General features: G+C 32.3%; 3 protein-coding genes across 4 annotated transcripts; all 3 read right to left on the bottom strand.

Moving 5' to 3' along the window:
* Window positions 1-64628: 64628 nt before the first annotated feature.
* LOC139523842 (NF-kappa-B inhibitor alpha-like) lies at window positions 64629-68422 on the bottom strand. The gene has a single exon (XM_071318172.1). The coding sequence runs from the start codon at window positions 66030-66032 to the stop codon at window positions 64854-64856; it is 1179 nt and encodes a 392-aa protein (XP_071174273.1). The 5' UTR covers window positions 66033-68422; the 3' UTR covers window positions 64629-64853.
* Window positions 68423-71838: 3416 nt separating this feature from the next.
* On the bottom strand, window positions 71839-107560 carry LOC139523841 (uncharacterized). Of its 2 annotated transcripts, XM_071318170.1 has the most exons (17): window positions 107348-107560; window positions 101978-102175; window positions 101007-101307; window positions 100125-100338; window positions 99133-99279; window positions 98429-98526; window positions 96818-97457; window positions 95111-95306; window positions 94164-94250; window positions 92928-93154; window positions 92343-92539; window positions 91656-91783; window positions 86217-86279; window positions 75089-75245; window positions 74272-74368; window positions 73519-73680; window positions 71839-72321 (listed from the first exon to the last, which is right to left on the bottom strand). In XM_071318170.1, exons 2-17 carry the CDS (start codon window positions 102142-102144, stop codon window positions 72050-72052), a joined length of 3153 nt encoding a protein of 1050 aa, XP_071174271.1. In that variant the 5' UTR covers window positions 102145-102175; window positions 107348-107560; the 3' UTR covers window positions 71839-72049. The 2 variants fall into 2 exon arrangements, with proteins under 2 accessions (XP_071174271.1, XP_071174272.1); XM_071318171.1 differs by lacking the exon at window positions 86217-86279.
* A 2241-nt stretch (window positions 107561-109801) lies between these two features.
* LOC139523840 (nudC domain-containing protein 1-like) lies at window positions 109802-127855 on the bottom strand. Its single transcript, XM_071318169.1, has 9 exons — window positions 127666-127855; window positions 125969-126120; window positions 124565-124753; window positions 123012-123201; window positions 118864-119058; window positions 118085-118295; window positions 114894-115035; window positions 110634-110762; window positions 109802-110288 (listed from the first exon to the last, which is right to left on the bottom strand). Exons 1-9 carry the CDS (start codon window positions 127775-127777, stop codon window positions 109827-109829), a joined length of 1782 nt encoding a protein of 593 aa, XP_071174270.1. The 5' UTR covers window positions 127778-127855; the 3' UTR covers window positions 109802-109826.
* Between the last annotated feature and the right edge of the window lie 16324 nt (window positions 127856-144179).

The following is a 144179-nucleotide window of genomic DNA, read 5'->3' as shown; positions in this document are numbered from 1 at the left end:
TCATTTGTGTCTTATAGCTTTACTTCTTATACAGTTTTTTGCTTTTAAGAATTGCCGGTTTTTTAAAGAACAATCAATATCTATAAACTACCGAACAACCCTACGTCTTTCACCAGATCTAATTTTCTATGAGGATTCTAATGCGTTAAGACGTACATATTCGATCGTACTTTGTACATTCAACCATGATAATTTGTTTTTAAAATAAGATACTTTTTACTAATAATCCGCCCAGTTTATATCATATTATCATGTAAAATAAATCACTCTCCAACCTACTTAATAAAGTCTTAAATATAGAGTTTTCGTATTTATCGTAGGTGTGGAATGAAACCACGTTCGCTTTTCAAAGTGCAAGTTTTCGTTTTTTTTTTAGTTTAGAATAAACTCATCACAAAAGCCAGGCTTGGAAACTCAAAAGCTAGATACGCGTTTCGTCTGCATAAGTCTCGTCAGTAATGCTAGAATTGTGAAAGGCCCAAAAAAAGTACGAAGCTAGAGATCATTTAGGATCCAAAATTCAAAGAGATGTTGCACCCAAGGTTATCTATAATTCCTTAAGTAGAAAATAATGTACGAACATCCGGGAGTATTAAACGTTCGAAAATTACTGTGTAAAAATATGTAGTATTGATAGTAAATCTTTTTGAAATCATAATGGAAAACGTTATTATAAAATAAAAATTTTAATTTTATCATCGGTAAACACGATTGATCCCATAAGTTGAATAGATGTTTTGTTCACTCTTCAATTTTCTGTGAAGTATTTTATAGACTATTGTTTTTCTTTCCGTTTAAATCTGCTTGAAAACGCTGTTGTCTTTTTTCTTCTACTTTTGATTTTTTTATTGTTCTCTTAATTTCCCTTGTCTCTTTTCAAATTGGATCTAGAAAAATCAAAAGCGTCAAAGTCATCTAAACCACAATCTGAACAATAACCCTATGTTGCAGCCATGCGACATAATTCTGTCCTCAAAACATTCTACGGCGGTTTGGTAAAAATGAATGAGCATATAGCTTTAATCTCGTGCATTTTCTCATGACAATCAATCATACCGTGCATTTTGAATGTCACGTAATCGACATTTTACACCACAAACCTTTCGTATATCTAGTAAGCATGAAAGAAAACCCTTAAGCACCCCTTTGCCACATCCGTCAGTCAGTTTAGATACATGTACATATATTAATTGCTGTAATGTTGCAGAAAGGCCGGACGTCCTTCTGCTTGTAGGTAGTTTCCCTTAAGATGTATTTTCCTCATTTGGTTTACTATTATTTTCCCGTCAAATAGTTAAACAATTTTCTCTTGTTAAACACTGTCATAATATCTACGGTTAGGCTTAGACCATTAAATTTGATTTCAACTTTAATTATGAGTAATAAGTTTTGCAAAACTATAGTACAATGTACTATGCGCATTTCAATTACATTACTTTGATATAAATCAATGAAAATATATACAAACATGGACCTACTAAAGGGTGGAACACACTCTATGTTTGATAATATTATCTGAAATATAGTTGCGTGTTTTTCGCGTTCTGATCTTCACTTTTTTTTTCTTTTTTTTGTATGTTTATGAATTGTGTTTTCTGTCATCTGTTTTACCGTGTTAAAAGCGATCTGTCCTTTTCATGTTTTGATATTTATTGTATATTCTTTAATAAGTCTTGTACTCAAATCGAGATTCAAAAGAATTGGTTGATATTTGAATTATCCAGCAGATCTTCGCCCCATATTTTGTGCTTTTTCTTAATTCAGAATTTCGTCAGTAGATCGTTTTTTTGTCACATGGATTGATTTCGATGGTTTTTTTGTGTTTTTTTGTGTTGTTTTTTTTGCATTCGAGACATTTCTGGTAGATCTCTATTGAAACCTTTTGTTTTAATTGGGAAGTGTTTTAGCTTAAATTGATAATTTGCTTTGATAACCATCTATTTATGAAGACCATTAGTTGACCCCTAGATATTTGTTTATGTTGTTGAGTTTCTTTTTCATTATCATATGACCCATATCGTATTTTGTTCGCATTTGTTCGCTGCTTTGAATGCTTTGAATGCTGAACATGTATTTATTTAACTATTTTTACGAAATGTCCATGCAAAATATAGCATCTGTGTGCAGTTATACTCCTAGTCGAGTATTTATAACTTTGCTGACTATTTACGTTATGTGTGTCCATTAGTCTTAATATTGTTTAAACCTTTGCCCTACCGTTAGGCCTATTTATCTCTAAGCTTATACGTTTTGATTGTGCATGTTCACACTACACGGACTGAGATCACCCTCAGTTGTTCTTCTTTGTTATGTTGTATTTTGTTGTATGTTCATGATTCGTAAGTTTTCGTTTATTGCCATTTCATTGTCTTCAAATAATGAGTGGAAATATCTTTGTTATCTGCCGTCTCTTTTTGGAACATTCAGCTGCAACCGATTTTCTAAGTTTTTGTTTTGACCTTGAATTAAATCTTTCAATGAATCTATGAAATTTGACCATCAGTAATCAAAATAAATGTTCCCTGTTATTGATCATAAAGGTCTTATATTCATTCATAAACATACTAGATTTTACATTTTAAATTAGCTTTTTTGTGAAAGTTTAAGGTTGTACAAAACAACTCTGCTTACGCATTTTTGTTAATTTTATTAGGTACACGTAAGGTTCAATTTCATTGAGGACAATGAACTATACAATTTAAAAAATATTTTAAATATCATGTTTGTTTCCCGTTTATTTTTCATTGCAGTATGATGCAACTCTACATAAACATAACAATATACTGACCTTTATTCTTTCATTTTTATACAGGTATGACGCATTTCGTGGTAGTAATACCTTTTACCTGTGATTGGTTGAACTACACAAAATAGCTTAAATACAACAAATTTCCTCTAAAAGATATACAAGAATAGCTTTTAAATGAGATAAAAAGTATTTTGTGGTTTTAAGCATGTTGACTTTTATTACAACTTTATATGTGATAATATTTTACACTTTTATATACTGAATATAAAATGTACTAGTTGATAACCGATTTTGAACAAACAGTTTAGCAATTCTTATAATAAATAAAGGTATAAAGAGTATACCGCTGTTTAATAGTCAATCTTTTTAACTAAAACAAATCCGAATCACAAATCAAAACGTCAACTATAAGAGGAAAAACAACAAAACAACAGAAACACTGAACTGCTACAAAACAAACGCTAACATATATAGAAACGGTTTATGTGATAACAACTGCCATATTTCTAACCTGGCACAGGACAGTTTACGAAAAATTGGTGGGTTAAACCTGGTTTTGAATCCAGCTAAACTTTTCACTTGTATGACATTCACATAAACTACTATATTGACAACGATGTGTGAACAAAACAAAAAGACATAATAGTTAAAAATTGCACAAACACAATTAATATAGATATAAGAAGATATATATGTATGGTTCTCAAATAGCTCGGTCTTTCAGTTACCGTATGAAGGTTTTAGTTCAGAAACATGTTGTGTAAAATAAATCCGGTATCATATGTGTTTTTAGTGATAACCCAAGAGATGCTTACCGGGTCGAATTACGTGATCTGGTTTTGTTATAAGTTTATGTTTTCATTTCCATATATTGGGGCATTAACAAGTACGTTTTCTTGTGATATGTGGGTTTTTTTTTTGTCGATGAACTGCCTCATACTTTGTATTACTTTATCGTTACAAAAATCGAAACAGATTACACTGTATTGTTTGCCTGGAATATAAACATAAAATATAAATAGAGAATTTCATATGGCTTTTTCAATTATCACATCCGTATCAACCCGATACACCAATATACTCCCAAGATCTCTGCTCGAGGGATGATATTGGTAGAGGGTTGATACATTGTGTGATACTGAAACAGCCATATCATATTCACTTATTATATAAAAGAGGGACAAAAGATACCAGAGGGACAGTCTATCTCATAAATCGAAAATAAGCTGATAACGCCATGGCTAAAAATGAAAAAGACAAACAGACAAACAATAGTACACATGACACAACATAGAAAACTAAAGAATAGGCAACACGAACCCCACAAAAAACTAGGGGTGATCGTAGGTGCTCTGGAAGGGTTAGCAGATCCTGCTCCACATGTGACACATTATAACTTACGCAGATGTTCTTTTATGTGATATAACGTCATACAGATTTGGGAATTGAGAAAGTCTTTGCAACAGTGAATGACATCGATGCCGTGACGTCATTCTGATTAAAGGTGTGATAAGCTCCTTTCCAACCGAAGCTGATACCGATATCACTACGGATAGCCGATACAGCACGATTGCTCACAGGCACTTGTCTATGGATGATTCCAACAACAAATGTAGGCATGTTATACACCATAGTAAAGATAAATCAATTTAAATTTACGATTTAACAAGTTTTAGTGGGGTTGACAGCCTATAAAGCGGCACCGCCTGACATTTTTCTGAAATGCAAGTTAAGTACCTTGTGTTATATTAAGGTATATAGGAAAAAAAATATGAGTTCGTTAGAAGTTACACCTTCATCAATAAATCGGTATAAAAAACATTTAAAGCGAAAACATGTTGACAAAGTATGAAGGGATTAGCAAAAGGAGCACGAATAACCAGTTCAGTGACGTCTTGTGATAAATCTTTTCTATTATTTTGCCTTTTGGCTAAGCTTTAATCAGGAATTATATTCACGTGTATTTATCACATTCTAGCTACTTGACCTAACTTTGATGTTGAAATGGCTTTTGGTGTACACTCAGATGTTGTCAGATATTATGCATATTGAAAGTTTAGATATTTGTATAAAATGAAAATTCTTCTATTTCAAAATAATGATAAGAAGTGCATTCTTTTAATAAGGGTGTATGATAAGTTGTTATTGTGTTGCTAAAATGCTAAACATATATCTTTCCGTCTTTTAAATGGTCTTTGGTCTAGTATTACAGAAATATTTTTTAAAACCAATAACAGATATTTATTAAGTTTTGAGCACGATATTTCATTCAAAAAAAAGTGTACCGCACCAATTGTTCACACACACTGATTTGGTTAATAATAAATGTAATCTTATAAGTCATCCATGCATAGATTCTTTGTACACGAAAAACGAATGATACGGTACTATTTGAATAAGAAGGAAAATTTAAGCAATTTAATTGTGATAGATATGAACTAACGTTTTTTTGTGTCTACGTTTACGAAATATGATATAGAAATGTAAAAATTACATCTAAAATTATGAATAACCCCATCACAATTTGTGTCTGTATCAGACCAGCAAGGCAATCAATGTTGTTTGTTTAATGCATCGATATCTGGAATATCAGTTGTTGGTGATTGGTAAAGTCTGTTGTACGACCTAATACTGTTGGAAATACATAATTTATTGCTACATGTATACAGATTGATAAAAGAAATCCTTCTAACAACTGTTTTACTGAGCAAAATAAATCATAAGCATATACATTTCATCATTTTCCATTATCTATTCCATTTTATCTGTCATTCTACTGACAAGATTATCAAGTGCATTAAGTTCTCTCTTTGAGTTAAGTTAATTATGAAATTTATGTCGATGTAGAAAGACTGAACTTTTTAAAAATATCGATAAAAACTTGGAAGCAGATATTTTACATTGTAGTGTTGTGTCGTTGTCCTCCTCTTATATTTATGCGTTTCCGTCAGTTTTAGTTTGTTACCCCGATTTTGTTTTTTGTCCATGGATTTATGAGTTTGAACAGCGGTATACTACTGTTGCCTTTATACTTTATTGATATACATAGATGTTATGGAAGAAAGAAATTTCAATTTTAAGTTGTCATTATTATTGATAATTTATTTCAAATGGTAGATGAGTGCACATATACATTTTGAAACAGTGACATAATATCATATCTAATAGATAGTGAAGTATGTCTGAAGCTAATCAAATCCTGATAAAAACCTTAGAAAAAATGAAGTTTACTATTTGTGCTCTAAGTAGTGTTGTCTTAAAAGAAAGCCTTGATCGAGTTGATTTTGTAATTTTACACACCGAAAATCTCAATGTCTACATTCATGAAAGTATGTAATTACGAGATTTGACCATGACCATGATGTAAAGTTCGACTGAAGTTTTACTGTAGTCTAACTTTACAATGTCAGACATTTCAAAATTGATCTTAAGATGATTGTTGACATCATGGTTGATCGTTATACGCCAAAGAATTAGTACTTGGTGTAGCCTCCATTCAAACGGATAACCGCCTTTTACGTCTACTGATACCAGCCACCAATCGACCAATTTGTTGCTGAGGTAACCGCAACCATTCCTAATGAAGGGCATTGTTTGTTTCATGACGTGTTTGAACTGGGGGTGTCCTTTCGCGCACAATAGTATCACATATATGCTCGATATGTTCGAAATCCGGGCTACGATCGGGTCAAGGAAGATACACCGAATTCCATTGGAATAATGAATCTTCCTCGACGATGCTAATTTCCAACTTTGGCGAGCTCTGCACTACATTGGATACGGGCTACTTTATGTCTGTTCGTAAGCAAAGGTCCCTGAAATGATGTTATAGCGCGATAACCAGTAGCGATGAGTCGATCTCAAATAGTTCTTGTTTAAAGTCTTCTGTATGGTAACCACCTTCTTCTTAGGATAGTATTGTTTGCAATGGGTTTCCTTCTGACCATCTTTCATTATGCGTGATTTTCCCTAGCAGATGGTATAGGGGTCTTCTTGATCTCGGAAGGTCTTTAACATCGTTTGGTGCTGACCAACAATACGTGCAATTGTCACAGCGACATACCTGCTTCTCTCATGCTGATAATCTGCCATCTTGCTGCAGTTAAGAGTTGTGGAGGACCCATTACAAGGTGTCAATCACATAACTTTATAAACTTGGTTATATAAAGTGTTAAAAACTATGAGGATAAAAACATCTGTTTTATTGTTTTATTGTTTACGGGTACAGTAGCTGCATGTTCAGAGTCGAGTCGATATTTATTGATTAAAATCAGGTGAGATTTAAATAATGTTTAACTAGTTCTATTTCAACAAATTATATAAAAAAAAAATAAACAGTGTTTTTTTAATTTGAATTTCAATTCGGTGTTGCAATACTTTTTTCCGTGTGTATATATATAAATGGTGTCGCGTTTCTAAGTATATATATAATTTTGTAAGGGAATTCAAGTTTTGTATTAAGAATGGAACATCCTCTGCCATGACAATGCTAGTTTTAGTTTTTTACACACTCTCAAAATATAAATAACGAACATTTAACCGAATTTTCTGTCATATCTTTGGGATAAACCAAAGGAAAGGGAAATGCTTTTAACAAAAATAGCAAAATCTTACTAAGTTACATATGATTTCGAAAAAACTTATTTACATACTAATGCGTCGTTCTATTTCTTCAGGAAAATCCATTACAGGTAATCGTTCATCAGATTTATGAAAGGTATATTATCTAAGCAAGGTCATTTAATGTATTGTTGTACTTTTCAATGTAATTTGAACGACATTGTTCTCGTGTCTTATACTCATTTGAAGTTGTAACTTTAGAAAGAGTCACGCGTTTCTTACTACTTTTAGTCATGTGGTTTTTTAAACGTTTAGTTCGTTTACACCGTGTCGAACGAATTTAGAGAAAAACACGAGTTACACAATGTATCAGTTTTATCATTATCTAACAGAAATAAACCAGAACATTTTTCGTTTGCTTTCATGATAAAAACTAATTCCCAAAGAACGTCTAGATTAGAAGCTTGAAAAAACGCTAATTTTTTTCTTGATGTTGTAACTTCAATTTCGTCCCGTCTTCACGAAAGTGACCTACCGAATTAGATTTTTTCGGATTTGTACTAACATTAGCAACATGACGGATTCAATATGTTTAACACGATCTGCTTACCCTTCGGGAGCACCTGAGATCACTCATAGTTTTGGTGGGGTTCGTGTTGCTTAGTCTTTAGTGTTCTATGATGTGTTTTAGTGTACTATTACTTGTCTATCAGTTTTTGTCTTTTTTAGCCATGACGTTGGCAGTTTAGTTTCGACTTATGAGTTTGACTGTTCTTCTGGTATCTTTCGCCTCTCTTTTGGCCAATCGATTTGAAATATTTTCTTTTTGGTTTTCTGCAAAAACCGTAGATTATGAATATCTTTTATTTCCCATTTTTATGTATTTTGTCCAACTTACCATTTTCCATTTTTTTAAGAAATCATATAATACACATAAGTATTCCATTGGTCATATATAAGTTTTATTTTATTTTAAAAGAGGAGAAACGTACGATTTTGCCTATATACATGATGTGACTTTAGTCGATAAATACATACTTTTGTGGGGAGTTCAAGATTTATTGTCAGGGAGGTTCATATTATTTGCCATTTCATTGCTAGTTCCATTCCATTTTTTCTTCAAACACATAGTTTGCATAACAAAAAAAATGATAATGTAATTTTATCGAATTTGCTGTGAAATCGTGGATGTATTATACCCCATGAAAAGGAAATCATTGAAAAGTATGTTGCAATGTTTTATTCATTTACAATTATACATATAATTACAGAACAAATATGATCTTTTAATGCGTCGTTCTATTTCTTAAAGAGAACCCATGACATGTTTATTGTTAATCAGATCTATTAAGTTAAGAGTTTAAGAAGGGGTCATTCAACGTTTTGTTATGTTATACTTATCAATGGAACTTGAACGACACAGTTATCGGTTACTACAATCATACGATATTATAACTTTAGATAGAGTCATGCCATTCTTACTAATTTTAGTCACGAGAATTTTTTTTAGTAAGTGAATTTCGTTGTACATTGTTGGGATTCGGAAATTTGTTTTACGAATATTATCATTTTTTCGTATTACTTAAATGTACATGAACTCTTTTCCTTTTTGCACGAGTATAACAAGACAAAAATAAACGTTGGGGATAAATAAAAGCTCACCAGGGTTTTCTCTGGGTCAATTATTATTTTTCGCCACCCCTTTCGCCAAATCAATACATTTTCGCCAAGTAACATTAATATATATTTCCGTTTATGGTTTTCCTTCTTTCAACCCCCCTTCCTTTTCCACCTTAACAAAAAATGATAATAAAATGAATTACCCCATTGTTGAATATGATTTTTCTCTTAACATATCTTTTAGTCAACGTTGTGATGAACAACACTAAATAAAGGCAACAGTAGTATACCGCTGTTCAAAACTCATAAATCCATGGACAAAAAACAAAATCGGGGTAACAAACTGAGGGAAACGCATTAAATATAAGAGGAGAACAACGACACAACATTAAAATGTAACACACACAGAAACGGACTAAGCATTATACAAAATGCTACATTTACTTCTTGAAAGATAGACTAAAAGTGTTAAAAAAGCAATATAGAAATCATCATTTTGACTTCTGGGAACACAAGATTTATCTTCAATTAGTTAATCGAATATATATGTTTATTTCCTTCCAGTTGAAGGGTAAAGACTGAAGGCAGTGACGTTTCTTACTTTTGAACAACAACCCCAAATGTGTTTTGAACTAGTAATCCAGAACATTGCTTTGACATAGTAACTACGTTACAGATAACTCTGATTTCTTGGATGAAACATGTATAGACTGAGCGTCTTATGTAGACGAAACGCGCGTCTGGAGTATTGAATTATAATACTGGTACCTTTGATAACTATTGCCATTAAAAAAACATTTTAAATATCAAATAAAAATCATATAAAAGATGTAAAGTCACAGACAGTCCCAAGCATATGCACAATCCTTATAACATGACCAGTCATAATAACATAAACAGTCCTATTATCATAAATTGTACCAATTCAGTTGCACCAGATGTGCATTTTGATAATTATGTTCTCTTCGATGATGCTCGAGTCAAAAACCAAATACAAACGTTGAAGAAGTTTCTTAAAAAAAAGACGACTTATTCAATAAATTCATAATTTATATATGAGGTGTTAGGTGTGAGCCAATGCTCCGTGTTGAAGACCGTTATTTGACCTAAAATGGTTTTTTTTTACAAATTGTGACTAAGATGGAAAGTTGTTTCATTGACACACATACCACATCTTCTTATATCTAGTATTGAAAAATGTTGCACTTGAAAATAAGTCCTTGAAGAAAAAATTACTAAACAAATCTGATATGATTAAACGGAAAGTTTTGAATTGCTCATTTCCTATCTTAGTAACAGTATACTACCGATATGGTTTAAAAATAAGTACTTAGTTTGTATATGTATCGATATGAACATGAAATATGTTGTTATAAATTAAATAAATATGGCTATTCGTGTTCGAAGTCATTAATAGTCAAGCTGTCACTTAACATAAAGAATACTTTCAATTAAGTTTTCTACATGTTTGTTTTAATATTACATTCTAATTCACTAAGAAGTATATGTGTTACTGATACAGGCACAACAATTATCTGCTGAATGTCTCTTATAGATATCAAACATGGGCACTACGATTTTCTTCTTTGCATCAAAGCAAACAGTGCAATTCGCACAAACTATGCTGTGTTAGAATACTGTTGAAAAATAGAATTTCTGCACTAAAACAACATTGTATACCAATGATTAACGTTGAGTAAACCAAATAAACCGTAGCGAATAAAGCCACAATGGATGTACTATTTTTGGTTATTTTGCCTGACTAAATTTTGATATTTAAAAAATAAGGTACGGATAAAGCTACACATAAACATATTCAGCTTCTTACATATGTGTACAAAGAAAATGGGCATGATACCACATATAAAATTTGTAGGAAATGATAAAGACGCGTAAATTTCAAATTATCCCACTATTTATAAAAAGAAGGAGCGAGATCGGGTGCGTCGACTTGGTAATCTTGTTTTGCCGAAATTCACTAAAATTGATGAATAAGCAGGTAATCAAGTTTATGAATAAAAAAATATTTATCTAGTCCTACACACTCGTGGTATGTTCAAGTTCAGATGATACCTATTAAAGTCCCAGGTAATGACATTTAACCAATAAAGTGTCGTATTTTATAGTAAATATTTATCGGTATCTATCTAATGTCGTGACGTAGGCGTTGTACCTTTCGTCAACAACAATTTGTTATAATGACGTAGCATTATTTCTTGCGTATTGATGTGATGAATATTTACAAAATTAAATACTTTTGTGATTTTGTAGAATATTTAACGTCAACACCCAATTTGTACTTTGTGCCTACCCATAAAGTAAGAACCACCACCTAATTTAATTGATTTTACAATTTTTTCCCCCTTCATATTATTCAGAATTGTGGGTGTGTTCTTTTAAATTAGTAACATTATAAAACCCACTTCAGAAACAGTTTTAAGTCATAAAGTACTTTTTAGCTGGTGCAAATGTGTTATTTATATTTTTTTTCTTTATATTATCCATATTAATTTTGTACCAATCTAATTTCGTTTCAAGAAAAGTACACGTTTCGATATTTCGAAAGTATTTCAAAGTGCTACTATGAATTTATAAACTAGAGTTTAAGAGAAAAGGAAATATTTACATTACTTTTTATGGAAATTGTCTTTTTTTTCTATTTTTTCACTAATAATTAGAATTAACTGAGAGTAACTGCAACTGTCAATAGAAAACTTTCATTAAATAATTTTGACTCTGACGAGGAATTCGGAAGCCCACCTCAAGATGTGCGCACTGAGTTAATAGGGAAAATATGACTCAAATAGTAGAACTAGATTGGCATTTTCCTTAAATAACGTCACAGTGCCCTATTTGCACATATTTAGCAAAACCCGCAGCGGAAATCTTAAAAGTTTTTTTTTAGACTAAATTATTCGTATGCTTATGATTTGACATTATGCACGTCTTTCGGGATATCAAATTATATGAAGATATGCAAAAAAATGTCACAGTATTATATATCAACACATGAAGTATTCACTGGAAAAAGTAAAATCTATGAAAAACGTCGCCATACGACGTCCACAAAAAATTATCTTTTAAAATTGAGCCAATAAAAAATTACACGCATACGTTTCATAAAACATGAACAATAGGCATGGCTTAATGTCAAATGATTTGGAAGAAATTCTGCAAAATATTTGTTAAGCGATTTTCAAGAATGTGCATTTGGTGATGGATGCAATTTGGGTATTCCTCATTACAGAATTATGAATCGTTTGCAGGTCGGTTTAAACCTTTTATTTCAGATTCAATATGGATACAAAATTAAATTGGTGGAACTATATAGCACATAGGGATACATCATCAAAATAAACCAAGAATAGAAACTCTTGTCCGGATCACAAATAAATGTAGATGAAAAAACTGTCGAAATAAGTGCAATTTTTGTACACTCACGTTATTTTTTTTCTGCAAAAAGTTTAACACCATACATATTTAATCTGTAGTTTTCTTACAGAAATTTTTTTCAAAAATTGTGACAGTTGTTATCTATTTATTTGCTAGTCAAGAACTAATTTTGTTTATAGTGTAGGTCGTACAAGCAGAGTTTTCTTTTGCAATAACATTGCAGACCTGAGTGCGTAGATTATGTCCTAAATTGTTGTCTACTTAGATATATATGATAAAATTCTAAATTAATATTTGTCTGTATTGGAGGTTATACAATATATAACATGCTACTGATATTGCTGTTTCTATTGATTTTCCTGAAAAGGGGGTTAGGATTTTTGTTAGATAAGAATGGTCAAAGCACTGGAGGGATTGTTACGTCACACAACTAATATCTCACTGTTTCGCAAATTTATGTAGAGAAAAAGGAACAAAGACACATGACAACAGAGCTGTGCCATGACACAAAATAGCTACGGAATGTCATTGAACAAACATTAGCTCTCATGACATTACAATTTCAGAAACAGCTTGCAATACTTGAACAGAAAATGACGAATGATGGTTGTAGCCACAATGAGACCTCACAAAATATCAGTAATTTTTAACAGAAATATCAGGATTTAGGACAAAACTATCGAGATTTAGAAAGTAATAATACAAAGCTTAGGAATGAATTTTCCGATTTATTGACGAAGTATACAAAACTAGAGCAGGAACTATCCGAATTGAAACATCTAAAAAATATACAACCGCTTCACGACTACGTTCTATTAATCAGAAGCTGCAGTCTCTTGCGTCCGAGGCAAATTCCCTCAGCTTTAATGAACGCGCCAGGAGCCAAGACTTCTTGGTATTTTATAGTTAAAACTGTTCACATCGAACAAATGACAAATCAGAAAATTGACAATTACCATGACATGACTTATATGAAGTTTATACAACTGGAAAGTGATCAGAATTTAACATATTTTTCTCTTAATCAGGAAATGAAAGACTTAAAAGATCAATCCGAAATCATGACAAATGAAACAGTGGTGAATTTGAAGAAATTCAAAGACTTTCAGATGAATACTTTTATGTCAGTTGCTCAACTAGAAAAGGAAATGTATAATAAAAGCAGAAAAGCTAAAGTGATTTATCTATTCGCCGTTTCAGAATCTAATGTATTCTGGCGTAAAAATTATCAACTAAAATTGAAAATGGAAATTGGGAATCCCACCATAGAGAAGACAATAGCTGAAGGCCATATATGGATCTTCAATGCAGCGAGAAACTCCCGCACCTGGAGTAGTCCTTCAGCTGGCCATTAAACAAATATGTTACTAGTTCAGTGATAATCGACGTCATACTAAACTCCGAATTATACACAAAAATCTAAATTTAAAAACCATACAAGACTTACAAAGGCCAGAGGCTCCTGACTTAGGACAGGCGCAAAAATGCGACGGAGTTAAACATATTTTTTGAAATCTCAACCCTCCCCCATACCTCTAGCCAATGTAGAAAAAAATGCACAATGCACAACAATATGCACAGTAAAATTCATTTTAATAGAAGTCCGAGTCCGATGTCAAAATAGGTAACAAAATTACAATAAGACAGAAATTAACAAAGGACTACTAGCAGTTACTGACATGCCAGCTCCAGACCTCAAGTAAAAAAAGCATACACCAATACGTTTTGTTTGGTTTAAAATGTTCTAAACAATGGAAATCCATCCAATGACGCAACGTTATATTCATTTTGGTTTACGAACAATGAGATTACCCATAGTCCTTTAGATTCTAAAAAGGTAAATTATCAACTATTTTCTAAAGAAACGAGATTGATAAATGTAACGGAATTTGTACTCACAAAGGTGTACCAAAATTTCATGGAACCGATAACTTTTGGTCGTTTTTACGGGTAACAATTGCTGCACACGCTTTGGCTAATTTTAATTTCATATTTCATATTTTATAAATGGGAAAAGACAGGCTATAAAGTTTTTAGATTCGAGACAAAACTTATTATAAACTACATGAAATTAGCAAATATATCTATAAAACCAGGTTTAACCTATATTTTCTACTTAAGGAAAAGCCTATACCAAGTCAGGAATACAACAGTTGTTTTCCATTCGTTTGATATATGTGAATGTTTGATTTTGCCCCTTTACATGCTTTATACCGGACTTTCCGTTTTTGTTTTTTTTCCTTGGAATTCGGTATGTTTATATTTTATATACATTTGTTGTTAAAATACCTGTTTGTCATCTTTAATTTCCTATTCCTTAGGTAGTAACAAGTAAGGAAATGTCCTTAGGTAGTAACAAGTAAGGAAATGTATTCGAAGTTGTCAAAAATAACGATTTAATACTGTTTAATAAGCTGTTTCTAGATTATTTTTTTTTATCTATTTGTATATATCTGCAGCTAATGATATGTTTATCTGTATAGCATTATGATTTAGATTTTAGTAAATTGAATAATTATCTATTGGCACAGTTGCTGTGACATTATGTTTTGAAATGAAGGCAACTTTGACCATGGTCATTCAATATAATTTAATGACGTAAAATTTTCTATTGGAATCAAGAATTTATCAGCATATAAAACCAGCGGGATATTTCATGTCAAATGAACGGATTGTATCATATATCTGTCCATATAGTATATAATACACAACCTGCGCAATATATCATTTATAAAAACGGCTACAAATTAGTTACAGCATACAATAGAAGTACGTATGCTAAAATGACATCAGGAGATGAATGCTGGTGACACCATCTTAGTAACTCCTCTCAACAGAATGTTTGTATATTCAAGGAATTGGTCTTCTATCACTATTGCAATGATAAAGTAATCTAAGATCGTGTAAATAAATAATTATATATGCTTTACTTATATAAGAAAACACTAAAGACATAAATTAATTAGGATAAACAGTCTTCAATTTCTGTGTGCTTTGTATCTTTTGAGTTATGCCAATTAAAATGATTTTTTACATTGTTTTATTATGTTGTGTAGTTACACCACTATTAAGTGCTTACACATATTTTTAATTAAGTTTCCATTGTTAACAATCGTGTGGCCTGTCATTACTTATATCCACTTCATTTGGTCTCTGGTTGAGAGTAGCATCATTGGCAATCAGACCATATCCCTTTATATTCATAACACTAGACAAATTCTAAACAGCATATCACCAAATCCCTTAGAAGTCAAAATAAATATTATGAAATGACCAAATGAACTAACTATCAGTAACTGTGAGTGCTCTCAGATCTGTTCTTTTTTGTTGTTAGGATGAACAAGTACCGAGCAAGGTCCACTCTGTGTTTTTGTTAGATGTATTTCTATTTGTATCCATTTGATGAGTTAACCTTTTTCAACTGATTTTTGTAGTTCGTTCTTATGCTGTACTGTAACACCACTGCCAAAGGTAAGTGAAAGGTTAACATGTTTAATTCCGCCACATTATGTACTATGTGCCTGTCCCAAGTCATGAGCCTGTAATTCAGTGGTTGTCGTTTGTTGATGTGTTACGTATTTTATTTTAATTTTTTTTTCGTTCATTTTATTGTGCATAAATAAGACCGTTTGTTTTCTCGTTTGAATTGATTTACATTTCTCATTTCGGGGCATTGTATATCAGACAAATTTTGGCTTTGGTCGTTGTTGAAGGCAGTATGGCGACCTAAAGCTGTTAAATTGCTATGTATTTTGTCTCTTGTGAAGAGTTGTCTCATTTGCAGTCATATCACGCCTTTTTTTTTTATATAGACAACTTCTAAAATTGAATTTCTAAGATGAGTGCTTCAATTTTTACTACTGCAAAATAACACAGTTGGTGACAAAAGCAATAAAAAAATTTAAGCCCCATCACACTAAGCAAGACCATAAGAATCCTATTACGCTCTTTAAAAAATAAGATCGCTGTGAGATCGTAGTATGGTCGGCTTTAATATTCAATATGTCATGGTTGTCATATTCATACCACGACCTTGGTATGATCCTGATAAATTTTTGCTACGATTCCGCTATGGCATATACAGGTTCTAGCTACGATCTTGTCACGCCCTTGCTACATGTAATAATACCTTAAATTGACTAATACGATCATTTTACGATTTTACCAAAATTTTCCCGATTGCATGGCGATCTCAATATGAGTGTACTACTACCGAAACACGACACCGCTACGTTTCATGCACTTTTTCGTCTTTAAAGATATTTTGACTCTCTGTCCAATTTTACACATCAGTTTCTTGCGAAAAAAATGCCATTGAAATAATAATAAAAAAAACTTCGTGGTCGTGTTGCGAAAGGAAGTATATTAACATGAGGTCGTAAAATTAGCATGGCAAAGACGTAGTCAAATTTTATTAGGTCGTAATAAGGACGACAAGCGCGCATCTTGTTTTCATTCAGTCAGGATTCTTCTTTGTCAAAATTATCTCCCCATTACGCCAGTTCATTTTCACAATCGTAGAAATTGAAGCCATTGTAGGGATGACGCGCTGCCAATTTTGGAAACCGATAAATGTATCCACATTGCACCATTACGATCCTTACATGTCAGTGGTATTTCAAATGACAAATGTATCAACTAGCTCATTTAAAAAAATTCTAATTAAATATTTCGTGGAGGGGCAGACTAGAATTTTTTAGTGGTTGAAGACAATAAACCCTAGTTATCACACACAAAAAATTATAATTTTTCGAAGATATGCATTTTCATCATCCAACTTGAAAGACTGTCGTCAAGTACTTTCATTAAGAAAATAGCTATTCGAACACACCTACTCTGTTTTTGTGATTCATTTAGATAGGTATTTTACTTGACCGATATATTTCATCTTTTAGTACTGTGATTTTTTTTTTATGTTATAAAGTCAACCTGTAGCTCTGATATATAAAAATGATAGAATCTGAAGCGAGACGATGTATGAAATATTCTTGCTTTGTCCGATATCAAGACAAAATATTAAACTCAAACACGCCCTAACATAAAAAGGTGCACTCGTTTTTCTCTTTTCGTACAATTGTTACCCATTTTTCTTTTTTTTTTCTTGAGTCACATAATAGAGGGCAGATACGAAAATTACTGAACTAATAGATTGATATGTTTTCCGTCCGTGGTAATTTAAAAACAAATCGGAGGTTATGCATTTTCTACATCCAACTTAAAAGATACCCATGTCGTCGACTTGATATCTAATTGTTCTGCTTAACTATGTACTAGATAATTTGAAAACTATGCAAATGGTGTTTTTAAAAATAAAACACTTCGTAATTGAGAAGAAAATTGTAACTTTGTTTGTTTCTATTAACTTTTAAATTTTTTGTCACCATAGTAAACATTACAGTAAGTATTTATCGCCTTCTCTAACAAAGAGCTTCGATTCTTTCGTTCTATTTCAACCAGGTTTCCGACTGCATTATGATCGTAGTATTATCGTATCAATATCATAGAAGAGGTGTAACAAAGACGTAGAACTAATGATTTTGGGTTAGTCGCATTAAAAGCTAGTAAGGTCGATGTAAAATATTTTCCATTTGCTTCAACGATTGCACCACGTTTCCAAAACGATGCTTCAATGCCCATCCCAATCTTAATACGTCCTTACTACGACCTTTTATGCCTCTTCCACAGTTAGGTTTGATCACGGCTGTACTACACATAATTTGATCATGTTCGAAGTTTGTTTGCGGACCTCCACGTTCATGAAGACTTGGTAAATCCTTACATCGACCATCGTGATCTTACTACGACTTCCAAATTTATTTATAATTTCCATGATCGTATAAGGATCGTGTGATTTTTTAATTTTCAAATTGATAATTAATTTTGTGTTTGAAAGCAAGTTACTAGTATAAGACTTTATCTTATGTCACATGTAATACCTGCTCTGCATTAGAATCTTAAAAGGCTAACAAGGCGAAACTGCGGAACGTTAAACGAAGGGAAAGCAACTGACATATTCCTGAATTTAAACGAGCACTTTGAGTTTTTTAAACAATAAACAATTTTATCTATACAATATGTCAAATTCATTATCGTCCCAAGTCTAAAAAATCAGAATGAATTCTATGTAAAATGAAAAACATCTGTCAGAAAGAAAAAAATACTCCAAATAGCAAACAAACATCGACAATAAACGAGCACTTATAAATATCTAGACATGTGACACGCAGATGAATGGGTGGCGAAATTAAACTATTTCAGGAGATCTCAACCTTCCCACTTTTCATCTCAATCAATGAGCTGACAAATGGATCACAAGAGAAAAAAGGAAAATTCAAAATAGAAAGCTCCTAATAGAATGGCAAAATCAAATGATAAAACACATCAAACGAATGGACAACAACTGTCATATTCCTGATTTGGTACAGGCATTATCAAATGTAGAAAATGGTGGATTGAACCTGGTTATAAAGCGTTAAACCTCTCACTTGTACAACAGTCGCATCAAATTCCATTATATTGACAAAGATGCGTGAACAAAGTGTCAAAAATAGGGATACAACAACAACACGAACCCAACCAATACTTTGGGTTGATTTCAGGTTCTCCAGAAGGATAAGAGAACATAGAATAAATTTAATATATCATGGCTAGCACTTTATTCATAACCAACTGTACAACAGACAATAAAAACATTAAAAAAAGTACAAAAGTCTATTAAATATAATATATGACGTTGGTTATTACTTGTTTAAATTCAAGATTTCTCAACAAATATGCTCATTTTATTGTATCTCTGCAGAACTACATAATCCTGTCTTTTTTCACTCGATTGTGACCGAATGCGACTTGTCACTGACTGTTCTTGTCATGGTCAACCCAGTGCGTGTAACTAATAAAGAAAACGACTTTCTCTTACAGAGAACCTGCGATTAACCCATTTTATTTATTTGAATCTTGTTATAATCTACAAGTACACACCCGTGATATCGCGGGTCCGTGACTGAATTAAAGTATATAACTATGCCTAAGCCTTATTTTAGTAATTGGTATTGTCATCTGATAAAGTCATGTCGATTATAAGATACTCAGTTTTCTCTGCTTTCAAATCTTTCTGTTTGAACCCGTCGACCTGGAACTTATCAATTATTGGAAATATTAATTATTTGGAAAACAAAAGGTCCAGGCTATCCAGGAATGGGGTATTTTTTACTCAACAGCATTGTCCTATATTAGTTATCTTAGAAAGTCTTGCTGATTGCTGAATAAAGCTACAATAGGGAACAATTTGACAATGATTGAATTTAGTAGTGTCAGCCCTTTGATTATGACCCGTGTAAATCCTAAATACACCGTTTGGTGGTGCGCCTGTCAAATGCGGAACGTACAGATAAGGTAATAGCTAACAGGTGAATATACTATTGGTATCGGTATCGGATTAGACCCGGAACTTGTTAATTATTGGCAATATTAATTATGTGGAAAACAAAAGGGTCTGGAGTGGTGTAATTTTTAATCTACACCATTGTCCTATATTAGTTATATATAGAGTTGAATTCTTTGATTTGTCGTTTTTACCCGATGACGGCTGACAAATTGGACCTCGTAATTTTAGTATTATAGATAGTTTTCTGTCTAGTGTATTTGTTTTTGTTTTTTTGGTTTATTCTTAATGCCTAATGGTTTTTGATTCCTCTTTATACTTTTTACCTCTTTTTTATTGTACAAAAGAATGGAAGAAACTGAAAAACAGCCAAAACAACTTAACAAACAGACACTTATATGTATAAGGCTGACACTCAATATTGATTGTTGTACGATATCAGGTAACAACGTAATAAAACAGAACGATATTGATTTGTGCCATTGTCTTTTAAACGATGAAATCTACGTACATGTAATATACATGTTTTAAGTGAATGTTTGTTGTTTGTTGGGTTTTTTGTGTGTATTTTAATCAAAATTTTTATTGTTAACAAACTTCGTGTGCATCATTTTGGTTTATACTTTTATGAACCTAGAAAGACACCAAATAATTGAGCCTGATTTATCGATCAAATTCCCTCTGAATTTCACCTCAAAAGTCAGAACTGTAGTTATATATTTATGTGCAGATAAACTACTTAAGTCCCGATTGTGGCGATGCATTTGGACTTTGAATTTTCGGGTAACATTACAGTCCTTTGTTAAGTTGTGCTGTCCTATTTTTCTATATCCACTGATAACACATGTGATATGTTTCGCAGATAACAATTGTATTTATTCGTTATTACAACACATATCTTTATTTTGTACAACATGCTATTGTTAGTGCTTTTCTTTTTGTGTTCCCTTCATATTAGTGGTGGATTTTTGCTGGATAAGAATCCGCCAGGCTTTGTAGGAACTGTGCCGTCAAACAATCAATATGTCGCTGCATCAGAATTTTACGAAGAGAAAAAGGAACAGAGACACATGACAACAGAGCTGCGTCATGACACAGATCAGCTACGGAATGACATGGAGAAAACCTTTACTTTCATGACATCACAGTTTCAAAAACAGCTTGCAATACTTGAACAGAAAATCCAGAGTGACAGTTGCAGCCACAACGAGACTTCACAAAATATCAGTGATTTAGAACAGAAATATCAGGATTTAGGACAAAACTATCTAGATTTAGAAGCTAATAATACTAAGCTGTTTAATGAGTTGACCGATTTATTAACGAAGTATACAAAACAAGAGCTAGAGCTGCAAAATATGAGAGTTAAATTATTGGAGAATGAGGAAAAGACAGAAAAGCGTTTAAATAGTACGGACATGCGTTTTGTATCTCAGGAAAATAAGACTGCAGAACACGGAAAAGAAATATCTCAATTAAAACAATTAAAAAACATACAGCCACTTCAAGACCTCAGTTCAATCAAGCAGCAGTTGCAATCTGTTGCCGCCGAGACACATTTGCTCAGCGTTAATGAACGTGCACGGAGTCAAGACTTCTTGGCTTTGTATAACAAAACTGTTTACATTGAAGAAACGACAAATCATAGAATTGGAAAATACCAGAACACGACCAAACTAAAATTTTATCAACTGGAAAATAGTACATTTGCGAATTTGAACAAAGAGGTCCAGACGATTAAGTTAAATTTAAACATGTCATTGGCTCAACTAGAACAGCAAATAAATGATAATAGTAGGAAAGGTAATACAATTATTAACTAAGTTTTACAACAGTGGTAACTTATTATGTTTGCTCAGTACTTTTCTGTTTATTTTGGTTTGTTATTTGCAAAACATACTATGACAAAATATTCATATGACAAAAAAACAGGAATTAGCAAATATTTCAATTTTTTAACTTCATTTGCCTAATTCATGTTTTTCTTACTTTTTCCTTTTTCATGAAAAGAGAAGATATTTAAAAGCCCCTCGAGAAGATAGACTTTGTAAAGTGTGCAATGTTCTTCAAAAATATGAGTGTGTTATAAGTAATTAGTTCTGATCGTAAAATATTTTTCACGCATCGTATATACATCGTATAAACATAATTGAAGTTGATGCGACTGTCATACAAGTGAGATGTTTAGCGCTTAAGATCCATGTTTAATCCACCATTTTCTACATTTGAAAAGGCCTGTTCCAAGTCAGAAATATGACAGTTGTTGTCAATTCGTATGATGTGTTTTATCATTTGATTTTGCCATTTGATTAGGGACTTTCCGTTTTGAATTTTCCCAAGACTTCAGTATTTTTGTGATTTTACTTTTTTTCAAATATTATTTATTTATGTATACATAAACACCCATCTGAATTTTGCTCCTGTATATATTGACATTAAACTTTTATCAAATTTTTAAACAATTAATTTCAATATCTATCTATTTTTACAGTTGCTTTGACATCATGTGTTTCAAGTGAGAGAACCTATAGCACGGGTACACTGATTAAGTTTGACGATGTACGTACGTCTATTGGTATAAAGAACTTATCTGCATTTAAAACAAGTGGCAAATTTTCGTGTGAAGTGAACGGACTGTATCACATTTCTGTCAACATTTTAACTCAAACCCCAGGTTCATCTTATTCGCTCTATAAAAACAACACCAAATTAATCACAACATTTGACGACAATGGCGGGCATGCCCAAACGTCATCAAGTGTTGTTGTCGTGGATATGAATGTTGGTGATACTATATCGGCAATTCCTAACATAAACATGTATATCTATGCACATCATTGGTCTTGTATAACTATTGCAATGCTAAAATAATATATAAATGTTTAATCAAAATTTTATATAGGAAATACATTTACAAGACAGCAATCTAACAACACAAACAAATGTAGATGTAATCATACGGTCTGCAATACTTCATTTGTGTCAATTGTACAATATAACAAATTCCTTAGAGTCCGAAGTCTACGAAGAAACGTGTTGTTTCCAGTTTTTTTTCAAGACATGTCTGAAAATTTAAGCTCTTAAGGATTAACTAATAAACATAAGTAACAAAATGAATAATCATATATTTATGACAACTATCTAAATAGTGATACCCATATTGATTTGACAGTGACAACCTTTAAAACAGTTTGAAAACTTAAGCTTACCTATTGTAATCTCGGGTTACATCAATTGAACAACAAAGTGCATAATTACACGTTAAGTAATCTGTAAAGAATATAAGACCACAACAACACATGCACAAGAAACCCAATGCGCAAACAATGTATAAAAGATTTATCTTGTTTACAGAAAACAAGCTCAAAATACTTGTAAAACCTGGTTATAACACAAAAATGTAATAATTAAACTTGATATTGATTCTGATTTTATACCGAGTTGATTTTTGATCATGTGATCAAGACATATCAGACGGTTCTAAGAGCCACTTTATTTTTTACCAATTACTTTCAACATTCGGTAATTTTCAATGTTATAATATATATATTCATCAATGATCGCAATATTTTAAAAATTGTATTTTTGATAGTATTGAAAGATGTAATAAAACATATAATAGCTCACACATATACTTTAATATTGTTATACAGCTTCTTTTTATTTTACATCTCTGCTAATGAAAAAAGACTGATGGCGACTTGTATCCATTAAGCAGCCATAATTTTCTTAATTAGTGAATCATGGTTAATTGGCTGTTGAGAATAATGCATGACCTCTGTCCGAATGACACCCCTCGTTCACATTTGTTTATTTCGAAGAAACCAAAAAGCATATGTCGCAGATGAAAATGACCTGTCCTGTTTTGTTACCAATCCTTTTTTTACGTTTTCAATAACACGATATGTGGAGCTTAATTTGATTACACGGCACCCACACGACACAAATAAACGGAACAGATCTAGAGGGTTACATACAGTCTTCAATAATCGTTAAATGTCATTTCCCTATCTCCCTTAATTAGCTTACCTTGCCTAGACGGTTAATTTGGGCTTTTTAATCACTTGGAGTTCGTTGTTGTCCATAGTTGTCATACATCTTCCGGGGTTGTTTTTTTGTTACGAAAAGACTCCTAGATCAAATTTAACCAAAGTAAGCCAAAATCGTTATTGAATATTGTAGTTTGCAGAAATGTCTTATCACTCATACAAACCAAATATGGCTAACGTGGATAAAAAAGAACTCATGGGAAAAATGAAAGTGTTGTGTATTATCTTGAAAACACCTGACTGTTGAAGTAATGTTCAAAGAGGCGAAATCTAGCTTCTGTCTAGTAACATAATAGCTGTCAGACGACTATTTTCCTTAAATTACCATTTCAACAATGCTTTTTTTATTGTTGCATATTATCTTGAAAATTGTAATAGTGAGTATGTAACATAAAAAATACCAACAATATAAGATCTACAAAAAAGGTAAACATTACCAAAATATTCAATCAACTCTTCATTGACGTTATTTCCATCCAATAACGATAGTTGCCTACTTACTGGAAAACTGTCATATTGATGGAATCTTTTATGAGTCTTTTATGAATAGCAAATTAATAAACAAAACCACCAATACCGCTGATATTGTTGGTAAACAGTTTTAGTACGGTGACCAAGTAAGGAAAAGTCGCTTATTTAAGGAGTTTAATCGTCATTCTGACTATACGGCTGTAAATCACAGAATTGATAGTTCAAAGGTTACACTTCACATTTTGACTTGTCGTCAAAAAATCGTACGGTGCAATTTTTGTAAAATGGGCTTTGAAGTTCGTTCCCTTACTTTAAAGAAAAAAATACTTTCAAAAGATTTTTAGCCTACATTCTAAAAGAACATTCGGGATATTCTTTTTGTTATTATATACATTGTTGTAACACATTATTTTAACAATTTAAAACAAAGTTTAGCAAAATTAATCCGTTATTGAGGAGTTTTTGTAAAAATTGAATACTACGAATATTTTGCATTTAATAGAGTACGTTTCAATTCATTTTCATCATTTATTTTTACGCAAAATGTAAAATAAACAACATTTATATGATATTTCAAACCTTTATTGAACAACACTTTCAAAATCATTTATCTCAGAAGCATTCTTTCAACCTGTGCATTGAAACAAAATATACACTACAAATTGAAGATACAGGTTTTCCTCTTGAAATTCGACTTTTAAAATAAAATTGAACCGGACCGATACTATTATTTTAATCTATAAATGATATTTTGTATCACAACGATTTTTCATTGCTAACATTTGTTCAATTCGATTTTTTTTGGATAGTTTATGGTCCCATTTCGTGTTGGTTATCGTGTTTTTTTATGTCTTTTTAAAAGATTTCATATTTTCGTATGTTTATTTGATATGGGGTTTTTTTCTTTTTATACATTTCAAAAATTAAAAACGAAGTCTGAATTTGGACATGTAGTTATCTGGAAAATGTTTGAACAAGGAAGTCCTTTACGATTAGGTTCTAGTAGTTAAACAAGGCAACACATGGCTTTTAATTTTGAAAACTGTATCGTATGACAGAGAATAAGTACTGAATCAGTCACCTCCTTTACTGTAAAAAGTAAACGTTGCTTCTTAAGTTCTGTTGAAAGACTAAATGATGGAATCTGCCAGCAATGTGTTGTAGAGTATGGGTCGTTTGTTGATCCTGATTTGGTGAACCAATTCAATTCTGATGCCTCGTGTGCACTTTCCCTACCTTCCTTTGGCCCATCACTCACAACTTACACCAGTCTGAGAGGTGGTATGGCATTGCTTAAATGTATTGATGATAACAAAAAAAACAAAAAAATGGTGACCTTGCAGGTGACTATTATAAAAATATGACCCAATTCTTTTCGCTAGCGCACACAGTAGCAGACATATTTTTACCGCTACGACATGAAAAGCTCAATAAAGTTGTTTGTTGAAAAGGAAAGCCGCACAAAGAGTACACTTTTAACCAAAGTGTATCAGATTATTGAAGGGAGAAGGATACTGACTGGAAGAAGTTTCTTTCTGTTAAAGAAAACCAACAGGCTCTCCCTAATTTCTTTGGTAGTTTTTCTTTTTTTAAACTATGACAAATCCCCTATAATTCCACCTTATAGTGAGCTTTACTCAGCTGGAACATTTGTAAATCCGAAATTGTCGAAGTTATTTCAGACAATAATGTTAATGACTGTTGTAACTTGCTTAGCACTCACCAAGGGCCAATACTCGTATGATAATTAATGCCTTATACTTTGACATGAAGTTAACAGAAAAGGGAAAGAGGGACAGAATAATCCTAAGGACCTCTGATACGAGTGTGATTGTTCTGTGTGTTCACTACTGCAAACAAATGACACATGCATGCGAGTTGTAGGCGCAGTTGGATGTGTACAGATTGCTAGTTTAGTCTTCATGAATGATTTATTAGTTGTTGGTGGCTTTGAACTAGCTGTCAGATAACTGCGAGTACTCTCAGATCTGTTCCTAGTGTCTTTTTGTTGTTTGGATGTACAAGTACCCGGCTACGTCCAATTGTATTTTTGTCCATCTGATGAATTAAGCCTTTTTCAACTGATTTTTATAGTTCGTTCTTATATTGTACTGTTATACCACTGTCCCAGGTTAGATGGAATGTTTGGGATCCCGCTAATATGTTTAACCCCGCCACATTATTTATGTATGTGCCTAGCCGCAGTCAGGCGCCTGTAATTCAATGGTTGTCGTTTGTTTATGTGTTACATATTTGTTTTTCGTTCATTTTTTTTTTTATATAAATGAGGCCGTTAGTTTTCTCGTTTGAATTGTTTTTACAAAAGACTTGAAAGGACACCCACGACTATTGTAGTTACAGAGTTTTCGGAGTACTGACGAAGATGAAGCCCTTGTGTGTGTAAGAATTTAGTTTCGAAGATGTATGATCTGAGGAATGATCTCTTTAAATTATTCCATCACGATATTAATAAAATTCGCGTGAAGCTTGCCACCAGTAAAAAAGTATGTTTAGTCAGGTTACCTCTCTGTGAAGCGGAAATTTTGACCGCCTAAAACATTACTAAACCCCCTGTTTCGTCACCTTAAGAATAAGGTTGGCGAAAATTAATTATTTCATTACACCCCGTTTATTTTAAAGGGCATATGTCAGCAGAATTCTTGCAGGATCTTTTGTGTTCATGTTAGGGAAAATCTTCATGTGAAAAGTGTTTGTTCACAACAAAACCTTACATAAAATTGAGAATGAAATGTATCATTGCTCCTTTCAAGGGTAAGAATTATGTAGAAATTCCTTGACAGATGAATCAGAAGATACTCCTAGAGGAAATCTGTTTTCGGATCATTTTTGTTGGATTTTTTAATGTTCTTCGAGCTAATTAGTGGTTTTTGGTTGCAATGAATTACATGCATGAGCTTTTTCAAAATAAACATTTAGGATAGAAGGCTTTACTTGAAAACAACATTTATCTTTTATAGCTGAGGTTGAATGTCACCCGGCAAGGTAACTAATGTAACTTTAACGGAATTTGTATTGATCTTGTATAATAGAACAAGTGTTGAAAAACACCAATTTTCAGAATTAACCGATTACTAAGTAATATGTTCCTTTTTTTTTTTACATTTTCGAGATAATTCATTTTCCATTGATTTGAAATTTAACACAAAATGCTGCTAATATCTTTCAATTGTTAAGATACAGAAAGAAAAAAAGAAAACAGTATGTTGATCTTTGACCTTAATTTATGCAAAACTGTTACCACATTTCTTTTTGACGACATCGATATTCCAAAAGTACTCATTTTTCCGAATCCAATGATATATGATATAGCCATATAGTATGTTTGACGATTAAATTTTAAAAATATTGGGTCTGGTCACCGTACTATTTGTAGAAGCTAGTGCACTTAAATGACAATATTAACCAATGATTTGCGGTATTTGTTTTACCTATTTTTGAAAATTTACTAATGAAATTGATCAGCTAGAAGAATTCTACAAAAGGGTCAGCATAGATGAATTGCAGGTTGTCTTCATATATGAAGTCAGCATAGATGAAATTGTTAGTTGTCTTCGTATATGAATTATAGCGTTCAAATGTCTTTATACTTTTTGTGTTTTTTTTTGCAAAACTATAGAAAATAGAGAAAAACTGTCAACAGGGTAAATTTCAGTATTACTATTTCAACAAAAAATAATTTAAGAGATTTCTTCTTTCAAGATGCACATAGAACTAGGTGAGCATAGGATCTAGTTTTCATTCATGATCATTTCATAAAATCGCTGAGTTAAGTCTTTAAGTGTTGCGAGGCATAAAACAATAACAATTAACAAATCATTTAAAAAGCATAACAAAATACCGAACTAAAAAATCTAAACCTTTTTGTTTTATCCTAATTTATTTATAATTAGATAAATCTGAAATACTAATAAATAGATATTACAAAGGAAAAAAAACATTTCAAATCCATGGATTAAAAGGACAACGAGACATGCACACTAAGCGCAAAATCAAAAGTACAGGGAGAATGATGCTTGTGTTCCGGAGGATTTTATTCATATCTGCTATTTGATATGTAGTAAATCATCTTGAACACTGATTAAGAGAGAAATTATAAACAAATATTTGATATCAAATAATGATATCAACTTTGTTAAATTATACTAGCTAAGAATTACATAAAAATCATTGTCCTTTGCTCTTTCAACTTCCTTAAGTCATCCGGTTCATTGCTGTATGTTGAAGCTTGATTTGGGTTCTATATAGAGACTTTGTCGTATATCAAAACATAAAAAGCATGTCTTTTCTAGATACATTACCCGTCTTCTTTTTGTATATATATATATATATACTGTTTTTGTTGTTTTCTTTGTATTTTTGTTTGTGTTGACCAATTTAATGTCTGTTTTTCTTCTATTTATTGTTATAATATTTCCCTTTTTACCATACATCTTTAAAGAGTAATGTAGGTGAATTTAAGCTCTAAGTGTTTAACCACCTTATATAAAACTAATACCGGTCTTGAACCAGGTTGAGGTATTTAACAGACGATTTCCTATAACAACGTGATAACAAATACACGACATTGTCCAATACTTATACTAGTAGTCTTTAAGATGTACATTGAAGCTCTGACGTAGTGTTTCAATGTTTTAAAGTGTTTTGAAAAGGGTGCAAATACAAATTGTGATTTATGTGTTTCGAGTAAAGTGTTCGATTGTTTCTTGTATTTAGTTCACGACCACGCGTTTGAACCTTGAAAGGCTGTGCTTCAAGTGGCATGATAATGTATATTCCAGAATTTTAATCTGAACTTCATCTACATAATCAGAATTGTGACAGTCGTTATCTATTTATTTGCTAAGAAACTATTAGTATCCCTAGGGTGTACTTCTAATTTTATTTTAAATAAAATTGCAGTCCTCATTTCTTTCGTGATGTCCTATTTATATACATCTCCCGATAATACATGAGATATGTCTCTCAGATAACAACTGTTCATATAGAGGAATAAAGCAAATACTTTAATTGTGTTGAACATGTTTATTGAAAAAGCTATTCTTTTTGTGTTTCCTTGAAAGAGGCTTCGGTTTTTTACTGGATTACAATGTTGCCAGCACTAGTGGAACAGTTTCATCAAACAATCAATATCTAACTGTATCCGAATTTTATGAAGAGAAAAGGGAACAGAGACACATGACAACAGAGCTGCGCCATGACACAGACCAGCTACGGAATGATATGGAGAAAACCTTTGCTCTCATGACATCACAGTTTAAAAAACAGCTTGAAACTCTTAAACTGAATAGTTGCAGTCACAACCAATCGTCTCAAAATGATAATATTTTAGAACAAAAATATATTGATTTGGAACAACTTTATCGAGATTTAGAAGCTAACAATACTAAGTTGATGAATGAGTTTACCGATTTATTGGTGAACTATAAAACACAAGAGCAAGAATTGAAATCGTTGAGAATTAAAACGGAAACTAAATTTGCCTTTCAGGAAAATGTAACTGCCGAGTTTGGCAAAGATATATCCAATTTAAAACAATTAAAAAACTTACAACCGCTTCAAGATCTCATTCATATCAAGCAGCAATTACAGTTTGTTGCCTCAGAGACACATTCCCTCAGCGTTAATGAACGTGCAAGGAGTCAAGACTTCTTGGCCTTGTATAATAAAACTGTTTACATTGAAGAAATGACAAATCAAAGATTTGGAAAATACCAGAACACGACCAATCTAAAGCTTGATCAATTGGAAAATACTCAAAATATAGCTAATAACATCATCAACAATAGAATGAAGGACTTGAAAGAACATTCAGAAACCGTGGAAAATAGAACATTTGTGAATTTAAACAAAAAGGTCCAGAACATTCAGATGAATTTAAACATGTCATTGGCTCTCAACTAGAGCAGCAAATAAATGATAATAGTAGAAAAGGTAATACAATGTGTAACTACTTTGTACAAAAGCGTTCCTTGTATTATGAGTGGTATTTTTTACAAAAACAAAAATAATTTGCTCAGTCGTCTAAGAACCCCTATCACTCCGGTCGTTTTTTTCATTTTTGTAAAGGAGGTAACTTACCATGTTTGCTCAATTCTTTTTTCTGTTTATTTTGGTTTTGCGATTTGTAAAAATACTATGACAAAAAAAAACCTTAGGAATTTCAAAGTAGCACTCAATTGTTTAACTTATTTTGCCTATTTCTTGTTGTTTTTTCACTTTTTCTTGATTTGCCTTATAAAAAATAATATGTAAAGGAAATCTTAAGTAATGTAAAAATTTTGAAAAAGTTAAACCTCTCAAGAATCTTACTATGAAAGAAATATAAATTAAAAATAGATTTAATAGTTATCATGGTTGGACTAGATAAAGAATTCTACGTTATATACAACGATTGTTTTGTTAGAAAGTGTTGCAACAAACTCCACATAAGAGACCACAATCATAAAATTGAAAAGAGTAGATATTTAAAAGTCCCTCGAGAAAATAGATTTTGTAAATTGTGCAATGTTCTTCAAAAAGATGAACATTTCCTCTCGAAGTGTAGTGTAAGTAATAAATTTAGATTGTAAAATCTCTTTCAAATAATATTTTTTTATAAACATATATGTGCATCTTATTTTGTCTATGCACATATTGACATTAAACTTTGAACAAAGTTACAAACAATTAATTCCAATATCTATCTATTTTCACAGTTGCTCTGACATCATGTGTTTTCACTGGAACAACCTATAACGTGGGCACACTGATTAAGTTTGACAACGTTCGTACTTCTATTGGAATGAATAATGTATCAGCATTTAGAACCGTGGACGGTCTGTATCATATTTCTGTTAGCATTGCAAGTACTGCCATTCCTGCACAATACACTATCTATAGAAACAACAATAAATTAATTACAACTGATGACAATCATAATGGACATATCCAAACGTCTACAAGTGTTGTTGTCGTGGAGATGAATGTTGGTGACACAATATCGGTAGTTCCTGACACAAACATGCATGCCTATGACTCACATTGGTCTTGTATCACTATTGCAATGATCAAATAATATACAATAGTTTGCCCGAAATATATTATCATATACTTAGAGTACATGCATTATTATTTTCACAGTATGATGATAGAAGTACATTCACCCGAATTACATATTTTTCCAAGTGATGTTTAATTTTTTTTTTATCGTCAATATATAAATTTATTAAACTTTTGTTTTTCTACTTTATTTTAGCATATGATAGAAAATTTTCAAATCGAATGCATTACATTTGGCGTCCGGTGTCAGTAGAATCTTTTCACTTTTGAGACTTCTTCTTGAGATCAATATACTATTTTTTTCTAGATTAAAATTTCATAACATGTCTGTAGTGTTTGAAATAAACATAGATAAATAGAAATTTTGAGAAGCGAGATGGGATCTTAAAGGAGTTATTGCACTTAATTTGCAGTCTGTACTTTTGGTTTGTTTTTTTTGGCAAAAACTATAGAAGATTGAGAAAACCTTCTTACAAGAACAGATTTTCAGCAATAACAGATTAACAAAAATGTAATTTTAGTCATGAAATATATTCTTGCATATATAGATGAGCGACACATGCTCTGTTTGAGCTCAATTGAGTTATATAAAAGCTTAAATAAGTTGTTTTTAAGCTAAGAGTCAATTTGTGCATCAGAAAAGTATAAAGTTTAACAAGAAAATAGATATAGTATAGTGAATAGGCATATTTAAATTGAAAGATCTAAAATAATGTCATACAATTGTGAAACTTCCAAGTCAAATAGACAATATGATCTTTCTGCATTAAAATGATTTATTAATAAGGAAACATTTTTTCTTAATTTTGATGCTATAAATCGTTTTTAATCTCAGAATATGATTTACTTTTACGAATAGTGACTTAGATAGAGAGTTTTCTTATTGGCACTTATACCACATCTTCTTCTATTATTCTGCTCATTATTAGTCAATGATATGTTCTAATTATTCAAGTATGTTACTTTGCAATGACTACAAAGGTAATCGATTTTAATATATACAGCCTCCTCCATTAATAACTGCTGTTTCCTTTGAATCGTAAATAAGAAATACGATAAAACAAATGTTTGCGTTGTAACGCAAACATAGGAAGAAATTTAAAAAAAAGTTGTGTGGCGCTAATACGCTTCCGTACGATAGTACAAATTCAAAATAATAAAAGTGTTGACTATCTTACATTAAAACAACTCAACACAATATTATGTTTCATAAGCAATTTGTACTTTTATCGGCCGAGAGCAATCTCGATGCATTCTAATATCAAATTGTATCATTCATGCCCTTCGTAACATTACAACAAATTATAGGTAAAACAAAAGAAAAGCTTAATATAAATCTTACCTATATAGATATAGAACATGAGGGTAATAATAAATGCTTCTGTAGTCAATTGTTTCCCAAACGCATACAATATATATATATATATATATATAACTGAACAGATTAATATTTTTTTGTTTGAATTTGTAATTTCATGGGGTTGAAAAACCGCAAAATGTTATAACGTGCACATTTCGGGTATGAGCGCTAGCGCTTCATGAAAAATGTATATATGTAAACGCCTTAACAATCCAATAAAATTAGAAAAAGAAGCAGTCATTTCTATCAAAAAAATAATTAACTTGTAAAGTTGATATATATAAATATACGTTTGATAAATAGTTGACTTGTTTATTTCCTGTATTTTTCCTACGTTATGCACACTTCAGTTGGATGGTTATAAACCAATAGACCTTCAATAACCCGTTTCACTTTCATTTACATTAAATGACACATTTTTGCGGCAATATCGATACCTGTAAAATACCTGGCCGACATTGCTCTTGTTGGATAAATATAGATCCAATACAATGTTTTTTTCCGTTAAAGATCTGATACATTGACAATATATATGACAGTAATTTGTTTTGTGGTTTTGCGCATGGTGTCTTTTGTAAATTGTTCGTCTAATTATACAAATAAACATGTCTCCTTAAAATACGATCAGTTATAAGATATTATTTGAGAGGGTCTGCATATTTTCGTGGCCTACAAAATAACAATTAGAAATAATAAAATGATGTACATGGGTACTTTAGGATCATAAAGTCGTCAACTAGTAAATACATATCCAACAATTTATACAACGTGAACAAATCACGCGTCACTACATCTACATTGTTAATTTATCAGATAACAAGGTTAAGAACTAGACTTTTTTTCATTTTATATGAGTAAAGGCGAGTGGAAAACAAGTACCATCGAAGACAATTAGTGCTTCTTTACCTATTCCCAGTAGATGGTTGCCTTTTTAACAATTCAAAGAATCAACATTTCTTTCTTATACTGATTGTCTTTTAACAAAAATCCGTCGGAGGACTTCCTGATATTAATGATCTTATTAAAAACTTATATGTACTAGGTTCGTGACGAGTTCTGCATGCATAGTTAAGGGATGTTTACTATGTTCCTATATCATATTACTCTACCACTGGCTGTCCATGGAATTTGTAATGCATTCGACCCAGCTTATGACAATTTGTTTCTGTTATCTATTGTGACATCTGCACATAGTTAATCCACAATCAATTTTAATTATTTATAACTTTTTCAATGAGTGCAAAACCCAAAATCAAAATAAAATAAGGCAAACATGTTAAAGATAGGCGAAAGGGATATTCAAACTTACAAATGAAGACGCATTGACTGCGTCATGGCCCAAACGACGATCAATCAAAGTACAAGCATTTACAAAATAAACAAAGACAAAGCAAACACTGAACAACACGAAAAGTCATTATGCAAATGTCTATAACAGCTGGTAAGCACTGGTATCAGCACGTTGATAGTGAAGTTAAAAACCATACGAAAGAATGCCATAATGGTTGGTTGTATGTTATGTATATTTTGATAAAAAGTTATTAGTTTATTTCCTACATTTTATTTTTCAAATATTTGTATATATCAGTTGGATAGCTCTAAACCAATGAGCTGCCGTTCATCAATCATCTTCAATTTCATTCACATTACTTACGCATGAAGCGGCAACTATCGTTACCTGTACAATAACTGGCCGACATTGCTAGTTGAATAAATATAGGTCTAAAACAATGTCTGCTAATTACTACAATTACAATTTTATGACCATAACGTGTTTTGTGGTTTACGCATAATGTATTCTTCTTTTTCTTTTAACCGAACGCCTTCCTATATACTGAAACATTCACCTTCTTGATATTTGATTAGTTTATAGTATCTTGGTTGTGATGGTTTAGATGTTTCCGTAGCCTAGAAAAAATACCAGTAAAACTCCCTTGTGTAACCAGAATTTATAACAGAATTAACATAAACACATCACGGTTGTAATACACTAAGCAAGTACATGTTTGTCAAAACGTTAGAATATTTTTTTACAAGTAGTTAAGTAGTTGAACCCCTAAATTTCGTTTTGTTCATATATTGTATAAAGGTGTAAACACTATATATTTTATCAACTTTGTTAACTTCAATTTTATCAATATACTCTTTCTGCTTTGTATGAGTGCATCTTTATACTCGACTCGTCTCTGTGGTAGATGGTTTTTCTTTTTTTCACCTTTAGGATTGATTGTCCCATCACCTCAATTTTAAATTATATCTGATGAACAACTTTTTTCGAAATCGAAGAGTTCCTTGCAGCTAAGTAGTGTCTAAACTTCAGTTGCATACTTTAACTCTGTATAAATGGAGTTGAGGAATATTTGTAATCTGATAGAAAGATGTCAAAATATATAAGCAATCACAGGACAAAAACGGATGAGATACAATAAGGCGATCAAACACCTATAAGTCTTAGATACAATCAAGATGACAGACATATGTGACATCACTCCATAACACGTGTATAATAGATATAGGACGATGTGGTATGAGTGCCACTGAGACAACTCTCAAACTAAGTCACAACTCATAAAAGTAAACCATTATACGTAAAGGTACGATCTTCAACACGGAGCCTAGGCTCACACCAAACAGCAAGCTATAAAAATTACTAGTGTAAAACCATACAAACGGGAAAACCAACTGTCTTATCTATATAAAAACCGAGAAACGGGAAACACTATAAACCAACAATGTTACTAGTACCATTGATCCCAGAGATATGAAGTGAAGATACTATCAAAGGTCTCCCAACAAAATAGTTTGTAGAAAAGATAATTAAAACTACGATCATATAACATAGCTCTTAAACAAAAAATATGTCTGTGAAAAATCTGTTTATGATAAAAAGTTTGCATATTGTAGGATATAAAACATGACAATAACACGCTATACATGTCATGCGTCCAAAGCGATTTTCTGAAATTGCCTTCATAAGTAACGCTCAAAGCCGAAAAACTGAAAGCCAAGATTGTTCAATAATCTAAACAGTTGAAGAGCTATATAACCCAAAAGGACCCCAAAAAATAGCCAAATCCATATCGGTATCGAAGTAATGACTACTGAGCGGATGCTACCCTCGAGGACTGATAGTCAACCAGCAGATGTATCTAACCAGAACTATAAAAGATGGAAACAAAACACGTTACAACTTTCATTAAAGGGGATCAAATTCAGCTTTTTTCGACATTCATCTATCTCCTCAGTCTAACTTCACATTTTTATTTTTGCTATACCTATCGACAACGGCAGCTCATTGGTTTAGAGCTATCCAACTGATATATAGAATTTGAATATAGATTTGTTACACGTTTCAAGAAGTTATATCATGATTTGTTTTATCTGTCGATGGATTTGTGAATTATAATCCAATACTCAATTTAGCTACTGTTTACAAAACATTCCTTTATGTTGGTGCAAAACCCATGACGTCAACAAAAGCATCATAACAATGATTGGAATTTACCAACATTAACATTTATCAATAACGATTTTTTTCATATTACTCTGTTTCTGTTTTAAGCATACAAAACATCTGTGTTAAAAATCGATTTGGGTTCAATGCTAAAAGTATGAAACAAATGCAAATCAGGAGTTATTAGAACGAAATGGCGAACAAATGAATAACAAATTTTTGAACGCAATGCCATTTACAAATGGAAATCGTTGAATTTTGAATAATATTTATAAAACAACGGTTTCCCCAAATTAGCCAAACATTAAAGGAATCACTGTGTTTCCAAATAATGTAATAAAATCCATCTGGGAAAATCCAAACGATGATCAGGATTTTTGTTTTCATTTATTTCTGTTTAAAACAATTTAATTTACTTTTGATTGTACATGGAATAATTCACAACAGATATATTAATATTTAGGGCACCATTTAATCGCCAAGATGCGAAAGAAACCATGGCAAATTCAAGTTTCATAAGACTAAGCAAAACTAACAACGCCACGACAAAAGAAAATGATAAAAAGACAAGTCTTGAAATGAGAACATATATAGAAAACTAAGGATCGAAGAATACAAAACCATAAAATAGCGGGAATTAATTCAGGTAGTTCATTAGGGTCAGCATCAGTAGTGATCATCATGAAAGAACAAAGCAATCGATAAATCTCATTGTGTAATGTCACATTCTAGGAAAAGATGACGGGGTTGGGATAACGACAATTGGAACATATCTCCCTTCTATTACCGTTACAAGAGCTATTATAATTTCACATTTCATATTACATACTATTAAGCGTATTTATCTGTGTTGTAAGTTTAAAGTAAATTTTAAAATATCAAACGTTACTCCTGTTCGGCATAAGTAGTTGTAACGTAATTAATTGGAGCAAATTTTCATTTTCAATGTCACAGTAGTTACATAATGAAATTGAGTAGGTCACGCACTGATGTCAGTTATGTCATGAACTTTCATGAATAAATATATAAAAAGAAGTGCATCTAAAATATTTAACACTTTGTGTCAGATCATTTGTATTCAAGAAGGTTGAACTTGAAGTGGAAATATATGTTACTACTCCCTGTAAAGAAAGATTGGAAATAGACAATCCTGAAACGTGAAAAACTACAGATAGTACTAGTACCCCTCCCCCTTTTCCCGAGTTTTCTAGAAATAGCAAATATATTATTTTACTTTAAGCTACTACTGTCCAAGATCAGTTCCTTAATTATACTATATACGAGCTCTAAGTATAACATCGTCTTGAACTGTAACTGGGTACTGATTAAGAGGCATAATCGTATGTTATAAATTTAAGAAACTATGAACAGTCTTGCTAAGTTAATCAGTTAATAACATTTCATTTTAGAAAATTGAAGATTCAATGAATTTCCATCTCAAATTGTGCAAACCAAAGTACAGACACAGATATAGATATATAATAACCGCATGATCTGTACATATTGTGTGCTATAAGAAAATCAATAAATCAAATTTTATTCAAAATCAGAACAATATGTTTCAAATAGAGGACGTAATTAGCTATTGATTAGATATTGTTTCTGATCAGGAGAAAAAAACGAAACAAATTCCATGAAGTCTCAGAATGAATTATGATTAAGATTATTTGAGAGATACGATTGATTATCTAAAATATTGTCAAACCATCGAGGGTATATCACGCATGTAACATGCTTTTGAATTGCATGCATTGCAGGGCTAGACAGAGAGAACAAAATAGCCAATTATTTTGTTTTGGGATAAGGACAAGTGCAATTGAGCAAATGCTTTCCCGTGATTATAACAACTTACAAATAAATAATTCGTTACAGTTTCTGTGCTATCAATACAATTCCTTTCTATAGTTAGTAATAAAACGAGGTTTAATCAACCATTTTTATAGATAATACATGTACCAAGTCAGAAATATGACAGTTGTTATCCATTCGTTTGATATGTTCGAGCATTTGATTTTGCCATTTGATTGGGGACTTTCCGATTAAAATTGGAGTTCAGTATTTTTGTGATTTTATTTTCAACTTAAATAACAATTCAGAGTACTTAGTATAGTTTTGTTTTTGTTTGTCTTTGCTCACAATAGCTATAATCCAATACTGAAACTGAAACCAAATGCCCCAAATTCCAAATTGACCACCCTAATATAACATGTTTATCAAGTAGTACGAAGTATTCGAGACAATTTAAAACTCGGTCAGTCGGAAATCTACTTCCTACATTGAAGTGTTTTTGTAGTCTAATCAGATTATTAAGTTTTCAAGTTTTTACAAGGCAGGTTATGTCATTATATTTGTAGTTGCAGTAGGTTATATTTAAAGCTAGGCCTTCTGAAATATCAAATATCATATAAATTTCCACTAGTGATATTAACCTTAGTTTGTGGCTGTTTCTATATAGGCTCATTTGTGCGAATTTTTTAAATGTTGGAATTTCCATTTATACATTCTATCATGTAAAAAAAGACGCTTTGTGCACATAGAAATCGGTACAATCATATAAAGTTCTTATGGAGTGTGTATAAGGGTCTGACTTTTATTTTTTTTATTAGATTTCTACCCGCAGAAACATTTACAACCATGGTATACATAGTATACATCTGTCGGCGATAACCATGCCTGCATGTGGAAAATATAAAATGACATATTGTCAGGGGGGATATTAGAGGGAGTGTTCTCTGTGTCCTTGTGACAAAAACATTAAAGTAAGCACATACCCTATTACTGCGGATAACGATACTGCAGATGCATAAGGTATCACATAAAACATCTGTTGTTTGCTATGTTTAACAACCTATGAAACCTCGTTTAATCCCCCATTTTCTACATAAGGAAATGCCCATAACGAATCAGGAGTATCAGAGTTCTTGTGAGGTTTTTAATTAGAAGCAAGGGCGAAGAACTATTTGTTTAGTTATCGGGAACTACGGACACAAATATGATGTAGATAAACGAAAAAAAATCGTTTTGATTTCAAGTGGGGCCACATATTTGATCGAATCTGCCATTGAAACGGACGATTATATGGTGTGTAGCATATGTCTGTATATATTTCTCATGCGAGTTAGTTGTAATCTTGAGTTTCGTTATTCATTTTCTGTTTTCGCAATAATGTTTATGATAAGCTTTTCAATTATGCGAAATGTTTACAATTCTATTTTAACCTATAGTAAAATAAGAGATTGTGTATTTTTGCCACATCGAAATCGGTCAGTCGGAAATATACTTCCTATATATTAGTACAGCAGTATTTAATTAATAGCCTTTGAAATTAATATAAAAGGATTGTCAAAAGCATACAAACTATTTTGTTTATCAAACCACAATACGGTTACACACGTCTGAAGTGCATAACATAAACAAAACTTCTTTATGTTTAGTTCGGATCACAAGAGAAAATTAAAAAAATTTAGATGAAAGCGGATTGCACTGAATATATATGATATCTACAATGATAAATTATAAAACTTTGATCATTGAATTGCAAAGGTCAAAGATACCTTTTAATCAATTAAAGTATGATTGTCGTCGTTTCCTTCTTTATCGAATCTATGTGGTTTTCAGTTTTTCTCCGAATTAAACGATCTAAATCAAATAAGTATTCAGTATGGTCAAATTGCAGTTTACTCAGAAAACCTAGTTTTGTAACATAACAAATTGGCCAATAGCAGCCTAACACACTATGGCCAATTTCTTGTTGCTACCTGTCTCCATCCATTACAAACTTTAACACATATACCCCACAATCTGAAATAGTTATTTGGGCGTTGCATAATAAAAGCCTGTTTTATGAAAGATTGTATTATTTTTAATAAATGATTAAAGAAAAAGTAGTCAGAATTTGTTTACTACATACCAGACATATTTAGGTATCGAAAGTTGCAATGTTAAATTGTAGCGAATACGACCGACGTAATATACATTTCCACTCAATCTAATTTCAGTTTAGACAAGTTTAAAATTTCGTACAAAAGTATGCATTTTGCACAGGGATTTATTATTTCACAAAGATTTTCTACATTTGAAAATGCCTGTACCAAGTCAGAAATATGACAGTTCTTGTCCATTGGTTTTTTATGTGTTTTGTCATTTGATTTTGCCATGTGATCATGAACTTTCCGATTAAATTTTCCTCTGAGTTCAGTATTTTTGTGATTTTATTTTTGTGACAACATGGTAAAAATAAAACGAAATAGTTTAAATGAATTCTCATTTTGGAAATTTACTTATCACTTTGAGTATTTGCCAATAAATAATCGGCATATTTTTTTAAGCATTGACAAATTGAACTATATCTTAATTTTTCATGCAATAATAGATTTTAAATGGTAGTACTTTCTAGCTAAACGTCTTTCTAAGAAACAAGTTTAAAGTTATCACACTTCAGATTTTAAAGATATCATAAATCAGTTTAAACCTTGAACGATAACAAAATACAAAGATAGTATTGAGATTTTTGTTTATGGGAAGGCTGGTCCTCTACCTTGCAATATACGGGTATTACAAGACCAAACAGATAAAGGACAGAGAACCAGGGTAGTTTATGGTATGGTCGTTCGTGTAAAAAATTAAAGTGAAACGGAAACTAAAATCTATATACAACATTTTTGAGGAATGAGCTTTCAGATACTAGTACGCGACAGTCTTAAATCTTTTGATTTCAACAAAATAAACGTATACAAATGAAACATCGATGGACCATGTGATGAGACTGAAATAATTATGGTATTGAGCGGCCAAGACTAAAAATGGGTCAGAATTAGTAGGGAAAAAACATAAAATGCAAAAGGAAACTAAAATTTATGCGACGGAGAGTACTATCCGTGAAGTTTACCATATCCCGCTACCAATACGACACTCGTTGTAGCCGGCAAAACCTGCAGTGGATAACCAGTTGGAATGCGCACTAAGCAAACAAAGTTGAATATTAATGTGCGTATTTGTTATGTGTTCGGGGGAGGCGGAAGATAGCGAATGAATATTCAAATCTTCAGTTAAAGACAAAATGACAACGTAAAAATTATTTAATGGCACTACATTGATAAAACCAGAAGATTCAGAATATCTGGAAATAAATCTTCAAAAACAATAGGGTCTTACATCCTTAATATTTACAATACAATAAGCAACCTTGATCTGTATCTACTGCTCCTTGTTGACATATTTCTTGGAAGTCTCCTGAACTATATCTGTTTATCAAATGTATTTGTTTATTCAAGGTTATTTAATGTCACAATAAAAACTGTTACGAAATACATTTAGCGTAACCTTTAATCTTAAAATTTGGAACCACAATGACTGTATTTTCGTTCTGATGTTTAAAACTCTCCTGCAGAGCATGGCAATAATTAGGAATAAACCTATGCGTCAAAAACAAAATCTGTCCAAAGAATTGTTGGATTTGGTGACTGTCATTGCTCAAACTGAGATTTTACGTGTTCAAGGTTATTTAATGTCACAATTAAAACTCTTAAGAAATACATTTAACTAAACCTCTAATCTTACTAATGGAATTCATAATGACTGGGTTTTCTTTTTGACGTTTAAAAAATCTCCTGCAGAGAATCAAAAAAGCACATGACAAGGATTATGAATAAGCGTGCGTCAAAAACAAAGAAACTTGAAATAAAACAAATTGAATGTATTTCCAAAGAATTGTTGGTTTTTGGGGGTTGTCATTACTCAAACTGAAATTTTACATCTTCTTTTCATTGGCGGATATATCAGATAGTTTAGAACGAAGTAAATTTTAAATCATATGTAACTGAGACTTTTCAAAAATATAAAACATACAAATTGTTTATATCAGTGTATCCCCAGTCCCAGTAAAAGTGGCTAAATGACCTATAATAAGATTTTGAAACCTTGACATTATGTTACCGAATCAATTTAGTTCTTGGAACCGCTCTGTCGGTTTGGCATTAACTTCATAGATTTATATAAAAATAGGTTAACGACCGCCTGATTAAATACGTATTGTCACAAGTTATTACGATATTATAATCCTACAAACGTGTTAACAACAAATATAATATAATCGTCAAGGTTTATTTAATTTCCTATCTTTAAAGTGTGCTATCAAAGCAATACGCGTTTTAACAATAATCCCGATACTTTTAGATTTCTTTACGGTATGGGTATACTCATTGTTCGAGGCTTTCTGTAATAACAATAGAAATGGTAACAATTTTACTGCACCATATGCGTATTTCGACAATAGATGTCTCTTCATAAATGCTTGAGGCCAATATATTTTGAATTCATGGCTCATCAACAAAAATGAAGAGCTTATAAACAAAAGAAACAAAAAGTATATCCCAAGTCGGGCAAGAAATTGATATATGCATGAAAAGTCACTGATGTACAGCTCGATTTTGTCATCTATATATAATGAGTTAACAAATTTATGCACATAAACATAGACGAGAAATTGAAGATTTTGAGAAGCAGTTTTTCGAAATGTTATAGATCCGCAGATATAAGACGTTCTGCTTATGTAATCCAACAACTGCGTGACAACCTTTTTCCACATTAGAATTTGACAAACACAAGGAAGCGCTGTTGTATTTTTACTAATTTTTAGAAATAAGCTTTGTCATGATTATCAGATAAAAAAAAGTGTATGTTCTAGTTTTAAAACTTTTCGGAAAACCCTTTAAATTATGTTTTGGTTTCAATTGAGTACAAAAGAAGTGTCAGCTATCGAGATCTATTCATTCAATAGTTTATATTGAAATCGTATGATACAATATGCAGCTATTCAATTATTCAATGCTACCAGAAATAAAAAGTAAAACAAATAACATTGACGTCATTCGGAACAATATAAGTGTGAGCCACATACAATTCACAACTTCTACTTATGGTGAATATAGTTACATTCAAATAAATGGTTTCGTTGTCATATACAGAAATAGTATAAGCAAAATTTAATGTACAGATGTCTAATCTAATAAGCAGAAATGTATGTCACTAGTTGCATTTTTGTAGCAAAAAGTAAAATCACAAAAATACTGAACTCCAATGAAAATTCAAAACCTTATCAAATTGGCAAATTAAAACCTCAAACACAAACTAATGGATAACAACTGTTTTATCTCTAACTTGGAACAGGCAATTTCTTAAGTAGAAAATTGTGGATTGAACCAGGTTTATAGCTTACTAAACCCCTCACTTGTATGACAGTCGCATCAAATTCCATTATATTGACAACGAGTAAACAAAACAAACAGACATAATAGGTAAAATATCAAAGATAGGAGTACAGCAGTTGAAATTGTGTTATAATCATGATCACTATAAAACGAAATATGTAACAAAGAGGCACAAAAAGGCATTTATCATATTTAACAACCTCATTTATTCAACAAAACTAGTTCAATATGGGGTTGGCGCGCCCGCAACATGTTTAACCATGTCACATTCTGTATGTGTCTATTCTAAAGTCAGGAGCCTTTAACTCATTGGTTGGGTTTGTTATTGAATATCACATTTTTTTTATATTGATTATTTGTACATCAATCAGGATATAAGTTTACACGTGTCAATTGTTAAACATTTTGTCATTATTTTGGAACCTTTAATAGCTTGCCATGCAGTGAAAGTTTTGATCATTGTTGAATGCTGTAAGAGTGACATATATTTGTTGATTAGTTATCATAGGTACCAGGACCTATACGGCATTTGGTCTCTAATGTCAACGTGACAATCCTATCACAACAGCTTATTTGCATACACAGAAATTGTATTGTTGTCCTGTTTTGTCTGGAACTAAGGATTATAAATGTTTAAACAGTCTCAATATACAAATCCATGCTAGAACCAATATAACCCATTGGTTTCACTGATTATGCTTGTTTTGGTCTAAATGTATTTTCTTACATCATTAAAAACGTTAAACTGATATAAGGGCTTATTGGTTGAAGTGAACTGTTTACTCATTCGGAATACCTCGTTTCACAAACGGTTCGCATGTTGCTTTAATCTTGTGTGTCCCTTGGTATTGGTTTGTAATCCGGATTTGTTTTCTCTCAATCAATTTATGACTTTAGAACACCGGTATACTACTGTTGCCTTTATTTATGTGTAGTTTTTAATTTACTGTTGTTTATCTTTTTCTCCCTTTTCCACCTAGCTCAACCATTTAGAAATAAACGTTTGAACGCATTCTGCATATTTGCAATATTTGTTTTATTTATATGAACATGATGGTCTCTATGTTTCGACTTTTTTGTTGGATATATTTGCTCCGTAAAGGTTTCTTATTGATTATCCCTTTATTATATCATCTACATCTTCCATGGTACCAATTATATCAACCGTTCGTAGTTTGGCTTACTGAATAAATGAAAAAAGATGAAAAGGGTTTTAAATCAAGAATATATACTGTTATTTGTGCTAATTATAGAGGACTAGATAAATGACTTACATGTTTGTATGGACGGACGGATGGACGAGAACCATCAGTTACAATACTTTACAATACTTATAATAAACGGTTTTTTTTGTGGTATACAATACATATATGTGTAACCGAATTCTTGAGAAAAGATACGGAATTCAAATTTAGAAATTAGTATAGAATTACAAACTTAAGTTATGTGCATCACATATACATAATAAGAATATAAAATAAACGAATTAATATTTGTCATTAAACTCTCATCCCATTACTTTTTAAATTACAAACATGTATATTGTAAAACAAATTTATTCTCATCCGTAACTATTTAAAGACATTTACAAAATTAAGGAGTTCATTAACTGTCCATTCCTTTAATTGAAATGACATATGATGCGGTGCAGCGTGACACACACTGCATAGTACAAAATATTCTTTTGGACCAGGACGTTCTATTGCTATCAGGAAATAGTTGTATGGTTTCATTCATCTTTGATTTTTATTATTTCCCCTCTTTACTACAACTTTTCCTAAAAACGGGTCTCACATGGTTAATTACATGAAATGTCTTAACACACTCTCTAAACATGTTATCATCTTAAAATAAATGGATGAAACAAATGAAAACAAAAAAGAAAGAAAAAAAATGTGTATGCGTCCGAAAGTTAACCTCTATCAGAATTGTACACAGCCGAATATTTGAAAGTCAAGGATGTAAAAGAAAAACATATAATACCAAAAATACCATACTCCGATGAAATTCTAAACCGAATGTCCCTCATCAAATGACAAAAGCAAAAGCTCAAACACATTTAACGAATGGATAACAGTTGTCATATTCCTGACTTGGTACAGGCATTTTGTTATGTAGAAAATTGTTGATTTAATCTGGTTTTATAGCTAGATAAAACCTATCACTTGTATGACAGTCGCATGAAATTATATTATAAATGACAACCGATGTGTGAACAAAACAATAGATAAAATTGACAAAAATAGTAGTATATATAGCAGTCAACATTGTGTTATAATCTTAATCGCAATAAAAACAAGGTAAAACGTCAACAAAGATAAACAATATGGCTTACAGACAAAGCACATGATTAATTAAACAAAATCGAAAGACATAAATACAAAAAAAAACTACTATAGGACAATAACACAATGAGTAGTAGCCAAACAGTTGAAGACCAAAATGGGATCTAAAATAAACGCCAGTTAAGGACAACTTTGCCTCGGAGAGTTGAGAGTTTCTTTAAAGTTTTACATTCATTATGGATCAGATGATTGATCAGAAGACTTGAAAACATGCAAAACAACACGTTTAATAATTTATTGTGTCCGAAGCGCTTTTCTAGATTTACCTTCATCAGGAACGCTCAAACCCAAACATTTGAAATCCAAAGATGTATAAGTACCGATAATCGTTGAAGAGCTTTATGTCAAAAATACCTAAAATTAATAGTAATATTCATCTAAAGCCAACTTTGCCTGAGGGAGTTGAAACCTTAGTTTCATAATAGTTTCAAAATTTATAAACGGATTAATATATTGTTTAGTCTTTTAAAAGCTGAACAGATCAAAAAGGCAGTTTCAGAACAAAATTTGTTTACTAATGAATTATTCAAATATACTCCTATCACATTTTGTTCAGACTTGCACGGCAGCGTATAAATTAGAAGAGGAACCTGGATTTCCTCATATTATTGAAAGGGATCCGTGCTGATTGTTGTCGTGATCGCTTTTGATGTACATGCTTTCATTACATCAAAAACGAGGAAATGCAATTTCTGTTTATAATCAGGTTTATATCCAGACTGCTTTCCAAGATTGTTTCATTCCAAGTCATTGCGATATTGTACGCAAATCGATAAAAAAAAACAATAAGAGGGGTTTTTAAAAACGATATTTTTATCATTATTGATTCAAGGCGGTTGAAGAGATTTGACCTTACAGCTTCGGTGCGTAAATCTAAACATTTTCAAACCAAATATCCAGAATTGTTTCCGGTTTTCACATGTTAACCAATAATAATAATGAAACAAGCAATCGAACAAAATGTGTATAAAATGTATTACAAATCCTAATAATTTCATATAGGTTATAGTTTCAGAGGATAAAATGAAAGTTTAAAACCGCATTCATTTAATTGGTCTTTATTCAACTAATGTCTGATGGTACTATGGAACTTTGTTTCTTAGTCCTTTTATAAAGTGGAATTGGCATACACATTTATAACGTTAGGGACTTTTTAAACAGACTTTGTGTAAGATGGGGATAATAGGTCGAGGTTGATTCAAAAATTTACAAACGATTCTTCCAGTTGAATTTATAACACAAGCGTGTTTATGAGATTAAACAGGGTCGATTAAAATATAATTTTAAAAAAAAAATGGATAAGTGTGAACTTTATCATATATATACATATCAATTATAAAACTTAAAGGAACCGTTTCAATTTGAATAAAAAAGGAATTTACCACTTTTTCTTCATAATAGGATTTAAAATCTAAAATTTAAATCAGTTATCGGTAGTGCTCATACCACTGTCCGTCGTTATACTACATCGTCAAGTAATAGTATTTGGTTTCTAGTTGGATTATCGATCTTTGCAAGTGATTGATTTACCCATAATCCTCCTTTTTGACGTCGACATTTAGGAAAAGCAGACGCATTTTTTAGCCATAGATTTATCTTCTAAAAAATCGGAACCAATCTGACACATAAGTTGTTAAAAACCTTATTTGTTTTAAAACTGTTTCAAATAATATTTATCAATGATTTAATTGTCGTTTATTTTGACTCGATGGATACAATTGTCGAAGGGTCATGGCAAATTATGATTTTTGGAAGACGGCATGGTCAGGTTTTGTCGTCATTCCGAGAAGAAAATAGATTTCTACTACATCGAATTATTTCTAAATTTTATTTCCGATATGCAATTTTGACAATTTGAATTTAGTTCAAATTTAGAGCAAACTTCTAAATCTAAATTTAGCATTATTTTGGTTGATTAGAGACGCACGTTAAAAGTTGAGATGGCTGGATTATTGAATACAAAATAAAATATTGTTTGCTTTACGATGGATGGGCCATTGGCATTGGCAAATCTTATATTCATTTTTTTGTTCTCGTGCTTTTAGACACGATCGGCCACAGCAGAATCAGCAAATGCGTTGTTTTTTTTTTTTTTTTTTTTTTTTTTTTTTTTCTTTTGCATTGTTTTAATTCTTATATGTTCATATAGTACATATTTACATAATTTATCATAGCATGTCTTTTTCAGTTTAAAATGCTCAAGGTATCTGGTAGGAAGAGGCGACAATGTGTTCTACATAGGCTACGAAAACTTTTTGCGTTCAAACATTGATGGAGATTCGAGTGTTAACATATATATAGAGGGTCCAGTAGCAACAACTTTACACAGTTCAGAGGTTATGTCTATGACTTACTATGGCTCCGGTATTCACGACCGCTACTTCTAGTTCTGCTGATGATAATCAGGTAATTTCCAGTTTTTCAAAATTCATCTCCGTGTAGTATTAAGGACAATGATGAGCTTGCAAGAAATGTCGATAAGTTAAATCATTTCAGGCGAATATGTTGATCTGGCCTTACCATTAGCTTATTCAGAGGCCTCTTCTGTGGATAATTAGAAAGTCGTTATTTCACAGGACTTGTGATACCCCCCAAAAAAGGGGGGTCTTCCTTTAATTTTATATGTAAGAATGTGACACAGAAACAGGCCCCTTATTTTCATGTCTTGCTGATTAGAACAGGGTTGCTATTTCTTGCACTGCTGTCGGGAACAGGTTTAATTTTTAAACAATTGAATTAAAAAGAACAGATTGGATACTGGATATTGAAACACGTATGTTTTTTGCTTACGTTTGGTGACAGGATTTATATTTCTGAACTAGTCTAGAAAATAAAGGTCTCTGGCCAGACTAAGGTATACATTTTACAAGCGTGTCTAGAACAGGGTATACATTTTCGCATTCTAAGCATGTCTAGAAGGTGATTTTTTTCTACAATATTTCTGTTTAGAACGGTATGTTTTGCAACGTTTTCTGGTTAGAACGGGTATGATTTAGAAAGTGCTGTCGGCACAGTTATACCTGAAAAAATAGTCGGTAACCCCCCTCCCCCGGAATACAACCAAGACAGCAACAAAACAGAAATTTACACAATAGGTACATTGGGTAACTGGACAGATGCGTTTTTAGTCTATATTAGTATATTTTGTACTACTGATCACTCGACTGTTTTTCAAGATTTACTCAAGTACATACATAGTATATGGCTAGGCGCTAAGTGGTGCGCACTAGGATGGAAGTCGTACGATGAAAAATTTCGTCTCAGAATGTCACAGGATCCAGCTGGTTCTTGGGCTGTTGTTGACCCTGACTTATGGCTACTCAATATGTATTCTCCGTCTAGTATTGGTAATGGCAATAAGAATGGGGTCCTTAAAATGTTTCGCATTCAATTACCAAGGTTTATGCGGGGTTCATTCATGTGCTTATACTCATTCTTGTTTAAGTTGCTTTGAGGAACACCCACTTATGATTAGTGTCCCATACAAGACTGTTTTCCTGAAGGCAGGCAAAAATGTAAGATTTAAGCAAACTAGGCCTCTGTTTAGACCGAGATTTAAGGCACGTGTAAGCAACTCGTTGCAGTATCTCGTCAATACGAACTCGTATACTGGACAAAATATGAAGTGAATTTTTAGCAAATGCTATTACAATTGATCTTAAAGAGATATCAAATTGAGAATTTTTGTTATGTTAATCTTATGTTTAATTTTGTATAGAAGTTGGATTGCATTGATTTCGAATCCAAACTGATGTATCATCTATTGGATAAAGGGTGGACTCAAATAAACACAACTGAATTAAACGTAAATTCGTATTACTATCATGTAAAATCAATCAAGAGCTATACTGGGATCAGATACTTTTAATCTTATTAAAATTTTTGTTAAAAGATAATTCTAACCTCTCAATTTAGCAACATTTTTTTTTATCATTATTTATTAAGATTATATTAAAACCAAGCACTATATTTGATGATTAACAAGCAAATATCAAAGTTAGTAAGGATGTTGATTCGTCCTCTAGTATTGTTATTAATGGTAATTAATTTCAGATTTGAGCGTTGTATATTCCAGGCTCAAGTAATGCAGCTGCAGATTGTCTGTCTCGTTTTTGGGTGATCCGATCCCGTACATTTGGACCGGAAGCATTTATCATACCACACATAACTTTCATATGGTCATTTCGAAACTGGAATAGACTTTCAAATACACAATTCGGTAGTAGATAGTACGAAAAGTTTACACGGGCTTTACATTTGTTAAACAGTTTCGGGAAAGATTTTGGTCTTGCCAATGTATGGCTTATGTCCTTGCAGGACGTTGTGCTTTTACTGCATATATTTTAAATTAGGATTTGCTAATTGAACAATACGTACACATCGATCAGCTTGATCTGGCTTAAGCATTTACAATAAGCTAAATGTTTATGAAGACTTTACTAAAAATTTACAGTAAGCGTTGGTTTGGAGCGTTCAGGGTTGCTTCAGATGGACAGTAGGTTGACTTTTTAAGAGAGATATTGCATCGTAATTTGTCAATATTATCAGGTATATGAAGTTCTGCATACGAAAGCTACGATATTCCAGGCTGTTTTTCCTGGGCTTGTCGTGGTCTTTTTATGTATGGTTGGGGAGTTGACAGTTCAAAATATGAGCAATACATGGTCTACAAATCATGCATTAAACAAGACTGATGTCAAAATTTACAAGAAATATGTAGAAACTCATTTGGTTTCATCTAAGACCGATTAGTTTGGTAGAGGGTTAACTATAGAATAGAGTATCTTAATATTAAAGTGCAACCTGAATTATAACAAACAATTACATTCATATATACAAGTAATACAGCCAGCCAAATAAGCTTATGATGCACTGTACATTGTGTATCATTATTGAAAGTTGAATAAATAAATATAGTTCAAATTTACACGCAAATTATAGCAAGGCACGTTATCAGTTGATCACAGATTGTCTGAAGGTAAAACAGTTCAAAATAATATACAACTATACACATTCTTCCTGAGCAATTAGACAAATGTGTTTGTCCAGTGGCTTTTATTGCTTTGCTATTTGCCAGATAGACTTGTAGTAGGTGGACCGCTATTTTGTCTTTTGATGGTTAGCTAGTTTGACTAAATACCAATTTTCTACAATACTCAAAATATGATCTCTACATGTTTTAGGTATTAAACATGCTCGTTGTTCGTCGAACTCATTCAACATAGGTATGGACCTATAATGGTTACTTCTATAAATTGTGACTTGGATGGATTTTTGTCTCTTGGCACTCATACCACATCTTCATATATCTATATATGGAGAGAACTTGTGTTGTGATGGATTATCCAATAAAATATTTAGGTCGTTTGAAAGCGGGTGCATATTTGCGTTACATATACGAATTTCCAGTTAATTGTGTGTATGTTGCCGATTCTCCTATAAGGGTTTGGATTGTTAGGTCGTCAATATTAAGAATGTGATTTTGGAACCAAGACAACGACCGGGAGGAGGTAATTTGGCTTTGAAAGGTCGGAAGTGAAAATTTGATGGTAGGTTTGTTTTTACCGATGGCTAACTATCTCTAAGGTGAAGAATATTCTAATGCGAAGATTGGAAGATCCTCACAGCTATATTACAGTGCACATTGGGAAATGATATATTTAAAATATCAAACTAGGTTACTTTCATCATTAGCTAGTTCAATTTATATCAAGGTTATATATTGATTTGCCTGTTACAACTTGATTTGGTCTCGAGTTTTATTGCCAAGACTGCAATGACGGTCTTCAAACATTACATTATATATATATATATAGATTAGACCGTTGGTTTTCCCGTTTGAATGGTTTTGCACTAGTAATTTTGGGGCAATTTATAGCTTGTTGTTCGGTGTGGGCCAGGGCTCCGTGTTGGGGGCCTACATTTACCTATAATGGTTTACGTTTTTTTTAAATTGTTGTTAGGATGGATAGTTGTCACATTGGCACTCACACCACATCTTCCTATATCTATTTGACAGTTTTTAGTTGCCTATCTATGTTCTTAGTGAACAGTTAAACGAAATATCGACATTATTGGGCTGTTTTATAAATAATACAAATAGTTGCTTGTTAATTTACAATTTATATCATATAATGGCATATTCATTTATCAGAAAATTATTTTAATCAAATTTTGCTTGAAATGGCACAGCTATGCGCAGCTCCCCCCAATTTTATTGGCGGTTGACGGTTCTGTGAAAATTTTAACTATAGGCTAAAATTGTCGCAGCACCGCCAATTTGGCAGATTTCGCTGCGCTTAGATAACATATTTGCAGTTTACAGACTTATTGTAATCGTATGATAGCATTAGCCTCTGATTTCCAGGGTTAATAGCTTATCTTGAACTTCCCCTTTTCATATATGGTCTGCCACCTCAAACATATTCGGCGATCATCATATAACATTTTCAAAGACACATATGCATTTTTATCAGTTAATTTTAGTTCATATATCTACATGTATCACAAATTGCATTTCATATAATAGTACATATATCATATCACAAATTGCATTTCATATAACAGTACATATATCATATCTGTTAATAAATGCTGTGGCCATTTCCTGCCAATACCAATCTTGTTATTTTTTATGAGCATCTAAGATAATAGGATTTAAAATCTAAAATTTAAATCAGTTATCGGTAGTGCTCATACCACTGTCCGTCGTTATACTACATCGTCAAGTAATAGTATTTGGTTTCTAGTTGGATTATCGATCTTTGCAAGTGATTGATTTACCCATAATCCTCCTTTTTGACGTCGACATTTAGGAAAAGCAGACGCATTTTTTAGCCATAGATTTATCTTCTAAAACCCGCCCACCCTCCCTTAAATTTATTAGTAGAATGCAATTCCTACGGAAGATACTGCTGTTTGGTTTTGTTTGTTTATTTCAGAATTGTATTGTCTAGACTACATCAATTAAATCATCACTCTATGTGGAAAGATGTACAAAAGTTCTAATGACGAGACGGTCTTTCAAGAAAAAAGTTTAATACTTGACGAGGAGTGGACGTGCATGCATATAGAAATTGAATGGATAACTTGGAAAGAAATTTATTAGTTTGTTGTTTTTTTTCTGATTTTTATTAAACTTTGCGTTGGTAGCGATAACTTCTGATATCCAGGGTTAGTCGCTTGATTTATGGCAGATTTCGCTGCGCTTAGATAACATATTTGCAGTTTACAGACTTATTGTAATCGTATGATAGCATTAGCCTCTGATTTCCAGGGTTAATAGCTTATCTTGAACTTCCCCTTTTCATATATGGTCTGCCACCTCAAACATATTCGGCGATCATCATATAACATTTTCAAAGACACATATGCATTTTTATCAGTTAATTTTAGTTCATATATCTACATGTATCACAAATTGCATTTCATATAATAGTACATATATCATATCACAAATTGCATTTCATATAACAGTACATATATCATATCTGTTAATAAATGCTGTGGCCATTTCCTGCCAATACCAATCTTGTTATTTTTTATGAGCATCTAAGATAATTCTCAATTTTAAAACTTAGTTTAAATGTGCTTCAAATGATTATAAAAAAAAAGGCTGATAGATGGGCAAACTCAGACCCAACATGTTGCCTTTGTGATAAAATTAAAGGTGCTACGCTTTTTCATGTTTTAAGAACGAAGTAAATAGACTCGAAAGGTAAACTTTAATCTTGATGGTTGATTACATTAAGCCAGATTATGGCTATGCAGATGCAGTTTGTTACAACCAACGTTTGCAAATGAGTTCGTATGTTTTACTGTTACGAACTTCGGTGTTGACGACAACGCCCGTCATTGTTTAACTGACCAGAATGAAATGAAGAAATATAAACGTTCACACTGACCAATACAGATTATGATAGAAAAAAAAATCACTTAAAGATGGTTGTCATATAGAATTATCAAGAATTGTTGCAGATGTTCTTATTTTCAACCTATTATAACAAACGCAAGAGATTTTAAAAAATATCACCAGAGATCATCGGAGAGACTAATTTCACAAATAGTATCATTATTCACAAATAGTATCATTATTCACAAATAGTATCATTATTCACAAATAGTATCATTATTCACAAATAGTATCATTATTCACAAATAGTATCATTACAAGTTGTGTAAGCCAAATCACCAAGAACAACATAAAGGGCTTAAATTTTAAAAGGATGTTCCCCTTTTTGTAATTTTATCAGATTTGATGATGCAGTTTTCAATGGAAAATCTGAAAAAAAATTTCTACCAAAATCAAGAATGTTCTTCGGTTGTCATATTATGATCAATATTAATTTAATGAAACAAGAAATGTTGTTAAAAGATCTTTTATAAATATCTATGTGCCAGGTACAGTTTTGATAAAGCCCGAGCATGCATGCTTAGATAGTAGTTTCAGGGTATGTAATGGAAATAGGAAGCAGCAATGGTCTTTATCCAATCATTGCCTGTTTGTTGCTGGTGTTCATTGAGAGCATAAGGAATCGATCTTGCGAGTCAAAGTCAAAGTCGTTGTTAAAATCTCCCATCATCATCAAAAGGAAAATTTATGTCTTGTCGTTCCTATTTTCTACGTCTTTTTTAGAATACACCTGACAAATTGGAAGTGTCATTCATGTTTATCCACACGTCAAGTGGTTGACATGAAAAGTATTGTAAAAAGGAATCGATTTTAGAGTATATGTGATTATCAAGTTAAAGTATGTCAAAGTATGTTTACAAAAAAAATATATGGAAAATATTTTAAAACGGTTCTTCCAATTGCATAATGGAAACATATACTTGTGGCTAAAAATAGCCAGGTCACTTGAAATATAATACATTGAGATTAAAGATTTTACTTATACGTTTACATAAATATATTATGAAATTTAAAGGGAAGTTCGCTGTACCTTATAAATTTCGATTTACAAGGGAATTTCCCCGGTTTTCTTTTTAATCTTAAATGATTGAAACATGTCGGGCATATAGGTATATTTGACATAGTCAGTAAATAATATAAGTCTTAAAATTATAAATAATTAATGATTTTTGAAAGAAAATAACCGCTTTAGTTAAAGAATTTGATTAATAAAATTAAGCATTTCAAATTAAACCGAGATGATATCTAGAGCAAAATGACGATTGCTATTGTGTTGGTTAGAGAGCGACTGTCACTAATCATTTACATTCAAGTTACAATAAATAACGTTTTATTATTTTAAATATCACTTTTATAGGCTCGAAGGGTACAAAATTTTATTTGAAAAATCACAGTTTTATTCGAAATAGATTAAATTGGATTTGGGTGACAGGTAAAGTCTATGCAAACCCCTTCCATACAACAACATATGTTATTGCAAACAAATATGTAGGTTGCAGATTTTTTTCATTTAGACTCCGTAAACAAAGGCCTGCGGGACAACTATATCTTCAAAACATGTATGTACAGTATGGGAAGTTATTTGTAACTGAATGTTTGCCAACTTGCGAATGTGAGGACGATGATCTCTGCAAAATAATGTACAACAGTTTAAACTGATCTATATTGGGTCTGCAGATATAAAGAGAATACAACATTTTTCATCTCAGATGCAAAATATTCACATTAAAAAATGCAATGAAATTCATAACCAGTTTGTTCTGGATAGAAACAGATCATATTTCCTGTCATTACGTGTCACACATTGAATTGTCCTTTTTCAATCTTAGGCATTTTATGATTTAACCATCTATAAAGTGACAAAATCCTTCACACGTCAACTTGTTTTAAATTATAATAACAACATATAAAGGCAACAGTAGTATACCCCTGTTTGAAAGTCTTAAATTGATTGAGACAAAAACAAATCCGGGTTACAAACTAAAACTGAGGGAAACACATTAACTATGATATATAAGAGGAAAATAACGAAACAACAGAAACACTGATGGGAACAAAAAAAACAAATGTAGCACACACAGAAACGAACTATAAGATCACGATTGCCATTTCCCGACTTGTAACAGGACATTTAAAGAAAAAATAGTGGTTTGAACCTGGTTTTGTTGCTAGCCAAACCTCGCATTTTTATGGCAATGTTAAATATAACACTAAAATTACACCATTACATGACAGGAATACAGTACAAATAAACGCAAGAACATATACACTAAAAGTGTTTGTTAAAACTACCTCATGGCCGTCTAAGCTCCGAATAATCAATCGTTAGAATGATAATAAGTATATACTAGGAAACAAAAATGAATGCTGATAAAAAAGCACATACAGATACTAAGTGAAACCTGTTTTAAGAGAGCACTGAGTCTCTGTGACTCAAGGTAAAACTCAAAACTTCACTCAAAAGTGGTCTCATCAAACAGGTAGTATTTTAGTACAGATTCCACTTATATATGCAATGCACTCCAAAGGGAATTTAAATAAATGGTCTTATAAAATATGTTTTTGTTTAATAAATGTGGTCTCTAAGTCCGGTTTGAAATGTACGTAAACGGACTCGAAATTGTTGTAAATCGGCCAATACAAACCGTCACTCGTACTGTAAATATAACTTACAGATACAAGGTAGACTACTTCTCATTTCACACTTTCATTTATTGCTACATCAAGTCTCTCTTGTCTGGGCACATTGCTTATTAAAGAACAACCCAAAATCCAATATTAATTGATTGTTTGTTTCTTGTTATTTGTGGCAAATACCTCAGGACAAGCAATGTACAGTTAAATATGCAGCCATAATAAAGAAATATCCGTTATGTATTAGCCTAACATTCTAGCCGGCCAAACCTCCTCCTCTCGTCAGTGGTCGGCTGTGAAGTAGTGAGCCTGAACTTATTATGAGTATGCAGTTCGGAACGTGACAGTTGAAAACGATACTTTTAAAAATAAAAATGTGTAGAACCCTTGCATTCCGCTTATTCATTGAATTAAGGAATATCTCGTTCCGACATTTGTGTGAAACGCATTTTCTATCCTTTATTAGATAAGCCTTTGTAAATGCTAAATCGCTCTTTTAAATTCAAAAGTGCAGATATTTGTGGTAGATTTAAAACCATTTTTATAGGGTAATTTTATATATATTGCCGACCACAAGTCCTGGGTGCGTAAAGGTCTTTGAATTCTCTGATAACAAAATTTAAATCCAACTGGTTAAAAATATTAAAGCTCTTCAGCTACTTAAAATTCTTAATTAGAAAATCGTCGCTGATATTATCATAATATATGTGAGGGCCTAGATGGGTCCCTGAATTCTGTATTATTTTTTAATTTAGCTACTTAAAATTCTTAATTAGAAAATCGTCGTTGTTATTATCATAATATATGTGAGGGCCTAGATGGGTCCCTGAACTCTGTATTATTTTTTAATTCTTTTCTCTATTCTTTATATTTTAGCACATCATTGACTGTACTGTATATTTTGTATTCTCTATTTCTAATCTTCCTCTTTTTCTACTATTTTTTGTCTTTTCTTTATTTTTTATCCATTAATCTCAATTCTGTAAACCCCGTCCAGATATATATGACCTACATAAGTAAAAATGTCACATTTACCTTTCGCAGTATATGAAATATGTTATTGATATAACTTAGCAAAAGCCCACATGGGAAATCCAGGTAACAAGTTCAAAGCCAGGTACATATTTATCTAGAACGACAAACAATGTTTTTTAATCGTTTCGATCAATAAACAAATATGTTTACACAACTAGTCATGTGTTGTTTATTTATGATTCAATCAGCTGATTACAAATTGATGATGAAACCGTTGATTATATAAACTAATCTCTCTGGATATATATATATATAAATATGTCTTAATAAGGGAAAACCTCTTAGAAGCAAAAATAGATCATAAATAAGCAAAAACCTATATTGCTAAGCTTTATTAAAAAAGAGCACTGTATAACAATTTCTATAATGAAACATTACATTGTTTATATATAATCATATATGTATATTATTAGTAAGAAAGAGAAATGAGTCGAACGTACAAAGGTGACGGAGCAAAAATAACACTTAATGACTATATATATGATCAATGTATGCACTCAAAATGCAAAGAGATAGGACCGTTATCTCCGTGTCGTTTCTTTCACTAACGTGGTCAAAGTCTGAATATGATTTAAAACCTACAAGAATTCGAATATCAAACTGTCTCTATAATTATTGATATAAATTAACATCTTCTATAACACTTTTCAAAGGAAAAATGGTTTAAGACTTGGATATTGCATCTCAAGACAAAATTGAAATTAACAGGGTTTTGTCAGTTTTGTGAAATTATGCCTCAATGAGAATCTCTAACCAAAATGACCGAAAGATATGTATATAGCTCTATTTGCCCTAGAATATAAGTATATATTTTCTTGTGTACAATTTGGAGTTTAGTATGGCGTTCATTGTCACTGAACTAGTATATATTTGTTTCGGGACCAGCTGAAGGACACCTCCAGGTGCGAGAATTTCTCGTTGCATTGAAGACCTGTTGGTGACCTTCTGCTGTTGTCTGCATGCTCTATGGTCGGGTTGTTGTCTCTTTGGCACATTCCCCATTTCCATTCTCAATTTTATGTTGATTAAGGATGTCGATCCTTCATGTACGATATTTATTTCAGAAATACTTAAATATGAAAAAACCACTAAGTAAATGTGAATTTTAGAAAACACTGAATGACTTTTAAGAAAATGGACCTAGTGTGAACTAAGTTCTAGCCAGGAAATTGGTGCTACTCTCAGGTGCTACCTCTCTGTAAACTTCCCATAAGCATACTTCTAGTCTTATCGGTATTAAAGTATCAACATACACAGCCCCTATTAATATGCTTATCTAATGATTGGTTTTTTTTAATGCGAAAACGTAGGGAGTAACTTTTTAAAATGACTTCACGGTTTTGGTTCTCTCGGATTCTTGATCTTATAAAGTAATCTAAAGTAAATATGAACCGTTATTTTCTTACTTTTTGGAATTACTTAATGAATTTAAATATTGTTAAGACCTTAGATTGTATGATTTCTTTGTATGATTGTATAAGTATAATTTGATTTCGTTGGGTTGCCGTCCATTGACGTGCATTTTTCATATAAAAGTCACGACTCCATCTCTTTACGTTCATACGGCATATTTGATTGTCTGCATACTTCTCCCAACATTACACTTGTAAGGTTTGTCAGGTGTATAATATACAGTATATCCGTGCCTAACAACGAGTCGTCAAATGTTACCAATGTATTTCTATAAATTTAAGTACAATGGGACTTGAGAAAACTAAAACTTAATTATTCGACCGGGAATTCAAATTTCATGTCAATCTAATATCAAGGCATTTGAGCTCCCGTACATAGCCGTGCATCTTTAAATGGAAATAGAAACTAGATGGTTTATTTCTCGGTATTTCCAATATGATATAAAAAATCCACTGTTTGCTAAATGTTAATTGCTCAATTTTCCAATAAATAATTGATAAGGAACAAAGATTCAGAAATAGTTTGTCGGCTAATAAATATCTTATCAATCTCATGTACCGTGTTCTAAAATAGCTACATTAGTCTTAAATTAGCTATTAAGAAAGCGTTTTTATCCTGTAATTGAATTTTTGTAAGATCCTGCTGATGATCAACGCTATTTTGTTTTATTTGATCAATATCACCAGGTTTACATCGTCGTTGTATTATATCTAAGACTGAGCTTAACGGATTCCTGCAATTTGTGTAGGAATTCAATGAAATTCGTGTCGTTTGAACTATACAGCGACTATATCGATTTGGTGAAAACTCAGAACTCCGATATCAAAACTTATTTACAATGTGAATGATTATATCTTTTCTATGCATTGAACACCAGAAGGTTCAAGCTGTAACACCCTATGTCACAATAGTTTTCGAGATGAATGTCATTTTCAAAGGATAAGTTTAGGTTGTATGTCAGCAGTGGCGTAGCTAGGTCATTTTTACGTGTACGCACGACCCTTGTTGAGGGGCCTGAAGGCCCAAGCGGATCCAGGCCAAAGAACCTGTTGGTAGTAGATTAGCGGGGAAAAGCCTCCGAAAGTTTAGGCGTTATCGAGAATGACATATTACCATTCCTGTCAATGAAAACTCATCAATAACAACATTCTTTAGATCAAAAATTGTTTCTTTTTGATGTTTTATCTATTTATTGTGTTTATTTAGAGTTTAATGACGGCCATTGGCTTATACCAGTTACTTTCAAATATGATTAAAGCCTTAGGGTAAAGCACTCAATCAACGAAAACACATTTGCATGTGCAAATGTCGTAAATGAGTTGTTCAGGTGAAATATTAAAATTTGTAAAGGGTTCTCTATGGAACCCTGGTTCTCGCCTGGGATTTCTCCAAGCGAAAAATAATTTATCAGTCAATTGCAGGATTTAAAAAAATCAAATATTTTCATTAGATATTTTGTCTTGGTCAGGAATATTAATTTCATGACAAACTACGGAGGTTTATAAATTTATCACGAAAATTAACTCATCATAGATACCAGCTTTGAAATTTTGTACTTGCGCCAGACGCTCGTATCGTCTACAAAGGACACATCAATGTCGCTCGAAACAAATGTGACAAAAATTCCAGATCGTCTGATTTAAATTGCGTAAAGATATTAAAGTCTGTCTGTCATTATAACAGTTACACGGAAAATTGAACGAAAAAAAGTTTGCTTCTGAAATTAACCATAAAAAAAAACTTCAATAAAGTTTCATTAAATTCGACGAATGTTTAACAAAGTAATTGACATGTAACACATGTTAATCTCAGACTGTAAATGCAAAATGAAATTCCTTTTATCCATAAATTACGGGAAAACTCATCATATATAATTTCGTCATTATACTCTGGATACTCTATTGACCATCAACAGTTTTTGTCCAGCTACCGTAAAATTTTACGAAGGTTTGACAATTAAAGTTATTAATATCTTAAAACTTTAACAACATACTGAACCTAAATGTACATAGTTATAATATTGGCACCGCTGGCGAAATTTAGGATCGAAATGTCTCGCTTTTGCGACATAAATGGCAATGGCTCGACAAAAAATGAAAACCGCATATCGAATCTTAGCACATAATGAATTGCTTTAAAAAAAGAAAAGGAGAGTGAGTATAGAATTCACGGTATATTAAGACTTTGACAGAAAATGAACAAAAATATCATATGATAAAAATGTTTGTCTCTTTTATTCGCAATTACAAGCCATTGAAGAAAGACATAGAAGGTTGATGTACTATTATTTAATTCTTTTAATTTTATTGAGATGATTTTGTTTTTTGCCAAATTCAAGTGTACGCCCGGGCGTTTTGACGTAAACGTAGCTACGCGCATGGTCAGTTAGTACGTTTCTTGTTAGTCTGTTGTAAGTTTCGATTGAAGTACTTAAAAATCTTATGAAATTTTCATTGAATCGATTGTCAAATTTCGTCTTATGAAACTTCCTAGAATACATTATTTTGACATTTTCTTCTGTGAAAAGGTAGACCATAAAAGATCTTTCTTATCATGGATTTGTGTATACACTTAAATGTGTGTTTACTGCTGTAAGCATTCAAAAAGTGTAGCAAGGTATTATGTTATAGGGCAATGGATAAAGGCCTGGGACATGAGTTGTAAGAGTCTAAATTGCTTTATCCAATTTTGTTCTCATCATGACAGTCCATTATTTCATTAGCTTTGGCAGGTCTACAGTCCAATCATTGGTTCAGATCAGACCTTTTTCCTTCGTCTTTTAAACTATTTTTCTCCCTCACGTTCGAGATATGGAGCTACATATGAGGTTAAAGCCTAAACTGTTACTCCACTCCTTGCGTTGCATTGACGCCCTTCAAAATCCTGGATCCGCATTTGCATGACCTACTTTCTTGGATCAGATTCCAAGCTCGCCTAATGAAATTCAGAAAATCTACGAAACTAGTTTGCGTGGTCTGTTAAAAATAAATCAATTGAAGTGAAGTTTGCTGTGCTGTAAAAACAAAAAAATACAAACGCCTTTATTTCCAGTCAATTTAGTTTGAATGAAATGGTTTCTCCTGCAAAATGGCGCCAAATATGTTACTAAACAAAGTGGAGGGAATTCCGTTATGTTTGAGCGGTTATTCCAGTTTCTATTACCGTGTGTGCGGCAAACAAGCAGTTGTACAACATTTTTTTGTGAAAATGTTTTTCCGTTACAAATTACACACTTAAAATTCTTTTGAAGTGCAGTCATATATAAACAATTGGTTAATCCAGTTAACGTGTTTTGTAACATTAGAGCGTCATCATATTGTTTATTTCATGACGAAGCTTTGGTGATAACTTGACCACTTGAGGAATATACCGTGTAGGCAACATATTTGGCGTTGTTGGTTACACCTTGGCTCAAAGTTCCTTTTCACAGAATTATTAAAGATTTGCAACTGATGTGTAAAGTTCATCAATATTTTTTTTTAAGTTAACTTTTATGAAGTTCGTTGTTAGCCTATGTAAAACTGAAGACACACTCTTACGATTTTGGCGGCAAAACAAAATGGTCCGAATGTTTTGTGGCTGCATGACACAATTTTTGTACTTTGTATTTACAACTGTGAGGACCAGAATTAAGATTAGGACCACCAGGTCACAAAATATTTTGAGAACCTGGGCAAACTTTGAAAATCCTATATATATAACACTGAAATACATCGGATGCCTGAACTTCAAGTAAGACACAATAATCAAACAAAATTATAAAATTGAAACTTTGGTATATAGTGAAAAGAATATGTATCCTTCTTTCGTAGTGTCCCGTCACGTGGGACACGCAGTGGCGGCAACTCGAGGGCGGCAAGGCTTCTTGTATTCGGACAAGTTAACCTATATGACATATTTTAAGTTAATAAACTTCAACCACAGTTCGATTAATCCATCAAGTATATTAATTATAAATGTTTCTGCAAATATCTAAGAGTTAAATTTGCTGTATGGGAGTGAGATTTTTACACCTGTCAAAATATATCGAATCAATTCAATTGCAGATGCGGATCCAGGATTTTGAAGAGCACGTACCAAAGCAACTTAAGAACACTGTTTGTATAAAGCTTTGTTTGAGCAATTATAAATGCATGTAAAATATCAAAACCCCAAAAAAATGCCTACTATAGAAAGATAAATACATTAAAAACGCCCTGACCGGGGCGAAATAATTATGTGACTTCGTTATTCAGATGTATAGTATAGAATTTCATCATTGATATTTTCAGTCATACTAGGTGAATGATGTACACTTACTCGAGACATCTGATACAAAAGATAAGATATCGTTTTGCCTTTTGTTGTGGGGAAAATGTTAGATCGCATTTTCTCTTGCTACTCCTAAATTATCTGTAATGTATTCCTTAAATGTTTACAGTCACAGATTTAACCATAAAAATGCACTTCAGTTTTTTTTTATCTTTATCACCGTTTTCATTGTCTGGAGCCAGAGAAATAGAATACTATCGTATTAGGTCTCTATCTGTATAAAATATGCATGACCTAAAGATCTAATTTCCAAATACATGTCGTCTAGCCTTAAAAGGCATTTACGCCAGTCGGGTCAATAACATTTATCTTTTGAGCATGTGGCAATCTTAAAAGATATATTCGAATGCATGCGACCTTGGTTCCCACTGCATTTAAAATTAATGCAGAAGCCATATTTCATTCACGCATACCTGATTACATACGTTAGGGTTGTTATCATGAAGCTGTGCAGATTTGTCAAGCATGACTTGTAAAATGAGTCATTGATCGATATTAAGAGAACAAAGTACAATGGCTTTGCATATGACTCTGGCTAGTTCTTAGAGGTGACAAAAAAATACAGTGCACTTTGCCCTTCCTTATACTTACATATATATATTTGATCGCATTTCTATACTCATGCATTCAGTTTAAACCTGTTTGATATAAACTGTTATATAATGACATGAATGATAAGCAGATGTGACCTAAATAGCAAGTGTTGAATTTTAAAAAGCTGGGCGAAGTAATTTTCCATCTAGTTTTTCTTTGTTACTGATAATTTAAATATTTTAAAAAGGTGAATGCACTCTGCAAGAAAAAAACGTCCATGAACAAAGTACAACATACTGACATAAACCCAACACAACATCTGCTATAAATCAATATACATGTATAGATCAGTTTCTGCACCAACGTCAGCAAGTGAAGAGAATTGCTTTGATCCAAAGTCAGAAATTCAGAAATGTACATATATATATATATTGTAGTTACTCATTGCTACAGCAGACGCGGATCCAGAGGGGGGGTTCCGGGTGTTGGAACCCCCCCTTTTTTTGGACGATCAATGCATTTGAATGGGACATGTAATTGGAACCCCCACTTTGTCCTGGGTTAGGAACCCCCCCCCCCTTTTTAAAATGGCTGGATCCGCCCCTGTACAGACAGTGCAGTGATCATCAGCCAAACTTACTTTCCTCACATTTCTTGTTACTCCACAGAATAATGTATAAATTTGTTCATGTTTGTATTTGGATATTATCTCAAGTGAATATATGAATATAAATATGATTAATAATGTGAAGCTAGTTTTTCCAGTAACTTTTCATTTTAAGGTAATTCCTGTTGTTTATTGTTTTGTTTTCCATTGGGTTTTTTTTTAAGTTGAAGTTTCTTTTGTCTTTTTGTTTGATTTTTATTTGTGTTCCTGTATGTCACTTCGTGAAACTTTGGATTCCCAAGAAACATTTATGTAAAATAAATTTAAAAAAAACAATTTTATATGTGCTCATACTAAATTTGGCTATTACTTGCAATTGAACATTGCCAAGTTAAGAACTGATTTTTTGAAACCAGAGCCCTGCTTTAACAGGTCTCATAGACAATTATACCAACTTATTAATATCCTTCAAGTATCAACACTTACAAGTGTAAAACTGAAATAACTTAAATATCATAAACAACATACAAAAGTTTTCAATATCAAACTTTTAATACTAGTATGAAATCTATCTACACAGATGATCCATTTTCTTACACAATCAGAGTGAAAAAACAGTGGAATCTGTTTAAAGTTAGTAAAAATAAATACATTTACATATTTATATGAACATTTTAATTTTGTCAGCAGTATGAACAACCTGTTAATGAAATATTCCTGAGATTTGAATTAAGAAAAGTTTTTGTACAGTTTCTATTTTACATATCATCGTCCTCACTGGAATTTGGACTACCGGTCAAACTAAGGTTTCCAAATGATGCTCCGGCACGCTTCAATTTTTCAAGAATTTCAGTGTTTTTACGATAATGAGACAAAAGCATTGGAGTTGTTCCATTATATAGTTTATTGTCAATGTTTGTGTCTCTTCGGGACAGCAAGTAACTGACCATTTCAGAATTGCTTCGATCGATGGCCATATGGAGTACTGTTGCTCCACATTTACATTCTTTTGTATTTACTTGAGCTCCTTTCGAAATCAATACTTTCATAATGTTCAATTGTCCGTTGAGTGCTGATTCGTGTAAACATGTATATCCATTGGAATTTCTAATTTCAAGATTCTGTGGAACTTGTCTTACAGGAATTCTGTATTCGTTAAATTGTGTTTCACTTAGTTCAATAGGCCGCAATAAAACTGAAACCATGTCTATATCCCCAAGACGGCATGCAATATGAAGTGGTGTATCTCCATTGCTGTCCTGAATTTCAATATCGGCCCCGCCAACCATTAATCTCCGTGCTATTTCCATCTGATGAGTTAATGCTGCCAAATGTAGGGGTGTCTGCCACATATCGCTATTTTGAATGTCTAACCATACACACCCTGGTGCAAGCTTTATAAACTCAGATACGAGTTGTGTTTGTCGCTCTAAAATAGCAATGTTCAATAAGGTATCACCATCCTCGTCTTTTCCATATACGACCATAGCTTCTGGCGTTACTCTGTCGGAATCGATAGAACTGCAACTAGATCCCAATGAGTCTAAAGAATTGATTCTCATATCTCCAAGACGCTCTGAAATGTCACTGATCTGAAACTTTTCTTCAACATTAGAGGCTTTTTCGCATAAAATGTCATCTTCAATTTCCACGGATTGAAGTGATTTGCCGATTGCACTGTCAACTGAATCTAGTCCAACACCACTGTCTTTAGGATTAAAAGAATCAAAGTTATGTGTTGATTTAGACATGCTGGAAATTTGTGTTATTTCACGTCTCAGTTCTAAGTCACTTTTAAATCCTTGTATAGAACTAGATGAATTAACTGAATTGTATGATGAATACGCAGAGTCAAATCTTTCATCAGTTTGATGTTTTAATAATTGTTCACCATCAGTCTCGATATCTCCACCTTTATGACGACAATGAGCATCCATACTTTTCTGTGTAAAATTATATTCAAAATGTCGGACTATAACTTGTAGTTGCTTTGTGTTCACTTCTGGAACAAAATTTACTTTGTAGATAAATTGTACAACTCTCTCGATTAAATTCTGTTTGAAAACTGGTATTTACAACCGATGGAAATCCTTATATTTAAAACGAACAATAAGTCTGGAAAATCCAAGTGATTTAGATCAGTCACCTTTTGCGTGTCATTCAATCAATCGAGGAAGTTTCGAAGGGGGTTTCCCATCTGGTTTTCCCCTGTCGGTTATTGAGGTCAAACGAGGGGCGCTTATGGGAAATTTACTTATTTCATTTACATAGCAGAGAAGAGAAACTGTGGGAAACTACAAATTAAGAATTATTTTGATGAAATTTGGAATTCGGAATTAATCTTTGTACATTTTCATATTTTAGTATGCTGGAAATAAATTGTATGCAATATTGCTAAGTAAAAACAAACAAGGTTTTCCCATTGGTATGTAATGTGAATATATATCATTTAATTTAATACAGATAACAATGCTCAAGGTTTATTAAGTAGAATGTATATTACATACATGTATTCAGCAACAAATCTGTTGACTACATTCAGTCACACGTAAATGGTTGAACGTAAACAACTTATTTTACACAAGGGAATTATCCAGATAATTCTTAGATTTTCGCGAACGACTAGGAATGGTAAATAAAAACATGTATTGCATAAATAATGGTGCATATATTCAGTATTATCTTGTCATATCATTGACCTAAGATACGGGATCATTTGCAGGGAATTACAATCATGAAAGTCAAATGGTTGAAACTTATTATATCACTGACAACATTATTTTTATATAATGAATACAAATATTTAAATTATAAATATGATGTAGCTGCATGGCCAGTATCGATAGCAGAATGATGTAAATTTACAAGGCTTGGCTAGTAAGCCGTGAGCTTTAGTGGAGGAGGCCAGTGGTCAAAACCAAGACTAGTATTTTTAAGAAACAAATTTCCAAGCAAATTAATCACACGGCTTCATGCCCTTCCCCAATAACTGTAAATTGCATGCCATTTAGTGTTCATGCAGCTTATCTTCCATCAAACCGCTGCTTCTTTTTTAATAGCATTTGATAGGGTGGGGTACATCAAGTAGAGCCCCGGAATACCATCTTGTTTACTGTGAGGTCTGTACAGCTGGTGTATATACCTAAACAAATCTTGAACAGAAAGGATCAAACATGAGACCAAGAGATTAATGATTCCACTGACTCTAAACACCCGGTTATGTCCGACCCGTTTTTTACTTGAAAAAGAATGATGCAAAGAATTTCATTTTTTTCGTGCGCTTGAAGTAAGTTGCGCGGTTAAACTATACGGATTCAGCTTTTGTCGAAAAATTCAAACGAATTTATTCAACATCATAGTCTGGTTTACAGCTTGTTTAATTTCATGAATCGGTTATTTTAAAATAAAAATTTTAAAAGCAGATTTCACATAGAAACTTTTTTTTACATTTAAGGCTAAAATGCTATATTTTATAGGTACCAGATTTTAGTAAGAGTGCATTAATTCGTCGTCATTTCTTTTTGCAGACGACTGAAATAAATATATTAACTTCTGATCATGAACTCTGCTTTCATCTTTTTTCAAGTCAAGCTAAAATTTTGACGTGGGGTTTCTTCAAAATCTATCAACGTTTTTTTCAAAGATTATTTTTATTGCATCCTAAATCTCTCTTCGTTTGTAGAGACACTAGGTCTTTCCCATGTCCATTATATTTAGAATTCGAACATACTTCAAGAAAACAGACGAAAGATACTATAAAGGGGACATTCAACATGTTCACGACGAGTAATTGACGGGGACTGGAGACGAAAAACTCAATGAACAACAAAGTCCACAAACAATCTACATAGAAAACCGGTTGGCATGAACCCCACCAAGTACCAAATGGTGGCCCAATGTGTTCAGGAAGGATAGGCAATCTTTGAAATATTCAACAGATTAGTCCCCGAAAATTTAGTAAAAATTACGATCAATTTCAATTTTGATAAGACTTTTTGTGATTTTTAGCTTATATAATTTCTTTTCAAAGAAGAAATATATATATATTGTCCTGGGTTCATGGAACAACAAGACCCGTAACTGGTTAAGGTTTTCAATTTATTATATAAAAGTTTATTGTTTAGCTTCATGTACTTTCTTGGTACGTCAATGTTACACTTGTGATAGAAGGGAAGCAACTCCTGTCATTTTGAATTACTGTACGTATTACACGCTAATTGCAATCTTTATACAGTCAGCAAAACTAAACAAACACAAACAAATTTGCTTTCCGTTTCAACAGACATAATTAGATTACAAAAGAATCGCAACACGTAATATTCTATGTCTGTCCATTACGATAAAAAAATACTTATTTACGACTATACATAATTATTTCTGTAGATACGTAATTCGATTTGCCGGTAAATGCGTAATATTGAATTACGTATTAATAGAAATGCTTATGTATATACGTAAATAAATAATTACGTATATACAGAAATAATTGTGTATATACGGAAAAGAAGTAATTCTGTACAACGAAAATAGTTCTGACCCTCAGTTCTGTACAGATAGGCGCAATTCGATTTACGTATATATATATATATATATATACTGAAATATTCGATTTATGAAATAACAATTATTTTTATGCCCCACCTACGATAGTAGAGGGGCATTATGTTTTCTGGTCTGTGTGTCCGTTCGTCCGTCTGTCCCGCTTCAGGTTAAAGTTTTTGGTCAAGGTAGTTTTTGATGAAGTTGAAGTCCAATCGACTTCAAACTTGGTACACATGTTCCCTATGATATGATCTTTTCTAATTTTAATGCCAATTTGAACCGCAGCATACTGATCCATACTATATGATATCGTCTTGAACTCCTTATACAGAAATTACATCGAAAACGACAAACATGTATCACAAGTATATGTGCATACAAAATTAAAATCGGGACATTTTAATACGTTTTTGATCAAAACATGATTGTACATCCATGGCATCGTCTACTCTCATCGGAAAAGACGCTGACATTCGTGCCATATCATATGGTTTATCACCGTTTTTTTCTTTATCGTTACAAAAAATATGTTCAAATATGTGTACACCACCGTCTACTCAGACATCAACACATGCATTTAAACAGCGAAAGCCGAATCTCAGTATAAACAGTTTTAAACCGAGACAGTATTATACATGTACTACATTGTTTAACTGAAATTGAACAGAAAAGCTTGATTCTTGCTTCCCCTTTTTCTTTTCAAAATTTGTCTTTAAATGACTGAGGTTTATAAGTATTGCCCTCTGCTCTAATTCTATATAATATCCCTTTTAACCATTGATTAAAAGTTGATAAAGTATCAGTCAAGGGCTATAACTCCTATGAGGAATCTTGATAATTTCATCTAATTTGACTGCAACTGAATTTTTAAAGAAATTGGCTATCGTTGATTGATATTTGAAGATTGATCTTGTCCTGCTGATGAAATACATATTTCTTTCCAAAGTTTTTTTTTTTAAAGAAAAAAAATGAAATAATCCTTGAGTTGGCTGGTGGTCTCATTACACGGAGATATAATTGACGATTTTTACAATGAAGAATTACAAGTTAGTAAATCTTCACTTGATGATCCCTTTTTCAAAAACTATTTACATTACAAAAACTCAAAATCGACAGAATTTTTTGGCCAATGACAATTACTCATATAAGTTGGATGATGATTTCGTCCTTGTTGACTGATTAGAAGATCTTGTGATCACTTTTGATTATACAGTTTTCTATTAATCTTCTAATGCTTTAGAAAAGAGGGGAGAAAAACAGTAAGAATTGAAGGGGATAACTGCAACACGGAGTCAATTGGCGATCAATCACCAATGTAACAAGCCCTCTCTCCAAACCTATTCGATCTACTGAAGAACAGAATCAAACAGCCAGTATATAAAAAAGAAGATGTGGTATGATTGCCAATGAGACAACTGTCCACAAGAGCCTCACATTTGATTTTCATTACATTCGCCAAATTTTAGAATTATGTTACTTTTGGCTGTGATACGAGTGTCTAGTTTTCAAGTGAACTGGAACTTTAGTTATTAGTAGGCCAATGCAAAGTTAGCAAAAAACTGGTAGGTCCTTGATATTCCAGAATTTATTTAAGTATTTTTTTAATTTTCTTTTTTAGGTAGGGGTGGACACCAAGTTTGATAAGGAATCATATCATCAACCAACAACCAACATTCTGTAAGCTGATAAATATTATTCAATCATTTATTCTGATTGATTGTTGGTTTCTTAACGTCCAGTGGGAAGTATTTCGTCCATGTTCAGGACGATCAAAGTTTCTGCATCTACTATCAAATGCCTTCCTCAGTATACACTTTAGGGTGATCAAAACAGAAGTGTAGTTTATCTAACATTTAAATATAAGCAAAACTATTTCTTGAAACAATGAAAATAATACTTTATATTTAAAATTTGGTGTTGTCAAAAGCACTTTTCTGGATTAACCTTCATCGAGAATGCTCAAAACAGAAAATTTGAAAGCTGTGGCCATGATGTATAAAGCTGTCATAATTAGATTATAGATGATATTCTATTGTAGAAAAGTAGCTAGACAATGCAGAATATATTTGGCACTATGTCTTTCCATTTAGTGTATTTACAAATGAAAATACAACTCTTCTTCTTTCTGTAGATTAGTCCATTAATTTCAAACCCTATTGATGACTAACTGTATTTCTCAAAAGGTAACACATTATGGTTTCTTTAGAACATTTTAACTAACACAAAAGACAAATACTCTTAAATAGTATAAATGTTAGTCATATAAATTATGTAACTTTTTGTGTATCATACTGAGAAATACATGTATATACCAAATATGTAACAGATTTCATAACGTTGTCTAAACTGGGTAAATGGAAACTAATATGGGGTTGTTAACCGAACATGACCACAAACACAGTCAGCCTAAGCCTACACCTTTTGAAGTTTTTTGCATTTAATATTATTAATTTTACCTTTCGGTCAAATACCTGGGTTATTAAATGTTAAGTAAATATAAATGGTCTGGATTGTTAAATATTAAGTAAATATAAACAATCTTATTTAATTCAATGTAAAGTTGAAGAAACTTTTAAATATTTCACAATAAAGGAGACAACAACATAGCTTATATTTCACAAGGTGTAAAATGGTTCATCAGTGTGAGTACAGGGTAAACTGGTTCAAAAAATAACAGAAAACCTGTGTCATATTTTTTTCCTGTATATTGTTTTGTTTTGCTATAAAAAAGGCTGTTTGTTTTCTCAATTGAATTATATTTTTCAAGCAGGGCCTTTTATAGCGGACCATACAGTACAGTTTTTTCTCATTGTTGAAGTGCTGTACAGTCACCTATAATTGCTTGTACATCTACTTTATTTTAACTGTCGAATAGTTGTCTCATTAGAAATCACAAGGGTGGTTTTTAACAACCTTGACTACACATGATGGTTTTGCAGAGTCAGTCATACCACATGTCCCTAGTTTTATATTGTTGTTATTTTCATCAGTCCCCAATTGATGGGGAAATCAAAACCTCACCTATTTTGTAATTGGCATTCCTTTGTAGAAATCTTAAGCAACTAAAGTAGCAATCGTCACATTAAATCAGTTGTATTGAAATTTGTGCCTCAATTGTCTAAGAGAAATTACTTTTTAAACTTCACGACAACTATATTATTTCCATATGAAATAGATGAATTATAACACAAAACAAAAATATTTCTTTACAATTTTATTTTCTTCTTCTTATAATGAATTAAATATTAGTATGCATATATTTACATAAAAACAACAACATATGAGTTCCTGTTCACACAATACTATAAACCAGTACTCCCATACATTCTCTTGTAGTAAGCACTCTCTTCACACAAATATTAATGCTTAATGAAATGTCTATTTACGTATACAAAAATGAATAACAAGTATTTTAAAATCTTAAAAATCTGGACAAGTCGTCTCTCCTCATTTTATGTAAAGCATTTGATAAAACAACATTAGTTGCAGCATCTCCGTTTAGTTCTTGCCACTTTTTGACCATCTGATATGTAACTTCATGCATTCCTTCTTTTTTATAGTCCTCCACAACTTGCTCTACTGCATTATAGGGTACTTTCAGCTGTCTCCCTAAATTACGATAGTCACCATGTATTTTTGAAGCTATTTTATCTATTTCTAATTTTGTTGGTGGTCTTGCATTACCTGTAAAAAAAATTTAAAAATTCTAATATGAGGTCCTTTTTTCACCATTTATTATGCTCAGGAAAAATGGTCAATGAACAATAAACAAAAGCTTCCTAACTTTTCTGATTGCTTTGTCTGAACTTGGGTGATTTTTGTATATTTTCCTGTTTGAACTGAATTTCTTTTTCACATTCAGTGGTTTATCTTTCATTTAACCATTTATAGAACTGATATTTCCATAAATGTCCTCACAGCTCCTGACATCAGAATAAATATAGCATATCCAATGGTAAAATAACATTCTAAACAAGGTCTCTTTAGTTATATAGCTCCTCAAGTATTTATACATTCATACCTTTCAAAAATTTGGGTTTTAGTGATCCTGATAAAGGTTAAACCAGAAAAGCGCTTCCAACGCACAAAATTTATAGTGTTATTTTCATATTGGAAATAAAACCATCTTACTTGAGGCGGGGCAGGACCTTTTTTGTGACATCTGGATCTGGTGTTTTTAAGCTCGGGATTTAGGGATTGATCCTTACAGGCTTTGGGAATTCTTTTTTCAAAATTGACGGGATTTAAATTTCTATAAATTCGGGACATCTGGATTTCATGTTTTAAAGCCTGGGATTTCGGGAACAGGACCCCTCAGACCCCTCCTCTTACTTATATCACATAAGAAGGTAGCACAAAGGAACCAATCAAGTGTTTAAGACTGCATGAAATGGATCATCTTACCACAAATCGATATGGTCAAAATAGAAGGAAATTTTTCCATTTCTTCTAAATTATCTCAAATATGCAAAATACGAATATATGGCAAATCAATAACTTTATTCAACCAATTTTCAAAACTGAAAAAAAAATTCCTTTTTTTTTTTTTTTTTTAAACTTTAACGAAACAGATTTCCGTTGTCCTTGGATCATAAGTAGAATAGAAGCAGGAATTCAGGAAATTTATTAAACCAAGAATAAATTTATAGTAAAGAGTAACTATTACTATAGCTGATGTTGAAATATATGTAAAATATGTCCATCAATATAAATGTGGTATGATTGCCAGTGTGACAACTTTCCACCAGAGGCCAAATGACATGGACGTAAGCAAATAAGCAAATAGAGGTCACCTTACAACCGTTAACAATGAGTAAAACCCATACCATACAGTGAATTATGAAAAAAAAAATGTTTTGAATTCAATCTATTCATACTTACTAGGTGGTTGATATGTTTTATCATATGAGCTATCTGGCATATAATCATCATCATCACTGTCATCAAAATGGCGACCAATGTGCATTACATTCTTGTCTCCCACTTGCATGTTGGGTACTTTTGCACTTTTACCAAAAAACAGTTTAGTTAGTCCTCCAAATACTGAAATAAGATGAACATAAAATTCTGAGGTCATTGTTATAATCATAGTAGTTTGTTTGTTTGAAACTATGGATCTTTGCAAGGTTTTGAATCAACATTTATTTTTTTTATAACATTAGGATGCAGGGGTCTTAATATTATGACCTATACTATTTGTCTCAAATGGCTATCGAATTTGAACTTTGAAATTTGAAATTGTAGAAATAATGGTAATTCTAAAGAGTAAGACATCACTTTTTTGTCTGGCTCTTGTAGTCTTGAACTTCCAAAAAACCATGTTAACCAATGGGAATATCACTACAGACCTTGTTTATAATTTGAACACACTTCAGAAACTACTACTCCAGGTTACAGGTCAGGTTTTGTAAAAAATCAGAAAAAGGGAAAGTCTGGATATTTGATTGACATGACTTTCATAAGACATAGACTGCCAAGCCCAGATCAGTTTCTCTCAGACCTGAGCACTTTAGTGGTTTTTGTGGTGTCTTGGACAACTTTTTGATTTTTTTGTGTTGTCATCTTGTCAATGTTAAATATATCTCCTATTCTACATGCATTAAATTTGGAATTCTTCAATGTGCTTAGAATTACCTCCAGAACTTTTATGCTCAATTTCCACTGAGCCATCTGTACTGGTAGATAACTTTGGTGTACTTTCACTTGAAGAGCCTTTGGCATCAGTCTCTAACTATAAAACAGACAGTATAATACTAAATAAGTAATTGTTATATCAAAGTGAGAAAGGTCATTTTAAGGTGATACCTAACACTACAGGCAGACAACTCTGTAAAGTCAGCTAAATGTTTTAATTACATTGTGTTGTAAAAGGAATATTAAGCTTCTCAATGATTAAAATTGGGGTTTGTCAAACTGCTATATCACCAGTGTAATTTTTCTGACAAAACGGTTGGTTCAAAATTTTTGAAAAATTTATATTTTTGTTAAAGGGTCAAAGTAAATACTTTGACAAAATTTTATGAAAATTAAACGAGCCAAATTAATTTTAGTGAAAGTGTTGGGTACCACCTTAAAGATCCAAAATTGGATAGCAATAATATCTGTTGAAAAATATACCTAATTAAGAAATGGAAAAATATGGGTTTGTATAAAAAAAAATCCTAATGTTTTTGTTCCTGAGTGTTTTTAATGTTGTGTCAATCAGAATCAATGATAGTTTTCGATCAAAGTCAGTTTGATCACTTCTTATTTCTTTTTTTTTTTACACTTCAAACATTCTAAGTTTTTTAAAACAAACAATGCAATTTATGGTTTTAACAGTGTTTCTTGTATACATGTTTATTGTTGTTTAATTGTTTTTAAACAATTTCTAACCATTTCTAAAGCGAGTTCCTTGCCAGCTTAACAAAACAATTATAATACTAGTTAAAAACCTTATAAGCAATCTTACATCAGATTTGGATTTTTTAGGGTCTGGTGGGTTTGAGGGTCCTTTTTCTCCAGATTTAACAGAGATATCTGGTATGGACCCTGAAGCATCTGTTTCTAAATCTGACTGGGTTTTTGTTGCCATAGGCTTTGAGGATGTAGGACTACTGCTTGATTTTCTGAAAGAAAAAAAGAAAACAATGAAACATTTTCGTTATAGACATCAAGTTATTCACATATTAATAAATTTAAACAAAAATGTCGTAACTGAGCATTTTTAGTAGAACCTAAGAACATAATACTAAAGAGACAGTAACCCAACAAATCAACTGAATAAAGAATCAGAGGTTGACGTACAGTCTTTAATGATAGCACATAAATGAGTCCACAGCATATGTGCAAACATCTTAAAACACATGTTAAAACATATCTTAAAACATCTTAAAACATATGCCAACTTCTTAAAATTTCTTGCTGTTATGTGTGTACCATTTCAGAATATTTAATAGTTCTATAAATAAAACTTGTGATCGCAAAAAAAAAGGTGAATTCCAAAAAAATGTTGGTTCAACTGCCACAGAACTTAAAATAGTCATTATAAATGATTACATAAGTATCTAAAATTGTTAACAATTAGTGAATGAAATTCATAGGTAAAAGGTCAACAAAACACAATAAATTTCTTAAAATGGAAAAAGCTTCTCAAGGAGAGGCGAAGATATCAAATTTATAGTCATCAGTCTTAAACAAACTGACAATACAATGGCAAAAATGAAATGTTGCTAGAAAGATTTGAAAATTTCATAATTGGGACGCTGAAATCATATCTTTTGTCGTAAAATTTTGTTCCCATTCTTTCCTCATTATCAATTACTTGAAGATGTGGATCAATGCATGAAGCGAACTCAATTGTATTGCTTGTATCCTTTATGTTATTTAGTTAGATAGATGCATTCAACATTATAAGCCACCAAAGTTTGAATAATTTAGTGAGAAGACATCATATGTATAGCAGAATCTGAAGTTACTTCCTATTGCTAGCTGTTTTCATTCTTCTTTAGAAACTCTTTTATGAAGTCTGCCTCATACAAATGAGGGAACAAGTCTGACCAAAAATGGAGCACAGTTGGTTCCAATGGAAATGCTGATTGTTTGCCAAAGAGCACATCTTCTAAACATAACAAGAATGTTGTCAATCAAGAAATGGAACATCTTGATAATGCATCTTTTTTTAAAACAGAGTGGTTGTTTTTTTACAATCAGAGTGGGTGTTTACAAAGTATGACATGCGAAAAACATGGTAAGGTTGCAGCTTTTTTATATACCAAAAAAGAACAATTCCTTCAATATGTCTTGAAGAATGGAATGAGGCACTTGTGTATATAAGATACATGTACAACCCCCCAAAAAATATTACTTTCTCTTTAATATATTTCTTCAGCTAAACAAACTTGTCCAAAGTCTTTTATGTTAGAGTTCAGAATTTGATCATTAATCTGTCTTGAAAAACTAGTCAGTGATGACAGACAGACAGACCAATAACAGTGGCGGATCCAGCCATTTTAAAAAGGGGGGGGTCCCAACCCAGAGTAAAGGGGGGGGGGGGGGTTTCAACTATATGCTCCCATTCAAATGCATTGATCAGCCAAAAAAAAGGGGGGGTTCCAACCCCCCACCTGGATCCGCCACTGAATAAATCTGTGGTTTCTTTACATACACTATTTATTTCAATTTAACAATCTGCAAATTTACAACTACCGTATAAAATATATTGCAATATTTTAGACCAAATCAATCAAACATTTGTGTTGGTTTTTTTTTTAATCTTAATTAAAGCAAATCAATTTTTAAAAAATAAAAATATAAAAACTTTAATAGGAAATTGCCTACTAATTAATTCCATTAAAAAAAAACAAAAAAACACCACAACAAAACCCTCAGGATCTATTGTATTTATTTTGTCAAATCCTAATTCAATTTTAAAATTCAGAAAATGTTTTAATTTGTGTTAAGTTCCCTCTTCCTAATTTATGAAATTCTGGGTCAACATTTTTCCTTCCTTTTCCTAGCAAATACTCAAACAACAGAATTTAAATTTATCTTTCCCTGGAAAAATCAATAAGGTAAACCAAAACACTTTTAGTACATATGTCCATCAAAACCTACATATCCATTACTTCCTTCAACCTATCATGTCTAGTACATATCACCACAATCTCTTCCTTTTAACATAACGTTAAATCATATCTTTTTAATATGTATTTTCCCCGCCCAGGTCGAATACTGCGGTGTTGACTGTCTGGTACAATGGACATTGTATATCTGTCTTAAAATATTTCTTATTTCTTATTGCTTATCAGATATATTTAGTCTGTGGCTTTTTAAATATATCTTCTCTTTGTTTATGTCATTGTCAACGACTTTACTTGTTTATATTAGTACATACATGATTTAAAAGGCAATAACATGTAAAGGGTAAAAACCCTGGAAAAATCCAAATTCAATTAAATCAAGGTCATTTCAATGTTTTGTAGATAATATATATGGGTTATATTATATATGTTCATCAAGAACAAAGACATATAAGTCTATTCCTAGATACTAGATCATATATATGTATTCCAAATTACACTAATTAAATGTCTTTCTTTTTGTATGTCCCCTGCAAAGAATATTCATGTATATAGCCTTAAATGGCGAGTTTCTTTTCCAAAATGTCCCCTGCAGAGAATATTCAATGTAGGTAGCCTTAAATGGTGAGTTTAGGAATGAGTATGTCAATGAAATAAGCACCAGAAATAAAATTTTGCTCAATTATTTGTTCCTACACATTTTGGAAAACTGGAAAACTGTTACTAAGTTATGACTATGAGATAATATTAAAAATAAACATGCAACTCTTTGTCAAAAATTGCACATTATTTTTTTTGGAATTTTATGACTCAAATGTTTAATTTATGATGCAAGCAGAAAACCCATGCAAGCCATACACATTTTACATGTTCATGTTTCAAGCAAGTGTATGTTTTATATAATGCATCAAGAAATATGCTAGGTATTTACTGCACATAGGACAAAGAAATTCTTTCATTATAATGTCATTATCTTTCTGCAAAATGACATGTACATCTACCTATCAAATGCATTTAAATTCCGGTCGCATCAACATGCAACACAAAATATATAATTATCAAGAAAAAATTTTAGGTATAATATGTATTTACTACAAGGGGTTTTTTTTCTTTGAAAAAATTGAAACTAATTTAGACTCCTTTTTGTGTGCATTTGTTCGAATACTTTATTACTTTTTTGTAAAATATTACTGCAGATTAAAAAATAACAGATTTTATTATATACAGTTACTATAAATATTGTCTCAGTTAATTGTCTCAGTTAATATACACTCAGTAAAATGTGCAGGCATTTCTGTTCAAATGTTTTGGGTCCATAGTTTCTGTACAGTACTCTTTAAAATTTTCTTACTTTTCTCTATTCGTCATTTGTTTGCTCATTATTATCTATTCTTTATAATTTATCACCAAAGTCTTTAATTATATTTTGCTTATTTTTCTCTATTCTTGATTTTTTTTGTCATTTTCTCTACCTTATTTACCCAACCCAGACCCCAATATATGGAATATTGTTTCCTATGCATCACAAAAAAACACATTATAAAATTGAAAGTGCTTAATGTTTTCAATCTTTAATGTAATAATCTATATTTGTATCTTAAATTTTAAAATACCAGGACATGAGAAATCGGATATACATGTACTTATGTGACAGGTTTAATGTCTACGGTACACCAGTAATAGTATATATATAAAATAGAAAGGATGTACAGGCATGGTTTAAGTACATGCACTTGTTTCTATTGATTTATTCTTGATTAAAATTCAATTTCTCTGGCAATAGTTTGAGAAAATTATAAACTCTGTTCTTATACATAACAGGGGAATTTTCAGACACATAGCATGAATGAAGATAGAGAAGAGAAAAGAATGAATGAATAAAAAGTACTCAACACTAAATTCTTGGTGAATGATGAAAGCCTGAAAAAGTTAAGCATCCCTTTAAGCCATGAAATTCTTTAGTTTTTTGGTGAAAAATGAAATAAGAACAACCAGTTGTTGCTTATGGTCATTGAACCATAACTGCTTTAAATAATTATAGATTATCGTTGATCGTCTCAACGAGATTCGTTTTCTCGCTTGAGCCGGTACGGCGAAAGTGAGAAAAGCAATCGAGTTGAGATGACCAATTATAATCTGTTTCTTGCTATTTTACCTAGGACAACATTGTCAATTTCATTAGCAACGCCACATGCCCTCTTAGTTTCTAGCAATAATTTTTCATATCACTTGACCCTGCTGAGAAAGGAAATTATCAGTCAGAAAGATGAAAGGAAAATTTCGTGAAATAGCAATGTGCATTTCATGAATAAATAAATAAATAAAACATTTTCTTTTTTCCTTGACATTATTGCTTGAGATTCATCACAGAATGTGAACTTATCCTGGGCAATAAGATGAGTATATATGATAACATGTGGAGCAGGACCTGCTTACCATTCTTGAAAACCTATAATAACCCCAAGTTTTTGGTTTATTACATGGTGTTCACTGTTCATGTTGCTCTGTATAGTCTTAAGTTTTTAAATGTATATTTTGTAGTATTTTAATAAAATTGAGAATGGAAATGGGGAATGTGCCAAAGAGACAACAACCCGACCATAGAAAAAAACAACAGCAGAAGGTCACCAACAGGTCTTCAATGTTCAATTCCCGCACCCAGAGGCGTCCTTCAGCTGGCCCCTAAACAAATATATACTAGTGCAGTGATAATGAACGCCATACTAATTTCCAAATTGTACACAAGAAACTAAAATTAAAATAATACAAGACTAACAAAGGCCAGAGGCTCCTGACTTGGGACAGGCGCAAAAATGTACTGTAGGTGTCCTTTAATTGTTTTTTGCCACAATTTTTTTTGTCAGTCTCTATTATTTATTTTTTTTAATTTTAATTACCCACATTCTTATAACTAGGAGGTGAAGTATTTGTCTACAAATAGGCATCTAAGCAACAAGAGAAAAGGGTAATTTTCACAAAACTTTGGACCTAAAATATGGATGATAGTTTTACATATAATATGAAGAATGTGTCCATGGTGCACTCACACTATCATTTTCTATGTTCAGTGGACCATGAAATTGAGGTCAAAACTCTAATTTAAGGTTTACTAAATTTTAAGTTGATTGGACTTCGACTTCATCAAAATTTACCTGGACCAAAAACTTTAACCTGAAGCAGGACAGATGGACAAACGGAGGAATGAACATACAGTAGAACAAATAGATGCAGACCAAACAACATAATGCCATTTAGTGGGGCATAAAAAATTATGGTGATGTGGTATGATTGCCAAAGAGACAACTAACCACCAAAGTTCAAATGAAGTGGATGCAATGTTTATTAAATAAATAGATCAATAGTTCTTAATTTCAATTAATTAACCTAAATGGAAAAGCTTTCAATATACTGCATCATCCAATTAGAAGTTGCATTATCTTGAACATAAACAAATAATTGGGCTAACAAATGCAAGTCACTGCAATATTTCTGCTTAAAGCTGGGTACTGCAAATTTTGTATTCAAATAAAATACACTGATTTGAACTCTCACTAAAACTAGTGTAAAAAAACTTACTACATTTTTTTGAAAATGTCAATAAAGGAAAAAAATCTGTTGAAAAATGGTAAATTTGTTTCCATTGGATTTATCTATCTGAGGAGATACTCTTTATACAACTATCAAATCAACGAATAAAAGGTAATTTAATTATAGTTTAGGAGGAACTGTCTCTTGAAACAAATACTTTAGTTTTTATTTTTCAAAATGTTCTTCCTTTAATAAACTTTTTCCTCTTCAATATTCCAATAAAAAAATTTCCTACATAACAATATCCCTATCTATACTATTGTTATCATATGATGCAATTTTTTCCATTCTTTTTCCTGTAACCACTTCAAATTTTTACCCTAATTTCATACAATGTTAGGAAGTTGCATCCTCTTTAAAAACAGAATTTTTTATCAGTTCTACATTTTAACCGAAGTGGGAAGTATGAAAAAAAATCTAATTTTAGCACTTTAATAATCCTTAATAATTTGAATAATTAATTCCTCTTTCACTTTTAATTAATTCCACTATCCCACCTTTGTTAAAATGTTTCCGTTTCAAACAAACAATCCCTATTTACCGGTAATTGTTCAAAATCACATGATTCTCAATTTTTTTCATTTAAATTTCCTGTCCCAGAATTTGACATTTGACTTTATTTTGATGGAATTCATACAAATTTAAAGGAAACTTTTATTATGCTACTGAAAAGGAAAAGACAATTAGGGAAACCCCTCATCTAAATATATCATTTTAAAACCCTAAATACATCCTATATCACGTACTGTTTTTTTATTTTTTTTTTTTAATTTATTTTGATCTATATTATAAATAACAGGAAAACATAAGGAAAAGCCATAAAATGTTATACTTATATTAAATTCCTTGTCGTCTTCCTATTGCACTTTTAAATATATAATTATTCAATTTTACTCATTTTATCCTGTAATTTGAAGAAATCATCAAGGATGTAGTATATTTTTTACAGAGATCAAACTTTTAAGAGGGGCATAAAGGGGAGGAGACGTATCTACATGGAAGAACGCGAAATATAACTGATATTTCACAATGAATGAACAATTAAAAATTTCTTGCATGTTGATTTTACCGATTTCACGAAACACATTGAATAACGAATCTTATACAAGGCTGCACATGAAATAAAAATGACAAAACTTGTTACACAAAAATAACCCTCTTTTAAAGTATTTAACAACAATAAATAATTGAATACCAAATACATGCTGTAAGAGTAAAATTATATGCTTTCACTTCTTTTTCTATTGTTATTAGAATATGAAGTCAGTAAACTATGTATACTACAAATTATATCCTATTTAATTGTTATATAATTATATTCCTATACATAACTGGACAATTATTATTAGGCTATTTTTGACTTGTGCACTATATCTTATTACTTAAAACACACCTTAGATAATTAATCCTATGTTATTTTTAACAGTGTATGCTATGTAATTTACGACTTACAGATTATAATAAGACATTAAAGAGAAGGTGTTTTATATATGTTTACACATTTTGGATAATACACCATGGTACACACACACACACACCTTCTATTCATCCTATGTTATTTTGAACTTAGTGCACGATTATTCTTCTTTATACGATAAACAGAAGGTGTCATAATACAGAACAGCATTATTAAACCAGGAATTACCCAGAAAATTGGCTGTACAACAGGCCATGTTGAACAGGCCACACCAATCTAGTGACCAATTGGTCATTTTAATATTTTCGGAAGAAAAGTTCCAGAGATCCCCTTTTAATTCAGACAGGTGTAGAAAAGCACCCCTTGTGTCCGCTCTTCCCTTCTTGTGGTTGTTTGGTAACAATTCAAATATTGACCAAATGAGTTATAGTACCCTCACCTCTCACTTCTGACCTTTTTTTATGTATGACTTAAAAAGGAGACAGATTGGTTGTAATGATCTTCACTAGCCAAGGGTTACCATCCACACCCATTCTCTTCACAAGAGAACGGGTGTGGATCGTAACCCTTGGCTAGCAAAGATGGGTTGTAATCATCAAAAACAAAATGAACTACCAACATTGAAATATACATGCAATGTTTTAATCTAATTGATTGAATTTATAACGAGGTGATGTAGAATATTAACACTTCACAGTCCAAATGACATAGGATGTTACAACTATATTTCACAGTTTGACCTTCAACAATTAGCAAAACCCTTACTGCATAGTAAGTTATAAAATCCTCCCTTGATTTGCTTAATTTCCAGTGGCAAATATTTCACGCATATTGAAGACAAGAACAAATAAACAGTGTTTACAATAAGAAGTTTCTAAAAGAGAGAAATCCAGATCAAAATGCAGGCCATTTCAACTCTCAGTTCAAAACAAGGTTAACATATTGAATAGGACAACCATTTTAATTTGCAACACGCTAGTATGATGAACCCCTCAGTTGTTGCATGCATTTTTTTTTTATGTGCAAAGAGCATGACAATGACTTCTTCATGTGGCATATGTTCTGATTTAACAACAAACATATATGACTTATTATTTTTGTATTATATATTGAATATTTATGGCAACACAATTTAGATTCAAACAATACTCAAATTATTACATACAAAATTGAAACAAATGTGTACTTCATTAAAAGGCTTTACATTTTGTTAATATATAATCATATATGACCTTCATACATGTATATAACACTAATGACCCTGATACATGTATCCTTCAGTAAATAACCTTGTAGTACAGACAAGGAAGATTGAATAGTATATAAAGACTAGGAAAGAGGAGAAAGATTTGATACCTGCCTTTAAACACTTTATTCTCATTCAATGCCCAAAGCATCTTACTCATATCACCTTTCAATACGATTTTAGGATTTTCTCAAAGCAGTGAACAGCATTATTATTTTTTATACCTGATTAGATATGTCTGGAAGTTAAAACCACAGATTTCAAGTATTTTTGATAACCACAAAAATGGTATATTTAGCCTAGCTTGATTTGCATATATATCTGAATCTATCTTGCACTTGTTGACATCAGTGTAAAATACAGGAAGTCAATCACTAATGCAGTTCTTCAAAAAAGCCTGCACCAGGTTAACCTAACTTCAAGTTTGGAAGCCAACTGCTGATAAAGTTTAATGATTGAAGGTTAATGCTGAAATAAAGCAGCTTAATCTGTCTATTTCGACTTATTAGCAGTCCCTGATCCACTGTATTGTGGTTTAAAGGGAAAGGGACATATTTTTCATATCTTCATTAATTCTTTTTTTATAATTTTTCCTCTCTAAAAAGATGTTCATACACATTACAGGCTACTTGGATGAAGCCTTGTTTGGTAGATGTAATTTTTTCTATTCGATATAATTTCATGGTTTACTTACCAAAATAATGAGATAAGTATTTATCATTTATATCATAAATGGCAGTACAAAAGCATTGGCTGATGGAAGGATGACTATACCCTTGAAAAAAATGGAACCACAAAAGTGACATCAAAAGTGTCAAAAGATAGTTATCAACAGACCATCATATTGAATTAAATGAATAACAGATGCTGATAATCAAGTTAGCATACAAATGAGTTATGTTTTCAGTTATTTTTATGATTCACATATTTTATCATGTTGACTTGCTATAAGTGTTTTATTTTCTAACAAATATTACAAATCTTGTAGACCTATATATAGCATGTAAAAAAGTAAATTTCATTTCAATATCAAAATTAATCAGGAAATAATTTTAAAACACATGTAAAACATATGTACAGGGATGTCCAAGTCATAATAGCCTTTTACTCAATAATTTTCAATGAATGTTTCTCTTTTTTGTACACAGAACACCATCTAGTCCTGGTGAATTACCACACTGGCCGACTTCATTTTGGAACCCAAGTTCTGACTAGAGTTCCATATGAACGGTAAATAATTTTGAAGAGTAAGGCCCCTAATATGAATATGTTAATTTCAAATTTGATTGGATTGACGTCATAACATCCGGGATATCGAGTCAATCTCAAAGAACCCTGCCACAACCCAGGGCTTTTCGAGTTCTTATGGCAGGAAAGCTATATCCAATCATAACAGGTGTTATATATGAGAATGTCAATCCCATCTACTCTAGTCAGAACTCGATTCCAAATGAAGTCGGCACTCTGTTTCATCACTGAACTCCTAAGTGGTTTAAATGAAACTAGAGAAGACACACTATCTGAGCACTGACAGACAGACCTGTTTTTTACTATAGATCTTCAGCTTATCAACATGATACTTAGTAGACTAAAACTTGTCTACGGTAGTTAAAATAGACAAGTCATGTGATAGCATCTTAAACAATGGACGCACCATTATATATTCATACATCACAAAACTTGACAGACTTAAGCAATGTCCATTATAATTCATATTATTCCCACATCTTTTCAAATACCATCAGTAGATGTCTGTTTCAATAAGTCTTTTTATGCATACTTTTAACTTAATTATATATAATTGTATGAATACTTTGTACTTTGAAATATTATCTTATCCCCAAAATAAATAAGTTATTTTAGTATATGTATCTCTGAACATGACATTATCTTATCCTCAAAATAAATGGGTTATTTTTAGTATCGTTATCTCTTATACAACACTTATGCACATACATTAACTTGTAACCATCAAGCTTTAAAGTTTAAACCAAGAATGTGTCCATAGAACATGGATGTCGGACTTGCACTGTCATTTTCTATGTTCAGTGGACCATGAAATTGGGGTCAAAACTCTAATTTGAAACTAAAATTAGAAAGATCATATAATAGGGAACATGTGTACTAAGTTTCAAGTTGATTGAACTTCAACTTCATCAAAAACTACCTTGACCAAAAACTTTAACCTGAAGTGGGACAGACTGACGGAAGAAGGGATGCACAGATGGAAATACATAATTCCCCTAGTTGAGGCATAAAAAAACAAAGCATCCTGCAAACATCACAACATAAAATAGGAGATGTACAACAACACTTGGTATAAAGTAATTCTGTCTTGTTTTTTATTTTTGTTCCCTTGTTTCCAGATTTTTCATTGAGTAAGACTTCCCAATAATTTTAAAAGGATAAAATATATGTGTTTTTCAATGGGAAACTGCAAACAACAATCCAAAGAAAAAATTAAAGGACAGAAACATTGAAAAATAATAATTCTGTTAAATTTGTTATGTTCAGTGATTCCTAGCTGCTAAATAGGTAATGTTGCCAAAGTTTTGTGACAGGCTAACAGATATATACTGGAATTGAGAAAATACAATGTCTGCCCAAATATATATAACCCACTCATTTACTCAGGTATTTTAAAGAACATAAAACAATTTTGCAGATCAAATTGATAGCATGAGTATAGTACTATTTTAAAATAAAATAAATTATGTTAACACAACATATGATTTTATCTTCATTCAACTACAGAAAAGCACAGTACCTTTTAAGCAGACTTTGTTTTTGGAACATACTAGGGGTTCTCATATTCAGTCTTTCTGATACACTGAAATTTGAAAAAGGGAAAAATGTTACCACCTCATGCTATCAAAACTGCAGTAATGTTCTATGGGAGATAACTCTAGCTTTTTTTAAGCTGATCATTCTGAGTCTCAGACATCTGAAAATTTATGCCAACACATGAATACTAAATAAAAAAAAAACTGATTGCTTATACCTATAAGTTTTTGATAGTTTCTAGTCTAATATACTCACTACTTTGAGACAAAACTTGAGAAGAACTGGAAATATTTACACCTTTTTTTGTTAAGAACTTTAAATGAAAAAGGTGTTTGGTTATTTGTGTTATATTGCTGTATCCTTAAAACATATACTGTATTTAGACTTAAATATCATAAAATATTAGAATTTGATAAACAAAGTTGAAGATCCTGTTAAAACTTGATCAGACAAACTTATACATGTATATAAACAGAAAACTAATTCTAAAAATCTTAATTATTGTTTGCATACACTAATAAAGAGAATTTTGGTAAATTAGTTTAAATAAAAGTGATTTAAAATTATTACACAGGTATTGAATATAGAAGTGCATAATTGAATAAAAATGAAAGTGAAAGTAAAACTTCTTAATGCTTTTTTTTTTCCAAAAAAAAAACCTGAAAATAAGTCAATACTTTAAAAATATTAAAATGAAAGTGAAACTTTTTGATATTTTTAAGAAATAATATTTGCAATACATACATACCTCTAGAGTTAACTAGAGGTCAAATTTATTAAAAGGAACTGAAATGTTTCGATAATTGTAAGAAACATAAACTTCAAAATGAAATGTTCTTGCAGAGAAAAGTAAAATTACCTGTTAATAAAGTGAAAGTGAAACTTCTTGAAATTTTTAGGAAAAATACAAATCTGAAAGTGAAAGTGTCAAAAGATTTTCTAAAAAAAGATTTTTCTTTAAAGACATTATGAAATTTGAAAAGATGGCACAAAATCTTAATAGTTTAAGAGGATTGAAAGTTGGAATCCCAAACAGGACAAATGTACTCAACTCCAATCTTTGCCAAAGGTTGGTGGCTTCTTCCGCTATTAAAAACTTAATTTCATGACAGCACAATAGTTTTGAAAGTGGCATTAATCAATCAATCCTTTTCCCCTAAAAACAAATTTTGTTTGAAAGTATATTCTTAGGTGGAAAATGCAAGGAAATTCTATCTTTTTCTATTAAATTCTCATTTGATTTGATGCAATGTCTTGTCACCATTTGTTGTATGACACCAGACGAGTAATTACAGGGTTTAATACACAAGTGAAATATCTGCTTTCATATAAATACTAAGAAATCATGGTATTTCATTGCAACCAAAGTGATAAAAGACGTTTATCTCACATACTCATTCAGTTAATTCATTTTTATCAGAAATCAGTGAAGCATGAAAAAGTATATAAATAGTTTTATATAATTGTATCTGAAATCATAAATTGTTCTTTACATGCTAACAAAAAGATATTTTCATGTCTGGAAATGAACACTCAAAAGGATACTTAATTGCATTACTTCTTTCTGTAATGCGGGGCTCACACATTGCCGATTATTGCTCACGTTTGAGTTCAGACAGCGATACGACACGAAAAGTGAAAAAGTCGGATTAGTATCCTCAATTATCTGGAATGTCCTATTATTGTCTGAACGCAGTCGTTTTAGTTCGTAACAGATTCCTACTGGTCGGGAAGGGTCCGAATAGTTCGGCAAAGCACCCCGACAGTTAGGTGTGTCCCGTAACATTCGGGGAAACTCAGCCGATTTTGTCTAATCGGATTACAATCATGCCTATGTCGTGACAGATTCTGCTGTATCGGATCAAATTCCTAACATTGTTCTGTGTATTCGGGACGGTGTCCTGTGGAAAGGGAATGATCTGGAGAAGTTCCGACAATAACAGAATACAATACGACTGAGACCAGACAAAGCCGTTTGCAATGCGATAGAGTGGACCGTGATAGGATTACGTTCCGACAGTACCTGATCATCCCGAGTATGCCAACAGTTTTCGAACGGATAACTTCCGTCAGTGTCGGTTCACTGTCTTGTCACTATCTGATCTCTGTTGGATTACATTCGGTAGAATCGGGACGCAGTCGTGACAGACTCGGTCAAATTTTACCTGGCGAAAGATACAAATGGGATTTCCATCTACGATTCACAGGATCTTGATCAGACTTTTGACAAATGTTAATCGGGAATGGTCCTGTCAAGGACGGCAGTAAAAATCGTGAATGTGTGACCCCAGCTTAACTCAAATCTTTTAATGAAAAATATCAATGCCAAGAATAAAACAAAACGACTGATCACCTATTTATGAAAAAAAAAATTATTAGTTTATTCTAGTTATACAAACAATGTAACAGATTTAATCGATTTAATTGTGTTTAAAGGGAGACAACTCAATTTAATTTACCTATAAATAAGAAGATGTGGTATGATTGCCAGTGAGGCAACTCTTGACAAGAGACCAAATGACAAAGAAATTAACTACTATATGCAAGTATATATGTCACGGTACGGCCTTCAACAATGAGTAAACCCATACAGCTATTTAAGGCTCCAAAATGACAAACGTAAAACAATTCAAATAAGAAAACTTACCGCCTAATTAATGTACACAAAGAAATTGAGAAAACAAATATGTAACACAGCAACAAACAACAACCACTTAATTACTAGTTCATAAAGTATATGTTCTCTCTTTTATAGAAAAAAGTATTATTACATTTTCAAGGCTTATAGGTTGGCTCTTTGAGCAACCAAGGCAGGTGAAGGAGTCAATTTTGAAGTGTCCTGTTTAGAAGAAAACATTGATATAGTTTATTTTTTGGGTTTATTAATGAATAACTGCAGTGGTTAAATTTACAAAATAAATTTTGAAACACATTGAAATGATATATTATTATGATAAATGTACAATCAGTTTTTATAACATCATGTGTTATGAATATGTCTTGAGAATTGTTCTAAAAGGCTTCCAATTTTTCATAAATTTGATGTATAATGAAGGTGGTCTTGGATACTATAAACAATCTCCATTCAAAGATCATCATGCCACCATTTGACTTCAATTTCTAAAACAGAATAATAAAGGACTTAATATCACACCATAACTGTTTTGTCAAGTTTTTATTATAAAAAGTGCATCGACCGCTATTGAGTTAAAATACTACAGCTTCCCTTTATTGATAACCTTACACGGTAAATTCTTTTTCTATATTAATATATGGTTTAAGTTTTTGATGTTGTCAATACATGTATTAAAATATTTTTCTCTGAATGAAAAAAGTCTGAGTAGTTTGATACAGAGCATGGTACACATTTCTTACAAAAAAACAGATTTTCAAAGAAAACACAGCAACCTTTTTAGAACAAATTTACAGAAAATTGCTGTTTTTAATAACAGCCTGCCTGATCATTTTAGTTATGTTTATGCTTGTAATTAGATATAGGAAGATGTGGTGTGAGTGCCAATGAGACAACTCTCCATCCAAATAACAATTTTAAAAAGTAAACCATTATAGGTCAATGTACGGCCTCCATGTATTTACAGGATTCAGGATTTTTTCAATTTCAAGGATAATATTATGCAAAATTGAAAAATGATTATTCACAGCAAAGCATAACTCTGCAATTCTGATTGTACATTTATCAACATCATCAGAAATATTATCAATCCACAACCCCACAATGCAATATCCCATTTCTAAATTCGTTCAGTCTAGGATTGTTTTCACATCAAAATAGTGCTATCTGATTAAATTAGTTAACCATTTTACCTGTTGCTTACCTTCTTTTTTTTTTATCTAGTAAGCATGTTGTCTAATTCATTGATATTTACATGAAATTGTCGCTCTTTTGCAAGAACTATTCCTTGCTGAACTTTAAACATTCATCCACTATCATCAAAATTATCGGAAACACTTAGATGGTTCTCAACATTGTGAAAATTAAAAAGTTAAACACATATCCTTTTAGTGGTACATTGTACTAAACACTACCTCTTTGTTAAATATTTCAAATGAATTCATGAAAACATAAAATTAGCATATACCACATATTCAATGATTATAAAAAGGTCACTGCTAAATAATAATAACAAAACCATTTTTTTGAATGTCAATTTTTTTCTTGACCTGAGTTTGTGGTCTAAAACAACTATCCAAATTTCAAATAACTTTCAAATATATATACATTCAATGTATATCTCATTACATTTCTGTATGATCATAAACATTTTCACAGAGTATTTATTCCAATATTTTTCCTAGTTCCTCAATGAAAAAGGCATATTCTGAAAAATATTTGAATAGCAAATGCATGAAGTCAAAGAAACAAATGGACTTGCCAAATAAAAAGACTTGTGTGAATCTTTTTCCACATGGTCTCTTTGGGTAAGTGGTCAAGGTTATTGGAAGAAATCTACATAAAATATTAGGTCAGCCAATGGCAACAAAAATTAGAAGATGTGGTATGATTGCTAATGAGACACATGGCTCTAAAAATAAGAGGATATGATATGATTACCAATGAGACACATGCCTATGAAAATTAGAAGATGTGATATGATTACCAATGAGACACATGGCTCTAAAAATAAGAGGATATGATATGATTACCAATGAGACACATGCCTATGAAAATAAGAGGATATGATATGATTACCAATGAGGCATTTGGCTATGAAAATAAGAAGATGTGGTATGATTACCAATGAGACACATGCCTATGAAAATAAGAGGATATGATATGATTACCAATGAGACACATGCCTATGAAAATAAGAGGATATGATATGATTACCAATGAGACACATGGCTATGAAAATAAGAGGATATGATATGATTACCAATGAGGCATTTGGCTATGAAAATAAGAAGATGTGGTATGATTACCAATGAGACACATGCCTATGAAAATAAGAAGATGTGGTATGATTACCAATGAGACACATGCCTATGAAAATAAGAAGATGTGGTATGATTGCAAATGGTGCCAAATGCCTATGAAAATAAGAAGATGTGGTATGATTGCAAATGGTGCACATGACTAAAAAAATAATGTGGTATGGTTACCAATGATTGGTGTCACACTCATTTTCCTGTCGCAATTTTTTGTCTTTCTTGTATTTTTCACAAATGTACTCACTTCTTCATTTTATTTCTCCAATGTCTGACTTTTGATTCTTTATTGTTTTCTGAGTTTCTATTTATCTTGTCCCATCCTTCTCTATGGTAGAGGTACATTAATGTGGATATAATATACCCAAATTGGTTTTCAGTAAATATGTTAAGAATATATTTTTATTTGAAATGAATTTATTATTTTGAAAAGCTGCAAGCAAATATCATATGAAAACAAAATAAATGATCTTACTTTGAAGACTTCATTTCTTTCATTCTATTACGTTGTTCCATTTTCATTATTTGTCGTAGCGTCTTCTCATCTATCCTGGATGGATCACTTCCCATCCCCATCATCATCATCATTTCCATTGGATCTCTCTGAAAGTTTGAGAAAAAAAAATGGAGTTATTTCAAGTAGATCAGAGAGGGAAAATTTTTCTAATCCAGATGCAACTTAAGAAATATTTTTAAACATTCTTATAAAACCCTACATAAACACAATTAGTGTTTCGTGAAAATAGGAAGAAATGCCCAAATACAGACATAAATGATTAAATGTCCCTCTTGAAATTACTTTTTTTCTTTTAATGTTTCTCATTCACAAACCCATGCCTTAACTACATTCACATATATATATCTTTGTAGAAACTTAATTTTTCTCCAATGGAGTGACTATACCGAACTTTAGCCAGTGTTTGCCCCATAAATTTTCCAATAGCGTCATGGAAATTAACATTACATTGTTTTTTTCCAAAATGATATAGCACCATGGCCCCTAAACATTCTATAATAAAATCATCCAAAAAAGCACCATTTCAGAAAAATGTAGCACCAGTGTACCACAGTGCTTTAAGGCCCTGGGGAGAACACTGCTGAGTTTAGCAACTGTGATTGTCAAGCTTTACATTCTACATTTTGTATGTTGTGTATGACTTACAGCATGAGACATAGCGGCATATCCAGACGAAGATTGACCTGCAGATCTTCTTTCTTTCTCTCTCTTCCTTTCTTCATCTCTTTCTTCTTTTGGTGGTCTTGATAAAATACGAATAACTTTCTTTGCTAAATCTGTTTTGTTTCCACAATTTCTCTCCACATCACTAACCATACGTCTTAGTTGGTAACCATCCAGTTCTGCAAAAGAAACAAAACCGTTCTGTCATATCAACATACATTGTAATTCAAATTGAGGTGGTTCCTAACACCTTGACTAAAATAAATTTGGCTGGTTTAATTTTCATAAAATTTTTACAAAATAATAACTTTGACCCTTCGACATAAATATAAAAATTTCATAAACTTTGAACCACAAACTTTCTTGGAAAAATTTCATTGGATATATAGCAGTTTGACAAACACTAATTTTGAAGAGTGCCCTATAGTTTTTAACTTATACGTCATTTGGTCTCTGGTGAAAAATTTTATCATTGGCACTCATACCACATTTTCTTTTTTGTGTTTTGGAAGTTTACTGTACTTAACATTTCCTATTTTTAGAAGTATTTTTAATCACATGACTTACTCTCTGATATACCACTTCCTGGTTTGACGTTGACGTCCATCATTCTTCGTGAGAGATATCTCATGGGTGGATAATCATCATAATCATCGTCATCACTGTCTGGGTTCATGCCGTAATGGTATCGCCTACGTCGACGTTCTGAATCTTGAATTTGTTGAATCCTATCAACATCCCAACCTTCCTTGGTCATTTCTGATTCTAACCAATGAGGTATCATATCTTTCATACTAAAATATATATATAAGACCACTATATCTATTTCCACTGATCTAATTAAATTCTGTAGAATGACAGTTATAGTTAAATGTACATGTCTTGTCTATTGTTTAAGAAATAATTCTTTCATGCCATGCTCTATGCTCATTTTAACATGGGTAGGCATTATGTTTGTTAATATCTTAATACCGAGCGTTAGCAAGGTATTAAATGTTTACAAATATAATGCCTACCCGTGTTAAAATGAGCATAGAGCATGGCATGATAGAGTTATTTTGATTCTAATAGGAATATTTTGAACTTTTGTACTTCGAAGCGGACCTATAGAAGACGCTCCAAATGTCGCCATTTTGATTTGATGAACAAAAATGTTATAGAAAAATCAACAGTTTATCAATAAAAAGAAGAACAGGAACATTTAAACTTACTTTTATAATGTTTTTATTTCATTTCCTAGCGAGCAACACCAACAAAAATGTCCATTTTGATCTCTGGCATTGTTCAAAATTCATCTGACGTTACAATTTCAATTGTGACATCAATCACGTGCAGCCCATGTTCTATTCGAATTAGAACACGGCTTTGTACCCAAAGCTAAAGAAGGACGTCATATTAGAATTCTTTTTAAGGCTGTTTTATTGCCTTCTCCTAGTCATATATACAAATTTTATTTTCTTCATGTTTTAAATATGAAATAAGCTCTTTCAATGGTAACTTGGTTACAATAAGTTAGTTTATAACTTGTGTAAAGTTCACTTTGAAGACAAGTAATTTTTTCAAAGGATTCTTTCTTATAATCAGTCATGAGTTGTATCAAAACAATCTTCATCAATCTCATTAAAAGCTGCACAAAATCACAACTAACTCAAAGAAAAAGAAATGAGTTGTATACAAACAAAAATGACTTGACTTTACTAACTCTAATTCAATTAGAATTTAAAAAAAGATATACCATTTTTTAACTAGCTTATTGGACTATGTAATGACAAAAAGTTTTCATTTTTTTAGTTAGAAGCTTACCTTTCTGGTAACTTATAACCTCCAGTAGGAAATGACCCTTTGTATGGAGCATTGGAAAACATCTGCATAAACAGATCTCTATAATTACTGTTAAATATAAAACATACTAGTAAATATTTTATTAGAAAACTTCAAAGGTATTTTAAAACTTGTGTGAAATGTAACTACAAAGTTTTTCCTTTTGTTAAAATCTTTGTAAAACATTCCAAAATTTACCATACATGAGAGAGTTTAAGTTATAAACTTATAACACAGAAATAATTCTTGCTTGTGTTAGGATATTGCAAACATTAACAATTGTTGATAGCACCAACTAGAAACAGTATGCCTAGGTCTCTTCTTTTTGCAGGCTTGAAAACTTACAGGATTGAAAAAGATGGGAGGCAATTTTTGTTTTAGAAAATCAGAGCTGGAAAAAGATGTTTCAACTACCATTTGCTATAACAAAAATTACTTAGCTACAATGGCTTCAGTATAGAATAAAATCATAAAAATAATTAGGTATAATCTATAAACAGATACAGCATGTACAGAGTCTAGGTTCCTTTTTAGAAACGGAACTGAGGACAAGGACTCTTGATTACCATAATATTTGTTGTATATATGTTGTAATTTGATTGTCACAAGCTTTATTTTTTTATTCTTGACAACAATAAGATTATTATAATGAGAAATTATGTTTTTCAGTAACAACTTTAATATCAAAGCATCCATTTTTGAAGGCTGAATGATAACCAATAGTTGCTTCCATCCATATGATTTGATCTATGGTAGACAGAGTTGTCTCATTAGCAATCATACCACATCTTATTCTATATGGCAATATACAACTGTTTTCTGACAAATGCAACATATGTGAAAATGAAATACAATTTTACACAAATAGCTAGCTGTACATGCTTTGTTCACTTTTTTTAATAAAAACACTACCAATTCAATAAACTTACTCTTTGAATTTGCCTTTTATATCATATTCATTACCAAATACCATCATTAAAAGGAAAGGATTCTTTAAAAGTTCTAAACTCTCTGAATCAATGGCAGTTAATCGTAGCGAACTATCAACACCTTTCCTTTTATCTTCTAATGATTGTTTCAACATATCTGGATTTTCCAATATCTTTTTCACTTTGTAATAAGCTCCTAGAAAGATAATGTGTTGTATTAAAACAACATGTATGATAATGTATGATGACATTGTATGATAATTTGATTGTTAAAAATGTATCATGATATATATGGCTTTGGCTCTTTAAACAAATTTGATCCATATAAAACATCTAGTGAAATGAGGATATTTCTATCATTTTCTCCAAAACCATAACAGAAGATACAAATTGATTATTGTTGATCTGACACTTCAATGAGATTGATTTTTTCGCTTGAGCCAGTATGCTGAATGTGAGAAAAGCAATCTAGTTGAGATGACCAATGATAATCTGTTTATCTCTTTTTTTTTTACCTATGACACATTGTCAAATTCATGTCAATTTCATTAGCAATGCCATGTGTCCCCTTAGTTTATAGCGATATTTTTTCATATCACTCAACTCCGCTGAGAAAGGAAATTATCAGTCAGCATGATCAAAGAAAATTTTTGTAAAATAGCGATATTGTATTTTATTCACATACTTATTTTGAGTTTCTTTAGAAAATCAGGCATTTTCTAAAGTTATGTTCAATGTTGAAATATCCTTACTTTTTTTCATTTTCAGTATATTTTCCCCTAATCTGCTTAATTTCCAAATGAAATAATTTGGAATGACATTCTAAACACTCAAAAATATTTCACAATCTTTGGTGCAAAATTAACTCAAATTATTTAATCCAAAATGTAGTTTGCCAAAAATCCAAATTCTACAAAAAAATTATAGCTGTATCTATTAATGAATTTGTCTTACAACGTTCCTCCTTTAAGCATAGTACATGTAGTGTCAGATAAAAAAAACCTTTTTAGTTTTTAGTCAAAAGATCTCATTTGATACTTTATATCTATAGTTATAGGAAGATGTGGTATGAGTGCCAATGAGACAACTTTCCATCCAAGTCTCAATTTATAAAAGTAAACCATTATAGGTCAATGTACGGCCTCAAACATGGACAAACACCAAAAAAATTAATAGTGTAAAACCATTCAAACAGGGAAACCAACAGTCTATGGAGTAATTTAACAAAGCTTTTGTACTGGTGTATGTATTTCCTTTTTTATTGTGAGGTTTCCACATCTCTTAGTAGCCAAATTTTAATGGCTTTTCTGTTTAAGTTTGCAAATAGCCATTATAAAATTTGTATTAGTTTAATGTTTTAGTTTTTGTGGGGTTATTAATTAGTTTCATTAGTATAATTTTCTTTTAGTGGTGCAAGTCAGCTTTATTCACTTTTGTTTTTTGTAAGATATTGTTGTTTACTTTTTTACTATTATTGTTTGTTTTTTTTTATGTAGAAATGTTTTATCAAGTACTAAACATCACTTATATTTGTTTCAATAATATTTCTCAGTTATAGCTTCAACTTCTTATTTTATACTAAGCATATGATTGTGGTCTATTGAAAATGTTTTACAGAATTACCTCCCTTTTAATTTAGGATTGGAAGTACAAATTTTCAAATGACAATGTATCTAGCTCAACAAAAATTTTAAGCAATATATATACCTCCATTTCTAAGCTTTTTCATAGCAGGATTTTTCTCTAATGAATCACTAGCTCTTTTGTGCTTCTTTCCCCTTTCTGTTTCTTCACTATTGGAGCTTCCGTAACCACGATCTTTATTATAACTACGTCTTTGTCTATCATATATATCCTTTTGGAAAGCCTCAGTCCACTGTCTTCCTACAGAGGTTCTAAAATCATAAAACTCTCCATCAAGTTCATCAAACGCATTAAATTTTGAGTATCTGACTTGTTGAGCAAGCGTCTCATCAGCTTCGATTAATTTTCTCCTTTTCACAGGATCAACTAATGTCTGCCGAGTTTCCTCTGATACTTTAAATATGTCATTAAAATAACGTGATTTAGCAAGTCTACATGCTGTTGGACTAAAAAGAATTTTATGAATTTCTTTTTCCTCTGTAGTTAAATCATCTGTCTTTTTAAACAAAACTTTTGGAACAGTCTTTTCCTCTTCTTTCTTTTGATTTGTCTGCTTAGTTTCTGAATGAGTTTCTTCATCAACAACTTTAGGTGTTGACACATTTTTAGGAGTTGTGTCTGTTGAGGTCGATGCGACTGGTTCTACTGGTTCTACCATACTGTCTATTTCATTTGTAAAGAAATATATGGGATCTGTTGATGGCTGTAACCATGGAAACAAGGAAAGAAAGATGATTAAAATATTTTTGTTTGGGTGATACTGAACTACACCTTAAACTTTTATTATACTGTTAAGATTACAGCTGATTGCATTGAGTGTGTAGGCAAAGGTTATATCTTTGGTTAGCTTGCTTGCTGAACTGTGAAGTCATTATTAGGTAAGGTATACTACCCTCCTTTCGAAGTAGCCTAGTCCTTTAGACAGATAGATTGGATATCTGTTGGAAGAGTCTACTCTTAAAAAAGGGTAGTTACCCTAACCTAATAATGACTTAACAGTTCAGCTAGCAAGCAAGCTAACCAAAGATATTACTTTTAGCTACACACTCAATGCAAATCTGCTGTAACACAAATTAATTATGGAATTCAAACAGAACTCTCAATCTAGGTTTTAATTCTGAGTCTAAATGTCAGTGTCATTTGAATACAGAAGTTAAGTTAGCAATGCAATCTGATTAAAATACAAATTCTGTGTCAATGCTTTCATTCCTCATTTTTCATTCTCAATGTTATTTGCGTACAAGGATCAAACAACACTCAATGCTAGTGTCTGTTTCTTGTGATAATATCAGCAATTGAAATTTCTGCTTTTTTTCTCATGTTGTTTTGACTAAAATACTTAATATCTAGCTTTGAAATTTCCATGTTAAAAGGGGGCATAACTCTAGAAACTTTAAAGTTGAAAATACTTTTTTTATTTTTGTTTGCCGCTATTATTAGTCCTAACCACTGCCAGTACAGATAATATCCCTACACTTTCAAGTTTGATGTTCCAAGAAAGATGTAACAATTGTTTACATCCAGATAGATGTTTTAATTTTGCACAAACTTTTGTTTAAACACAAAACATTGAGTCCATGAAAAAATCAAATAGTTCGTTTAAATCCTTGTTTAGACATGCATCTGCAACTTGAATAATAATACATAACTTTTACCGTTAAAAAAAATACTCACAAATTTCTGAGTTATCTCCCTTCTGATATTTTTCAGTGATTTAACAACAGTTCTTCTGTAATTCTTCTCAAACTCATCTTCAATTTCTGGTTTTAAGTCTACAAATAACATTGCAATGTTCATATCATGATAGAGATAAGTAAAATGTTCCTAGAAGTAGTCCAATGAAGGATCCTATTAATATCATGAATGCACCCAATAATTTCCCAAACCTGAAAAATGTCAAAGCCCAAAAAATTGAACGTATCTATTAGCACAGTATGAAACAATACAAAATTCTCAAAACCATAATTTTATTTTAGCCCTAAATAAATAAAGAATGTGCCCCTGCTTGTAATTAATTCAGTGTTCAATGATACTATTACTCAAAATAAAGTGTCTCATATATTGTGGATTCATTAATATTCGTTGGCTACCAAATTTTCGTGGATTTCGTTGGTACAAGGGAACCACAAATTGAAATATTCAACAAATTGCAAATTTTCTAAAGGAATGTATGCCGACTTTACTAAAACCATGAAATTAAATATCAACGAATATGGGAGTTTTCCTCAAACCACGAAAAATTGGTACCCACGAAAAATAAATGAATTCACAGTACATGATATACATCTAACCAATATCTTTTGCCTCATTGCTATGATTTAACTGATACATTGTGAATTTAAATTTCAAACCCTACTTCAACAATCTACAAATGCTACCTTTAAAAGCAGGCCTTTGTGTAGGTTTCTGATGCCAGCATCTTGTCATCATTTTAGTGAGGAACATGGGACAATCTTTTGGAATTTGGATAAAATCTGGTCTCTGACCACTCAATACAGCAGATCTAATAAGTTCTTCTGCAGCAGCTGAAAAATGAAAACAAATGTATCAATAATTTTGATGTTATTTGTTATGTCTTATTTAAATGGTGAACTTGACAAGAACTAACAATTTTATACATGTATGACCTGTTTCGTAACATCATCATTGATTCCTACAAAAGGAAATTAGTAAGCCAAGATTTTGCAAATTTAAGCAGAAACAATTTAATTGTATTTCATTGGATATAATAATCAAAAGTTATTTTCAGTGTGTTTACTGATGTGTTAATTCAACCTTTCACTCACTTTCTCTTTACAAAATATAGTAAAAAATAAAAAAAAAATGCGTTTCTTTTGCAGTAAGCATATTATTTTATCATATTCTGTACTAAAATTGAAAGGTATCTACCCTTTGGCTTGTATGTGTTGTTTGATTGCTGTAATACTGATGTCTGTTCCACCTTTCCTTATATATTTATATCAATGCATGTCTATTGCAAACATTTTAAATGTTTAACACAAGCAATAATATCGTTCAGGGCTGATATGCATAAAACCACTTAGGGCTATTCCAGAAAAAAATGTATGGGGGGGGGGGGGGGTTGGAAGGCAGTTTTTGTCAGCACCCGCCACCCAGACAATTGTAATTGAGAATTATAGTGCATTATAGTGTGAAAAGTTGCTCTGATACCCATCACCCATGTATTATTAATATAATCTGCCTTCCAACTCCCCCAAACATTTTTTTCTGGAATAGCCCTTTAGTTAATTTAGATATCCAATCGTAGTACTAATTTTTCGTAGGACACGTAGAAAAATCTGTCTATTCAGAAAAAATCTTAACTTAAGTATCTTTATGCATACAGGCCCAGTTATACCAACACAATTACCTTTATATGGGAATTCTCCTGATAGTAACTCCCAGATAATGATACCAAAACTGTAAATATCATAGAATCTATCAGACGGCAGGTTGACATTACTCCATACCTCTGGAGGTACATGTGACACAGTACATCTTCTAGCTGAACTTTGACCTCCCCCTTCACCTCTTGTTACAGTCATTGTGATATTCTTCCATTCAGACAGGCCAAAATCTGATATCTAATTTAAAATATTATGTATTTTTAAAGTCATATGAAACGAGTAGCTGTTGAAAAATAATGTTTATCCAATTTTTGGACCAATGCATGTATATATCATAAACTTAGTCTTCTGTGCACGATTTTGTCATTTTTTACGTTAAGATATCGAATAATCGTCAATTTTCTTTCTCTCTGTCTGATATGATTTAACAAAAATGGCAGTTCATTAATTGCTGTGTTTTGAAGCCTAAGTTTACCGATTGTTACCTTATAGTAAACAATCAACAATAAGCATGGATATTGAGTTTGTGTTTAGGAAAGTCTTAAAAGAATACATGTACATACAATAAAGCATTTGATCATGTTGAATTTCTTTATATTTTGAAATATGCTTAAAATTATTTTTTTTTAAGCCCAAGTACCTTCTTCCGGGGAAAATTGACAAAAAAAGTTGTTACTTAGTTTTGATCTAGCAGTTTTATAAAGTTTTTTTTTTATGTATTGTTCAAGACGGAAATGATCAAAACAAACAATATAAAATCAAGGAACTATTTGCAGTACAATAAATTTTTCACAACAGAGAATTCTGACAGAAGACAAGTTTAACATTATCATTTGATAGCATAAGACTTGCTAATTCCAGACTAAAACTTGCAACCTTTTAAAGGTACATGGTACTGCGTTTACCTTTGCTCTGACACCTTTATCCAATAAGATATTATCAGCCTTCAAATCTAGATGGAGGATTAGTGGATTATGGCCGTGTAGAAATGTCATCCCATCAATCACATCACGAATAATCTGGACAATTAATGGCCACTGGACAGTGAAATCTTTACGGAATTCATTCGCACTCCCTAATGGCATGTATTCCAACACAAGTGAATAATTGTCTTTTTCAGTGATAATGCCATGTAAGTTAAGAATACATGGATGCTGACAAACAGTTCTTAGTCTTTCTGCTTCAGACTGTAATGCTTTCAAATGCCTGGAAATTTAAGTTTTTTTTTTTATTATGTAAAAAAAACGTAAAAAAAAACAAAAATCAAAACCAATTCTGTTTGCACAAGTATAACAAAAACTAATATTGTTCAAATGTTTTGCTTAAATTGCATTTATTTTGAATTTGATATGAAATATCTTCCAGTCTGGAAATTGTTTTAGTTTTCTTTAGGGAACAACCAATTTAATTTCCATGGAGGGGGAAGCATATGGTGTTTTCCTAAAATAACATTCTGATCCCCTAAACCTAATCTGATGAAAACAATTTTTTTTGGTCAAGCATGCGCAGATGACAAGAAAAAATATTCTGAATCCAGATTTTACCCTTACCTTATAGGGTTAAATTTAGAAAAATATAATTTTTTTGATAGCTATTAAAAAGTAAATAAAAAAGTTGGTGCAACATCTTTTTTTCTTACAGAAAAAAACCCATAAGCCCCTCCCCCTTTTGAAGTTAAATGGTTGCTCCCTTGTTAACAATTTCTCTGCAATGAGAAAGCGGTATATAGTGATATAAATATATATATATTGCATCATACTTTTAAAAAGATTAAGAAGGGGAACAGGTTTACAAGGCCACCCCTTTCTTTTTTTCAACATATAACATACATGTATGGGCAAATGATTATGCTATCACCAATATCATGTATGCTTACTTTTGAGGAAGAAGACCTGTATCAATTAAAGTTTTTACAGCCACCAAGCCAAGCTTTGTATGTTGACCTCTAAAAACTGTGCCAAATCCTCCTCTCCCTATTGGGTACTCTTCTAACATGAACTGGTTCCTTGGTATCACTGGTACTTCTACTTTTTGTGTTGCCATGCTTTAAATGTGTACCGGTATTTTAAAAATTCTGAAAAAGTTGAATATATGTAAGGTGGATTCATTATTATTCTTTGAATACCAATTTTTTTCGTTCCAAGGCCTTTATATTTTTAAAAACAGTATATGTTTTGCTCCTTTTTTAGCAGAAAACAGCTGGAGGCCACCGATGGGTCTTCAACACACATAGAAAATTGTTTGCATCAAATTCTCTCGTCTTCCATGTATGTTGGATAGTTGTCTTATTTGCAATCATGTCATAATACCAGTTCACTTTAAAGCTTTTCCCCAGACATGATTCAAATGACATTCATGCCATTTATAAGTTGAAAATCACAAATGTTTCCTGGAGGCTTATTGCATAAATAAACTCATCATAGATACCAGGACTAAATTGAGTATATACGCCAGACAAGCGTTTCATCTACAAAAGACTCATCATCAGTGACGCTCGAATCAAAAAACGTTAAAAAACCCAAATAAAGTACTAAGTTGAAGAGCATTGAGGACCAAAATTTCCAATAAGCTTTGCCAAATACAGCTAAGGTAATCTATGCCTGAAGTAGAAAAGCCTTATTATTTCAAAAAATTCAAAAATTTATAAACAGTAAATTTATAAATATAACCATATCAATGACAATTCATGTCAGCACAAAAAGTATAATGTTGTGAATGTTGTTGTTTTTGGAAATGCTGCATTAATCATAACTGCAAACCTCTGAAACCTTCAAAGAAGGAAATCTCCTCCTCAGCTCGACAGCTGATCTAAGGATATCTTGTTTGAACAACATTTTCAAGTTTGTTTTCTGTTGCCTTTTTCGTTTGATGTACCTCTGAGTCTCATAACTTATAACATTCAATATATTTTGATTTTGTAGTGAGTCTCACAATAAGCAGACGATAACACATTGTCACACTCAGGACCAGACCTAAATGGATTAGTTAAATCTTTGGAAAAGGAAAGTGCTGTTTTAATTGATTGGTTTGCTAATAACAAAATGAAAGCTAATCCAGATAAATTTCAGGCTATTGCTGTTGGGAATAAATCAAAAAGTGGGAATATTAAATTCAATTTGGATGGGAATGAAATTTTATGTGACACTGAGGTAAAGCTCCTGGGGGTGACAATAGATTATCAACTCAAGTTTAAAACTCATATCTCTGATATTTGTAAAAAAGCATCAAGGCAGTTAAATGTTCTTAAAAGAATTGGAAAACATCTATCTAAATTGGGAAGGTTAACTATTTATCATTCATATATTATGTCTAATTTCAATTATTGTCCTGTGGTTTGGCATTTTTGTGGGGAGGGTAATACTAAAAAGATGGAAAAATACAAGAACGTGCCTTGAGGTTCATATATGAAGATTTTGATAGTGATTATGAAACTCTGTTGTTAAAATCTGGTTTACCTTCTTTAAAAATAAGAGGCCTAAGAATGATGGCAATAGAAACTTTTAAAATATTACATAAAGAATCACCGGTGTATCTCCATGATATCATTAATTTTAAAAATGTATCTTATACTTTTAGAAAACAACAAACTGTTGAAATTCCACAGGTGAGAACCACACATTTTGGCCTTCATTCATTAAGATATGCTGGAGCTACACTATGGAATGAGTTGCCTGACACGATCCGTGCACAGACAAACCTAAACCAGTTTAAAAGTATGATCAACAACTGGAATGGCAACTCATGCAGGTGTGGCTCCTGCAGATCTTAATACCTTTATTTTATTTTGTGTTAAATGTTTGTTCCATGAAGCTTATAGAAATTAGTTTGCTTTATTTATTTCATTCTGCTTTGCATGTGCTTATGTTTCAGTTTTTGTGCTTTGCTTGCATGTGCTATGCTTTTTATTTATGAACGTTTTACTTGCAATATAGCTATCATAATTTGTATGTCTCATTTGTGTGTTTTATGTATCTTAATATGTGTGTTGTTATTGTTATTAATGTCGGCAAAAAGCTCTACAGAGCTTATGTTTGTATTTAATGTAACCCGACTTGAAATAAAATTTCTTATCTTATCTTATCTTATCTTATAGCATGCAATCAAAATGAAAAAGATAGTATTGAACCAGGGATCTCCATAGATGAAAATTGAACGATGGAGGAACTTTCACCATCATAAACCGTATCTATGCAGGGATCTCCATGGATGAGAATTGAACGATGGAGGAACTTTCACCATTACAAACCGTGTCTACGCTGTACAGTGTAGCGCGATCGGAAGTATTTTATCCTTCCAAGCAAGGAATGGTGAACATGCTAATTCATTGCTTCTAAATTTAAATTATATTTATTTGAATTTTCATTATAGAATTAGAAGTATCATATTTTCATTTATTGCCGTTTTTAATCATTTAAATGCCAAGTCTTCATGGTCCCCCCTCAGTTGAGAATGACCAAAAGCTGTCACAAAGGTCCCCATGTAGATTTTTTGTATTTTTGGTAATTGTTATGGGGGTTAAAAATCATATGATATGGAGCTTATTTTTCATGGACACTGTCAAATTCAGAACCCATTACCGGTATGGCTGATTTGCAGCAACAACAAAACGATTTGTACGGGTTATGTAAAAGGTTAAAGAGATTTATAAAGCTAATGTTGACAAATGAAAAGGTTTTTAATTACTTTATCTGGCAAATTGATGCTGTGCAACATGCATCTTTCGAGTCTGAAAAGAAACCGGAAACCCGGATGTATCAATTTGATTGTAATATACGAAATGCATTCGGAATTACGATACGATATTTCTTACAGGAAATATTTAAGTTTTTACTTTTAAACTTTTAAAGTAATTCTAAATTATCGTTACAGCAGTACTTGAGTTATTTGCGATGAAATTATATTTACTGTTTTGCGTCTTATTTTGTACTTCTTAAAAAAGGGGGATGCCGATTGCGTAAGTCAAAATAAAGCACGTGTTCGACTTGTTAAACTGTTTTCTTTGTAACTGGATTATTAATTTATCTATTTAATCTAAATTATCATAATCATTTGCTGAAACTTATTTGGTTAATTCGACAAATGGATCGTCTATCCTCAGATAGTATTCTCCTGTCTGGTTTGTTGATCTACCTGTACAAGCTCAGGTACAAGTGATTAGCGATCTTAATCCGGATATGTCCCCCAGGCGTTAGAATTGTATTGGATTATAACATAAAAAGCCTAAGGGTTATGCAATTACATGCATTTGATTATAATTGATTAAAAAAAATGGCGTCGGGCTACAAAAAAACGATGAAGTTTTGAACGATGGCGGAAAACAATTAAACGATGGCGCAAGACTTTTTAACGATGGAGCAAGTCATTTGACGATGGCGCAAGACATATGAACGATGGCGGGGCGCCATCGTTAAACAGGCCATGGAGATCCCTGCTATGCCGTACAGTGTAGCGCGATCGAAAGTATTTATAAGATATAAGGATAGATGATCATGCTAATTCATTGCTTATTTAAATTATATTTATTTGAATTTTCATTATAAATACTATATAGAAGTATATATATTTTCAATAATTGCCGTTTGTAACCCTTCAAAGGCCAAGCCCTCATGCCCCCTCCATTTCCCTTAGTCGAGAATGACCAATAGCTATCACGAAGGCCAGCTTATTTTTCACGGACACTGTCAAATTCAGAAGTCATGAACCCATTACCGGTATGGCTGGTTTGCAGCAACAACATAACAAGTCGTATGGGTTATGCATGTTATGTAAAAGGTTAAAAAGATTTGTAAAGCAAATGTTGTCAAATTAAAAGGTTTTTAATGACTTTATCTAGCAAATCGATGCTATGCAACATGCATCTTTTGAGTCTGAATAGATACTGGAAACGTGGATGTATCAATTTGATTGTAAACTACGAAATAAATTCGGAATTGCGATACGATATTTCTTTACAGGAAATATTAAAAGTTTTTACTTTTTAACATTTAAACTAATTCTATATTATCGTAACAATACAGCAGTACTCGAGTTATTTGCGATGAAATAATAATTACTGTTTTACGTCTTATTTTTATACTTCTTAAAAAGGGGGATGCTGATTGCGTAAATCAAAATTAAAGCATGTGTTCGACTTGTTAAACTTTGTAACTGGATTATTAATTTATGTATTTAATCTGAATTATCATAAGCATTTGCGGAAACTTAGTTAAATAATTCGACAAATGAATCGTCTATCTTCAGATAATATTCTCCTGTCTGGTTTGTTGATCTACCTGTACAAGCCCAGGTACAAGTGATTAGCGATTTTAATCCGGATATCCCTCAGGCGTTAGAACTGTATTGGATTATACTATTAATTAAGCCTGAGGGTTATGCAATTACATGCATTTAATTATAATTGCTAACAAAATGGCGTCAGGCTATAAAAACGATTACAGTTTTGAACAATGGCGGAAGACAATTGAACGATGGTGCAAGACATTTGAACGATGGCGCCCCAAACAGGCCATGTAGATCCCTGATTGAACATAATTTTCAAAATAAAAAATTTGAAAATCTTTCATTCAATCTGCTTCATATTTCAATTTGCAGTTATCTATTTCTCCTTTTTAACAATACAGAGATTGCTCCTGACAAAGGTCTCTATCTTGATTGAGTAGACATAGCAGAAATTTATTTTGATTACCATACTTAAATTTCACATAAAAGCTACAGAAAAAGTTTTCAAATGATAGCAAATTGTTTAATTATTACTATTGACAGTAATGAAAAACCAGAAAATTAATAATTATAAATAAAATTGAGAATGGAAATGGGGAATGTGCCAAAGAGACAACAACCCGACCATATAAAGTGGGAGATTCCATTCTCCTATACTGGAGCATCTTCCTGCTCATTTGTCAACAGGCTTTTGTAAGAAGTGAGCCATGACCTCTTGGTGATGCTGTACCTAGTCTTGGTACAATTTTGGCAATGTTTAACCTTGTAATTAATTAACCTGTAATATCACATAAACCAGTAAGAAACAGGAATTTGTCTCTTTAAAAATACCCTTCACAGAAAAATAACAGATATGGGCTTTTTTTTTACGAATAGTAGAACTGACAACTTTCACTTTTGTAATTCACAAAACTCAAAAGCGAAAGTTACTATAATTTATCACTTGAAGTATTTTGTTGTTCTTCTCAATGTTTTTCCTGTAATTAAAGCATTTTGTTTTGAAGCATTAACTAGATATTGCGTTTACCATATAAGTTAATGTTTTATTTAGCCTAACACAACAATTACAATCGTCGAAGAACTCGTGTAAACAGCATTCCTCAAAGTAAAACTGACGCTTCCCAGTGTCATGCTGGAAAATCCCATTCCCAAATTAGTTCAAATCTGGTCCCATGTCTAATGATGAGCTCACGATGAGTAGCAGGAACAACATAATAGAAAACCAGTGAATGAAAATGCTAAATTAAATACTACATTCCGCACCCGTTACCTGTTACATGTTATCTTATCTGTACGTTTCACCTACGCCAGGAGCACCAACAACACTGTATTTGAATTAATTCAGTATCTGAAAACCAATGTTGCAATTCAAGTTGTAGTAGTGAAAAAGACAAAAGATACCAAAGGGGCATTCAAACTCCTTAGTCAAAATAAGAAACGACATCAAAAGTCCAATGAAGGATACAAAACTTAATTCATATAGTTTTTTCACTGACCCCCCTACACCCTCTTAACTTAATTTGGGAAAATTGATTGACCAATAAGGATATATGTAAAATCGATGTCAATTTATACAAAACTTGCAACAATTTAACCCCCCCCCCCCTCAATTATTTGAATTAAGTTTTTTATCCTTCATTGATTTTTTGATGTCGTCCCTAAACCGACAACACCATGGATTTAAAAGATAAAAGACAAACAGACAAACAACAGTTCACCTAACACAACACAGAAAACTATAGACTAAGCAACACAAAACCCACTAAAAACTGGTGTGATACTGTGAAAGGGCTAATACTATGTTGAATCAAATTCTTCCCTGGTCTGTAAAAACTCAAGAAAATGACAACCTTTAAAAGTTGTTCCATCATTTGATATGTACTGGGTATTTTATAAGTAATTGTGGATTTTTTTATAAGTAAGTCATGAGAACTCTTGAATAGCATTGAAAAATTGCATTACATCTGTCAGTTTACACATGAACACATTTGGTCTGCATTGTCTAAATGCATGCACTTAAATGTTTTTATCGGTACTAATATTGATTTTGTTTTTGAAAAATTTAAAACAAACTTAATATTTATGATTTATTTTTGTGCAGTTATGATAACTCATGATCTTACATCCTGTGACATATCCTGTCCGTACTGTTTACTTATATTTAGGCATTGTGCAAGGTCATGCCTTTCTCAGTTTATTGGGTTTTTATACTAAATCTGTAGGATATGTACCGATCAATAATTTAGACTGGAAGAAAATGTGAAAATTGTTTGTAATTATTGGCTTTGATATAGCTCTCAGTTTTTATGGAAAAATTCTTTATAAAGCACAAAGGTGTCAGTATTCACCTCAGAAACTAACAAAACCTTTGAATAGACTTATTAAGAAGGGATATAGTTACGATACTGTTGTCAGGTCATTAAAGATTGCATATTTTGGCGTTAATATTGATTCACTTATAGGGTCTTTGCATCGGAACTAAACACATTTATTAAAAAACCAGTTGTTGGCATGACACGGGTTATGTTCTTCTCATATATGTTATGATGGTATGATACTAAACCCCTAACTGGAAGGATTGTGCCTGATGTTCATATGATGAAATCATAATCTTTCAGTCAGTTTAATTGAAGTCTGGAGCTGGCATGTCAGTTAACTGCTAGTAGTCTGTTGTTATTTATGTATTAATGTCATTTTGTTTATTTTCTTTGGTTACATCTTCTGACATCAGACTCGGACTTCTCTTGGACTGAATTTTAATGTGTGTATTGTTATGCGTTTACTTTTCTACATTGGCTAGAGGTATAGGGGGAGGGTTGAGATCTCACAAACATGTATAACCCCGCCGCATTTGTGCCTGTCCCAAGTCAGGAGCCTCTAGCCTTTGTTAGTCTTGTATTATTTTAATTTTAGTTTCTTGTGTACAATTCGGAAATTAGTATGGCGTTCATTATCACTGAACTAGTATATATTTGTTTAGGGGCCAGCTGAAGGACGCCTCCGGGTGCGGGAATTTCTCGCTACATTGAAGACCTGTTGGTGACCTTCTGCTGTTGTTTTTTTCTATGGTCGGGTTGTTGTCTCTTAGGCACATTCCCCATTTCCATTCTCAATTTTATTCCAAAAGTTTAGATCCTGTAGTTCAGCGGTTTTCATTGGTTCATATCCTTCACATTTGTTTTTGTATCATCTACATGGTATAGGCTTTCTCATTCCTGAAGGTTGTACAGTGGTCTATGGTTGCTTAAATCCATTTCAGTTGAACATAAGTGGATAGTTGTCTCATTGACATTCATACAACATCTCCTTATTTCCAATGTTGGACTTGTTGTGTGTACTTGTTTGTCTTTTAATCTTTTCTCATTTTGTTGACTGTCCATTTTAAATTTAGCATTTTTATTGCTCCTTAGAATCTACCTAATTTTTCATATAAAATATCATCATATAAAACATATATTTCATAGTAACAACATAAATAACATTAAAATTTCATATGTTTTTTTTATTTACACTACAGCTGATTTCACTGTGATACAATACAGTTTATTTTCAGTTGTAACAAAAATATAATCATTAGTCACTTGAATACCAATAATATTGTTAACAGCATCTAATGAAACCAATTGTTGCTTGGCAACAGCACCAACTTCCTGTCCTGTTTTTCTGTTTCTCAATGGAGAAAGAATTGCTGTAGGCTGCCTATATATATAAATGTGGCGCACACAGTCACAAATGGCAACATATGAACAATCTGGTGCACAGACTGAAAATCGTCTTTGTTGTTTAGAAGCCTGCACATATCCAAATGCATTGAATGTTGCTGTGTGTTGCCAAGGTGTTTCACTTTCTTTCACAGTGTTTTGAGGTTGAATCATTAATCCATCGACATCATGTCTCAGACACAAACCTGGTGGCTGGTCAATCTCCAGTCTTGATTGGAATAACCATTGGTGACTTCCAAGGTTAGTCTGAAAACAGAATAATCATCATTTTACACAACACTAAGGAAAAAACATCATTAGACAAAGCATGCCGACAAAAGACAATGTGTGGGTGGTCTGATTAGGCCCTTTTGGTTTTAAGCTCTCAAATAAATAAGAAAAGTTAAACTGTTCCAGAAATGTGTCTCATGTGCATTGACATTGTTATTATACATGATTTGTCAATAATTTATATAGTAACAAATTCTATAAAATCAACAATTTTACCAAAAAATATAAATTATGTTTATATATCACAGTATCTGTTTATTTATTTTTTCCATTCATGTTCATACTTCTGTTTGTCAGTATTAAAACACTGTTATAACATACCTTGTGTGTAATTTTATGTGAATTCCCATCAATCCTTAACAAACCAAAGCCATCATCAGGAAAAGCATCACATTCCTCTAACTGTTGTGCATTAAATGGCTGATTATCAGTCTTTTCTGGATCTGGATTCTGAAAGTACAATTTCAAAAGTTAAAGGGAAACTTCGCAAAAAAATCAAAAATTGATATTATGTCCATTCTGTATAAAAATGCTCAAATTTATAGATATTAAAGTTTTATTCCGCTAAATAAGAGATCACCATCGATTTTAAATTTTGAGTATCAGTTCTCTACTCTCCGCCATCTTGTCACCTTCTCCAATGAAAAATCCCGATATGTCAATAAACCACAAAGGAACAAAACTACAGTAAACGATGTAGTCGTAATTGCGTGTCGATATCTTGTCAATCGTACGGTTGTTTTATCTGACTGACTAACTTGATACGGAAAATGGTCTTATATTTTTAAATAACCATATAGTCTGTTATTTTTAAACTGATAATATTGTAATTAGTTAAAAAGTCAAAGTTCAAATCATAAAATGATAAATAAGTGTTCCGTGGAAATTGTTTTCGAAAATCCAATTCGTTCATAATTCTTTCAAGTAATAAACTTTATTTAAATAAATTCGGATCTTCCCTTATCTGATCACCAGCATGGCTAAAGGTATTACTCCCAAAGGTATTGGAAGGGGTGTAAGGTGACACGTCCAGGTATTCAATCGATTTCCTGTCCGACATGAAGTTCATGCATCGTTTCACTTCTGTAGGTATTGATCAGTGTACACGACCGTTACTTATAACTTTCCATTTTGAACTATCAGGTGCATGTATAATATACATGTTTGTCTTGCATGTCGGAAAGTGATATAATATACTAGTCATTACTGAACTCATACGCTTGTTTATAAATAACATTTCTGGTGTAAAGAATATTATTTATAAAAAAAAAATAATACAAAAAAAAATAATTGAAGAAATACAAATCTATTTACATATTTTTCCAAGGGTTAATTTGGGAAAATGTAATATATACTCGTTGTCAATAGTTTAGGACAGATTGGAACATACCAGAATTATTGATCTAAAAAAATGTGCGCACTTGTCGACGATTCGTGTATACATACGCCTGGTAGAAAGTTACGGAACTATAGTCAGTAGCGCAATTTAAAATATGTATACATGTATACATTGAACATAAGAAAGAAACATACATTTTGTGTAAATTGTGGTAAAAGTTTTGTAAATAGACTAGTCCATGTATGCCAACAGTATGTAATCAACGAATTCGATAGACTATTGTATACCAAAAGAAGAAGAAGAAAAAAAAGAAACAATTTGATTTAAATACAGGTCAATTTATAACTTGCTTTGGTTCATCGAAGTTAAGAACATAGTAAACTCACAGATTTATATATCAATTAAATTGTTCTCGAATAAAGGACGAAATTCGTCATCATCACAATTGTTCCAACATTCATGTACAATATATGCAACTGGACGTACACTAATAATCCCCAAGGAATGTGAATATTTTCTAGGAAAACTATTGAGTATCAATTTCGGGATTTATTTTCTTTCTTGATATTCAATGACAGCAATTTAAAGAATAAACTGCTTGTCGGATATTTGTCCGCTTTAGGGGTATTCTTGCAAGTTGAACAGACTTATAATAACATTCAAAAATAGGGAAAGATAACATTAAATTCGTTGTCTTTTAATTTTAAACATCGTTGATCAAATAGTTATTTAAGTATATATATACGTTGGGAGACGACGATTATTATAGTTGTCTCAGATTTTAATAAGGACGTTCCCCATTATGAATAAATTTGGTTGACGTTTATCACACTTGAAAAGAATATCTATTCGTAATTTTTCGATTCCATTACAAAAATATTTTTTTCTTTATTCGTACATATTATATTCCGCTTCGGTAGAGTTATCTTCAGATAGTTTCATATATTAATTAATACATGGCTTTCAAAAGTCTAAATGTAAGTGTTCTCGTACATTTTTTCGCCTAATAAAGACAAATAAAAATGATTTTATTAGTAAAGCTATTTCTAATTTCTAAGTCCCCCTTTTTTACGAGACATCAATCAAGGACAAGACTTGTATATCATTTCATTCTGACATATGAATTAAGTTTCCCGTCTTTAACCGAAAATTGTGTATTTCTTAGTAAATTAACTTATTTGAATTCAACTAAATAATAGCACCAAATATAATTAAATAATTCCACGGCGACCAATTTTTATTTGTCACCAACTTGAATATGTATTTTTAATGTGTGTATTAAATGCTACCACTGATCCGAATAGACAGTCACACCTGGCAAGGTGTGCCCTAGAGGCGTGGTTAAATACCGAAGTGCAAATAACAATTTACCTTTCAACAAGCCATCTACGAGTATTGCCACAGAACCGTGAATACACACATCGTATAAACCTAGCCATAGCAGAGATAGTAAAAGGTCAATAATAGTACACCAACATATTGTCTTTACAGATTATTGTACTTTAATTTGTTCACCTTATCAGTCCGAAAATGCATTTATTAAAAATAAATTTATAACTTTTTGTGTTGTCTACAAAAATAATTCGAATATATACGTTTAACATAGATAATTTATCTCACGAATGAGTACAATTGAACGTCTGTGCGTTTTATCTTCTTATTATCGGATGGTTATTAGATAAAGCATAAGTCATCGGCGCGCTTACGATTACGTTAAAATATGATTAAAAACCAAGACTTTTAATGATTGTATTTTAAATCCCGGCATGCAAAAATCAGGAGAAAACGTCACGACCTACAGGAAGTAGTTGATATTTTTTCATTAATTATTGAATTTCTCCTTTATTACTGCACATATAGCGATAAAACTTTGTGAATATATATATTATGTCATAATGAACATATTTAAACCATAAGTAAAAAATCGTGAATTTTCCCTTTAAATATAAAAAAAAAATAATAAAGGTATGATTACCAATTAGATAGATAACCACAAGAGTCCTAACGGATGTAAGCAACTGTAACTTAAATGCATTATATTTTTTTTATTACAACCAGTAATAGGCACCTACCAGTACGTTTTAATATTGTATACATGTATATTGTGTTATAGATCAAACTTATTTTTTTCAGTGTATTTTTTTGTTTTTGTTTAAAAGTCTTTTTGATCAAGTTAAGCCATTTCAATTGATATTTACTAGTGTGTCTTATGCTGTAATTTATGCACTAATTTATTGTCTCAGGTTAGGGTAAAGGTTCACGCCAGTTTAAATGTTTAAATCCAGACACATTTTTATGCACCTGTCTTAAGTCAGGAGCCTGTTTTTGGGTGGTTGTTGTTTCTTGGTTAGGTACATACATATAAGTGTCTCTCGATTTTCATATAATATATATCTTCCGTATTTTCCGGAATAAAAAACGCACCCCTAAATAAGACGCATGGCCGTTTTTGGGGGGGAAGAATGTGTATTTCCTTACATAAAACGCACCTGCATATAAAGCACACCTTGAAGAAAACGTACATTTATTTTAGCAAGCTAGAAAGGCCCCAAAATAACTAGTGTAAAAAAATTGAAACAGGAAAAACAAAGGTTTAATATATAGCTTGCTGTTTGGTGTGAGCCAAGGCTCTGTGTTGAAGTCTGTACTTTGACCTATAATTGTTTACTTTCAAGACATTGTGACTTGGATGGAGAAATGTCAAAATGAAACTCATATCACATCTTCTCCTTTATAACTGATGTGTTTGCTCTTGGGTTAATTGGTTATTAAACAGGTGTTTGGTGTACAAATGTTTATTAATTTCAAAATATTATTTACTTGAGAATACAATAAATTGTGGTATACTTGTCAATAAATCAGCAACCAAATTCTATTCAATTAAGATCGGAGTCTGTTTCACGTGACACCACATGCAGGACCTGAACTCACAACCTCAGTGCTGACAGGGTAGTGAAACAGTAGATCTACTTAGACCACTCAGCCACAGACTAAAGTTCTAAATGTGATGTAAATATTTTATTGCATTTTGTTACTGTGGTGATTACCATTTATATTCACATACTTATTACATTATATGTCAATTAGTTTCTGAGAAGTCCCTTTCTTTCTTTTGAAGTGTAATTAATTTTTTGAGCCAACCAAAACTCCTTATTCAATCTGCACTTCTTCTTAGATACTTCATTGCTTCAGCATAAAAATAAAAGATGTAAACATCTTCTACAATATATACAAACTCTTACCATTTCATAAGAAGTAAGACCAGCTAATCTTTGATGTATTTCTTCTACAACTGCAGGGTCAAGAGTCATCTCCCCTCTATTATTGCCAATAACAACAGCCTGCCAAGATTCACCACTTTGTTTACTTAGTGTTAACTCAATCCTACAATAATAGTATCATGATAATATGTCTGCAAATAAATCAATGTACTATTTCTTACAAAAAGGCCTTTCTTTAATAGCTTGCCCAAAATATTGATCTTTCCAAACAGCTAAATGAGGTTAAATAACCTGTAAGGGCTATTCCAGAAAAAAAATGTAGGGGGGAGGGGGGGTTGGGTTGGAAGGCACATTGTATTAATAATACATGGGTGATGGGTATCAGAGCAACTTTTCACACTATAATGCACTATAATTCTCAATTACAATTGTCTGGGTGGCGGGTGCTGACAAAAACTACTGCCTTCCAACCCCCCATACATTTTTTTCTGGAATAGCCCTAATAATAAATAATTAATGTATATTACTGTGTGCCCCATGATCCCCTTAAAGTTTATTTTCATAAAAATTTATATCAATTTGTTCTTACAATAAGAACAAATATTTTTTATTGTAGTTTATATGTTTTTCCTGTCATTAATCAACTCCAATAGCATGAAAAGTGTTCAGTTTTTTCAAATAATATTTTTTTGTTATCAGCCTATAATTCATATTGGTTTTTTTATCAGATCATGTAAGCACAAAGTTAAATGATAATCACCATAATTGTAGAATACTTGTACTGTGTAGAAAGTGTGATTTTATAATTATCCAGGGTCACAGTGGATTTTCTTCGATTTCAGAAACAGACCCACTACACTTAATCATGCATAGCCCCAGAGTAAACAAGAGTGCACACGCTGAAATGTCTCGCCTTCTATACTAATCATTGATATTATGTTGATAGTCATAAGTATAAAGCTTTATTACAACTGTCTCATAAACTTAACATTAACCAAGATAACTAAACAAAGACCAATGAACCATGAAAATGAGGTCAAGGTCAGATGAACCATGCCAGGCAGACATGTACAGCTAACAATGCTTCTATACAACATATATAGTTGACCTATTAAATATAGTTTAAGAAAAATAGACCAAAACACAAAAACTTAACACTGTGCAATGAACCGTGAAAATGAGGTCACGGTCATAAGAAACCTGCGCTACTGACATAAAGATCATAAAATATTTCCATACACCAAATATAGTTGACCTATGGCATATAGTATTAGATAAAAAGACCAAAACTCAAAAACTATACTTTGACCACTGAACCATAAAAATGAGGTCAAGGTCACATGACATCTGCCCGCTAGATATGTACACCTTACAATCATTCCATACAACAAATATAGTAGATCTATTGCATATAGTATGAAAAAAACAGACCAAAACACAAAAATTTAACTATAACCACTGAACCATGAAAATGAGGTCAAGGTCACATGACATCTGCCCGCTAGACATGTACACCTTACAATCATTCCATACAACAAATATAGTAGACCTATTGCATATAGTATGAAAAAACTGACCAAAACACAAAAATTTAACTATAACCACTGAACCATGAAAATGAGGTCAAGGTCAAATGACACCTGACAGTTGGACATGTACACCTTACAGTCCTTCCATACACCGAATATACTAGACCTATTGGTTATAGTATCTGAGATATGGACTAGACCACCAAAACTTAACCTTGTTCACTGATCTATGAAATGAGGTCGAGGTCAAGTGAAAACTGTCTGACAGACATGAGGACCTTGCAAGGTACGCACATATCAAATATAGTTATCCTATTACTTATAATAAGAGAGAATTCAACATTACAAAAAATCTGAACTTTTTTTTCAAGTGGTCACTGAACCATGAAAATGAGGTCAAGGACATTGGACATGTGACTGATGGAAACTTCGTAACATGTGGCATCTATATACAAAGTATGAAGCATCCAGGTCTTCCACCTTCTAAAATATAAAGCTTTTAAGAAGTTAGCTAACGCCGCCGCTGCCGCCGGATCGCTATCCCTATGTCGAGCTTTCTGCAACAAAAGTTGCAGGCTCGACAAAAATCTGTTCTATAAATGCAAAATGTTTTAACAGTAAGGCAGTTTAAAATTTTACAGGAAAATTTGCCATTTGCAGAAATTTTTAATGAGCATGCTTCGTAATTAATAATCAAATGCTTCGCTGAGCGTAGCCTGATACAACTGGTTGAACCATGAACCCTAAACAGTTGGGACAAATTTGGACACAATAATCAAGCTTAATACTGTCAGAATTTGGATTATTGACATAAAATAGGTATCTTACACAAAAAAAATGTCTAGATCTTACATATCTATTGCACAATACTGTGAATTAAAGATTTCTTCTTTAAACTTTTCAAAAATTTGAAATTTGAAAAATTTTGAAAAAAAAACATCTGAACCCTGTAAAAAAATTGACCCCCCCCCCAAAAAAAACCGTTTTGAATCCCAGCCTTTCCTTTGCAGTATGGAACCTTGTAGTACATTTTTATAGAGATCCATACACTTAAACACAATTAATTGACTGGAAACTAGAAAAATGCTTGTTTTTGCCCTTTTTTGGCCCTTAATTCATGCATGAATGGGGCTAATACCCCCAAATGTATTCCCACCCTTTCTTTTGTGATATGAAACCTTCTGGTACATTGTCAGAGAGATCCATACACTTACACACAAGTTATTGTCCAGAAACTACAAAAATGTTTGTTTTTGGTTCCTTTTTGGCCCTTAATTCCTGAGCTGTTTGCACCCTAACCCCTAAAATGAATCAATACCTTTAGCTTGTGGTATTTAACATTTTGGTACAATTTCAGAGCAATTGAAATACTTATACGCAAGTTGTTATCCTGAAAGTAGAAAAATGCTTGTTTTGGGCCCCTTTTTAGTCTCCTTTTTCCTAAACGGTTGGGACCATCATCCCCAAAATTAATCCAAACCTTTTGTGGTATTGAATCTTATCAAAATTCATAGGAATCCATTCGCTTAAACCAAAGTTATTGTCTGGAAACCAAATGTGTCTTCGGACGACGACAATGAAGACGATGTCATACCATTATACGATCCCAAAAACCTTTTTGCTGCCTTATAAAAAGCGTATAAAAGGTATCTTGTATTCATCAGAATAAGTCTGTACACTTACATTTGTTTCTCCATTATCCAGGTACTACCATCCACGTCTACAAAACCATGTAACATTCCTTCCAGTAACACTTTGCCATTCTTTATACCAAAGTTAACCTTATTATGGGTCAAGGTCATATAGATGTCAGACTTTTTGGTGCCTTCTGGTACAGTAAACTGGATGTTGACATCTTCTGCATTCTGGTTCCATGTGTATTCAGGACAAGATTCTGAAATAAGCAGACTTAAATATAACAGAAAGATAAATATAGATTTACCACTTAACTGAGTGCGATAGGATATTTCTCTGCAAGAAACCATTAAATTTCAAATTTCATTTTTTGAGAGTGGAGAAATATTGTATTGCACAAGATTCTGTAGTGGATTTTGTGTCTCCGAGTGATTTTAAGACAATATGTAGGCAAGTCTTATTCTTCTTATTAAATAATCTGCAAAAAGATTCTTTTGTTTGATGTCTTCAGGATTGTTAGATTTTTTTTTTAAATCCTGAGAACAAACAAACCACAATTTCATTATGAAAATAGGTCAGGAAAACTGTTTATCGAATAAAAGAATTGTTTTATTTTGTTGATGCTTGGTATACACATTAAATGTAAATTTCACAGACTTATGACTATTTGTTCTTCATTTTTTAAGCTCTTACTAATGTGTGTATCAGTATTGATTGGCATAGCCATATCAAACCAAACAACTATTCAGAAAATTTCCCAAATCTTATTATTTTTGTTGTTAAAACATTTTTTTTTTAAATCAGGCTTATGTTTCATATAAACCTACCAGGTGCTGTATTGCTTGCATTAACATTTACATTCTCAGTAACAACAACAGGTTTAATAGAGTCATACACAAACTCAACATCAGATTCAGCAGCAACTATAAGGCAGTCCCCTGATTGGTCAAAAGCAGCATAATCAAATGGCTTCCTGCCATATAGTCTTCTGTGTCTTTTTAATGACCATGCCTTGTTATCTTCTACAAGAGTAAAAATATAAGATACCATAAGTTTGACCTTTCTAAACAGGTATGGAGCATTTTGCAGTATAATAAATTACATCATGAACATCTAGCAATAATTCATCAACAAATTTATTTGTATTACTGTCTGATTAGTCTCTATGGCGTGCTAGTATTTTATTAAAACTTTCTAATATATGTGGAAATCAAACATGGATCATTTCACAAAGGTTTACTTTGATTAAAATAGGTGTGCATTAGAGTTGAAAGAAATGACATACATCAGATAATATATAATCTATATCACGGTGGGTATGGTTGTCCTGCGAGAGAATGTTCTGTGCTGGTGATTCGGTCCTGACGGGTGCTGGTGATCAATGAAAAAATGCAAACAAAGACGAAAATGATGATTTTTGACGTTTTCACTCATAAAAAATAGAAGAAAACAGTTGAGATTTTTCAATTTTGTTTCTTATGGGTTCATATGTAAACCATTAAAAAGTTGACCCTCTAAACTGTTTCAGTAAGCGTAACACAAAAATGCTCATTTTCAGAAAATCTCGAACTGAAAAAATAAAACAAAAATGCTCATAGAGTCCGCTTTCTATACCGCAATCCACACAACAAAACTATTTTGTGAAAAAACATTGCAATTTATTAAAATTTAGCATTTTTTCAATTTATTCATGTCCTGATACTGTGCTGGTGGGTCCTGTCATTGTGCTGGTGGGTCCTGATACGGTGCTGGTGATTTTGGATAAGAAGTTGCTCATATTTGAAACAAATGTTACAAAATCAATAAAATTGGGCAGATAATTATTGTCAATAGGATCTATGACTCCTATTTTAGCTCTTGTGCATCCATTTGACTGTTTAATATGTGTTTTCAAATGATCGTTACTTGTATTACACAATTACATAACAGGGCAACCTCTTTCATCCAATATCAGATAACAATATATACTATCTGAAATAAAAATAGTTTTATTAAGATATTAAATGCCCCTTACATTGATGCTTCAACAATGATCAAAGCCCATGCTGCATAGACATGTTTGTTAGCGCTCCGCATACACCTCCCCACTTACTCACCCCCCCCCCCCCCCCTCCCCCCCCCCCCCCATTTCCTCCTTCATTGTTACAGTGGTGTAGCAACACTACAATTTATCACAAAAATAATAACACAAAGACACACATTATTGAACAACAAATGCTCACAGGTACTGAAAGCTAGTTCAAAGCCGCATTTTCAACTAATAGATAAACCATGTTCTCATATGCAAAAATCCCAATCGTGTCGATTTAAAAAGTCTCAAAACTTAAGTTCACATTTTAATGTTTGATTAAGCAGAACTTTAATTAAAAGTGTGCAGTGAATCTTGTGCTCACAATAGTTATTGTCATAATTATGTTTACATAAGACTTATAAAGGAATTAAGAAGGTACCAAGAAATATTTTACAGTTCAATTTAATGATCATGAATGGAAGGAAATGGTACGGAAGTTTACATAGGACAAAAAGAAATTGATAGTATTTTTTGGCGAAAGACTTAAACGCTTCTTTGCATTATATAGTAAAACTCTTCTTTAAAAGCATGCAAAAAATAACTTTGATTGACTTGCTTGCTATGTTTGCTCCAAGGATATTTTCAAACAATAGGTAGGCGGAGATTCAATACATACTGGGATTTGATTGGACAAATACAAACTGACAGGAATTGAAGTTAATGTTTATTGTCCAAACAAATTCTAGTATATAGTAAACATACTACTTACCTGTCGTTTACAACCATTCAAACAATCATAGCAAGCAATATAATCAAGGTTTGCTTTGCATGTATTTATAGAAGAGCTGTAAATTCTAAAAAAAAAATTTGTTGTCGTAGATGGTTAAATCCTCAACAAAATATCATTAACTTTGTTGGAACGAATAAAGGTTTTAAATCAAATTTTCGTGGACTTTTTAGCTTCCACCCTGACAAGGCATGTTAGCTGTTCGTATGCTGTTGCACCTGACGCACTGAAACTTTCACATTTCCATCTTCTTTTCTGAAATATTTTACCCAGCTCATACTTGACAGGATTGTTATTCTAGTAAAAGGTGTAACCAATGAATTGAACACAAGTTAAAAATTCCACAATACTATATAATTCATTTTATGTGTCAATTTGTTCGAAAAAAATCGAAAAGAAGAGAGTTTTTTAATGTCATGGTTATCTGTCGCTATCTAGATATATGCTTAGCATTTATTTCAGATGACACGGACTCCTCACCCAGGTGACCCTGCAATAGATAACCAAAGGCTGCAACTCGTATTTTTGTATTTAAATGATTCGTTGTAACGAGAATATTTGTGGTGAATGGAAACTGTGAGGGTCAAAATCTTAAATTGCTTATAAATGTTGCTGGACCCAGTTTCGTTATCTGATCTGAATTTTCTAAAATGTGCAAGGTAGATAGACATTTTGATTTTTTTTACTCGGTAAATTTGCCCCAATCGCTTGAACTTTTGCAATATTACAGCCAATTTCAATGAGTGTGTAGACAAAGGGATTACTTTGGTTATCTTGCTTGCTGAACAGAAAAGTCATTGTAAGTTATGTAAACTACCCTACTTTAAGAGTAGACTAGTCCGACAAATGACACATCTTTCTGTCTGTAGGACCAAGCTACTTCGAAAGGAGGGTACTTTACCTTACCTAACAATGACCTCACGGTTTAGCTAACAAGCTATTTTGGAATTTTGAAATGAAAAAGCTAAGAAATCTTAGTTTTGTTAGTGTGTACTAGGTTTTAGAAAAAAAATACCTGATAACCCTTCAGACAAAAAAAAAATGTTGAAAATATCTTACAGATACAGCAAGTGATTCTTAATAGCTATAAGATACATTTTTCTTTTAAAATACAACTTTTAAATCTTACGGGAAACTATTCCAAGCTTAAAACTTTCACTGTAACCTCGCATTAACTTAAAAAAAAAAAAAAACAAGCAAACCCGCAATACTATTGTCATTCTTATTGTCAGCACTCAATTGTTCACAAACAAATGTGTTTAAAGCTGCTAAAGACATATGATTCAAACGCTCAGTAAGTCCTTTTTTCTATATTTTTGCTCTCCATTTTTATGCAAAACCTTTTACATTTTTATTCTATCGGTTATTGTTGAAGGTCGTACGATGACGTATGGTTGTTAACACATACTTTCTTTGGTTTCTTATGGAAATTTTTCCATTGACAACAAATATACCACATCATCTGCATTATATAAGTATTGTATAAATTACAACGTATTTTGGTAATCTTGCAAAATGATCGTAATCCCGAAAATCGTTAACATATTTTCTTATCTTAAAAGGGGCAAGAAGGGTTCCATCAACAGGCCAATAAATAAAATTACAGTTAATTTAAAAAATAAAAATAAAAAAATAGGTGTATTTTTTCTCTCATAATAACAGTAAACAGATTCACAACAATGTCAATTTCAAGAAAGCAGACCACAGTTAATTAGTCAATAACAATGCAGCATCAATGATCTTGAATATATGCTTCTTTTAACTAAAATATAAAGGCACAGAACCAGGACATTGGAGCACAGTACCAGGACCGTTTTTCTTATCACCAGCACAGCGTCAGGACAATTCCGTTTAACGAACTTGTACGACTTTTGCAATATAATATTGTTGTAATATACTTTGCATAGTACTTATGACGCATCAGAGAAAAATTAAGCAACAAAACAGTCGTTTTATTGCCGTTCTGATACAATGTAAACAAACCCACCAGCACAGAATCAGGACCCACCAGCACCTGACAGGACCAAATCACCAGCACAGTACGTTCTCTCGCAGGACAACCATACCCACCGTGTATATACCCCATCTTTAGTAAGCAGTATATAATACTTGATATTTGCACTGCAATTTTCACAGTAATAACATTTTTCAAGCAATCACTTTTTTCTAATTTTTACCAGAAGAAATAGAGATCCATTCTAAGACAGTGAGGAATGATGTTTTATATTTCTCTTTCTGCTCCTCATTTGTTTCTACCACATATGAACACAGGCATTCTACACTGTGGGTTTCTCCCTCTCTGTGGTAAACAGTGTAGGTCAGACTGAATGGCTTACTGTCATCCAAGACATCATGTGAGTATACAATCTGAAGACATGAAAAGTTTATACTGTAAACATTAAAATAAAGAGTACTGTACAAAGTTGAGCAAATAAAGAAGTAAAAAGTGGACAAGAAAGGATGAAAGTTGGCACCTTTTAAAAAGTTTAAACACACTGCATTTTTATGCACCTTTCTTTTGTCAGGAGCCTGTTGTTTAGTGGTTGTCATTTGTTGGTGTGCTTCATAGGTGTTTTTAGTTTTTAGTTTTTTTTTATATAGATTAGACTGTTGGGTTTCTTGTTTGATTTGTTTTAAACTAGTCATTTTAAGGCCCTTTATAGCTTGCTGTTCCGTGTGAGCCAAGAAAATTAAACCATCTGGGTCAAGATGTATATTAGTTTCTCCATAGGCGGTAATGGTAACGTTTTCTTCTGTTGCTCAGTCCATATCGTTAACTTGAATGTGTGTGAAGGCTCGTTTCGAAGCGGAGACATTTTCACATATGTGGTTAAATTTTTCAGGGTATGCAATGAGATTAGTTTTTCCGTAAATTAGCAAAGCCTGAGTATCCTTTTGTGATGCGCCTCCTCGTGGTTAAAAAAAACCAATAAGTTCTTTGAAAATTTTATACTTTGAACACATTTAATAGCTCCATAGATTTTACACATTTATTCTGTGTTCCCCAACTTTCTAAATTAACACAAATGGTTAAGCTCAGTCACTTGTTTATCATAGAAAAGTGTCAAATATCACTACATAGAGATTTTTTGTTTACATGTGACTTTTGAGTTCCTTATTTCAAGGCGCATTAGGGATATTGTCCCATTTACACTTTTGCCAAAAGTAGTTCAAATAGTTATATGAATCAGTGGTGGATCCAGAACTTTTCATAAGTGGAGGCCCGCTGACTGACCTAAAAGGGACCCTCTCCAAGTCATGCTTTAGTGATTCCCTATATAATCTACCAATTTTCCCCACAAAAGGCCCCCAGGATCTCCCTATATGTAAATTATTTCATTATTTTTTTTTTTTTAAATGCACAAGTTTCTATAAACAGTATAAAACAGTGGCCATATTGACTTGAGAATGCAATTTTTCAATCCAATTTCCATCTAAGGACATTTTAGGACAAATTGACCAACATTTGGTCCACATAAGCTTTACAATAACAGACGTATTTTCTCTTAAACTAAGGCTATTATGAATATTTATTGGCAAGGTTATCAGACACCAGAAATAAATCTAAGAATGATGCCAATCATGTTTAAAGTCCAAAATGACTCAAGTGGTTCAGGATATTTTTTCTTTCATAAATGACGGTTACCAATTGATTGACAGCAAGGAATTAATCACTGTACTTATGGGCCAGGAGGAGATAACTTTATTTTCGGTTAGATCTTTGACTTACAGTCCATTTTGTTGAACTTTCTCCTCTGTTTCCTGTATTTATTAGATGCAACTTTCCAGCTCCATCAGTCACAACTGCCATTTCCATTGAAACAAACTGTAAACAAAGATTGACTCTTTCTGGTACTAGTTTCTGATTGGTTGAATCTGGGATTTGAAGAATGGATTCAGTCTGGTTCAATTGCATGTCCTAAAACAATAAATGAATTTTTTTTTTGAAAGTGTTTATGCAATTGAATTGGAACAATTATCAAATTTTAATTCAGTTGTATATATTACCATTACAATGAAGCTTTTACTATAAACATAATGTTATATTCAATCATGAAGGTTGTTACTTACTGAAATGTTTAAACCCATAGCATTTGTTTGCACCTGTTAGTAGTCAGAACCTGATGTTCAATGACTGTCGTTTGTTGATATGGTTCATATAAAGTGCTTTTTGTTTCTTGTTTTTATATAGATTAGACTGTTGGTTTTCCCACTTGAACGATTTTACGCTACTCATTTTTGGGCCCTTTATAGCTTGCTTCGACCTATAATCATAATGGTTAACTTTTACAAATTGTGACTTGGATGCCTGGATGGAGAGTTGTCTCATTGGCACTCATACCACATCTTATATCTATGTATCAGGGTTAATTTAAATTACCATAAACCTTCCTAGCAAATTAATAACACCTTCATGTACCACATTAATAATAAGTATGAAGAAGATACATGTATAATGAGTTATTCTTTATTGATAGATTGTTTGCTGATTACTTTATGTAACATAACTGCAAGAAGATTATATCACTATATGGTCACATTTACAATTATTCATTTGACAGAATACTGAATAAGTGCATAAACTTTTCAATATTGGCTTGGTTACATTAAAACATTCTTTTTTCCTGATTGATTCTGAGAGGGGCTTCATCAGTTCCCTTCATCATGTTTATGTCCATACTATAAGAGGTTCAAATTTGCATTAAATAGTGAAAGGTCCAGGACCATTTGAAAGGTCCTCCATAAGAAATTCAGTGTTCCTGTATATCAGAGTAAAGAATTGTAGGTCCTTGACTTGTTATTCAAAAATGAAAAGTCCCCTTCTAGAAAAGACAGGTCTCCAACATTCGACCAACACTAATTTGAACCCCTGATTACATATGTATATATTTAAATCGAAAATTATTGTGTGTATCTATCATCATGATTATAATTGTTATTTTTGAAGAATTGACAAAAATGTTAGATAAGTTATTATGATTTCAAGAAAGCACACTTTCTTTATACTTTCATGGTCCCTTTGAGCCAGATCAAAGTCTCACATGTTCTTATAAACTCCTAAACATTACCCTCAGACTTCTAATTAAAATAATTTGTAATAAAAAAGTTAAAACAAATGTAACCATTTACTTACTGCAATGAAGGCTTTGTTGATGCGCCATAGCTGATCTATATAATATACTGTCTGCTGATTCCAAGGATCTAAAGCTAAATGATTGTGTTGTCCAAGGATCTTAGCATGATGGTAGGAATACTGACCGTCTGTAAGGTCCACCTTCTCTATACCTGGAAGAATTGTTACAAATAATCATTACTCTAATTCTTTTATTTATATCACTCAGAATTTAGTTGAAGAATGCAATAAATCTTATTTTACAGAGAACTGGATGAAACAAAAAAAGACAAGTCTTTTTATTCTTACAGTTAATTTTTACTAGCAGATGCCCACGAAATCATGGTACAAATGAACAAGTGTTAAAAATAGTTTTCACAGCAGTATGTTGACTGAGCATGTGGGAAAAAGTTCAGTCAAGAATCAATAACGGTCTTTGAATTTGGATAAAAATTGGAGTGTTCTGTGGAAAAAAGATTGTGTCAAAGAGCATAATTTGGAAAGTACAAAACAATTCATTTATACGTCTTATCACTTTGTATGGTTTCAGAGAAGTTATGGCTCAATGAAAACAGTCTCTTCCTTTAGTAGTATTTTCAGATTGAACTTGTTTATGTATGCTGACGTCAAGCAACAATTCCATTTTCATTATGATGTCAATCTTTCAGTTTCTTAACCCTCTTGGTGCCGGAGTGACACATGTGTCCACACCAACTGTGCTGGAGGGACACATGTGTCCATGTTTTAATTTATGCAAGCTTCTCATCATTGCTGTACCTCTTTCAAAATAAAAAAACCAAAATTAAAAAGTGTAATATGATTCTACAATGGCTCTAAAATGTAACTGTCATTACAGCATGATGTCATATACAGAATGACGTCATTGTTTGGCATGTCACGTCACAAACGTCGAGCGGTCGTATTTTCCGTCAAATATGAAATGAAACCCTGAAAAACAGCTGGCAACAAGAGGGTTAAAAAATAAATTGTCATGTCAAATTTTACAGGAATGCATGTCGTTTCATACTTGATCAATTTGTAACTAAGTTGATTTGTAAATGAGACAAATTGATTACGGCAATATAAATATTCTCTCAATTTTTCAACAAACTTCAACATATTTTGTTCAAAATACTTAAAATTATATGACTTTTGCATGAAGGAAAAAAAAATGCCCATCAAAAACCAAAAAAGATTTTATCTTTCTTTAACACAAAATGCATTTAACTTTTATATATCTAGTGGGTGCCAGGCATTAAAACTTTTCCAACTTCACAGGTAGGTCTGTACTCAGAGTAATTTTTGGCATGTAAATACAGCCATATTTGTCCGTTTGTTATGATGAACCTTAATTAGAAAAAAATAAAAATCAAGGCGAATGGACCCTGGGCGAACAGGTATAAGGGCGAACAGTAGTCAAAATAATTATGACGTCTGTCAAGGCTAGCGCTGATTTATTTTTTTTCTGGGACTGGGATGTTTCAGGGCGAACGAACCCAGATTCGAACTCACCTACCCCCTTTTCTACTGGGTTGGGATTAGTATAGTAGTATACAAATCCTTGGCGGCTTAAAATGGTATTTCTAATTTTGCTGTGGCGCTTTTCAAAGAGGCTACGTGACGTACGTCGTATATAAGCTTGCTCAGCATGAGCAGGGCTACAAAGTACACTTCACCGATCAAAATGTACTATACAAAAAAATCATCAAGCAATTTACCAATTCCAAATTGAAGGCTGTATGTGGGCAGACTGTCTAACGACAGTTTGTATCCGTCAAATGACGAGTCTAAGAGTTCCCGTTTTATTTGCAAATCAAACTTTTCTGCCATGGCTTATCTGGTATTGAATTTCGCCTTTTTTATACCCATAATAGATAGATAACATTTTTGGGAAACCAGTTTGTACCTAAAACCCATTACATGATCCCGACTACTGCATGTTTTTTTTAATTTCTAACTGTTTTAATTTGCTATGCGTCGGTAAAAAATTGTTATAACAATATCACGAAGAAAATGGTAAAAATGAACATAATATTGCAGTAGTGTCAATATCAAGATGTCGATTTATTTGGAAAGACTAGTATCAAGGAATTGTATATTAAATATACAATTCCTTGCTAGTATTCAGTGCAGCCAGAAACAGGAACTCGTCTTAGAAAAAAATCTTAGTATATACCTTTATATAACACATATAGGAATATTTTTTTCTAACACGAGTGCCTGTGCAGATCTCATCGAAATTTCTATACCGTATTAAACAGTGTGGCATTTTTGCTCTAGCCAAATTTTCAATAAATACTCATTGGATTGCACAACTCCTCCAAAAACGGAAACTCTTTGATAACTCCATCGGATATATCCCTGGAGGTTCTACCTCCTTTTGCGAGTGTTGGTTTTTACTTGCCTTTTTTTATACTCAAGACATATTTAAAATTGATTCAGAGTTTCACTGAATTTTACATCTTTTTCCGTACGCATGTAGGCAAAATTGAGTAAAGTAAAGACCTCCTTTGACAGCCGTAGATCCCACTCTTCTGTCTTCATCTTTTTGCGTAAGCAGTCAACGGAAATATTAGGCACAGTATAAGTTCGAGTTCAGAATGAGTTCTTGTTCATCATTATTGATCCTTCGAAGCACAAGGCCTGATTTATGCTGAAATAATAAACGAAAGACTATTAATATGACAGACAGCAACCAACAACAACTGCAGAGGAACAGACACAAATGTAAAATGTTATAACAATACATTCTATTTAGTTATTTTCTGATAATTAAAAAAAAACGTCAATGTTTCATCGAAAGATTTTACCACAATATTTAAAACGCGGCGAATTCGAAATATCAAAAAGTAAAACATGGATCGTGTCTAATTTTACGGGCTCTACACACTACATATAAACAACATCGTTGTAATAATCAGAATATGTGATATCAAGTGACCTACCGAATTAGACTATTTGCCGGATTTCACGGTTATAACATGAGCAACAAGACGGGTGCCACATGTGGAGCAGGATCTGCTTACCCTCCTGGAGCACATTAGATCATTTCCAGTTTTTGGTTGGATTCGTGTTGCTTATTCTTTAGTTTCATATCTTGTGTCATATGTACTATTGTTTGTCTGTTTGTCTTTTTCTTCATTTTTAGCCATGGCGTTGTCGGTTTATTTCCGATTTATGAGTTTGACTGTCCCTCTTTTTGAATAAAGTTTTAACATGTACAGCAAAAAAGAAGGAAAAAGGAACAACGACAGATATAAAAAGATGTGGTATGGATGCCAATGAGACACTTGTCCATCCAATGATTATGTTTTGTATATACATGTATTTTATACTGAATTACGGAATTACGGAAACAACAAATCTTCTTCATTTATTATATTTTTCAAAAAGGAAAAACACATAAATTTCCAATCGCATACTATATGCTTAATTAAACCTGTATTCTTTGCAACACCAGTCCCATGTTGTAAATCGTGTGTTTTGTTAGGTGATTCTGTTTTTCTGAAAGAACGAATTACGAAAACACAATTATACCAAAAATGTAATGTCTGTTTTTGTTGGAATATCCCTTTAATATCTTTCGTCTCTCTTTTCCAAAAATAGAAAAACATGTATTTTGGCTGTACATAAACCATTATTTTTTTCTCCAGTCAACCACATCTACCTACATTAACATCCCATGTTCACTACAAACTATTCCTTCGCTTTTTATGCCCCACCTACGATAGTAGAGGGGCATTATGTTTTCTGGTCTGTGCGTCCGTTCGTCCGTCCGTCCGTCCGTTCGTCCGTCCGTTCGTTCGTTCGTTCGTTCGTTCGTTCGTTCGTTCGTCCGTCCGTTCGTTCGTTCGTCCGTCTGTCCCGCTTCAGGTTAAAGTTTTTGGTCGAGGTAGTTTTTGATGAAGTTGAAGTCCAATCGACTTCAAACTTGGTACACATGTTCCCTATGATATGATCATTCTAATTTTAATGCCAAATTAGAGATTTTACCCCAATTTCACGGTCCACTGAACATAGAAAATGATAGTGCGAGTGGGGCATTCGTGTACTGAGGACACATTCTTGTTTTATTTATTATTTTTCCGTCCTTTCTATTTCTGTTGTATCGTTTGCTGACCAATATTGTTGTTTTTTCTAAACTGTTCGATATGTATGCATGGTAATAAAACATCAGTCACATTTATGAATTTGTGCCTTTTTTTTTTTTACAAAATTATCATATGATATTGTTTTTCATTTTTTGCAGAGTATTCGATTTCTTCTTTTAAAGGTGAATTGGGGGGGGGGGGGGGGGGATAAAGTTTTAATCATGCTTCTTATCCAAAATGTAATAAAAAGTTTGGTGACCAGACTTTTTTCTCGCTACACTACATGAATTTACACGTGAATTTAATACTACTCTCAAAATTTACACATTTAATGAAATATCTAGACCAATTGTTATCTGTCACTTAAAAATCTAAAAGAAAGGAAGACGTCCTCAATCACCAGCCGACCGTAACGGCAAGGGCTGTACAGCCAGTCAACATCTACCTGTATAAATATTTGTGTGATGAGAAATGTTTTTGAGAAACACTTTTTTAAAGAATAATACTCTGGTACAAGAAACCGAAGGTGTCATAACAGCTGAATATATATGTCATTATACTTCAAAAACATTGACACGTAAGGACGCCACCGGGTGCGGGAGTTTCTGGCTACATTGAAGACCCATTGGTGGCCTTCGGCTGTTGTCTGCTCTATGGCCGGGATGTTGTCGCTTTGACACATTCCCCATTTCCTTTCTCAATTTTATTTGCCCCAACCACTTCTTGCCATGTTTGGCCGAGAAGCAGCACATACCAATTTCAAGTCGTTAGTTTCTGTATACTGTCCCCATATTTGACCAGGCCGAGGTTTGAACCCATATTATCCAGCACTTGAGTCGATCACACAGCGAGCGATATGAAAAAAAACTGTTCTTGCTAGTAACCATATATTAACCACCAAGGCGGTCTGAAAAAATCCTGTTCTTGCTTGTAACCATATATACACCACCGATGCGGTCTGACAAAACCCAATTCTGTTCTTGTTAATAACCAAATATATATATATCTAAAAAAGAGTAGATGTGGTATGATTGCCAATGAGACAACTCTCCACAAGAGACCAAAATGACACAGTAAACTATAGTTCACAGTACGGCCCTCAACAATGAGCAAAGCATATACTGTATAGTCTGCTATAAAAGGCCAAAAAATGCATCCACCAAGGCGGTCTGAAAAACAGAATTTTCTTGCTAGTAACGTTTACCATATAAACAACAAAAAACAATCCTGCTCTTGCTAGTAACCATATTATATAAAAAGTCGATGGGAACATCATCAAATTCTTCAAAGAAGAACCAAGTTATCATCCAGTGTCCAGTTGTTTACAAGTGTTGTTAGGGTAACGCTGTTGTTGACAGAATTGTTACGATGAATTTAACAACTCTCTTGGAGATTATATTAGCCTCCTAAACACAAGTTTTAACATAAACTTTAACAATTGAAAAACTTCAAAGTAAAATATAACGAATTTGAAGAAGGAAAATAATGTATTTTAAACATACAATTAACATATATGGTGATAATTCATATTTAAGATGTACCCTATCAAATGACATGAAATTATAGCAATAAAATACCATAAACAAGATTTGAATTGCAGCAGGCCAAGTTTACGAGCTTATTCCATCTACGCCAGTGACTTACAACCTTACGACTTTTCACAGTGCGCCAGAGGGTTGCATCCTGTTCTGCAAATCACATGTTATATGTCATTTGGTAAGGCACATCATAAATATAATTATCATCGTATATATGCATAATGAACGTCATGTTATGTTTACGAATTATATGTCACACAAAAAGTTATAAATACATAAAAAAAAAGTAAAAAAAAAAAAAACAAGCACAAAAAATCTAACACCCGCATTTTAGTCGTTTATGTGTCTATTCATCCACTTATCCAAGTTTATCTGCTGGACGGATTTGATTGGTGACACAGTTAGTAGTGTTCTTGATGTAAGTGGTAAGTCTGTATTCGACGATAAAACTTCCCCTGGAAGAGTAATTTCTTGCACAATTGAATCTGCTATTGTCATTGAGGTTCGTGTTCCTCTTGCGGCTTTTGGCCTTGCCTTTTTATTTATAGGTAGCACTTCTTCAACTAAAATAGAGGCCGCAGCTCCAATATCATCCTTTGTTTTTTCTAAACTTATTAACTCCAGCTCTTCTTCCTCGTTTTGAAATGCACAGCCTCTACAAATGGATGTGCCTTGTTTTAATTCCATGACTACGTCATTCGGTGAAATATATTCAGTGGAAGGTTCTTCTTTCTTTGATATTACGTAAGTACGGTTACTTACATTGGATGATGATGGCATGGGTGATGGATGAATTGTAATTTTGACCACTCTATTTCCCCTCAATCTTTGCCACTGCGACGAAACGTAATTTCTAAGTCTTGATAAGTTTCTTCTTCTAATGTTCTCTCGACTGCTCCTCTCACATTTTGTACAACATGTACCCATTTTGTGATAATATTAATATTTAGATGATCAAGATATTCAAACAGCTTATTTTGTTTGCAAAACTTTGCAATGCAACGGCTTCCCGAAATGCAACTAAAGACGTTGTCAAGATAAGCATTGTTGCGACACAAGATTGAAAATACACCGATAACGCTTTGACGATGTTTTTTTTATAATTAAACGTCCAGTGGGAAATATTACAACAATGGTGCGTTTGTCTCAATTCGACAAACAGGTCTATGCTATATATGATAGTTGCAAAATATGCATGATCGGAGAATCTGATGATATCTAGCTCTAAACCCTTCTATTTACAACACAAACGAAAAGATGAGGTGTAAAAAATACTGATATAAAATCATAAGGCGCACACGAAAAAAAAACCCCACAAAACTAATAGCCCACTTTATTCTTGTGCACTTTATATCCAATTGCAAACAAATATATAGTGCATCCAATAATTTGGTTTCCCTCAATATCTTTACTATTGAACCGTAGAAGACCTCATTTTGTGTGCATCTTCTTTACTATTAAACGAGAAGACCTCATTTTGTGTGTCGCTTCTCTTCCTCCCACAATAAATTAATCATCATGCCTCTGTGTCCTATAGGTACCTTGAATAGTCGCATTTGTCATCCATTCTTATGACTATTATTTTGGGAGAAAAACGAAAATTTAGTCGTCCGAATATTGCTTCCGTCATCAAACCGACTTTCATGAAACGCATGACTTCCGGCTTCAACATTGAGAACCAATTGTATGGTAGAAAACAAAAATGAAAAATAAACAAGCCAATCATAGCGTTGTCTATATCGTGGTTTTTATATCATAAGAACCACTACTATTATACTTTGGTTTTAACTTGCACATAATTTTCATAACTTCTCGGACGGGGAGAGGATGACTATTTATGCGTTTATCTGCATGTATACTATGATTAATATACTATTATATAATATATAGAGACTCTCTATACAATATAGCAGTGAGTTTCCGTCATCAAACCGACTTTTAAGTCGGTCGGACATGACTACCGGTTTTAACATTGATAACCAATCGTATGATAGATAAAAAAAAATTGATAAATAAATTAGCCAATAAGAGCGTTGTCCATATCGTGGTTTTTAAATCGTAAGAACCACTTCTATTATACCTGGGTTTTAACTTTAATACACGCAATTTTCATAAGTACTCGGACGGGGACAAGACAATTATTTTCACGTTTATCTACATCATCCCCATGTATACTATGATTAATATACTACTATAATACATAGAGACTCTCTATATAATAAAGCAGTGATCGCCATGGACAAGAAACTTTATAGAATTAATAGTTACTAGAACACACCCGCGAAATCGCGGGCATTCAGAGCGTAGTTTAAAGTATGTAAAGTGTTGTCGGAAGAATTTTGTGAAATATTGAATGATTGCATGGAGAATTTCAGAAAAATTATCATAAATCATAGTTTATTGGGGACAGGAAAATGTTCAGTTTTTTAATCCCTCCTCCTTTATTTTCAAAATTCCCAATGTGTGGTTTTCTATCAATTTCAATATTTATATACATTTAGTATGTTATGAACATTTAAGTAAGGAGCCTGTACTTCAGTGGTTGTCGTTTGTTTATGCGTTACATATTTGTTTTTCGTTCATTTTTTGTACATAAATAAGGCCGCTAGTTTTCTTGTTTGAATTGTTTTACATTTTCATTTCGGTGCCTTTTAAAGCTGAGTATGCGGTATGGTCTTTGCTCGTTGTTGAAGGCCGTACGATGACCTATAGTTGTTAATTTCTGTGTCATTTTGGTCTCTTGTGGAGAGTTGTCAACATGGCAATCATACCACATCTTCTTTTTTTTTGTAATCAATGAATTTTGTAAAAGATTTAATGACTGGAGAATTTCAGAAAAGGCATCAAAAGTGCACATGAATAATGTTAGCGCTTATCTGTATATTATGAACATTTACTATATAAATAATTTAAAGTGTATTTACTTTCAATTCTAAGTTTTCTAATCGATCCATGGTGGTCATTGATATAGTATACAGACCCTCTCTATTTAATAAACTGTGTGACCACTGTGGATAGTAAACTTGAAAATGATAGCAGATAGAATTCTGAAAATACACTTTATTCGTAGTATATGTATGTTCAAATATACAGAAAAACGCAAACCGGAAGTATAATCTGACTTAAAATTTTGTCCAATGACGAGACAATATCCGTATGCCCTTTTTCTCGATTTTCTCCCAAAATAACTCAATCTGAATAATCATATGAATGGATGACAAATGCGACTATGCACTGTACCTATAGGACACAGAGGCGTGTTGATTAATTTATTGTGGAAAGAAGAGAAGCGACACCCAAAATGAGGTCTTCTCGTTTAATAGTATAGAATAGAAAATTAAATACACTTTAATATTTATAATATAGATACGTATGTTCAAAGTATACAGAAACGCGAAAATAATGGAATATAACAGAAAACAAAATAATAACGGACTTTGAAAAAAAAAGAGAGGGCTTAGAAATATTGTCCTGTCTTCATGTATATATACCTATATGACTTTTGATATCATTTCTTAAATTCTCAAGACATAATTTTTTTTACCCAAATTCAGCCTTAAATAGTTAACATACTTTCAACCTTAAAATGTCCGCAATTTCGCTTTAAATGCAAGTCATACAGGACTTCCGGTTTTAAACTTGCACATAAATTTCATAAGAGTACTCGAGGACAGAAGAATAATTATTGCGTTGATAGAGACTCCAAATAATTTAGCAGTAATCGTCTAGGAGAAGAAATTCATAGTTAATGGCAAATGCTCTTTATTTATAGTATACGTATGTTCATGCATAGTATACAGAAACGCAAAAATATTGATATTTAACAGAAAAAAATAACGGACTTTGGAAACAAGGGAAATGACTTAAAACCTATGAATTTTTATACCTTTTTTGAAATTCTTCAGATATGAAATCTTTTACTGCAATTCTCCACATGCACACAAATTCTCACAAGCTCTAATGCCCGCGATTTCGCGGGTGTGTTCTAGTATATGTTGAAGAATTGAATAAAGATAATAAAAATAAAAAATAAAAACAGCCAGTCAACATCGTTAAACACTTTTCTTTCTTGCAACCACCTAAATACGGACCGTGCAAGAGCTGTAATTAAAAGCCTGTCAAGGTCGTTAATACTTCCATCATCAACCACCTTATTTATACATGCTATATGAAAAAATGGCTTGCAATCAGAACTTTGAAAAAAATGTTGCCACATACAGCTTTATGCATGATACATGTTAAGTATGGTTATATATTGTTGGTTATTTAAGCAAGATTGATTTTCTCGCATGAACCGGTACGGAATACAAACCACCATTCATTAAGATGTCTTTATTTCAAATAAGTGCTTTAAATCTTCTATGTTTGTTATAAATATTTGTGTATTTAGTATAGTGTTTGTTATATAATATGCTTTCTCTTGTATTGAAAGCATAATGAAATGTGGTCCTTCTATAATTCATTTCAAAGTTAATGATTTGCATTTACGTCCCAATAAATAAGCATCTAATGTCCGAACATTCATTATTGATATTTTAATTTCCCACTTTGCTGCAGTATCATCGTATCATGATTGACCGTCGAGAAACTCACATTCTAGTGTATTTATTAGAGTAAAGTACAGATTTTTGTTAAATCCTTGCATACAGGAGTGATTTTCAGAAAACCAATCAAAATAAATGGATTAGTGTTCAACAACTAGTAGCAAATCAGACGCATATTCAGGACTAAAATATGAAAATAAGAAAGGAATACTGACCCTGCTTTTCACCATACCAACTTACTGAGCCAAAATGTTAATGTGGTACCTAACAAGGCAACAGTTAGAAGGAAGACAGATCACCTTACTCTGTAACATTATTCAGACTCCAGGCCAAGCAGCATCTCATAAACATGCTTAACCCCGCAGCAATTTTGCGCCTGTCCCTAGTCAGGAGCCTCTGGCCTTTGTTCGTCTTGTAGGATTTTTAATTTTAATTTGTTCTGTATAATTCGGAGTTTAGTATGACGTTTGACCATCATCACTGTATACTAGTATACATTGGTGGCCTTCGGCTTTTGTCTGCTCTATGGTCGGGTTGTTGTCGCTTTGACACATTCCCCATTTCCTTTCTCAATTTTATTTGCCCCAACCACTTCTTGCCATGTTTGGCCGAGAAGAAGCACATACCAATTTCAAGTCGTTAGTTTCTGTATACTGTCCCCATATTTGACTAGGCCGAGGTTTGAACCCATACTATCCAGCACTTGAGTCGATCACACTACGAGCAGTATGGGAAAAAAAACCCTGTTCTTGCTAGTAACCATATATTCACCACCAAGGCGGTCTGAAAAAAAATCCGGTTCTTGCTTGTAACCATATATACACCACCGATGCGGTCTGAAAAAAAAAACCCCAATCCTGTTCTTTTAATAACAGAATATGTATCTAAGAAAAAGAAGATGTGGTATGATTGCCAATGAGACAACTCTCCACAAGAGACCAAAAACGACACAGTAAACTATAGCTCACCGTACGGCCCTCAACAATGAGCAAAGCCTATACTGTATTGTCTGCTATAAAAGGCCCAAAATGCTTCCACCAAGGCGGTCTAAAAAACCGAATTTTCTTGCTAGTAACGTTTACCATATAAACAACAAAAAACAATCCTGCTCTTGCTAGTAACCATATTATATAACAAGTCGATGGGAACATCATCAAATTCTTCAAAGAAGAACTAAGTTATCATCCAGTGTCCATTTGTTTACAAGTGTTGTTAGGCTAACTATCTTGGAGATTATTCCTAAACACAAGTCTTAACATAAACTTTAACCATTGAAAAACTTCAAAGTAAAATATAACGAATTTGAAGAAGGAAAATAATGTATTTTAAACATACAATTAACATATATGATGATACTTATATTTAAAATGTACCCTATCAAATGACATGAAGTTATAGCAATAAAATACCATAAGCAAGATTTGAATTGCAGCAGTCCAAGTTTACGAGCTTATTCCATCTACGCCAGTGACTTACAACCTTACGACTTTTCACAGTGCGCCAGAGGGTTGCATCCTGTTCTGCAAATCATGTTATATGTCATTTGGTAAGGCACATCATAAATATAATTATCATCGTATATGCATAATGAACGTTATGTTATGTTTACGGATTATATGTCACACAAAAAGTTTTAAGTTATAAATACATAAAAAAACAAGTTATAAAAAAACAAGCACAAAAACAAGCACAAAAAACCTAACACCCGCATTCTAATCGTTTATGTGTCTATACATCCACTTATCCAAGTTTATCTGCTGAACGGATTTGATTGGTGAAACAGTTAGAAGTGTTCTTGAGGTAAGTGGTATTCGACGATAAAACTTCGCCTGGAAGAGTGATATCTTGCACAATCGAATCTGCTATTGTCATTGAGGTTCTTGTTCCTTTTGCGGCTTTTGGCCTTGCCATTTTATTTATAGGTACCGCTTCTTCAACTAAAATAGAGGCCGCAGCTCCAATTTCATCCTTTGCTTTTTCTAAACTTATTAACTCCAGCTCTTCTTCCTCGTTTTGGAATGCACAGCCTCTACAAATGGATGTGCCTTGTTTGAAGTCCATCACGACGTCATTCGGTGAAATATATTCAGTGGAAGGTTCTTCTTTCTTTGATAATACATAAGTACGGTTACTTACATTGGATGATGATGGCATGGGTGATGGATGAATTGTAATTTTGACCACTCGATTTCCCCTCAGTCTTTGCCAATTTGACGAAACGTAATTTCTTAGTCTTGATAAGTTTCTTCTTCTAGTGTTCTCTCGACTGCTCCTCTCACATTTTGTACATATACAGGCATGATCGAAGAATCTGGTGATATTCTTACGGTTTAGGGGATAAGCTGTAGGTTTGTACATACGACTCTATCGGTCTACTCAGTAAACAGTTAACACTATTTTCGCGTTCGTTGTTTACTGTTAGCCAACGCGTATACAAATATTGTTAGTCAGGTCTCTGGGAATAATACTATAGAGTTCGTCTTCACTGTTTGAGCACAGGGGGTCCCCTGACTGAATGACTGTTCCCACCATCTGTTTACCCTTATTTCACACGTTCCCGCTTTATAACCTTGTAATTTTAGCGTAAGGCATGAATATTGTAACCGGGGCCCATACATGCTAAGATTAAGCTTAGATAAGTCCCGTTTGTCCATTTCAAGACTCGACAGAATGTCAACATTCCGATCGCCGCCATTTGCATCACTATGTTTATTGACGTCAGTGACCTAATGACCTGAGATCAGCATCCAATCAGCATAACGTTATTTGCCCACCATCTCCCCTATGGGCACGAGACGTTGGTGGGACAGATATATATAAGCGAGTGCACAACAGTTTTTGAGATAGACTGCGGCCCGCTACCAGGGCAGTCACTCCTGATACCAAGGAACTTACCAAGGCAAACCGAAAGAGCAGCAGTCGATGTGCAATGCATGTACCTTGCATTTCTATGCATCCCCGTTGAATATGATAATAATAATAATAATATTTTTATTTCCCAAATTACAGGGCCCATAAAGGGCATAAAATCAGGGGAGAGATCCGTTTGCGCCAAAAATGCGTCCTTTTGCGCCACAACTTTTTTTCTCTAATGCTACGTTTGCGCCACCTGTTTAAAAATTACATTGTATCATTTGCGCCAAAAATAAAATATACGATTGCGCCAATTTAAAGAAAAACATTCCTTAAACAAAGAAAACATTTTTCTATTACAGTTTCCTGATTTGGAAGGCAAAAGGCAATCTAAAAGTGGAATGTGAATTAAATGTCCATTCCTGAATCCATGTATTGTATACAATTGCTGGAAATACTTCGGACAACACTTAAATGTTTCATCAGCAAAAACATCTTCTGCCCCGCATACAAAGAAATTTCAACAGAGAATAACAATGCCACTTTCAATATCATTTACTAAAACAAACTCTTCTTCTTTATTTGTGATCACTCTACCTCACTTAAAATTTTGAAATTCTACTGAACTTTTTGGTTGGGCAGGGTACAGTTATCTTCTCTCTCGGTACATAGACTGTCTTATGCACTTCAAGTCATTTTTCTGTAGATGTTCCTCTTCATGATGGAATAGCTCTGAACATATGATCTTAGCTGGTCTTTCGGATATATTTTCTTTAGCTTTTCTTTTGCATGCTGTTCGTAGTATTTGACGCTCTAACTTTTGTGGGTATATGTGCAAGATTTCCACTCAGACAAAAATGATACTAAATATATATTTATCTTTAATAGGTACGATCAATATGTGTTCAGGTAAAATTGGCGCAAATGAGTTCCGAAAACTGGCGCAATTGATACATTTGAAATTATTTTTTTTGGCGCAAATGATACCCCAGAAAAACAGTAATTGGCGCAAAAGGAGTGTTGCCTAAACCAGATACAATTGATTTACATAATTGGTAACAACAATAGAGGCATATACATATATATTTGGAATATAAGCATTGGTCAGAATCAAGCTAAAATCCACATACATTGTATATATTGTGAATAAAAGAATAATAAAATTACATTATACATGTATATGTATTTATTCTCAAATTATTTACTTGACTTAGTGTCAGTGTTCATACCTGATCTCCTTAATTCAAAACAGTCACAAATATAACAGCCCAGTTTTTCCATAAGAGTAACATTTTCTTGGGTCAAGAGCCATACAAATTTAGAAGATTGATTTAAATTTATAAAATTACAACAATTGTTAGAAATGTCCCTTTGAATATCATAAAGAGGGCATTCTAATAAGAAATGAAGCTCATCTTCAACTTTACCAAGTGAGCAATTAGAACAAAGACGCTGAGATCTTTCTATATGCTTTTTTGAATATCTGTCTGTCTCAATTTTTAAAGAGTGAGCACTTATTCTTAATTTACAAATTGACTGTCTTTTTTTGAAGTCCTGCAATTCTAAATATTTTTCTTTTTTAAAACAATTTTTTATAGAAAAATAAGTACCAAGCTTCCCTTTTTGGGAGTTAATTGTTTGATACTTAAGTTTATTCCAAAATGTGAAATAACTTTTACATAGTTTATTTTTAACATACTGACATAAAGAACCAATTGATTGGTCAAAATTTGGTAATTCAATCTCTCTCTGAATATAATCTATACTAGAATACCATGTATTTACATTAGAGCTATGTAACTGTTTACAACATATAAATGCATCAAATAGTAATCCTTCTTTCAACTGTTCCAGTCTATGACAATATTTTAACATTGATAAAATTATAGTAAAATACATAGGGAATAAATGGACCAAACCATAATTGACCTAGATGTTTTACTACGTTTACTACGATGTTGACAAACGATTAACGTCCGAAAAGGGGGTCTCTGTATATTTTATTAAGTGTTCTGTTGGGTTTTTCATGTGATTTTTTACTTGGAATAGTATTGAATTTTTTGTATATAATAAATTGTAAAGCTTTATTAATCTTGTTATCTGTTGTACATGTAATTAGTAAGTCAATGATCGAGTTTTTGTGCCGGCTACCATATTCATGTAAACCAGTACCTTAACTGTTTTGCCTGCTACGCTACCATAGTTTTAACCATTTTGCCAGTTACTCTACCAGTATAACCTGAGTTGACAGATCTATATTAGAATTTACCAAGAGTATAGTTATACCAGGGTGTTAACCTTATATAAATACCTTTACTTATGGGACACCCCCGTCCCGTAACAATATTTAGCTCTAAACCCTTCTATTTACAACACAAAAGAAAAGATGAGGTGTAAAAATTACTGATATAAAATCATTACGCGCACACGAAAAAAACCACAAAGCAAATAGCCCACTTTATTCTTGTGCACTTTATATCGAATTGCAAACAAATATATCACAGTGTGGGAACGGAACTGTACGGTTTTCTAATAAATTGGTCATTCGAGAGACTGTCAAGCGGGGCTCCGACATTTGCAAAATAACAAGTTGCTTGATGGAAACTTTGATGAACTCTTATGCTACTATAAAACGTTTCTGTTTCAAGTTTTGATAGCTAAAACATTCTTTATGTAAATATGAACCAATAAAATAATAAGAAAGATATATGCATCCAAAAGTTTTCCTTAGAATGGTGGAGCTCCGTGTAAAACGATAAAAATTGTCACACAACAGCGATCAAAAATGTCAAATAAACATCGAAAAATCAATGTTTGCTACCTGAATTTTCACATGTACCTTTTCTGATATATAGTCTTACCTGTCTGAAAGTTTCAAAGCCGTTGTCCCAGTAAAAATCCAAATATATTCATTTTCTCCATGTCGGATATTTGTATTGACTGTACAATCGCTTGCAAGTTTACGGTAATATCACTCGGAGCCTTCCTGTACAATCACTTGGAGCTTTCCTGATGAATTGCTTGGCCAAATTTATTAAATACATTGCACATGCATTGCATATGCATTGTATTGGTTATTTCTTGCTGTCCTATTATATTCATCTATGGTATTTGAAGTGAAAATAAGCACAAAACCAGTCATTTTGACAATTAAGATTCTATCAAGGAACCCTTTTAAGGTGACTATATCAGAGACAAAAACAAAATGTGTACAATAGATATAAAAAAAGAGGGTGTGGTATGATTGCCAAAGAGACAACTCTCCACAAAAGACCAAAATGACACAGAAATTACCAACTATAGATCACCGTACGGTCGTCAACAATGAACAAAGCCCATACCGCATAGTCAGCTATAAAATGCCCCGAAATAACAATGTAAAACGAGAAAAACTAACGGCCTATTTATGTACAAAAAATGAAGGAAAAACAAATATGTAACAACCACTGAATACGTATACAAGACAAAAAGAAAAGGACAGTACAAAATATGTTAAGAATATAATCTAAAATAAAAATGAAAATAATCCTCGTACGAAATAAATATTTATTTTTACCGAAAGGTGACTAGATGCTCTAGAAGGGTAATTAGCATATTTTGAATTTTACTTAATATATTATTTACCAGCAATTTAAAAAAAGATGATAAATACATATTTGAACAATACAACAAACTAACATTATCACTATACTAGTATACATATTTTTAAGGGGCCAGCGTAAGGACGCCTCCGGGTCAGGGAGTTTCTAGCTACATTGAAGACTCATGGTGGACTTCGGCTGTTTTCTGCTCTATGGTCAGGTTGTTGTCGCTTTGACACATTCCCATTTCCTTTCTCAATTTATTTGCCCCAACCACTTCTTGCCATGTTTGGCCGAGAAGCAGCACATAACAATTTCAAGTCGTTTGTTTCTGTATACTGTTTCCATATTTGACCAGGCCGAGGCCAGCACTTGAGTCGATCACACTACGAGCAGTATGAAAAAAAAACCCTGTTCTTGCTAGTAACCATATATTCACCACCAAGGCGGTCTGAAAAAATCCTGTTCTTGCTTGTAACCATATATACACCACCGATGCGGTCTGAAAAAAAACCAACCCCAATCCTGTTCTTGTTAATAACCAAATATATATCTAAAAAAGAGAAGATGTGGTATGATTGCAAATGAGACAACTCTCCACAAGAGACCAAAACGACACAGTAATTTATAGTTCACCGTACGGCCCTCAACAATGAGCAAAGCTTATACTGTATAGTCTGCTATAAAAGGCCCAAAATGCATCCACCAAGGCGGTCTGAAAAACAGAATTGTCTTGCTAGTAACGTTTACCATATAAACAACAAAAAACAACCTTGCTCTTGCTAGTAACCATATTATATAAAAAGTCGATGGGAACATCATCAAATTCTTCAAAGAAGAACTAAGTTATCATCCAGTGTCCAGTTGTTTACAAGTGTTGTTAGGCTAACGCTGTTGTTGACAGAATTGTTACGATGAATTTAACAACTCTCCTGGAGATTATATTAGCCTCATAAACACAAGTCTTAACATAAACTTTAACCATTGAAAAACGTCAAAGTAAAATATAACGAATTTGAAGAAGGAAAATAATTTATTTTAAACATACAATTAACATATATGATGATAATTATATTTAAGATGTATCCTATCAAATGACATGAAGTTATAGCAATAAAATCCCATAAGCAAGATTTGAATTGCAGCAGGCCAAGTTTACGAGCTTATTCCATCTACGCCAGTGACTTACAACCTTACGACTTTTCACAGTGCGCCAGAGGGTTGCATCCTGTTCTGCAAATCATGTTATATGTCATTTGGTAAGGCACATCATAAATATAATTATCATCGTATATGCATAATGAACGTTATGTTATGTTTACGAATTATATTTCACACAAAAAGTTTCAAGTTATAAATACATAAAAAAAAAAGTTAAAAAAAAAAACAAGCACAAAAACAAGCACAAAAAACCTAACTCCCGCGTTCTAATCGTTTATGTGTCTATGCATCCACTTATCCAAGTTTATCTGCTGAACGGATTTGATTGGTGTAACAGTTAAAAGTGTTCTTGATGTAAGTGGTAAGTTTGTATTTGACGATAAAACTTCCCCTGGAAGAGTGATATCTTGTACAATTGAATCTACTATTGTCATTGAGGTTCTTGTTCCCTTTGCGGCTTTTGG

Source organism: Mytilus edulis, chromosome 5 (assembly GCF_963676685.1).
Source record: "Mytilus edulis chromosome 5, xbMytEdul2.2, whole genome shotgun sequence".
Taxonomy (NCBI): domain Eukaryota; kingdom Metazoa; phylum Mollusca; class Bivalvia; order Mytilida; family Mytilidae; genus Mytilus; species Mytilus edulis.
Note: the sequence above shows the minus strand (reverse complement) of the source record. Positions and strands in the feature narration are given on the sequence as shown.

Bases quoted from the DNA above. Each gene is read 5' to 3' on its own strand.
- LOC139523842 (XM_071318172.1), bottom strand. From the start codon at position 66,032: ATGGATGCTCATTGTCGTCATAAAGGTGGAGATATCGAGACTGATGGT.
- LOC139523840 (XM_071318169.1), bottom strand. From the start codon at position 127,777: ATGGCAGAAAAGTTTGATTTGCAAATAAAACGGGAACTCTTAGACTCG. The intron at 118,296-118,863 runs GTAGGTTTATAT...TGCTTATTTCAG, and splicing joins TGCAAGCAATACAGCACCTG to AATCTTGTCCTGAATACACA. The intron at 115,036-118,084 runs GTAAGTGTACAG...CTATTATTGTAG, and splicing joins TGGATAATGGAGAAACAAAT to GATTGAGTTAACACTAAGTA.
- LOC139523841 (XM_071318170.1), bottom strand. From the start codon at position 102,144: ATGGCAACACAAAAAGTAGAAGTACCAGTGATACCAAGGAACCAGTTC. The intron at 97,458-98,428 runs GTGAGTATTTTT...CCATGGTTACAG, and splicing joins GGGAGATAACTCAGAAATTT to CCATCAACAGATCCCATATA. The intron at 75,246-86,216 runs GTACTGTGCTTT...TTTTTCTTTCAG, and splicing joins AAACAAAGTCTGCTTAAAAG to AAAATCAAGCAGTAGTCCTA.